The sequence below is a fragment of the Ictalurus furcatus genome, chromosome 13 (assembly GCF_023375685.1).
Source record: "Ictalurus furcatus strain D&B chromosome 13, Billie_1.0, whole genome shotgun sequence".
Classification (NCBI taxonomy): domain Eukaryota; kingdom Metazoa; phylum Chordata; class Actinopteri; order Siluriformes; family Ictaluridae; genus Ictalurus; species Ictalurus furcatus.
This window is the reverse complement of record NC_071267.1, coordinates 21,349,366-21,488,838: the sequence shown is the minus strand read 5'-3', so window position 1 is coordinate 21,488,838 and position 139,473 is coordinate 21,349,366. Positions and strand designations below refer to the sequence as shown.

The window sequence follows — 139,473 nt, the reverse complement described above, 5'->3', positions numbered from 1 at the left end:
GACAGCACTGTCAATTTCAGAAACCTGTCAGCCAGGAGGAAAAAAAAATCTTTTTTAAGTGGGTGGTGTGCACAATGATGCTTCAGAAGATTTTTTTGCAGAGGGGAGAGGAGGGGGCAAAAGAGCGGAAAATGGATGAAAGGCATTATTGTTGATGGACTGGATCATAATCTGTCATGCAGGTGCAAAAGGTTGTGGGTGGTCAGTGCCAGTGATTTTGACACGGAGATAAATGGTTATGCAGAAGCCTGAGAACTTGAACAGTCAGGTTGCTAAATCATTCCATGATTCACTACAGCGGTAGACGTTGACTAGAGATGCAGTGCTCACCCTGAAGCATTGTAGTCTCCTCAAAACCGAACAGAACAGACAATGATATATATTTGAAGATACTGCTGGTGTTTAAGGACCAAAAGAGTCATTCATTTGCACACCCAGGAATCAGAAGCTGCTGACTATTTCTACATGATAATGGGAGTGTGAGCAAGTCGATATTTCCTCATATACATATATTATTATATTATATGAAATGTAGTGATTAAAGTTTGGACACAAGTGTGTAAGCTCAGCGTGTCGCTTACAAGCTTATTATCCTTAACAAAAAAGCTCAGTGAAAAAACATTTTTGTTAACTGAAATAGCAATAAAATTCAAATAAATTAAAACTAAACTGCAACTATAACATCCACCTGCAATACAGACAAAAGCTAAATAGAATTTCAGAGAACAGAACTTATGTTTTCGTATTTTAAATGTTGCGTGGTCTGACTTAAAAACCGAGGTTGAACGGAGTGGATCAATTAATGTTGCTGATTAATAAATGACCAGTAGATTAGCAAGGTAACGTGTATTAGTACTCCTCGGCGCTGCAGTGATTTAGTAGCAGTGTAGCTCCAATTGAGAAATTAATACGTAGGAAAAGACAGAGCCCAATTTGGGATTTTTTTTTTTTTTTTTTTTGAGTATGATCTTACAATGGTACACAATCTTGCAGTTGTTAAATGATTGAACAAACCTCCCTAGTGAACCCAAATGATCTTTACCACCTTCTTAAATTATTTTCAGTGTACCTTCCTGGAAAATCTGATCCAAGTGAATGCACTGTCAACATACACACCCACATTTAAAAAAAAAAAAAAAAAAAAAAACCGAAGCAAAAAAACAACGTGCTTGTTTGATGGCCTGGTTATGAATACTGACTAAGCCTGTGCAAATTTCCAGACGTACTCCTGAGGTGTATATATAATTTCCCTCATTTTGGTAGTGTGTAATGTAAGGGAGACCTTCAGAGGCAGTCTGTTAATGAGACACCATGCAAACAGAGAATTGTAGCTCACTCCTGTAGACAGACAGATCATTATTGCTGGTCAGTCATAAATCACTGAGCTGTATGCCCAAGTGCTAAAGCAAAATCCATTAAAGTCAGAGTGGATGATTTGCTGTTTGTAATACTCATTGTCTGTGGTCTGTTAGTCAGAAAGTCCAGTAGATGGAAGTGTGTAGACCAAGGTTACTGAGACTCAACACTAGTGTATAAGGAATGCTTGTTGTTATTTGAACACCTAGGAGAGAATTTGGAGTGATGTTAGACAGCATTCTCTAAAAGCATGATCAACTGAGTAAACATATTTTAGAAGAATGGTATTTCATCCCTCAGAGATTTTAGAGAATAATCCTTACTACTGAAAGCATGAATTTTTCTAGAACTTTTCCTGTGTGGAAGGAGTTTGCATGTTCTCCTCGTGCTTCAGGGGTTTCTTCCAGGTGCTCTGGTTCCCTCCCCCAGTCCAACAATATGTACTGCAGGCCAAATGGCATTTCCAAATTATCCATGCTGGGTGAGTGTGTGTGTGTGATTGTGCCCTGTAATGGGTTGGCACCCCGTCCAGGGTGGCCCCCGCCTTGTGCCATGAGTTCCCTGGGATAGGCTCCAGACTCCCTGGAACCCTGTGTAAGATAAGCAGTACAGGATATGGATTGATGGATTTTACTATTATTGATATATAACAGTGTTGTTACAGCCAAAAGAAGATAATACATTTTAACAACAACAACAACAAAAAGTAAATAAGTCTAGTCAGGTCTAGTCAGATTTATTATCATATGTAATCAGAATACACAGCACTGAAACTGGATACATATGGTAATGAAAGTTATTGTAATGCAGCTGACTCGACAGGTGGATGCTGATCTAGTGCAGATCCAGAAACCCAAGAATTTCCTGAAAACAGTTGCAGTAACAGAATCCAAAGGCCGTAAACAAGAAACCGGTCCAAATCCACAGTCACTATTCAATACACACAGCATAGAACTGTAGGTAAGTTGTAAATTCCACTAATGCACAAGGCTTGAGTGTGTGGTGTGTATATATAGACTAAGAGTGATGAAACTAATTAGTGACCATGGCAACCAACACTCTTGGAGAAAGGATTCACTGTATAACTACTCCAAGTAGGGTGCTACTTGGAACTCTTGCTGATGGAGAAACACTGATGCAGGGATATACTGTACATAGAACCTTATTAAGGTTCCCAGGAGAGACAAATGAATACCCTTCAAGGATTCTAAATATTCTAAAGGTGCAGTATAACAGGGACATCTCGTTGGTAGGTGTTTAATTTACATTTACATTTACATTTATTCATTTAGCAGATGTTTTTATCCAAAGCAACTTATAAATGAGAAAAATACAAGCAAAGTGATATATCAAGCAGAGAACAATACAAGTAGTGCTACCATACAGGATCAGTTAATTGAGTTCCAGAAGAAGCAAAGTGCACAGAGTAGAGGTGTAAATGGTAAATGGCACACTTATATAGCGCTTTTATCCAAAGCGCTTTACACTGTGTCTCATTCACCCATTCACACACCAGTGGTAGCAGAGCTGCCATGCAAGGCGCTAACTTGCCATCGGGAGCAACTTGGGGTTCAGTGTCTTGCCCAAGGACACTTCGGCATGTGGGGTCATGCGGGCCGGGAATCGAACCGCCAACCCTACGATTAGTGGACAACCCGCTCTACCACCTGATCCACAGCCGCCCATATATATATATATATATATATATGTGTATATATATATATATATATATTTTATTTATATAGTTATTTATATATAGTCCAGTTTTGAGATAACAAGAGCCTGGACTAGTATCTGTGTAGCCTGTTCGGTGAGGTAGGGTCGGATTTTCTTGATGTTGTACAGGATGAACCTACAGGACCGTGCAGTTGTTGAGATGTGGTCTGTAAAGATCAAGCTGTCATCAAGAATCACCCCAAGGTTCCTGGCTGTCCTGGTTGGCTTGAGTGTGGTTGAGCTGAGCTGTACAGTGAGGTTGTGGTTGATTGAGGGACAGGCTGGGATGACGAGAAGCTCAGATTTTGCCAGGTTGAGCTTAAGATGGTGTTCCCTCATCCAGACCGAGATGTCCGACAGGCAAGCAGAGATGTGTGCAGAGACGGATGGATCGTCAGGCTGGACGGACAAATAGAGCTGGGTGTCATCAGCATAGCAATGATATGAGAACCCATGAGACTCAATCACCTGCCCTTGAGATGTAGTGTAGATAGTAAAGAGGAGTGGACCCAGAACTGACCCCTGTGGAACGCCAGTTGTGAGTTGCTGCGTTTCAGAAATACCTCCCCTCCATGATACCTTGAAGGATCTGTCAGAGAGATAGGATTCCACCCAGCGCAGAACGGTTCCAGTGATGCCCAGGCTGGGCATAATTGTAGTGGACTCAAAATTATTTAATAATTTGTGGCTGTTTTTGTAAATTTGGTGTGTGAAACACCACGTGTAAGTGTATATGTTCGAGCTGGCGGACTAGTATGTTTGTTCCATGCTTGTAGGCAGAATTTTAAGTGTTCAAATAACTGTTAAATTGACAAAACTGTGAGCTCTAACTCCTTCTAAGCATTTAGTCACAGCCCTGACTGCTATACATCAGAGACTAAGGACCGAGCATGGAGCTACTGCAGAAGAAATGGCCTGAATAGTGCTAACTATTTATCTCACCTCTGTCCCTTTTGCCCAGACAAACCCCTAGAGCAGAATGACTTATCTAAAGCAACAAAGAGTTATAGATTCCTCAGATTCTGCCTTGGAGATTTCATAATTCTCACTTTTTTTCAGGTTTAATAAACTTTATTTATTTTTTTGCTTGTTTATTTGTTTGGTTATTTCAATGAGTTAGGGCGAATGAAATATTACACTAAACACGGCATGGAGGCCAATTTGAGTTGACATAATGTGTATAGTCAAATGACCTTTTCTCGAGCTCCGTTAACAACCAGGTAAGTTCTCAGATTGAATTTGTTTTTCTTCTCTGCTTGGTCACATTGTGTGTATTTTGAGAAACTGTGAGTAGGTGAGTGTTTGCTGAAAAGACTGTTGGTGTTTCAATATGTTCATATGGTTCAAATCATAAAGGATTTGGTAATGTGTTACTGTTTACCCACACTCATGGGAATGTATCAAATGTGTACCAGATAAAAGAAGTCATATTTGACTGCCTCGCTCTAAACGAAGCTTTAGTGCTCATTGTCTTTATCTAATTAGCATGATGACACAGGGGACATCTGCCTCAATTAATGCAGGTCAGCTAAGTTCAGATTTCGATCTCGAGTGCCACTGTTAAAATATTTAAAGTACCAATGTTGTATTCCACAATAAACTGTTTATCTGTCAGCACCCACGAACAAACACACACACGCACACACACACAGACAGACAAAGTCAGCAAAAGCAAGCCATGCATCATATTATTTCTGCTCTTTTTACCACATAGGTGTCAGTGAAGTACCCAGGGAGATTTCAAATAAGCTGCAAACTGTAAAAGTATGGAAAACATGTCAAAAGATAAACACAACGTGGCATGGTGGTGGAGCCGGTAGCATTGCTGTCGCACAGCCCTAGGGTCCCCGGCTCCATCCTGAACTTGGGTTACTGTCTGTGTGAATGCCCTAGGTGTGAATGAGTGTCTAAAAGTGTGTGTGCATGGTCCCCTGTTATCCAAGGTGTATTCCCACATCACACCCAGTGTTCCCAGCAGGATAGGCTCAGAATAAAACAGTTAGAGAAAGTAAGTGTGTGTGTACGTGAGGATAAGTACGACTGTTCTGTTGTTTTTCATTTCCTTAGTAAAATAATCATAATTACTGAAATTAGACTGAATGATGTTTTATTATCTGTTGCCTTCCTCCCATTAGAGCAATAAGTGAGCTGGTGTCACACTGTTTCTGGCCTGCTTACTCTGCATGTGTAAATAGAGCTGTGATTAATTGGAAAGAGCTGCACGATGCACAGAGAAATGCACCTCCCATCTGCCAAATGACCAATGCACTGTCAGCTAGAATAATACTGCCAGTCAGCCAGATGAAGTGTCTTCATTTTAAGCAACATTAAGTTCAGGGGATTTAATTTATCTCTGTAAGAGGACTTAGCACACACACACACACACACACACACACACACACACACGCACACAGTTGCTTCTCTTCATTGGAACATGAAAATAGGAAACACATCAAGATTAAGGTGGCATGTCCTAAAGTGAGGAGACTGATTCCACCTGGCTATATGTCCTGAAAACTAGACTCAAAAATAGAGAAATAGAGATCTAGAATGGTGAGAAGGTATATGTGAATTAAAAAAATGTATGTGCTTGCTAGTACGATAATGAGACCACACTTCTGCACACAACACTGTTCATTGTATTATCTGAATTTTATCTAAAGACATTACCATAGAAGACCCATACTGTTATCTTATTTCCTTGATTGTTTGTGTTTTGAAGATTGCATTCTGCTCTGTGTGACCGCATCCGAGTAAGCGATGGTAAGCCTGTAAATTGTGCAAAACAATGAGCTGTTCTTGTGCAACATCCGACCCTACAGATAGCAGCATCAGGAGAAGGGTGAATAGGATACAGAATGAGAGTGAGGCAGTGAGAGAAAGGGAGAGCAACATCTCACACAGGTTTTCTTGATAACATACACATTGGGACAGCATCTTTTCGCAAACCATTTGCTGAACTTGACTCAGTGCTGAAGCAACATGCAATTGCACATTGTGCAATTGTGATTTTTTTTCCCCACCTCCCTTGGACAGTGATGTTTTTAGACTTCTGACAGGGAAAGGAATAGTGCTTCAATAAAGTGTTTTGGGGATTTGTATTATCTTTACTTTTTTCTATTTATTTCTCACCTTAACAATTAAAAGCCTACATTGTATATAGTGTAATTGGCTTTTTTGTGATAAATTCACCAGCACTTGTTCTCTCACTGCTTTTAACCCTCTCGCTGAACCTGGTTAGAATTCTAGTGTTAGTTATACAGAGATATTGTATTAATATCACATTACACTAAAGCAACAAAGAACCAAGGAAACATTCTGCTCACAGACATTTCCAGCCATCATACTGTATATTTATTACTTAGTGAATTATATTGCATGTGTTGAGACCAGAGATGCATAAACGCTAAATATATAATTCTGTGCACAGAATTCATTTTAGCAAGATCTTCTTGTTATGATGTGAATATATTTAGAGCTACTCCTGACCATGGGTATGCAGATACTGTTAGTGCTACAACAAGTGTAATTGTGGGTAAACTGATTGAGAAGCTCTCTGCCTACTTATAAAACAGATGAAATGTAAAGTAAAATCACATAGTAGGGCACATCGTAAGACTGATTGGGGTGATGCTTGAAGATTTGACACACTCATCTTTGTGCAAGGAACATATTTTTAATGACTGCAGGATGTTCTTTGCTCATCAGTTGATTTCTTTAGCCCAATGCCATTGTAGTTGATCTCTGTCAGCAACTTGCCCCACTTTTGGAGAGGCTTGCAAATGGCAGTGATAGCATCCCTGGCACACTCAAGTCATTTCTACTCTAGGGGTTTTAGAGAAACTGGATACAGGTTTGGCATTTATCAGCTGAATAATAAGACGTCTGACATGCATTCAGCTGTTTCACACTGCAATACATTACATTTCCAAATATGGAAGCAGAGCAGCCAGCAATAATAAGGGATTTTCACACCACTGCAGGTTTTCCAGATGTAATTAGGTCAATAGATTGCACACACATAGCCATAAAATGGCCCTTTTAATGTTAAGATGTTTACCATATTATGTTGATTTAGCGTTGTTGCTTTATGTAAATTTAAATGCAATTTAAAATGGGAAGGATTTATCCAGATCTATTGTGTACAGCTGTGCATATGAAAAATGCCGTCTCATGTATGAAATTAGAAATTGTTTTATGCAAGCTTTGATAAACAAGACCCCAGGCTTCAAAGTCAATTACCACCACCTCCATAATGCCACCAAACCAGATTCAGCACCCTGGACATCAACAACCACAAAGAATGATGTAAACAGAAACTGATGCTTTAGCATGCAAGACAGAGTTGGTGGGACGTAGGCACTGCTGGAGGGGAATGATTGCAGTAACCATTCCCAGTTGGCGGCATATCTGGGGAGGAAACGCAGCATTGCCAAGACACAGCAAGCAGAGCTGATGACGGATGAGGAGAATTGTTGAGATTGTTGTTGCTGAAACTAACTTGTATTTCTTTTTTCCCTACACAGAGTCCCCTGAGAAAAGCTCACCCTTCAGCATGCTGTGGAGATGTCAGCCTTCTAAACTTCAGAGCCACTACATGTGTGGACATTGAGCCCACCACATTAAAAGTAGTCTTTTACATTGATGCACACACCTACACCACTCATCCCTTCATTCTCCTGCGCAATATACTGTAAACAAATAACCCTCCAGGCTTCAACAGGCTTTTCTTGCTGGTGTGTTTTTATGTTCAGACCCAACACTAGAAAAGTTAGCCTGTAACAAAATATATATTTTGTGGTCAATGTGTTGTGTGTTTAAAGTTGTATGTGGCATCGTGGCAAGCAGATGTTCATAAGGAACCTGTATAAAGTATAAAGGATAAATTGCATGACCATAACTTCTTTCTACCCAGGAGATATATTTCAGATTTTAATAAGATAATAATACAAAAGTCACATACATGGCCTCTTGAATAAAATAGTGGGCACAGGCTCACCAAAACTGGACAGTTAAAGATTGGAAAAGGACCCCGTTTTCCAATCTTCAGCTGTCCAGTTTCTGTGAGTCTGTGCTCACCGTATCCTCAGATTCCTGTTCTTGGCTGAGAGGAGTGGAACATCATGTGGCCTTCTGCTGTTGTAGCCCATTTGCCTTAAGGTTTGATGTGCATTCTGAGATGCTTTTCTGCTCACCAAGATTATATAGAGTGTTTATTCAAGTTACTATAGACTTCCTGTCAGTTTGAACCAGTCTGGCTGTCCTGGTCTGACCTCTCTCATCAACAAGGTGTTTCCACCCATTCACTGGATGTATGTTGTAGAGACTGTTGTGTATGAAAATTCCAAGAGATCAGCAGTAAATACTCAAATCAAATACCATGCTACAGTCAAAGTCACTGACATCACATTTGTTTCCCATTCTGATGTTGGTAACACTGCATTATATTCATGAGGTATAAATATTAGTAACCCATGAAAGTGCTCCGTAATGTAAAGTGGACACCTGTTTATAACTCGTAAAAATTGTTCACAGGTTTCCACCTTACATTAAGTTACACTTTCACAAGGTACTAATGTTTATAAGTCATGAATAAATGTTTCACAGGCATCCATTTTACATTAAGGTACACTTTCACAGGTTACTAATGTTTCTAGCTCATAAATAAATGGTTCTGCAAAATCCTGTATGGACTGCACAATACACTTTTATAATGCAACTGCTAAAAAAACTGCTGACATTTATAATAACAAATTGCACATTCATGAAATAGCCACAAAAAATAAAGAAAAAGAAAGAAAATTCACAGGTAGCAATAGGCTACATAACATTTGTTTGGGCATCATTAAAACAACAGTGCTTAAACTGTAAAATTGTTAAATTGGCCACATAAGTAACCAGCTACAATATAGTTTTGTAATGCAAAAGTTCACAACAAAGTGCTGACATTTAAGGTAACAAATTACAACTTGCATAGTATGAACCTGAACATCAGTGCCTGTAGCAAAATTACAGCATTATTATTATTTTTTTTTTCAGTCATAGAACTTTAGGGAAGAACCTTTCACAATTCATTTGCACAAGGACTTTCTGAGTGAATTCATAGTAGTATTCAAGTTCTTTTGGGTATGCCAGATTAATTACATAGATTGCACCCAGCAGCACTGCAACATATCTGATGTGCTTAAGAATTATGACCTTATTAACAACAATTTCAATGTCCTCAAAGTGTCCTTGATCTCCTCCTTCCTTTCTAATGACACAAATGGCCATGGGGGTGTTTGCCAGGTCTTTCAAGAAGTCATCTCTTTGAATGCCCTATATTCAAATAAAAAGAAACATAATTAAAAGTTATTAGACATTGTTTTTTGATTAGTAACAATATTAAATTGAAAATATACATCCATTATTTTATTGTGGTTCCCATTTTTTTTTTTTTTTTTTGCTTACAAAACCTATTTATTTGTTTTATGTAACGAGGTGTCTCGAACACAGAGATGTCACAAGGGATCTCCACAAGGGATGCAATTCTTCTTACCGACAAGAGAGTCCTCAACAGACTGGGCTGCACTGCTCAAAGAGCACTGAGGGTCAAACAGTATCTATTTTGGAATGTGAGTGTGCCCTGCGATGGACTGGCACCCTGTCCAGGGTGTACCCCACCTTGTGCCTGATGCTCCCTGGGATAGGCTCCAGGTTCCCCCGCGACCCTGAAGAAGGAGTAAGCGGTAGAAGATGGATGGATGGATGGATGGAATCTTGTAAAGTTGTTTGTGTCTTTATTAGGTAAGAGTAATGGGGACCAAAACTGTGACACTTCAAATAAGATATTAAGGCATTGCCAGGGTAATCCAGTTGACTTATGTGGTTTAATCCAAGACTTCTTAGGTGATTCAATTCCATTGTTTATCACACCCAAAGGAATCAAATCATCTAATTAGACTTGTATTAAACCATATGAGTCACATACACTGACAATGCTGTTAAATCTTTTGGAGCAACAAAGTGTTGGTCACCATTCACCTTCAGTGTATGGAAACAAACGGCAGACAACTTTTGGGTGGACTATTGATTTAAGATGCACAGTTCAAACAGACTCACCATGTACTCCTTTACATGGCTCCTTTACATGGCTGTGGCTCAGGTGGTAGAGCGAGTTGTCCACTAATCGTAGGGTTGGTTGTTCGATTCCCGGCCCACATGACTCCACATACCGAAGTGTCCTTGGGCAAGACACTGAGCCCCAGGTTGCTCCTGATGGCAAGTTAGCGCCTTGCATGGCAGCTCTGCTACCAGTGGTGAGTGAGTGTTTGTGTGAATGGGTGAATGAGACACACTGTAGAGCACTTTGGATAAAAGCACTATATAAGTGCACCATTTACCATTTACAAGACATACCTCATCATCATGAAGATAGATGCAAAGAGCTCTGAGGAGAGCTTCTGTCTTTAGTCTGTAAATAATAAAACTTTTAATATTAACTTTTAATAATCTATTGTCTGTAAATAATACAACTTTTAATATTACTTTATATTTAAGCATACAATCCATACACAGTGCCACCATAAGGAAAAATGTAAAAGACTCCCTAAATATCAGCTCAAGTTATCAACATAATGGCAGCCTGGATGAATACATTTGAAGCAATGCCTAAAGTGGGCATGCTTAGGTTTGTAGTGTTTGAGAATTTCAGGTTGCCTCACTTGAATTCCACAATCTTTACATTGATACACTGATATATTGAACTGACAAACACATAAGATGACAACCCAGAACTATTACTTTTTAACATTAGTCAGCATACTTGAAAAGTTTCATACCAAAAGCTTAGGTTCCACCAAAATGTCCCTGAAAGAAAGAACACCTAATGATTATTATTGTTAGTTTAAGTTATACTCACATACCACACCATTAAAGCTAGTGAAAAGAGGAGATGTTTTTATAGTAGATATTTTCATTAAGGCATGGCACGTTAATTACAGAATCCCTATTGTGAGCTTGTTTTGTCTCTGAAAAGATTCATAAATCCCAACACTATATTGTGATCCAGTAGGAATAAAACTGGAAATTTGTCACATAGTAAAAAAATACTACAGTGGACGAACACAGACCCACAATCATTGACTGACAAAGTACAAGGTAGCACAATCTTTCCCACATGCTTCAAATGCATGCATACTCGCAATACAAGTCTTATTATTTTTATTTTTTTTTGGAAACATGCAAAACATTTGTCTAAAATGTGCTAGCATATGAGCAACTTCACATGCAGTGTTGGCCTACACTACAAAACAAAACTCCATAACCTTCAATGTCAATGCTTTAACTTTTAGCATATTATATTATGCGTCAGCACTACTATTTTCTTTAATCAATCAACAGACTGTTTACTGTAACGAATGGTACTGCATAATATGAAATACATCTGACTTACTGTTCAAATCGTCTGAATGATGAAACTCCAGGACTGGAATGAATATGTCTTCAATTTACACTGCACTGTACTGGAAATTCCCTCTGGCTCCAAGGAAACTGAGCATGTGTTATATTCATACACATGAGCAAAGAGGACCTCAAATGAAACCATCCTATTTTTTTCTAACTGACTTTAATTAATTCACATAGCTTGGTTCAAAACACATGTGATATGCATAAAAACCAATTAATATATTTTTTTATTAAAATATTTTTTTTCAGTGTTTTTAAGCAACAGGGTTGGAAAAGTGACATAAGTTGTGAGATATTAGAATAATAAGAGAAAAAAATACAACACGCTTCAGTCTCACTATAACAGTCTATTTTGCAATTAACATCATGATAATCATGATTCTGGTTTTGAGTCAAATAAGTATGAATAAATACATTTATTAAGCATTTATAACATGAGTTAAAAATGGCTCACTATTTGGCAGGCATTTCATTTGAGTCGCCTTTTTCATTCATACAGTTATAACTGCCTATCAATGATTTATAATGCAATCGTAAATGAGTTGCTACTCATTAATGAACACCTTTATAAATGCTTTACAAAAGGAACCTAAATGTAAATTGTTACCCTGAAGTTTGATGTAAATGTATCTGAAGCTCTTGACCTGTATCTACATAATTTTATGGCTTGCTCTGCTGCCACATGATTTGCTGATTGGATAACTACATGAATGAGCAGGGGTACAGGCACTGCTAAGAAAAGGTGTCTAGGGTTTCTTCTGAGCACATTCTTATTTACCATCTCTCATTTTTACCTTTAATATTTTCCATGATCAATAACATGGACGTAAAGCTAATTAAAAATTAGCTTACTGAGCATGCTAAGAAACAATATGAAGGAGGAATATTATAATATTATAATGATTACTACAGAAAAGCTTTCCAACAATCAGTCTGAAATTACAGCTGACATTAAAAAAGCTTCCTTTAGTTATTTTAAAATACCTCAAAGTAAAGCTCTAAATTCTTTCCAAACACAACATGCACTGTACCCACATGTTCAGGATAATAGTGACTTTAAACAGCGAGTGACCAAACAGAAAGTAGTTATCACCATGTTCACCTCTAGCATCACTCCTTCTCATGCTGTGTGCCAATTACTGCTAGCATGGCTGAAAGCTGCATCACAGGCAGAACTAATTTAAATCAAACTCCTTTGGCATTGTGACTCAGACGGCTCAGTCTTTAATGTAATTTTGATCAGTGAGCACATTGTCTAGTAATTAGCACTGCAGCCTGGCTTCTTTCCAGAAACTTCTACTCAAAGTCATGCTTTTGCCAAACATATTTGCAGGAATAGATACAATCCCAGTATGATTAGATCTATTACTGTAATATATGAGCTCATTGATTTTAAGCCCTTAAAAACAACAAGAGGGCTGAAAAGTCCATACTTTCATCCTCACAATTATGAATAATGATTTTCCATTTTTCTATTGAATACAGCATTTGCGGTAGTAAATATGGAAATAATACAGTATGATTCATGTGTATCTAGATAGAGTGGATGGGACTATACAGACTTCCTCTCATAAAGATTTATTAGTGTATGCTTATATGTGTACCCATATTGTAAAGTGTTACAGATATATTACTATATAAAATGATTTCACAAAACTATTTTCTTAACATAACTGTTTCAGTATTCCTGAACAGATCTCACAAGCACATATTTACAGAACTCTATGCAACTTGTATGAGCTTGGCACAGGATAATATATGCGTTTCTAATGCTGCAACCATTACTCTTAAAGTATCTCAGCTCTTCAATGAGAAATTATTCATTGTAATGGTATGAAAGTATTCAATATCAATTTACTTCTATTTTATTCTCTAGTTTCTATTAGTCTTTTAGTTCCTTTAGTTGATCTTTTTCAGAGTAGTTTGGTAACAAAAAAAAAAAGATTTTATGTCACTTTAATTGATGAGGTGTGTGCGTGTGTGTGTGTGTGTGCGTGTGTGTGTGTGTGTGTGTGTTACCATTACCATGATGTCACAAGAAGGAAGTAATTAGTTTATGAATAAAACAAATTAAGCAAATGGAAATATTTGTCTCAGTTTCAAATAATAGATTAATTTATCACTGCAGTTGAATTCTTGAATCAGAAGGTGTGCATTAATTTTCTGTAACAGCAGGTCTGACAGAAGTTCTGGCTGTAATATAAATAATTGGTTTATAGTAAAGTATACTAATTTCATTATATTAAGGTTTGCAGTTTTTGGGTTTCTCAGTCACATGACACGTGCGTTATTTGTCTTGGTAACCTCAAGAGACAGAAAAAAATAAAGAGACTGGTAAGGGAAGGACTGTTTATAACTGCAGGAATGTAAGCAATAACAGGAAATAATTCAGGAATTAAATTCAGGTCTAGAATATAATCATGACCATAGTTACCCAAACAAGATCCATGAAACCACTGACCTTTACTGTACTGTATGTCATAAATGAATACCTGTTTTTCTGATGCAAACTCTAATTTTCTATCTCTATGTCCAAACTTGATGCTGTGTTTTGTTTAGAAGAATAATGTACAGACTTGCTCATTTGGTGTATCAGATCACATCTATGCTATTAATACTAAATCTGCTTTATGCCTGAATATCCAGCAGTTTCTCTTGAGTTGTGGTTTTCTTGCACTCTACACATTATCCCAAGAAAACAACAGTCCTTTATTCTAGATTATGGCTTGAAGGAATACTAAATTGTTTTCAAGGTCATTTTAATCTACCACAATTTTTTGTTGATGTGTGATTATCATGATTAAGAATTTTGACAGAAATGAATGGAAAACCATAAGCCAGGTTTGTACAGAATTGGGTTTAAGGGCATTTGTTGATTTCTGTCAATGAAGGTTTAAAATAATGTACATTAAAAACTCTACCTCTTAGGTCTTGATGTGTGTTTGTAGGAAAATAATCAAAAACAGAATGTTGTGATCTCACGAAATCGATTATTTTCCAATAACAGCATGTCCTGGAGAGGTTTATTCCACTTGATCCATAGCAATTTGCCAATCATTACTGTCTGTATTTATTAAAGAATGACACATTGTACATTTGATTCATTTATAGTTATGTATAATGTTGTGGAATATCCATAATACAGATTAGTTCCTGTTATAACTTGCTATATAGAAGCTACAAATAGAAGGTCCCTCACAACCCTCCATCCTGAAGACTTGCCATGTGCACATGTCAGAACACTTACTGTAGTTATAGCCTTACCTCTGTCTGTTACTGTTACTAAGCAGTGACACTGGAGACCCCTTTCCATAATGTTAATTACATTTACATTACAATTATACATTTATTAATTTTTATAATTAATTGTCTTGTCAAAGAAATCCTCACCATATCAATGATTAAACACTTTTTTGTTTACATCATGCATCCTCATTGCAAGTCCCTGCATCAGATGTTATTATAGAAACAGTAACTTATAAGAGCAACCATTAATTAATCAGCACCTTCTGGCCAATCAGAATTAAGCCTCTAATAGGGTTATGGTATAAAATCTAACAATAAAATATCATAGGATGAGACATATATACATTTATACAGTATACAGTATATATTCAGTTTTTATGTAATTTTATGCGAACACTTTCAAACACTGGAGCAAAACATGAAAAAAAAATATCCAAGTTTTGTGCTATTAATATTCGCTCAGACCCACACAACTATATTGCTATCCATAAACTCACTGCCCTTAGCCTTCTATTATAAGTGGTACATGGTAATCACACATATGCTGCAGTCATGGTAGATAAAGGTTAGGTTGAAATATATTGCAGTATTCCTGTAACAGAAGTTTCATGGGGAAACGAAGTTCAGTGAGAGAACAATTGCATATAAAGTAGTTATGTCAGAGCTCTAGCTTTTGATCAGAACCTGCAGGAGGGGGAAAAAGTTTTTGTTGAGGCTTTGAACATTTATTGTATAAAGTATAAAATGTAACCAGCAGAATTTGATACATTCTGAAAGTTTTGAGCATTAGCAAGCAGTTCTGTCAAGATCTAATCACTGGTGATGGAGCAGCATAGGATAGAGTTCAGGCTATTGTGTGTCTCTGTGTGTGTATGTGTCGCTTTGTCATTTATCACTTGAACTGAGAAAACAGAGCAAAATGTTTTGTACCACTGATAAACTCTGACAGAGCGATGACCTTTTCAGCTCCTTCTGCTCTAAACTCCTGATAAAAGGCAAACCATTAAAAATCCAATAGCAGGAAATGAGCTCCCGATTCACTTGCCAAGAACTGTGAGCCAGCCTGTGTGATGGAGTTTATTTCACCAAGACCACAGTCATTAAATCCAGTGGTGATTAATATCACAGGCAAGTCTGAACTCTTATTTAAAGTGTGCTTGTCATCACAAGCTGTAGAGATGAATGAAATATTTTGCACGCTCAATGAGTCTTTATTCAGATGCTATTCGTATGAATTAATTAGACACTTGCATAAAAGATATATTTTAATAAAAAATCTTTTTTTTTTTAAACTGTTTACATTTATTCAAATAAATTAACGGGGGGGGGGGGGGGTATCTGGGGAGTGTAGATAAGCTCTGTAAATGTCATTGAAGAAAGCTCCTCCAATGATATTTTGTTTGAACACTGCAGTAATGCATGAACATAATCCTCCTGTTGGTTCGGCATGCTTAACCACCCTGCTGTTAAATCTGTAATCCACATTTTATTTGAGCACCAGTTATGCGATAACCTTTCAGAGAATGGCTAGTACTACATGGCAATGTTAGGAACATGGGCTTGAAGAGCTTTCTCTTCAACAACACTACAGAAAGAAGTGCAATACTTAAATGTAAACCATAAGGAAGCAGAGAAGCTGCTGAAATCCAATGCAACGAGAGCTTTATGGTTTATTGAGATCATGCATCAATCATAATGTTGCATTAAGGTTGCTGCATCTTGAATGTATGGCAATTTCATAGTGAATGGATTGCATCTATTTAGTAGCACACACTGTAACACAAAAAATGCAGAATATTGCACCTCATCACATCTCTGATATGATTTGTCTGGCTTTTATTTGTTTTCTTTACTCAGTTCCATTATAAGTCCTATATACTGCAGTCTGTTCCAGTGATATAGTCATAAAGATGTTCCCTCTCAGCATCATTATTAAATGTTCAATACGTATTTAACAAGTTCTGAGAAGGTTAGACTGGAAAATAAAAAGTTCCTGCTCCCAATCTAAAATTTTCTGCTGTAATAACAGTTTGCTGCACATTGCTGTTCATACATTTCCATATATATATGGTAACATTATGAAACCGTTACCTCCTGGTAATACTGGAATAATGCAAGAACAGATGCCACTAATAAAGATGCGTGTGCTGCATGATCTTCTGCATATTTCATGACTGGTGAATATTTAGATTTTACAGCCTCGTGTAATCAGCACTGCAATCTAATATTGTCTCACAAAAGTGAAACCTTTACCTGCCTTCATCAATTCATTAAAAAAAGAAAGAAAACAAATCAAGGATCATTTCATTTAGTGTTTGAAGGCTTGGCCAGTTTTCTGTAGTATGTGCAGAATATATTTTTTTTCCAGAACTTTTGGGATATCTCAATGGATTAAAAAGATTTAATCTGGCTTTATAATGGAAATAATTTTGTTTTGAACTACTTTCATGTTACAATGTGCTTGAAGATAAGTATTAATTAGTGTTTCTGTGATAAAGTATTAATTAGTGTTTGAGTGCTTGCTTTTTATCATATAGTTGTATATCTTTTTCTCCTCACCAGATCTCTAGAAGTTTAATTTCATCCCATGAGTCATCAGCAGGCCTCACTCTTGTAACTACATAACTTTCTTTTTATTTTGTGCTGTATTTACTGTATGTCATATTATATCACAGCACTGTTGAATTCTCAAATGTGATCAGATTGGTGATTGGTTATTCATTTATTTAAAAAAGAAATCAGCAGTTCTGACAGTACTTCTGGCTGCAGATCAAATCAGGTTTATATTAATGTGCTTGTTCTAATGTGTTACATCGACAGGGACTTATATGGGGTGCATCTATCATACATTATATATGGCAAATAATTAACTATTACAAAAGGTGTTTTTATTTCACAAAGAAAACATATGTTCTGAAAAGAGACATTTATTTGCACATTTACGGAAGAAGTCTCCTCTGTCATTGATTGTTACAAAGCAATATGCTTCTGACCATCGGAAAGACTTCAGGACAGAGAACTATGTGATTTCTGGTTTCTTGGTAAAATGAGAGAAACAAGAGAGGATACTGAGGGAATGAAGTGTGTGACAACAGGAACTAACTTGTTTTGTGTAACATATGGTAATATTTGGAAGATAATCTATGGGGTGGTATAACACTGAATAACACCACCGTATTGTGTTTTATTCATTACTTAGTCACTGAATAATATACTGTGAGATGAATTGCTGAATAATAGTCTAAAAGGTAACAGTAACATCACTGTGGAGAAGGAAATATGTTAAACAGCTCATACCTGCCGTTTGCTAGACCTGAACTTTCCTAATGTTTCAGTGTTCCTTTATCCCCCGACTTATGAGATCGAAATGTATTTAGAGAAGTAGGTCAGAAACCTCTCGCCTTTCCCAAATCAGATAAAGGTGAAGGCAGAGAAAGCCCTGAGACTGAGGAAACATCAGCACTGCTCTTTCATGCATAACTCCAGTTGATGTATGACAGCTTACAATTATTACTGTAAATTCCAGTATGGAATAAGTCCATGAGGTATTAACAGAGCTGGTGCTTGTGGTAGTGTATCTCTCAATTTCGTTTGTTTTGTTTTTAAAACCTTTTCCAAGTTTTCTCATTTACCATTCACACTGTGGCACTTTACTATACTGTTCAATAACTCATTGGTAACTATGCAGGGACTAAGAAGTAAGAAATTAATAGTACAATGTGAACACTTTTGTCACTACAATTAACTACTAACGAATGCTGGGTAATTATTTAGTAAGTAATTGCACATGTGGAAGAGTCCTTAAGACACTAACAGTTTACAGGCAGTAGGCAATTAAGGTCACAGTTACAATAACTTAGGACACTAAAGGCCTGCTGCAGGGAGGCATGAGGACTGCAGATGTGGCCAGAGCAATAAACTGCAATGTCTGTAATGTAAGACACCTAAGACAGTGCTACAGGGAGACAGGAAGGACAGCTGCTCGTTCTTGCAATGGAAAATTACATGTAACCGTGTGTCCCCCCCAAACGTGATCGAAACCTTGCAAATGCCTTGTTGGAAGAGTGGAGTAACATCTCACAACAAGAACTGACAAATCTGGTGCAGTCAATGAGGATGAGATGTACTGCAGCTGGAGATCACCAGATACTGACTGTTACTTTTAATATTGGACTCATTATTCCATTTCTGTTCGTCAAATGTCTGTGAAACTTGTTCGGTTTATGTCTCAGCTGTTAAATCTTGTTAAGTTAATACAAATATTTACAGATGTTAATAAATTTGCTGGAAATAAAAGCAGTTGAATGTTGAAGCAGTTGAATGTGAGAGGACATTTCATTTTTTGCTGAGTGTAATAATGGGCTTAGTGGTTAGCATGTTCGCCTCACACTTCCAGGGTCTGGGGTTCGAGTCCCGCCAGGGTCATGTGGGCCATGTTTCCTCCCCCAGTCCAAAGACATGCATAGGCTGATTGGCATGTCTAAAAGTGACCGTATATGTGAGTGTGTATGTGATTGTGTGATGGACTGGCACCCTGTCCAGGGTGTACCCCGACTTGTGCCTGATGCTCCCTGGGATAGGCTCCAAGTTCCCCGTGACCCTGAAAAGGAGTAAGTGGTATTATTTACACCTTCTTCTTAATATTGATTCTGCATTAATAAACATTAATGTACTATACTTAATGTCCTAATGTTGTCTGCTTCCTTTCCCTCCCTCTATCTATGTCTTTTTGTCTCTAGACTTCCCTGAGATTCCTACAACCCGAAATGTATGTGAATTTCATTCATCAAGGGGGAAAACACCTTTGAGCTACTCTTTCAGATGAAATCTCATTTAATTTCCCCTGTGACTCCTTTCCCTTGATACAGTACTAGCTGACGTTGTGATTCATCCCCTACCTTAGAAACACTGTTTGTCTGCTAGCTGATTTCCACCTCTTCAGCATGCACATGCTGCACGACACCATAGTGTTTTCAGTCATTAAGGATGTTTGAATGTCGGTGATAATGTCTATGAGGAAAGGTATGTGTAATTTATACACAGACAGATGCTCTGTATACCCAGATGACTGCTTACATGCTTTTGAGGTGTTTCGTTCTGTGCCGAAGCACTCCACTTAAATGGCACACATGTCAGTAAGGTGACATGATTTGCTGATGTTATATCCCACAGGAATGCCTTTTTCTCTGTTGTCCACATTTGCATATGCTTTCTCAAACCAGGGCATTGCGAGGACACAAGGATGCGAGGATCTTTGTTCAGCACAAGCTATTTCCCACTGCTTCTCCAGTATATATTATGGCTTGAATCACTTGCAATTTCAATAATGGATCAGTGTAGATGGATGCATGAAATGAAACCACAGGGTCTGGGTTCCTGCTGAGGAGCCAAAATGGACTTCTAGCACACACTGCCTGAAGCTTCTGCATTTACTTATAGCTGTGTTGTTCAGAGGTGGCAATGATAGAGAAGACCTGTTGACTCTTCCATGTCTGCAAATAGGTTCAATCAATCTGAGTTGACTGCTTTATCTTGCTTCATGATATATGCATTGTTTTAAAAGCATTTTAAAAACATATTTTCTGTATAACACCATGCATCATCTATAGGGAGCATCTTCAAACATGAAACAAATTCATGTCATATTGTGAACATCTCCCTGAAATGCCAAGACTGATGATCTGATGGCTCACAGTTGTACTATGCTAATGTTAATCTGAACCTCTGTCTTTCAGATAGTATATAACAGTGGTTCTCAAACTTTTAAGACAGCGACGCCTAAAGTAACATTGATGAGAACTCGTGACCCCATTAACACAGCGTATACAAACAATAAACAAAACAAGTTGTTTTAAGTCCTTCACAACATTTTACCTGTTGTATCCACTTTACTATATATCAAATTAATTTGGGTTTACCTTTCAATGGGATGGGTGCACTTGTTTTTAGGAGCACAAAAGTTTTGTCTGTTGCTTTATGGTGGTTACGGCTACAGTTACTCGCAGATCATCTTCAACATCAGGAAGTGATCTGTATTTATTTTTCATAAATGTAACAGTGGAAAAAGTCTGTTTGCACAGATATGTAGATCAAAATGGAAGCAGTACATCCATTGCCACATTGGATAACGTCTGCTACTACAGTCCAAAATTCAGGCAGACTGTCCACAATTTCCTCAACATTTTCTAGACTTGTAAATTACATATTTATCTGCACTATGTATGTGATAACTAGCAGGCCAGTCGCCGCAGTGATGTCATATCTTAGAGTTGTGAAATATTATTTACAATTTTTTTTTAGAACAGTCTAATCAGTTCTGTCTTTAAAAATAAGAACATATTTACTGTAATGAATATTGAAAAATATCTCTTGTAATCAGAAAATATTGAAAGATTATTTTTCAGTTGTCTCGCAACCCCCTGAAATCATTTTGTGACCACCGGAAAGGGTTGCAACCCCCATTTTGAGAGCCACTTCTATATAACATAAAATAGAGGTATGCTTTTACATAAGCCATACTTTAGCTGAGGTAAATGTCATCTGCACTGCATAATGTACATGTATGCTAATTATTTAGCCATTTGAAATAGACTTAATGACATTTTTATATGGTCTTCTATTATGATAAGCCTGTCTCTGTACTCAGGAAAAATATTAAATCAGGCTTTTAAATAAGATAATTTCAGTTCTCAAGAGATTTTTGTCTACCAAATAATGTGTTTTCATCAATTTGCATTTTAAACCTCTAACACACCTAAAAATGTCTTTGCTCTTTTTTTTTTGTGCTCATTCTGAAACTCACAGTTGCCAGGAGGTAATTGGCTGGATAATTGGAAAATTATCTTTTGACTGTCTGGTTGTCATGCTGACATGCATATTAAGGTGTTTAAATATAAGAGAAAACTTTTCAACAAAAGTCAACATATTTTTATTTTTTTTGCTCAGTTTCCATAGCTTCCAAGCTCGAATCACTACTCTGTCCCACTTGTGAGTTTTGTCTATAACACATTGGGAAGTCAACCTAGAACATGGATATGTGATATCTAACTTTAGTAGGTAAATCTTTGCAGTGGATATTGTATATGGATGTGGACGTGTTTAAAAAAAAAAATTCACTTAGCTGGAAACAAAATGCAGCGAGAATGAAAAAGAAAACAGTCTTCTTTCTCAAAAGTGTGCATGTGAAAACTAGTGAAGCTGTGAATGAAGTTTTATTACAATTTTGCACTTACACCTCTACTCTGTGCACTTTGCTTCTTCTGGAACTCAATTAACAGATCCTGTATGGTAGCACTACTTGTATTGTTCTCTGCTTGATATATCGCTTTGCTTGTACTTTTCTCATTTGTAAGTCGGTTTGTATAAAAGGGTCTGCTAAATGAATAAATGTAAATGTAAATGTATTATGAAGGCAAGTGGAAACCTGTGAGTCTCATTAGACTTTGGCTCCAATTAGCATCATGCTGAGTGTAACTTTTCACAGTTAAATGTAAAAATTAGTGATTTTCCAATTAGCTAACAGTTTTATTAATTATTCTGTCAAGGTAATGTCAACATTAATACACAACACTACAATATAAGGTTACACAGTAATAATATGGCATTAAGTATGGTGAATTATAGAGTAAGAAATAAGCAACTACAAATAAAGTATATTCCAATAAATTAAATATAAACAGTGTTTCTATTTATACCCATATGGGAATAGCATTGGCCACATAGTATAGATCCTTCAACACTTACAAAAATCAGTGTAACAAACAGTCCTGATTTAGCAACATTAGACAAACTTGAATGCAGCACCTCAGCAGTGTTAGTAAAGTAATTATCTTAGAGGTAATGTCAATCACCAGCGGTATTTAATTATTGAAGCTAGCTGTTTGTAATTAAAACTAACAGCTTGCAGGCTAACATTAGGCAAATTAAAAGGCAGGAACTGACAACGTTTAAAAAATAGGTGTGTCAAGCTTGTAGCATCATACTCAAAAAGACTTGAGGCTGTAATTGGTGCCAAAGGTGCTTCAACAAAGTATTGAACAAAGGCTGTGAATACTTATGTAAATGTGCTTTTTTTTTTTTTTTTTTTTTTAATAAATTTGCAAAGATTTCAAACAAACGTCTTTCAAGTGGTCATTATGGGGTATTGTTTGTAGAATTTTGAGGAAAATAATGAATTTAATCCATTTTGGAATAAGGCTGTAACATAACAAAATGTGGAAAATGTGAAGCGCTGTGAATACTTTCCGGATGCACTGTAAAATGTCTGTGCTTGCTGTACAACAAAATTATAACACTACATAGTTCCAGTTTGTGGATTAGGAAGCAAGGTTGTTGCACAGGTTTTATGCCAGATGCCCTTCCTGATGCAACCCTCCGGGTTCTGGGCTTAGGACAGGCACTGAGTGCAACCCAATGGCTGGGTTGGTTCCCTGCCCAGGAATCGAACCCCGGAGAGCCTAAGGATCCTTAGCTGCTGGACCACAAGCTACTGTACTGTATGTGTTCGAACAGAAGTAGAAAAATTCTGTGTGTGTGTGTGTGTCTTTATCAATAAAACACTGCTGCAAGGTCAAAAAATCGTTCAAATTCCACAATTTTATTACATTAGGCTTACATACAGCCTAATATTTATTTTGTTCTAACCGGTTTAGGAACATTGCGTTGGTGTTGGAATTCAAAACCAGAAACATTAAAATCTTGGTTCTGCTGAGAAAACAAATAGCCTCTGTGATAAATAAATGATGTTGTTTACTATTACATTTTATGTAGTGTATTGTATTTATTGGCAAGAATTCTGATTTCAGAACAAATTCAAGAACAGGTGATAGATTTAATCAGATTTAAGATTTCAATCTTCCAACAGCAAGCACAATTTTAATCACAATGAACACTTTAGACAACGTGAAAAAATCCACCAAAACATGACAACTTGGCAACTCTCACAGATGCTGTGGAGAATCAGACGTTCTGCTGTGACATTCCACATACTTCACATTACACTTCCACAAAACTTCATTACAGCGCGCACTTATCAACATGTATTTACAGTCCTTAAAAAATCACTTAATATCTGTATGATCAGATAAATGGCTTCCAACAGTACAGTTTGCCTTTTTATTGAAATACACTTTTTAATTATTTTTTTCTTTTTTATTATGACATCTTGCAACATTAAGTTTTAACATGAGTTTTAAGAGCTTCAATATGAAACAGATCACTCTCAGAGTTGAACTACCTCTAAAGTCGAACTCGTCTGACTCTGGTGCTTTGCTGTTTGTGCGCTTGTTGTTCTGACAATCCAGAGTTCAAATAAAAACTGCAGACGCTGTAATGGGTTTCATTTACTTAGTCAGATGCAGTGGCATATTGTGTCATTGTGCAGTTTGACTTGATTCCTGTCAAGAAGGCATTCTGTAAAAACTAAATAGTTTCTTTCACAGCTTGTTGAGGCTTCATCTCATCTTTCTCAGTCTCATCCGGTTTTCCTTATCACGCTTCTTGAGCCCGCTGACAAACTGGGAGAAAAGCAGCTCCTGGTCCTTCTGCTTGGGAACCCGTTTGAAGCGCGGGTCTCGGCTGTACTTCTCTGAGAACTCTTTGAAAGTTGACCTACATGGAAAAAGAAGGAATAAATCAGCCAGGCTGTCACAGGCTGCTGGAGCCATCCAATTTTCCATTTCACTGCAGTGATGATATACTCTTGCTCATTGGCACATGTGCTTCTCATCTCCCTGTGCTGCCTTTGTGATTTAATACAGGTATGGTTATTGTTGATTTGGTGGCTGGATATGAACTTGAGTTGAGTTCTGATCTATTTTCATACCTGGGACTAAAAGAAACGGATACAAGGGAATCATCAACATCCAGACATATAGCGATTCTTTCACACACTAGCTTTCTGTGCCAAACTTCAGCTTTGAGTTCAGTGCTGACACTAAACCTAAAGTTCATAATGGTGTGGCTAAGAACTTACAATGCTCAGTGCCTTAGGAGAAACGTATGATCATTTGTCTCTTGTTATCTCTGCACTGGCACATTTTAAATGTCACATTTCCTCTCATGTAAGAAATCAGTTAATATTAATACTCTTACTTCTCAATTGTCTAAAAGGTAAATATGTCAAAGGTATAAATGAATCACCAGAAAGCATATTGTGAAAGAAGGAGCAGAACTTTGTTCAATGTGTAAAAAATAGACCTTCAAATAGACTTGAATTTGAATTCACTCCTTCCAGGAACTAGCTAAGGACCCAAGATCAAACATCCCATGTCAAAGAGGCTTAGACCTGTGCCACAGATCACATTCATTATTAACACAATAGCTGAATATATGAATTTCAAGGCAAGATTGTGGGGCAATATGTTTCCTCTCTAGTACACATTGAGCTAATATAACAATTCAGGCAAAAAGAAGATAGCACAGGAACATACTTGGATGTAATTTTGGACTCTTCAAGTAATTTCCTGAACTGCTCTTTTGCCTGTTGGAGTTTGTTCTTTCTCTCTTTATGTTCTTCTTTTATCCTGGCTTTGGCGAACTGATCAAAAATCTGCAAAGGAATAGAGGGACAGGATTTGGATCCATAAATGGGAATTAAAATGACATATGGGTTAGTAATGCCAAGTATCAAGTGAAGATCTTTAACCCAGTCTTACTTGCTTCCTCTCCTCTGGCCCCAGGAGAAGGTAACGTGGGTCAAACACAATTTTGTGTAATTCTTTCTCCCATGTTGAGAATGCAGACACCTGATATTGAGATGGAAATACAAATAAGTGCAAGCAATAATAAAGGTAATAATATTGCATGCCCAAGCGTCAGCTAAGATCTGTTTACTGTGATTCAAATGAAATAAATTACATAGTGAGGAGAATTGAAATACAGTACCTTGAAAATATTACTTGATCTAGAAGGTTAAGGCAGAGCCAGTGATCTTCATTTTAACTCAAAAATTAACACTGAAAACTCCCTATGAATTTTAATATTGCCCTGGAGCCATATTGAATAAAATGCACCTCTGTTGGAGTTCATATAACTTCATAATGTTGCTCAATAAAGGGTTTTTTAAAGAGCTTTTAGTGCGCTCACCCCTCTCTCTAAGAGCATATCTCTGAAGTGCGTGATCCGCAGTTCGAGTGGTAGGACCATCTGATTGGACGCTGTGCAGCTCTCTGTATTCTGCTCCTCACTGGCAGACACAGAATTACTAGATGGCTCTTCCAACCTTAATTGAAAGACACAATGAAAAAGACATCTGTTCAACCTGTAGAATATATCATGGGTGTTTTCCTCTATCTGTTCCCATCAGTCATCTGTGCTCAGCCTGCTATTCAAATTCAGATTAATTATAATTTCATCAATGTCAATCACACTCTTTGTGGAAATTACATAAATATCCAGTCTCACATATTCCCACACAAGACAAATATGCCAATTCAGGGTCAAACCACTTTCTCACTGCTGTAGAATTGTATTAGAGTTCGCTTGGAAGTGGATCAGGACCACCTCACTCAGGCAGTCTTGGACCGGTTGAGTCAGTTTGCACCCAAGAAGGTGATAAACTGCCATGAGGATGTAAACACACTGTGTTCCATTCAAACAGACAAAATTCTGCATACATGTGGCAGTCTGGGAAATCGCTTCCACAGTATATACTTACAGGCTTTCCTGAACTTTCTTTTTTCAAAAGGGAAAAAGTGAAAAGGGAGAACATTTTATTTCAAGATTCTGTCACACAATGGACATTATGACAGCCAGTATCTGATTACAAACTGAATTCATTATGCTTATGTCCATTTCACTATGGCATGTAACTATTCAACAACTTGATCAAAGTGTGAATTTACTGTGTGAGGAAATCACACTTAACTTGTGAAGCTTGACCACTGTGCTTGTTAAACTGACTCTTTATACAATATGGCCTTTACCGGAAGAAAGATTAGGCAAGGTTATAAAGTAAATCAAACATTTTCTGTTAATCCTTTGGAAATTTCTTTCTTTCTTTTTTCTGTCTGTCTGCCTGTCTTTTCTGTTATTTTTGTCTATGTCTATCAAGATTTCTGTCCCAACATCCAGTGGGTTTTACCCACGGTGAAGCACTCTATAGTCACATACAGTATCAAATGTTTTTTTTGTTTTGCCAATGTGAGACATACTTGTTGCGTTTGGATTTTGAAATATGGTCTCCTTCATCATCGTCTTCATCCTCATCATCAGCAAAGGGGGAATTTGAGCCATCCTCTGCAGATAAAAAAATAAATAAATAAAATAATAATGAAACTAATAAAAATGCAATATATATATATATATATATATATATATATATATATATATATATATATATATATAACATTTAAACTGGGATACATCATCTCAAAGCTTTATGAATGTGCTGTTAGTAAAATATGGGGCAATATATTCTATAATACGTATGCAATAGTTAAGAATGTGCTATAAAGGCCCAGTAAATGTGCCATTCAAACAGTCTCATGCATCCTGAACAAATTGTTCTCAAGGTATGTAATTTTTTAAAAACTTTTTCTCAATGCTGAAACTATCTAAGCAACTAAGAACTGACAAAAAGCAACGTGTTTCCCCACTCATTTATTTTGTATTATCACAGACACACACATATTCATTCTAATGCAATAATCTTAATTAATGTCTGACTATCTATGGTGAGCTCGTCAGCAGGCTAAATTAAAATTATGCAAAAAACATTTTTTTCATAATATTAATCAATATAATAAACTCTAATAAGTATAATACCATCTATCTGTTTTGTCTGAATTAAGAAGTAGAAACATCAATAACTAATCAGCCAGCGACTGCAATAAGACTAAATCAATAAAAGCATACAAGCACTACAGGGAAATGTAGTCACCCATATAATAACTTCCAGACAAGATCTGAACTAATTCAATATGTGCAGAGGCAGAAACATCAGATTAGCTCTTATTAGCTAATCCATGTGAAGAGCAATCAATAGTTTTTTGGGCATTATTCTTCTCGGCAAACAACATTATGATTATGGAGGGATTACGAGTGAAATGAGTTTGTCAAATTGATACCTGAAATGGAAGGTTTGGGGTTTCAAATTGACACCCACTAATCAAGTCCCTGAATAGACACTTGTTTACCAACCTAATCTATTGTTTATCTGTCCTTCAATTAAATAATAGGTTTGGGCAAACTGTCCTGGTAACAAGTGATAAAACTCAAAAACACAGTAATGCTGTATGCTAATAGCACCATGCCAAGAACACAAGCTTACCTGACAAGTCCTTCTTGCGTTTATGTGGAGGATCTTCAATGATTTTGTTGAGGTCCCCCCGGTCTTTAAGATCCACTGGTTTATCCCATACAGACAGCTGCATGGTGGGGTTGAAGAAGAAAACTCTATCATCTCCTGTCCAAACCACACACCTGCAAACACAAAGAGAGCTGAGGAGACTCACAATTACACACACACACACACACACACACACACACACACAGTAAAGAATTTACTGAGATTGAGTGAGACTACTCAACAATGTACTGTGCATTTTAAACCTATATGTATTTATATGTATATATCTATATCTTGTGTTTCACCCTTTTTGGATTGCCTCTAATTTGCATATAAGCAGAAGAGAGGTACAGAGGATACAGTGGCTTGTCTCTTGCACTGTCTACTTCAACACCTGGATATTCCTGGAAATTATGCCAGACTTGTTTTCACTGACTTTAGCTCTGCCTTTAAGTCAATTCAGCGTCATCAGCTATCAAGAAACTACAGTGTCTGCAAGTTCCATTACCACTAATACACTTGATTTATAATTTCCTTTCTAATAGACCACAAGTGGTAAAGGTGGACAATGCATTATTGACCATTATTGTTTTCAACACTGGCGCCCCTCAGGGGTGTGTACTTAGTCCACTTCTTTATATTCTCTATACAAATGACTCTCAGAGTCCAGTCACCACCACTCATTACTTTAAATATGCAGTTGATACTGCCATTCTTGCATTCCTTAATAAGGACAATGATTCTTTTTTGGACTATCAATGCTCCATAGCACATTTAGTACATGGTGTGATAATAACTTTCTCCACCTTAATATCGCAAAGACTAAGGAACTGGTTTTTAGCTCTTCCAAACCACTGCCCCATCCTTCCAGTATTATCATTAACGGAGAGATGGTTGAAAGGGTGGAGCATTTCAGATATCTGGGCATTACATTCGATAAACATCTCAACTTCAATCAGCACACTCGTTTTTATGAGTGCTGTCAACAGAGACTCACAGTTATTTGTAAACTTAAATATCTGTCTGTTCAGCCTAGTCTTCTTCTTCTTCTGTATCAAAGTATTATTGAGCCGGTTCTTATGTATGGTGCCATTTGTTTCTTCCATATGCTAACAGTTACCAATAAGAACAAACTCTTAAAGATAACTAATTTAGTGAGAAAAATTATTGGTATTCCCACCCCTAATTTATCAAACTGTGTTATTTCATATACGCTCTGGAAGACATATAAAATTTTAAATGATCCAGACCACCCACTTTATCAATATTTCAACCCCCTTCCTTCTGGCCGCAGGTATAGACTACCCATGTGCAGAAAGGCCAGCTATGGTAGGAGCTTTGTTCCTATGGCTAAACGAGTGTTAAACACAGGTAATCAGCCATTATGATGTCATCTTATGCTCTGGCATTTGTTGTATGATCCTGATGTTTTACTTTTGTCCCCTTCTCTCCTCTATGTCTGTGATTATTTTTGATGGTTAATATGTATGGTGTTGCTGTGTTTATGTTTGTTTTTTCTCTATGCACCCAGATTTAATGCCCCTTGTGCTGTTATAATAACCTCCTGTGGGAAGGTTGGGGGAAGAACCACATATGGGTGTCATTGTCAGGTGTCCACAGACTTTTGGCCATATAATAAGTTTAATAACTATATACAGTATGTATACCATGTATACAAAGTTTGCTTTAACATGTATGTCTGACCTTGTCTTCCTTTACTCAGTTTGTTTATTGTCGGCAGTAACCATTTTCATAAAAGCCTTGGTCCATTTCCATGGAGTGTTGTCTGTGCAGTGTTCACCTGCCGGTATGATCGGAAACTCGTAATTGAAACTTGTTTCCATTCACAGCGCTAATTTTATAGCACTGTTATGATATTACTGTACAGTTTTAGACAATGTAAGGGTCTTTGGTTAGCTCTCTGGAGGACTCCTTAAAGGTTGTATGTAAAACCCTACAACAAAGTGTTTCCCTAGCAGACAATGTTGGAAGTAGAATCTTTTATCTATCTATCTATCTATCTATCTATCTATCTATCTATCTATCTCTCTATCTATCTATCTATCTATCTATCTATCTCTCTCTCTATCTATCTATCTATCTATCTATCTATCTATCTATCTATCTATCCAAAGAACCCTTGAAGAAGTCTAGTCTCGTCTCAACAGCATACTAGAGACAATATAAAATCAATATTCAGTTTAAAAATGTAGGTCCTTTCTTTGAAAAGTTCCTTTCATCTCTTACCTATATGACTTTCAAACAAAATGATTTAGATGCTTCCTGCCATGGATGCATGATGCAGTGCTCAGGAGTGCTGAAAGTAATTTGATGTGACTTCCAGCTAAGCATGACAAACACATTCTGACATTTTATTTTGACTCACATCACCAGATATACGGTAAGCAGCTTGCTGAACATAGTCATTCCAGCTTTTAGTTAATATTGCAAGTCCCACCTTTCAATAAAGCTAGCATAATCAATTTGTGGCACAGTTTATATCACATACAGATGGCAGATGTCTTGATACTTTGTCATTACTATATTAATAAGATCACCAAAACATATATATAAAACTCCTCCAATCATACTGCAATCTAATCAGGGCAAATCAGGAGCTGAATCAGGACACAAAACAACTGCATGCCCTAAATCACCTTAAGGCTTTGTGCTATATGAGCATTGCAGGAAGTAGATAAACACAGTGCAGCTTCAGCAAGAGTCTTTCTGAACTGCGGTCTTATACAGTATGTATGAATTAAAGCCTGTCAATTGAATTCTGCCCCACAAGTCAACAAAAATTGACACAAACCATTATGCCTGCTGTAAACTGAATTTGTGTTGAGGGGACAAGGGGCTTGGACTAGGGGCTGTTGAACCAGAGGGAAATAATGGGCTTTCACTACAACAGTATTGCTCTGATTCAGATCTGAGATGGGGAGACATTAAATGAGCTAAAATTTGCTACTTAGTTATGTGCAATGTGGCACTTTAGATGCCACAAGTGCAGCAGAGATGTGGAGGATATTAGCTTGTGCATTTATTACTGGAGCACATAACAGAGATCAATGCTGCAGAAATGGTGTGAATTCTCTGAATTGTGAAAATGTAGGTGCTGATTTAAGGTTTGCACTGAAAAACTTGGTAACTGCAAAAAAAAAAAAATTAGAAAAATAGAAAGGATTGTCTCTTTTGGTTGTGTCTAAATGGGTGAAATAGCATGCCTTACCTGTTTTGCATGACTGCCTTAATGAATATGCAATTTAGATTATTTCTACTTAAAAGTGCAAAAAAACAGTGTCAAGGCAAAGAGAAAAAATATCACTTAAAGTGGAGCTTGTTAAGCATGAAAGAACAGAGATGTGTGGAAGAACAGCAGGTATAAAATGTGACAATTTCTGACATTTGAAGGCATAATTAAACCATTTACTAAAGGTTCATCAAATAATTAAAAAATAATATCACCCCAGTACATTTGCTAATTTGCTAATTTGCTAGATTACAGACTCGTGTTTGTTGTATTTCATGTTCCTATCATATTTTAAACATTTTTCATTATGTCTCTCAGCCATTCGTTACCATTATACTTAACACACTATTACTTATAGGTGACGTAAAGATCCAAGCTCACATTCAGCACATGCACAAACCTCAACTTAATATTGTTATGTAATACACAACATGCCCACTAACTGCACATGCAATTTATCACACTACACACACACACACACACACACACACACACACACACACATTAGGGTACTTTAAGTGGGATGTTAGTGAATTGGGGCCCTAATATCAATAACATGAAAAACTTTCTAAAAAATTTAATTACAAATGAAGTGATCACTTACCATGGTGATCCCGGCACTGGAGTGGATGCAACTGGCCGTTTGTCTTTAGGAGAGCTGTCAATATCCATGCTAATCTTAAACTGCTCATCCTACACATACATTTTTTTTCAAAACACACACACACACACATGTTCTGCATTACTATTCTAGAGATGTACACATTTATTTCTGAGGTATAAATAATCACAGCACTCTATTCAAAGTTCTATTCACCCTATTTTGTTTTAAATTGTTTTAAAATTCATTTTGTGATTAAAAAAAAAAAAACATGGTGACAGTCAAACCACTCTTCAAATCCACTTTAACCACAATAAACCTTTAGTTTAGCACAAGAAGCCCGCAAGCCAACTTTAAGTGCTCCAACATTCACCTCAACATCTTGAAAAGGTCTTATTCCCAATTAATGTTTATTCGCTGTGCACTTGTACTCCACTGATTATACAGACGTGAAGTTCAATTAACTTGCCTAGTGCAAGGGTTAGGAGGCTAATCCCAAAATGTGTAGAATATATTACTGTGTGATAAATGATTTAGACATGTTCAGCTCTCGACAATGGACAGACAGCAGTCAATTACTAAAACCCTGCCTGACCAAATGACACAGATTACTGATTCTCCACACTGGGGGCTGCTGAACGACAATGCGGCTGGCCAAATGAATTGGTGCTGTGAGAAAATTTTACTAATTACAATCTCTGGAAAGGCTAATAAGGGGTATTGTGTACAATGTTGAAAGGACCAAGCCTTTCTTAAAGACTGGCACTAGCTATTTGACTGAACAACCATACACTGTAAAAATACTGTTAAATTGAAAGAAACATAATGACAGTAAAATATATTTACAGTATTGTTCTTCACTGTATGTTCCAGTCATATGTATATTGTAAATGAAAAATAAAATATAATTGACTACATTTCCTTTTGCCCATTTGGCTGACACTCCTATCCACCACCACTTATAATTGAGAGAGAAAACAACTTAGTAGATTTGAAGATTATGGATCTTGTCAAAGGAATCAAACATGGCAGCTTGGCAGTGCTGGGATTTGAACTCATGACCTTCTGAACTGTAGTGTGCCACCTTAACCACTGAGCCTCCTCTTCCCTCAACTAGCATATACTGATTATACCACCTCTACTGAATTAACTCGCACAAAAAGACAAATTTCAGTGTTTTAGTAAACCAAAAATTGGAATAGCATATAAACTTACATCCAAGAGGGGATGTGTTTTCCTAAAATAGTCATCAAAAGGCACTAAAATGCTTGATTAGTTATGTCAACATAAAGGGAACCTTTACCATTATCAAATGTGTCTACAATGTTGATACCCACTATGCATTGCATTTCCTAGTATTGTATTGTAAGCTAAAGCACTGCTATAATTGCCCAATCATTTACAGTACAATTATGTTAAATAATAAAACATTATTTTGGTAGTTGAAGTCCAAAGATATTAGAAGGTACCACCAGTGCAAGGCTCAAAAGTAAGAACCAAAGCATAAGAACGCTCCAAGGACAAAAGAACTTCCTTGCCACACCAAGCAGTAGTGTGGTTCATTGAGAACTATAGGAGACAAGATTATATTGTAAACTTGCTGACAACACCTGACACCTGTTATATACACTCACCAATTCGTATTAGAGTTGGGGTACTCGATCATAGACCTGGTCTTGAGCCCAATTATGAACAAACTGGGACTTGTCACACACTTGGGTAAATTTGTACTTGAACTTGACATGGACTCGGACATTTTGGACTCTGAAATTTTTCTGTGTGCGTGTGTCAAGTGTGTGCGCACAGAAAGACCCTGGTCAGGCAGGGAGACATCGTGCGAGTATCGAGTTGAGTTCTCTTTAGCGGCTTATTACACTTGGGTGGTCAAATAAATACGTACAAATCATGTCAAAATGCAGGTCTGGCTGAGTATTCAGGCAAACACAGTCAGTTATGTCTTAAGTGAATGTAAACAGTTGGGAAAAAAATCGGAGGTGTGTCAATACAGTATATTAGATTTGTGCATAGTGACAGCAGTCTAATAAACCTGCTGCTGTCTGTGTCATTAATGTTAATCAAACAACAAAAGACAAAGAGAAAATCACTCCCTCACTCATTTGACTGAATAAGATTTTAATAAGAATATTTTAATGAGAATCACTGTATATGTCATACAGTGAAGTTTAATTTATTTGACATTTAATTGCTTTATTCAATTTCAGTATCGCTGATAGACCTACCTGAGAAAACATATCGTTATTGTGAAATAAGATTGTAGTCATATCACCCACCCCTAAACATTAGTATTTGGTGATTCCAGTCTTGAATTTCAAATAAAATGTGAAACGTACTTCTTACTGTAGTAAATATTATATCATAAACCCTGCTGATAGGGATTTTTTTTTTTTTTCCATTTTAGGAATTAAAATAAAATAAACAGTTACAAGAACAGAGCTGTGTTCAGAAATGAGTTTGTTGTGATTCATAGACAGATTAAATGCAGTAATAAAACATGAAGCTTGTTGTTAAGACATGCTGCTAAATGTAACTCCACTCTCTCTCTCTCTCTCTCTCTCTCTCTCTCAGACTATACAACTGTGCAGTAGAGGCATCAAATAATTGAAATGTCACCTCAAACTGGAGGACACAATACACTGTGATACAATAACAAAACAGGCTAATTTGTATTTTCATGCACTTGTAATATAATAAAGGTTCTACATATACCTCTATATCCCTTTTATTCTTTGAAAACATTTTTTTGTATAGGAAACCAGTTGAGGTGCTGATGACATTAAATAAAAATATTAAATGGCAATGGCAAGATTTAGTAGTGGTCTTTTTTGTTACATTTATGTTGCCATTGGTTTGTGAAGGTTACATTATTAATTAAACAGTTCAGTGTTGAGTTACAATTGCAAGTTCAAATCTTTTTTCAACTTTATTAATTTCTGGACTCGGCCATTAAGGACTCGATTGGTTAAGGACTTAGTCTCGACTCGAACACGACACAGGTGGACTCGGATCCAACAGTACCAATTAGTGCCTAACATTGAATCTGTGAATACAGTAGTCCATTGTATAAAACACTGACTACATTTACTAAGTATGTGCAAGGCACCTGAGAGGAGATGTTACTATTCTCACTTTCCTGTTATATATTTCACAAAAGACTTTTGCCTGGATACTTGTATACACTGATCAGCCATAACATTAAAACACTGACAGGTGAAGTGAATAACATTTTATTATCTTGTTACAATGGCACCTGTCAAGGGCATCAAGATTAGGCATCAAGTGAACAGTCAGTTCTCAAAGTTGGTATGTTGAAAGCAGGAAAAATGGGCAAGCGTAAGGATCTCAGTGACTTTGACAAGGACTAAATTGTGATGGCTAGACGGTCAGAGCATCTCCAAAACAGCAGGTCTTGTGGGGTGTTCCTGGAATGCAGTGGTTAGTACCTACCAAAAGTGGTGCAAGGAAGGACAACTGGTGAACCAGCATCATGATCATGGGCACCCAAGGCTCATAGATGCGCATGGGGCATGAAGGCTAGTCCAGTCCAGTCCCACAGAAGAGCTACTGTAGTACACATTGCTGAAAATCTTAATGCTGGCTATGAGAGAGAGAATGCACAGTGAAACGCAGGTTGCTGTGTATGGGGCTGCGTAGCCTCAGACCAGTCAGAGTGCCCATGCTGACTTATGTCTACCTCCTAAAGTGGGCATGTGAGCATCCAAACTGGAACATGGCGCAATGAAAGAAGGTGGCCTGGTTTGATGAATAATGTGTATATCATCTGCACAGCCAGATGTGATTGTGTGTGTCACTTACCTGGGGAAAATGGCATCAGAATGCACTATGTGTAGAAGGAAAGCCAGTGGAGGCAGTGTGATACTATGGGCAATGCTGGGAAACTTTGGGTCCTGGCATTCATGTGTTTGTTACTTTGACACATATCACCCACCTAAACATTGTTGCAGACCAAGTGCACCCCTTCATGCCGGCAGTATTCCCTAATGCCAATGGCCTTTTATAGCAGGATAATGCACCCTGCCACACTGCAAACATTGTTCAGCACAAGACAGACCTACACAATAAAAGGCAGGTAGTTTTAATGTTATGACTGATGGCTAGAATGACACTACTCAAGCATGGACTAAAGAATCTAGCAACATGATGCTCTTGTAGTCTATGGCCGACTTTTTAGATGGTAGTCACCCAATGTAAGATCACTGTATTTTTTAGATTCAGTCACAAGACATCTGAAAGAGAGGAGTACAGTATCTCCCTCCAGTCTATTTAAAATGGTACATTTACCACAAAAACTTTGCAATAAACTTGCCCAACATACAAGGAGAGTCTCTTGTTCTTTCAGCACATACATGTGATAATGAAGCCATCTTAACTGGACACTAAATTTGAGCTTATCTAATATTTCAGTTTGACTTTCTTTTATGAGCAGTTAGATTCAATTTATGCCAAACCCCAGTTATGGAAATAAAATGAACTGCACAGTTGTGCCAATTTAGAGGCTGTTAATGGTTACACTGAAATAATGATCAGAAAAAGCTAATGAGGGAGAAAGTGAATGATGATCACAAACCTCGACTTTGTCCCCTGGTGTTGAATTGGAGTGCAGCACCAATGCTCCTGTGCAGGATGGCTTCCTCAATTCCAGTTTCTTTTCTAAGAGGAAGCAAGCAGATGTTAAGTCTTCAATTCTTCTTGTTTTTTTGTTTTTTTTTTCCAGTTTAAATTCTCATCAGTCCTAGACGTTCAGTGTGCAATCAGCAGAGAGCTTGCATGTTAAACCACACTTCAGTCCACAAGAATGACAATGTAATTTAAAGTGGTGTTAAGCAGGCTTATTAAAGTACTTTAAGCATGCAGTTGGTCCACCAATTAAATCTTCATTTATAAGTAATCTAGACAAGGCGAGTACAGAATGAAAATGGTGCAAAAAATCTTTGGACATGAAAGATATAATCATATATTCATTTATAAGCACATCTAGATGGAGCAAACTAAATGATCTCTAAACTCTTCTGTGTAACACAATGTTTTTTTGTTGTTGTTGTTTTCTTTTCTTTTCCTGAAGAACATTTGCAAAACTTAACCGGTAGAGCCATAGCCTAGTTTTTAGGTTTTTAAATAATTTAAAATAATAATTAATTTCTAGGTTTTCCTACTCTTTAACTCCAAAAGGAATATATATTGTATGATACTATTTTTTCATCTTAAGCTACTCAGAAATGATATGATTAAATAGATTATTAGCATATTTATAGTCAAATCTCATGAGTAAAATGCAATTTGTGCATGTCTATCTTTTTTTTCACTAAACAGAGTCTGGAACATGCTACATTTTGATGTTGGGACATGCTATGCCTTATTAATGAGAAACTATTGAAATTTAGTGCAGCACACAAATATTTTTTTCAGTAATGTTTTGTGCCATGTTGCCCTTGCTCTTTATGCTTTAACAATGATCTGATGCTTGACAAAATAATTGAGGAAATCATTTTGATTTTGAAAAACTGTAAATAAATAAAAAATGACTACTATTTCAAAATAGGCTCCATGTTAAAGCGTTAATGAATGTCCTGGTTACACAATTGCACTTTTTGACTATATAGCCCACAGTTATAGAAGGGAATTATTATAATGGTACTATTTGTTGTCACCCAGATGAGGATGGGTTCCCTTTTGAGTCTGGTTCCTCTCAATTTTTCTTCCTCATATCTTCTCAGGGAATTTCCCCTTGCCACCATCACCTCTGGCTGGCTCATTAGGGATACATTTAAAATTAATATACTGAATTTATATATTTCTGTAAAGCTGCTTTGTGACAATACACATTGTTGAAATCACTATACAAATAAAACTGATTTCAATTGAATTGAAGTACTATAATCAGAGATGGCTCTGACATGAAATGAGAAGTGCTGCTAGATCTAAGATCCATCCATCCTTCCTCTATACCGCTTATCCTTCCTTTAGGGTCACAGGGAAACCTGGAGCCTATCCCAGGGAGCATTGGGCACAAGGCGGGGTACACCCTGGACAGGGTGCCAATCCATTGCAGGGCACAATCACATACACACGCTACGGACACTTTGGAAATGCCAATCAGCCTACCATGCATGTCTTTGGACTGGGAGAGGAAGCCGGAGTACCTGGAGGAAACCCCCGCAGCACGGGGAGAACATACAAACTCCACACACACTGGGCCACAGTGGGAATCAAACCCCTGACCCTGGAGGTGTGAGGCGAACGTGCTGACCACTAAGCCACAGTGCGCCCTTAGATCTAAGATAACTTTCAAAAATATGTTACCTGAATCATGTGTCACCTGAAAATGTAACTTCCAGTACCAGTGATCTCGAATCATTTATTCCTGAGGGTAACAGGTAAAGCCACTGTTGTACTTGTTCTTATTTTATTTATCAAAGAATTGTCCAAAAGAATACTTCTATCCAAGTCTAAAATGTGGGGATTTTTCATTACAACTCGGGGAAACTTTTTAAATTCATGGACACATGAGAAAGTACAGATGTCTCTGGCATTTAATCTTACTCTTTGGGGTGTGAAGACATTTGAACCTTTATAACCTCTGATTATTGATGTGAAGCAATTCAGCACAGTGCCACTGCTGGAGCTCATTCCACAGCTTCTGGGGTTTATTATTGTTCTGTTTTCATTGACATTTGGTCATTGTTCTGTCTGCAAAGCACACAGAGGTTCACTCAGGAGGCAATGTGTTTTCCATGTTTAAATCATTGCATTCAGAAGCTCCTGACTCCACTAAGACCTCTTAAGAAACCCCTTTGTTAAGTGTGCTGTGTGAACACTTAATAAATGCCAATCCGTTTGGCTCAGGAATTGAGGCTATGGTACGGCTTTACATTATATTGTACTAGAGTTAAGGAATTAAAGTGAAACAGGTCTTGGTGTACAATAAAACTCTGAGCACTGCAAATAAAATACTATTTGTTTCTGCTCCAGCATGATAAAATTCTACCAGAAATTCAATAAGACTACAAAAATTCATGGAGACCAGCAACATTCCACCACAATGATGTGTACATATTGTTTCAAGTACTCTCTATTTGACAATGACAATACAATGACAGCGCCATTTGAATTCTACTGATGTCTGATTCTATCCTATACAGTACAGACATTCACTATTATTTCACACTGAAATAGCTGGACATTTGTTTTACATTGCTTCATAACTGTTCACCGGTTTATTATTATTATTATTATTATTATTATTATTTGTATTCCCATAAGGGTCTAGCTGCCATTCAGTTTTAACCTAGATAGAACTTTAATAATAGTTAGGTCACAATTTGCATGACTCAGTACTTATAAGAGGTAACATAGTTAAAGTTATGGATAGAGGAGAGATAATTTTAATAGATTTTAATAGTTTTAACACTGTTTTAATGTTAAATATTTCAACAAGTCAGCTTAACTTTCTGTTTAGGCTAGGCTCCAAAATTGATATTTTTGATTTGTATTTTGTTTACCCATGCATCCATCCAAAATAAATAACACTCACTCATCTTCCAGTATTTTTTCTTCTTTTAATTAAAACCTAACCCTATCAAACTACATTTTTCCCCAAACTCTCCTATTTTCAGAACTTTCTTTTAAGAATTTCTACCATTTATCATTCACCAAATCACTCACATTGCAAGGTCTGTCTAACACAGCATGTGATCATCTGCTCAGCTCTAATGAAAGGAATCCTCGATCTGACAGACAACAAATGAGGCCCAACTCTGGAATCCAACGGGAACATGATTTTGTCTGATGATGTAACTCTGAGCTAAATCTGGTAGCAAGAGCAAATCATAGCAAAATATTTTGTAATTTATTAAATAAAAAACCTATTTTTCTTCACCTTGACAGATGTGTTTTGAACCATCGTTTTGGGATAAAATGTCCCTTCATATTCTCTCTTCATAATTCAAATGATTTGCTAAAAGCCTCTAAAATTTCCAACTTACACACTCCCTGACTTAATCTAAATATGGATGTTGTGCAAATGAAAGCTTAGTGCAGTGTGCTTCATTGGATCACCCCACATTAGCAGAATGGATAAGATGCAGAAGGTAGTAATATGAATCATTTGAACAGCCATCCAAAGTCTAGATATAACATACTTGTAGGTGTATTGAGAGAAACAGAATTACACCTAATGATTTCTATAACTCCAGTTGCAATATCTGCTACCAGAAATAAATGATGATTTAAAAAAAAATAGATATTTTTGGTGAAGTTGGTTGCTCTGCATAATCTGGCAGCAGTTCAGACAATTCGATCGTTGAGGACATGCTCACCTGGAGCCTTTTTATCTTTCCAGTCACCAGCCAGAAGGGTCAAAGCAGGGGCAGAGAGGGACCTCACAGCAGTGAGCTGTGTGGGCAGAACAGGAGTCAGCAGACCTTCCCATGAGCCTCGAGGTCCTATGAGTAAAACAGAGAAAACAATCAGATTTTGCCAGAAAAATTCAGTAGAATCTTGCCATTATATCTCTCTCTCTCTCTCTCACTCTCACTCTCTATGCTGTTGAGGCATTTTACTGACATAGTTCCAGTCACCTTAGAGGGAGAGATGATGAAACCTTAATCCTATAATGCAATATTTCTAATTTCTATCCTGATAGGTGTGGTCTCTTCCAGGATGACTCCGCCCCCACCCACAGGGCACAAGGTCTCAATACATGGTTTGATAAGAATGAAAATTATATAAATCATATGCTATGGCCTTCTTGAAATCTCAACCAAACAGAACACCTATGTGCCTATGTTGAGTTAACATAGTCTTCCTGTCAGCTCAAATCAGTTTGGCCATTCTTTATTCAGTCTTTAATGTTTAACCTTTTGTTACAAAAAAAAAAATCACAAATATACTCTGCTCTCATGGATATCAAATAATTGCAAAAACACGGGTTTATCAAAAAAAAAAATCTTTGTTAAATATAGGTGTGCAACAATTATTGGCACCCTTTTAGTCAATATTTTGTGCTACCTCCCTTTGCCAAGATAACAGCTCTGAGTCTTCTATAATGCCTGAGGAATTTGGAGAATACATGGTAAGGGATCTGAGACCATTCCTCCGTACAGAATCTCTCCAGATCCTTCACATTTCAAGGTCCACACTGGTGGAATCTCCGCTTCAGTTCACCCCACAGGTTTTCTATGGGTTTCAAGTCAAGGGATAGGGATGGCCATGGAAAGACCTTGAGTGGTCAGTAAACCATTTTTATGTTGATTTTGATGTATGCTTTAGATCACTGTCCTACTGGAAGATCCAACCACGGCCCATTTTAAGCTTTCTGGCAGAGGCAGAGTCCATGATGCCATGTATCTCAACAAAATGTCCAGGTCCTTTGGCAGAAATATAGCCCCAAAACATTAAAGATCCACCACCATATTTAACCATGGGCATGAGGTACTTTTCCATATTGCACCTCTGGTGTTTATTTCCAAAAAGCTCGCTTTTGGTTACATCTGACAATAGAACCCGATCCCACTTGAAGTTCCATTAGTGTCTGGCAAACTGAAGAGTCTTGAGTTTGTTTTTTGATGAGAGTAGAGGCTTTTTTTCTTGAAAGATTCTTCAAATATATTTTTCATATATGAATTCATAGGGGTGCCAATAATTGTGGCACACATATATTGAACAAACATGTCTGTTTGTTTTTTTTTTTTTTTTGATAAACCTGTGTTGTTTGCAATTGTTTGATATCCATGAGAGCAGAGTATTTCTGTGAATTTATTTTTAGCAAAATATAAAAATGTTAAACAATAAAGACAATTTTTTCACAGCCTTCATATTTACCAAGGGTGCCAATATTAGTGGAGGGCACTGTATATGCAGTACTGTGCAAAAGTCTTAGGCACATGCAACAAAATGCTGTATATAATAATAATGAAATTAAGTGTTTCTCCATTTACAAAATACTATAAAGAGCAGTAGGAATAAGTGAAACAAGTCAATATTTTGTGTGACAACCCTTTGCTTTTTTTTTTCTTTCTTTTTTTAAGTAGTTTCAGGTAAAATTAGTGCAGTTTTATCCCTTAGGGTGCATTAAACTTTCCTGCTTATGTTGTGCTTATGTGTAGACTAAATATTAATGATCCTTGCAATGTCCTTCATTACCATTAACACCCATGGGTCAGCCAGACATTATGTTTCAGTCAGATTTTCCATACATACTGTACAGTAGCTCATGCATTCTTTGCATGAACGTACTAGTGATGGTTATCTGTGTTATCTGTTATCTGTTTTTCATTGGCTTCAACATTTGTACAGTATGTTGTGTGGGCTTGTTGGAGTTTTTAATGGCTTATTGATTACTATTTTTGGATAGACAATGTGTCAATAACAGTAACCACAGCAACACAGCTATAGCTTAAAACTGTATGTCAGGGGTTACATTTTACCTTTATTTTCTTCCCCATTTTGTGTATGTTTACATTGCTTAAGCAATGAAGAGTGCAGTTAAAGAAATAGAGTTGTTGGAAATCAGGGCAAACTTACTTAAAAATAAAACAAATGGTTTGAAAAAACCAAACTGAAGCTTGTTCCCTCAGCTTGTTAAAATGTTAAATTCATGTTCAGTCTGAAACGCTTACAGCTAATGTCAAACATAATTAGCCTTTCCAAATATGACTTGATTATGGCCCTGAATTCAGACAGAACAAGAGAAAATATAAAAGCCTGAATTTTGTATTTTAAATAGAATAAATTGTGAGCAGCATCCATCCAATTTAAATGTCCAATAAATACAATGTCCAAAGATCATCATTTGGGATTAGCCTGTGGAGGGTACAAAAGTAAATTTTATGATGAGGGACTAAAAAATTCCCGGAATTGTTAAAAATATAGTTGCAATACATTTGTCACAACATTTCTACCATTCCTGGAAACATTTCCTGTAGTCATCTTTTGTCATCATATCTAGAGCCTCCTGTGTTTTTTTCTGGATTTCTTCAACAGTGACAAATCTTTCCCCTTCAATCTCATTTTTAATTTCAGGAACAAAAAGAAATCGCAGGAAGTGAGATCTGGTGAATATGGTGGATAGCAAGCAATAACCACATTGTATCTGGTTAAAAACTCCTTGGTTTACAATGCAGTGTGTGCAGGTGCAATGTTGTGGTGCAAGATCCAGTTCTGGGTGAACCACTTCTCCAGACATTTTTTCCTGATGCTTTCCCATAAACACTTTAGCACTTCAATGTAAAATTGCTTACAGTTGCAATCAAAATTACTCAATCCCCATTGGGAATCAGGTTCATTGTCAAAATTTACAGACTTTCAGCTGGTTGCAATTAACAAATCAAAGAAAATCATTGAAATAGTTCAACATAATGAATGCTTCAAGTGGTTTCCCCAAATTCAACTGAAAATGCAACTTATAATGACATCTCCAGTCTCAAAATCATTCAACCCCTTCATGGCAAGCATCCTTTATACTTATTAGAGCACCCTTTTGCTGTTATGACCTGCTGCAAACGAGATGCATAGAGAGACAGCCGCTTCTGGCAGCGTTCCTGAGGAATCTTAGCCCATTCCTCATGAGCAATGGCCTCCAGTTCAGGAATATTCTTAGGTTTGCGTGCTGCAACCGTCTTCTTCAAATCCCACCAGAGATGTTCTATGGGGTCAAGTGACTGTGATGGTCCTGTAGAATCTTCTAGGACTTCTTCTGAAACCAAGCCTTGGTGGAATTTGAGGCATGCTTGGGAGCATTGTCCTGTTGGAAGGTCCAATGATGTCCAAGCTTCAGCTTCCTCCCAGATGGCATGACGTTTTCTCCTAGGATTTCCTGATACTTCAATGAATCCATCTTGCCTTCCACACACTGCAGGTTTCCAGTGCCAGAGGATACAAAGCAGCCCCAGAGCATCACCGAGCCACCACCATGCTTGACTGTGGACAAAGTTTTCTCTCTTCATTCTTCTTCCTCCAGACATACTGCTGATCCATCGTGCTGAAAAGTTCCAGTTTTGTTTCATCGCTCCACAGAACAGAATCCCAAAACTTCTGTGGCTTATTTATATGATTTTGAGGTGACTTTTCTTGTGCTTTTGGGTCAGTAGTGGTGTACGTCTTGGAGTTCTGGCATGGAAACCTTCTGTGTTTAGTATGCACCTTACTGTGCTCACTGAAACCTCAGTGCCTGTTGCCACCAAGTCTTGCTGCTGGTCTTTTGCAGTCACTCGAGGGTTTTTCACAACCTGCCTTCTCCAAAATCTGGTTGCAGCTGTTGATAGCTTCCTTTTTCTTCCCCGTCCAGGTATTTCATGTATTTTCTGCCCATAAAGTTATGAAATGTACTGACACATTACAGTTTCACTGAACCATTAACATATAGTTGTTTGATCAACTGGTCCTTAGCACGATCAGCTCAGGCTAAGAACCACCTCCACACACACACACAGTTTTTGACATTGTCATTAGAATAAGAGAATCACAGCTAGATTTAAAACCAAACTCAAGATAAACTTATTCATATAGGAATACTGAACTGTTAAATATATGCTGACTTGCTTTTCACTATGATCTAGCTACAAATACACAGTAAAATGTAGCAAGATATTTGTCTTATGAAGGTGAACAGCTTCAGTTTAACACAAATATCTTCACTAGGAGAGGAGTGTGACAATTATGGACTAAGCTCCATCCTGCACAGGGTAACAGACGGGAAGATTATATATGAGTGGGTGAATGGATTTGGGGAGAATAAAGGACGTCAGTTCTGAACACGGTCAAACACGCGTATGCAGTTCCTCAAAGCATCTGATATTTTCCCCCAGCTCTGGCATATTTAGAGGACAAAAATGGCAGAATTGCTATCAAAAGCTCTCCATAAAAAGCTTTATGTCAGAGAAAAAAAAAAAAACAAGGTCATTTGAGAGACTGAATAAAAACAGATGAAAATTTTCAGTAAAATCTGCAATTAAATATTTTTCTGTCTTCAAACTCCTATGTGCACTGTTAAATATATGCTCATATATGTACACACAACAATCATATCATTAAAACCACCTGCCTAATACTATGTAGGTTTGACCTGTCAAGGCATGTCATGGCATGGACTTCCCAAGACCTTTGAAGGTACGCTGTGGTATCTAGCACCAAGATATTAACAGCAGATCCTTTATGTCAAGTACGTTGAGAGGTGGAGCCTCCAAAGATCGGACTTGTTTGTCCACCATATCTCAAAGATGCTTGTTTGGATTGAGATCTAGGGAATTTGGAAGTCAAGTCAACACTGTAAACACTTTTTCCTGTTCCTCAAAAAAATTCTGAACAATTTTTGCAGTGTGTCAGGGTGTATTATCCTGCTGAAAGAGGCCACTGCCATTGGGGAAGACCATTGCCATAAATGGGTGTACTTGGTCTGCAACAATGTTTAAGTAGGTGACAGCCATCCACATGATGTTAAAATAAACATGAGTCATCAGACCAGGCCACCTTCTTTCGTTGCTCCATGGTCCAGTTTGGATGCTTACATGCCCATTGTAAGGCACTTTCAGCACAGGGGTCAGCATGGGCACTCTGATCAGTCTGCAGCTACACAGGAAGTTGTGATGCACTGTGTGTTTTTTCTATCATACCCAATATTAACTTTTCAGCATTGTGCTACAGTAGCTCTTTTGTAGATTGGACCAGATTGGCTAGCCTTTGCTCCCCATGTGCATCAGTGAGCCTTGGACACCCATGACCAAATCACATAGACCTTGTGCTCCTCCACCTTCCGTTCGAGGATGCCCCACAGATGCTCAATAGGGTTTAGGTCTGGAGGCATGCTTGACCAGTCCATCACCTTCACCCTTAGCTTCTTTAGCAAGGCAGTGGTCGTCTTGGAGGTGTGTTTGGGATCGTTATCATGCTGGAATACTGCCCTGCGGCCCAGTCTCCGACGGGAGGGGATCATGCTTTGCTTCAGTATGTCACAGTACATGTTGGCATTCATGGTTCCCTCAATGAACTGCAGCTCCCCAGTGCCGGCAGCACTCAACTTCTTTGGTCGACCATGGTGAGGACTGTTCTGAGTGGAACCTGTCCTGTTAAACCGCTGTATGGTCTTGGCCACCGTGCTGCAGCTCAGTGTCAGGGTCTTGGTGATGTTCTTATAACCTAGGCCATCTTTATGTAGAGCAACAATTCTTTTTTTCAGATCCTCAGAGAGTTCTTTGCCATGAGGTGCCATATTGAACTTCCAGTGACCAGTATGAGGGAATGTGAGAGCGATGACACCAAATTTAACATGCCTGCTCCCCAGCGGTTTAGACATTAATGGCTGTGTGTTGAGTTATTTTGAGGGGACAGCAAATTTACACTGTTACACAAGCTGTACACTCACTACTTTACATTAGTAAACCACCTGTCAGTGGTTTTAATGTTGCCTGATCGATGTGTGTGTGTGTGTGTGTGTATATATATATATATATATATATATATATATATATATATATATATATATATATATATATATACACACACACACACACACACACACACACACATACATATATATATATATATATATATATATATATATATATATATATATATATATATATATATATATATATATACACATTCATGTGAAAAAATAAGTACACCCCATGGACATTGTTGTTTTTTTTTTGTTGTCTTTTTTTTTTTTTTTTTTTTTTTACATATTTGGGCAAGCAAACATTTGATCCTCTTTGAAACAGAGCCTATTAATAAAGTTGATACACTCTATCAAATGACACATCAAACTGACATTTTGTAGTAATTTACACAATTTAAATGAACACAAACCAGATCAGTCACATGGAAAAAGCAAGTACACCCATATATTTATCACACCTTCAAATCCATAAAATTAGAATCAGGTATTCAAGATTGGGTGCCAGTGATTAGAAGCTGCTTAGAGAGTGCAGGTGAAACCTGTCTTTAATCGCCTCTCATAGCTAGTGTCTGGTGTTCCCTTTGTTATTGAGGTGTGTGGTGTCATCATGCCAAGATCTAAAGAGTTCTGTAAGGCCAAGGGATTTGAAAAGATCTCCCAATTATTTTAAATAAATCATTCCACTGTAAGGAAAATCATCTACAAATGGCACAGATTTCAAATACCTGCCAATTTGTCCAGGACTGACCGTCCCCGCAAATTCAGCCCAAAAGCAGATCGTCTGATGCAAAAAGAAGTCTCCAAGAACCCCAACATTGAATCTCAGGATCTGCTAGTAAGTCTCACAACTGTTGGTGTCAAGGTGCACGTTTCTACAATCAGAAAGAGTTTGCACAAATTTGACCTGCATGGAAGTCGTGCCGGGGAAAAGCCTTTGCAAGACTACAGTTTACCATGCAGCGTATAGGCAAAGACCAGGCCTTTTGGAATAATGTGCTCTGGACAGACGAATCAAAGATAGAGTTATTTGGCCATAGTAACAGCAGACATGTTTGGTGCAGACCAAAAACAGTTTTTCAGGAGAAGTACCTCATACCAACTGTGAAGCACATTGGTGGAAATGTTATAGTTTGGGGCTGCTTCGCTGTCTCAGGGACTAGACAGCTAGCATTCATTAATTCAACTATGAATTCTGCATCCTATCAAAGAGTGCTTGAAGAAAATGTGAGGCCATCTGTCTGAACGTTGAAGTTCAACCGAAAGTGGACCTTTCAACAGGATAATGATCCTAAACACACTAGGAAATCCAACAAGAAATGGCTCAAGAAGAAGAAATAGATGGTTATGGAATGGCCAAGTCAACGCCTGTATTTGAATTCCACAGTACCTCTTTTTTCATGTAGTATGCTTCATATACTGAGCCTTATAGATTCACTTTCATATTCGTGAAATATGAATATCTTTTAAGTAATCATTTCAATAAACAAAGTCTATGAAATGCTTCTATATTCTGCACCAGACTAGATTTTATTAAGATTAGATATGAATATTTGACCAAGTATCAGTATTTTAAGTTATTATTTCTTTTTGTTTTTTAAGTCACAGCTGAGTACATGTCCAGCAGATAGGATATGTTTTCTCCTAGGCCTTTCCAGCATGGCAAAACTGCTGACCTTTTAGCTTAAAGCCCTTTTACTGATAATAATCTTTAAAGATAACAAAAAAAATTCATAATGGTGCTAAATGGAAAATTGGGAAAAACATTTAGGAAAAAAATATGAACATTGTTGTTGTTGTTTATGTTTGGGTTTGACCCTTTTGTGAAGGGAAATATTAATGCTACATCCTATACAATTGTGTGTTTTCAAGTTTGTGGCAACAGTTTGGGGAAGAAACACATGTGTGTGATGGTCAGGTGTCCACAAATATAGCATACATACATAGATACATACATACATACATACATACATACAGTATGTAGTGTCTAGGATGGTCTTGGTATGGATTTATTATTTTTCTGTGTTTCCCACACACTTCAGTTCCACTGAAAAATCCATTATAAAATGATCATTTCTTTCTTTTTTTTGCCAGGAAGGAGCAGAAGAACAAGAAACAGAGAGTGATAAAGGAACAGCCTGTGGCAAAGTTCAGTATTAAAAGGCAATCCATTAAGAGATGTGTTCTCTGGTGAGAATTCAATCTAAATCAATTAAGCCTCAGTGGGACAAGCTGTCCTCTCTCTCATCCTCTCTCTCATTATCTACCACCAAGCTCAATTTACCATAAGCAGGTGCTGTTTAGCCGCATTACATAACCAGGCTTATTTCCTTGCTGTTTAACACTATGAGCAGATGCAGACTTACAATTATCTAAATTATAAACACTAGAGAAAGAACATGAACTGGTCGCTGTAGAAATTATTAATGCAGTGTTGTTGTTTTTTTGGATAAAGTCAACGGTAACCTCTGGTTGGTGATTTCTTCATTATACCTTTATGAATAGATCAACATATTAATTTTTGCATTCAGTAGCTACTTTATCCTGATCAGGATCGAGGTGGATTCAGAGACTATACCAGGAATACAGAGTGTGAGGTGGAAGTAAAACCTACAGTCATGTGAAACAATAAGTACACCCCATGTAAATTGTTGGCTTTTTTGACATATTTGGACAACTAAAGATTTGATCATCTTTGAAACAGTGCATATTAATAAAGTTGATATGCTTGAACAAAACCACAAAGAAAATAATTTCTTCGACAGAAATATCAATAGATGTGATACTCTTCTGTGGAAAAAAGCAAGTACACCCTTAGCCTCAGAAGCTAGTATTGCCCCCTTTAGCAGAAATAATTTCTTGTAGGCATTTTGCATAATTGTCCACCAGGCTTGCTAGAATTTTCAACCACTCTTCCTTGCAATAATCTTTCAGTTATAAAATGTTTGAGGGTTTTCTTGCATTTCTTGCATCTCGTTTCAAATCCCCCCACAGCATTTCAATGGGATTTAAATTCAGGCTTTGACTAGGCCATTCCATAACCCCCCATTTCATCTTTCCTTGGTGGATTTGCTAGTGTGTTTAGGATCATTATCCTGTTGAAAGGTACACTTTCAGTTCAACTTCAACGTTCGGACAGATCGCCTCACATTATCTTCATGCACTCTTTGATATGATGCAGAATTCATAGTTGAATCGATGAATGCAAGCTGTCCTGTCCCTGAGGCAGTGAAACAACCACAAACCGTAACATTTCCACCACTATGCTTCACAGTTGGTATGAGGTGCTTCTCCTGAAAAGCTGTCTTTGGTCATCACCAAACATGTCTGCTGTTACCGTGGCCAAACAACTCTATCTTTGATTCATCTCTCCAGAGCACATTATTCCAAAAGGCCTGGTCTTTACCTATATGTTCATAGGCAAACTGTAATCTTGCAAAGGATTTTATTGTGGCATGCCTCCCATGCAGGTCAAATTTGTGCAATCTCTTTCTGATTGTAGAAGCATGCACGTTGATACCAACAGTTGCAAGAGTAGCAGATCCTGAGATTCAATTTTGGGGTTCTTGGGATTCTTCTTTTTACATCAAATGGTCTGCTCTTGGGATGGATTTGCTGGGACGGTCAGTCCTGAACAAATTGGCAGTCATTTGAAATCTGAGCCATTTGTAGATGATTTTCCTTACAATGTAATGATGTATTTCAAATAATTTGGAGATCTTTTTGAATCTCTTGCCAGACTCATAGGCATCCACAACCTTGTTTTCTGAAGGCCTTACAGAACTCTTTAGATCTTGGAAAAGGAAAAGTTCAGTTTGGTAACTTTATTTCTGAAAGCATACTCACTGCACCACCATGCTATACAGGACAACATATGCAAAATATGTAAATTAGTATTTACATTGTACATATTACTATGTACACTGAATTATGTGTGTTATCAGTGAAAAAAAAAATACCACTGACAGTGTCCTCTTCTAATTATGATTTAATAAGAAGTCATGTTTGTTCCAAATATCCTAGAGCTTCAAAATGATGATGCAAGGTCTCTGTGAGGGTCCCCTGCTTTCCATTTTAGATGCTTTAAAAAATTTGGGAACCAAAAAACATAAAAAAGTGACCCAGCTGAGTCCCAAGACACATCAAACAAAAAAGCTGCACATGAAAATAAATGAAAGACGATGTGCTGTGCATCTGTGCTGATCTGCCAGCAGTAATAAAAACTTCTATCACTATGGGAGAAAAGTTGCTTCCTTTGAGAAAGTGTCCTAACCTTCTCTGTGAACGGTGAGATTCAGTTCAGAAGAAAAGAAGAGACACACTTAAAATTTTAATATACTTAATTCCAGGTAAATCAAAGAAAACATATTTTGTGAGATGTTGCTTGAAAGTTTGCACTGTCTGGATCTACAAATTTAGTTAAAAAGCAGCATACACATTCAAAGTCAATTAATATGATCTTCTGAATGGTATAAAATGAGACATATGAAGGAGGAATTGGGCTTTCAGATATGCATTATGAATCAAATCCTGGTGTGATTTGTTTAAGCAGACACATTCAACACAACCATCAGACCATCTGATAGAGATGAATATGCCAATGTTTTATGAGTATGTTCTTAGTCACCCCTAGCTTTGGCTTGTCTTTCCTTCTGTTTTTAGTCTTAGCAAACTGACTAATAGGTGAATAATGCCCTAAATCACTAAAGGTCTAATGTACTATATGTATGTTCATCTATGTTGCTCATAAGTGAGGCTGGGGCTGATTTCTTTCTAATCCAGACTATGCAGTGCTGTGAAAAAGTATTTACCCCATCCTGATTTCTTCATTTGTGTACATTTCATAATAAATAGTTTTAGTTCTTCAATGAAATACAACATAAAACAAAGGCAACCTGACACACAATGCAATTTTTTTTTTATTTTTTTTTTTTTATTTGTTTTTAGTGAAGCAAAAAAGTTATAGAACACCTATCACCCATGTGAAAAACTAATTGCCCCCTAAAACTTAAAATCTGGTTATGCTGCCTTAGTAGCAGTAACTGCAACCAAAAGTTTCCCATAACTGGAGATCAGTCTTTCACTTACTTCTAGGACTAGGGTTTACTCCTATGTTTTGGATCATTGTCTTGCTGCATAAGACAATGATCAGACTGAAGACCAGACATTCTCCTTTAGGATTTTTTGGCAGAGAGCAGAATTCATGTTTCCTTCAATTATTGCAAGTTGCCCAGGCCCTGAAGCAGCAGTCTTTTGTGACTTCCTGGTTAGTTGCTGTGCTCTTGGAGGAATTTTGGAAAATCGGCCCCTTTTGGGAAGATTCACTACTGTGTCAAGTTTTTCCATTTGGAGATAACATCTCTGACTATGGTTCTTTGGAGTCCCAGAGCCATTGAAAGAGCTTTGTAACCTTTCCCAGACTGATGTATTTCAATCACCTTCTTCCTCATCATTTCTTGAAATTTCTTTCAATTTTAGCATAGTGTTTTGCTGGGTAAGACCTTTTAACCAACTTCATGCTGTTGATTTGACTGAACAGGGTAACTGAACTGGACTGGCAGTAATCAGGCCTGGTTGTGTCTAGTCCAGCTGAACACCTTTATGAATGCAGTTTCATAGATTTGGGGAATTAGTACTGTAACTACGGGGGCAACTACATTACCACACAGGCCCAGATGGTATTGGATAATTTTTTTTGCTTAAATAAATAACATTATCATTTAAAAAATCTATTTTGTGTTCACTCAGTTTGCCTTTGTTGTATCTTAGATTTTGCTTTAATTTCTGTAACAATTTACTACGAGATATAGACAAAAACAGAAGAAATCATAATGGGGAAAATACTTTTCCAAAGCACTGTAGATTCATGCACCCTATCCATGAAATACATGTCAAGTAGTTACACAGTGTGAAATGCCCCCTAGATTTCATGGGTAGGTAAGGGCTGATATTTTGCATCCTTTGTTGCTGATGCTTCTGTAACATTTCATCAACAGTGAGTGTGAATGCGTGGATTGTTTATGCCTTCATTCATTTTGCCCCAAAATGGAGGACTCTAGAGTAGAAACTAAAAATACATAGACTATGCACATATTGTCCAAACAAAGTACAAATTACCTAAAAGGAAAGATGACAGAGTCTTAAGTTTAGAGGGTTTTTTTTACTGATAGGACTGTATCTTTTCTGTTTACCATGTTTTGTATTCTGAGGAAACACAACATTAAACCAATAAAGCATTATAGACATTTGTGTATGTAATACTTTGCCCCAGTATTCAGTATTCATCTTTGAGACCTCATGACATAATACATTGTTCAACCCTAATGCTTTAGTTGTCAAGCTATGATAGATAGTAGATTTTATCCTCACAATCAAAAACATCACTGACTGTTGTTTATGGTAAACTATGTCAAATGAAACTGTATGACACAAGGGGTTATCAGTGCAATTGTTTTCTAAAAAAAAAAAACAACATGGCTGTGACACATCAAAAAAGCTTCTTTAGGCTGTCAGATGATTGTCCTCTCAAAACTTCCAATGATAAATTATTGCTGCAAATGTTGACGTCTTATGGAGACAATTTCTTTTGTGCTCTTCAGAAACACCATGGCTGCACATAACCTTCAATATGTCACAAGACAAGATTTGCTGTCTTCCTTTTGACCTCTCACATTTTATTCCTTTAGTCTGAACACAATTTTATAAATCTTTCATATTTCATTTGTATTACCTGCTAAATCAGCAGCATGCCTACCAGGTTTATATGCAAACACTATCTCAAATAATACTGTGCCTCTTCTACATGACCCAACTAGTTAAACCACCAGTAGTCAAGTTTTACTTGTTTGATTTGAGCCTTGTGTTTAAGGTATGCTAAAGAGCACAGATTGAGGGTAAAAAATGCCTATATTTTGCTTTATTGAAGTTCTAGTTGCAGAATTCCTGGAAAAAAAATGCCATTTTCATGTAGTTTCCAATGTTTCTAACAGTCTTTCCAGTTGAGTGACCAATTCAGTATACTGTTGAATATGCAGTGCTAGTTTTAGCTGACAGTGCGATTTAGACCTCTTCCTCAGATCTATCTCACCTCTACCTCTCAAAGCAGAAAAAGAGGGAACAAAGAGGGGTGGCAGGACATGTGGGTCTTCAGTGAGATGAATAGATAAATAAATCAAATTTGATGGGACACTTTCATGATGCAACACTCTGCAAGTTTTATAAATGAAGAGCATCCTCAGCATGTCTCATAGCAAATAAGACAAGTCAATGTCACATACATTTTTAATCACCCAGACCAGCCATTGTTTTCTTTAACTGTTGTTAAAACAATAATATGGACTGTTCAGGAGTTTCTATTCTCATCCCATGCACATTGAACCATGGGTAAACCCAGTAGAGCTATCTGCATTACAGCTTGTGACTACAAATTAGTCTCATATCTTCTCTTCTGTCAAGGTGAGTGCATTTTCACTTACATTCTAGTCACCTTTCTGCAAAAACTAAGGAGGAACTATGGTGCCTGCTACCACTGAGTTGGTTTCTCTTGTTAACATTATGAGCCTTGTTAGAGTCATTCACTGCACTCCTCTGTGTTGTTGCTCAGTGATCACACTCACTTCTCATTCTTCTTCTGGGGTCAGTTTTCCTCAGAGCTATCTCCTCAGGTAATTTATGCCCTCTCCCATTTAGCCTACACTAACGAGCATGGTTGAGTGGGAATCGCTTGCCATACTGCACATTCTCACTGAACCTGCCAACTAACACACATATTGGGACTGGAGTTTGGTAGCCTCCATTCTCTCTTCATCTCTGTTGGGTCAAATTCTCCCTCATCTTGGCTATGTGCTACCAATGTGGTTGAGTGGGTTTCCCTTGCTGTACTGAGCCCTATTCAGTGCTGGGCCTACTACATTAGCTGGATCCACTAAAAACACCACTGGGACTAAAATCCGGTTTCTGTCCATTCTCCCCTCATTCTCCCTGCCAGCTCATACCTGTATTATTAGTATTCTTAGACCCTGACCTATTTGTACTAGCAGGATGATGTGTTTTTGATAGAGATTACAAGCACTTTTGTAAGTCACTCTGGATAAAGGCATCTGGGTAATGTTTTTTTATGAAAATGAAAGATGGAAAAACATCATATGTTGTTTAGTATCAGTTGTTGGGCTGATTCATGATGGCATAAAGATGGTTTGTAAAGAATCTACATCATACTTTCAAAATAAAATGCTACCAAAAGTATTACTGATTGCTTAAAATGTCTTGTGTATTATTATCTTGAATACACTCTGACACCCACTTTATAACTTCAGGCTATAGTTATTTCTCATAGTAAAAAGCATTTCCATGCATGTAAACAGAGAATTCATTTATTTATTTGTATAGTTACTTATTTATGTAGGTAACTTTATGTTTACATAAATTATGTAACCCAAGGTGCCTAGTACATAATTTCATATGCATGTAACGTTGCAAAATTATGAATTTTATGTTGAATTATATTGTCTAATCTGTCATTTTAGACCATGCCTATGCAATGCATTGTATATTAAAATGTCTCTCTCTCTCTCTCTCTGTCTCCAGATCTGGGCATGCAATACCTAAAGGAAATAAAAAAAAGGCATGTATAAAGCTTTGTCTCTTTGTTTTATTGAGTGGAATTGAGCACACATTTCATGAGAGACATATGCAGCATTAAAGTGGTTAACATTCCTACTGGGAACCCTGAGAAGAAAAGAGTGGCATGTACAAAAGGATGGTGAAGAGAACAAAGGGTCAGACAGAAGAAATAGAGAAGGGAAATTAACAAGGTGTTTAAAGAGTCACCTGAAACATATACTATAGTTTTTCAACTACTGACCTTCGTGTACCAGTCAGTCAGATGAATCACACTGGTGAACCCATTCTCATACATTCTCTTGCTCTGTTAGTCTGCATATTTCACCATCCATGCTTTAGCCAGAGCACATCATTGCCCTTTGTATAGATTCCCATTCCATTTCCCCAAACCTTAATGTCATAGTGCTTGCTGAAAGGATGAGTATAATCTGTCAAATATTAGCTTTAGACCTGCTGTTTCGGAAAGTCAGATAAATGCTGTGCTGTTTACACAGCCATACATAATTTTCTACTCTAGCTTGTCTTTGGAGGAAACATGTTAAAGGCCTCACACCTCTGCCTTCAGTTGAGGCATTTAGCTTTAAGAATTCTAATTAACATTCAAAGAGAGTAGGCATTTCTACTAATTACGCTGCAAGTGTGGCCTCCAGAGACAAACAAACAATGAATCAATGGAAGCCTAACACTGATATAACAGGGAAATATAAACTACTAACACTTAGAACCTCAGCTCATGTTTGTGAGTAAATACAAATTCATGCATAAATGACAAAAGTGTTTTTAAGAATCTGTAATGAATTGCTTTTTTAATATTAATGCTAATTAATATTTTAAAAATATATAGTGAGTGCATTTTTGCATACAATGATAGCAAGAGTGTATGTGTATTATTATTATTATTATTTTATTTTACAATGTAGCTACTAGCCAATATGATTTTTCAGAATGATGAGGAGTTAATTGTGCATTTCCTCATATTGCCTTTTACATCAAAAGAGTTGGATTACATTTCTTGTGACTAAATGATCAAATATTGTTAATAAGGGTAGTAAAATGTGAAATGTATTCTGAATAAATGAATGCACATTTTTTCAGTATTTTATGAATAATCTGAGACACTGATGATACAAAATACTCCAGGAAGTAAGAAGAGTTTGCAGTACTTTAAGGTTCGTCATGGGGTAGCATTTATACCTTTTCTCTCAGCTTCATTTGTATGAAATCAAGCCCTTACTCTCATGTGCTTGTGAACACCAAACTAGACTTTTCAAGCAACTTCAGTTTTTAGTAATTGACATATGATGTCATGTACTGTACCTTGTAAAAACAGGATGTTATTTATTTATTTATTTGGCTTTAACCTGTGTTCCATTGGGCAATAACCTCCGCAAATCATTATTACTGCTATTTCGCCATTGAAAATGTTTTTTGTATACCTAGCATCTCTCATTATGTTTGCACAACTTGAACTTTCTCTTTATACAATGTGCTCATCAAAAGCTTTTGTGTGATAGAGGACACATGACCTCCTGAAGGAAAAAAAGAAAGAGTTGCAATTTACTGTCTTTTTCAGACATATTATAAAACATTTTAAAGTGTTTCCACTGTTGGACAGATCAAAGCTCACTCAAAACTTGCACTGGAACCTCTGTAATTATGTGGCTAATTACTTTCAATGTGAATGCATTTTGATGACATGGGCATTCATGAACAAGAAAAGTATAAGGAACAAGTAGGGAAATTTTGTATATGCTTTAAAAGCATGAAGGGACACTTAGCACCAAGGTTGACAGCAACACTTTTATCCAAAGCGACTTACAATTGAGGAATATACTGTGTAGGGAAAATTATATTTTGGGGATAAGCTGTTGCATTTTCCACCATTATATGTAACGAATATTAGCTGTTAAGATTGAGCTAGCTATTCTCCACCAAATATGTAGGAGAGACTAGCAGATCAGCTCAAAAGGGGAAATTTGGCTAATTTAGTACTTCTGATCAACTACTCGTCCAGCGATAAGTTGAACTTAGAGTAGTCATTAATTATGCATTAGATATTACCTCTGTGGCCACTGACAATATTATCCTAGATATAGTGAATCATTATTTTAAGAGCATGTAGCAAGATCGACAATTCAAGGCAACAGACATCGTAAACAATAAGACACATATGTTTGAAAACAGACAAGACTTTATTAAACTATTCTGCAACACAAAAACTAACCGAACACAAACACACACATGTACACACACACATACACATGTAAACAGAGGTGAAAATGGTTTAACAGAGCGAGTGTAGTTCGAATTTATATTTATATATGTTATTAAACAGACCATGACAAACCATCAACTTATTAAATTTTCCTTCACTTCTTTAGAAGGGCTTTAAACTTAATATTATATGCAGCAGTTTAGAGTCTGGAGGTATTGAGCTTGCCTGTGGATGATTGTGTTGAAGGGATTTCCTCGTTACGTCGTGGTCTGGTCGGCGTTGAGTGGAAAACCAACCGGAATGATGAACAAAACAGCATCTAATATGAAGGTTGTTTGGAGAGCTGGCAGTGGGAGGTTTGAAAGCTGGTCTGCTCTAGGCTGGGTCTCCAGATGTTGATTGGATACTTCCCACCACCTCCGATGAGATGAGTTCTGAGTTGAGTTGAGCGAGCCAAGAGCGGAAGAGAGAGAGAGGGAGAAGAGAGAGATTTTAACTCTCTCTGGCTAGTCCCGCCCTCTACATTTGCATCTCAAAAAATTTTAATATTGAAATTTTTTATGCAATTTAATTCAAAAAGTGGAACTATCATATATTCAAGATTCATTACACATAAAGTGAAATATTTCAAGCCTTTTTTTTTGTTTTAATCTTGATGATTACGGCTTACAGCACATGGAAATCAAAAATATTAGAATAAAGAATTAATACAGAAATTTCGACCTTCTGAAAAGTATGTTAATTTATGCACTCAATACTTGGTCGGGGCTTCTTTTGCACAAATTACTGCATCAATCCGGCGTGGCATGGAGGCAATCAGTCTGTGGCGGTCATGTCATGGCAAACTAGTGACTCCATTTCCCAGAATGCACTGCAAACTACAAACATGGCTGACGATGACTAAAAATCCTAAAGTAACACACAGACATGTCACCTTCTCCTGAGAAATAAAGCAGACACAGCTTTTCCCAATCACACTCACAATCAAACTACACTATATAAGAGACAGTTCAGTCACTATGTCTTTGCGAAGTAATATGCTCAGCTGCTATTGTCTCACCAAGTCCTGCTATAATGTTGCTATTCTGGTTATGATTCTGATTTACCCTTGACCTTGATTTTTGCCTTACCTGCTCTAACCTGTTTACCTGAATACCTGACCTCTGCCTGTCTTTGTTGTTGTTTCTGTCTTACCCTCTGGATTATATGCTCTTCAGTAAAGCTCTTAACTGCAATTGTATCCATCCAAACCCTCTTTACATGGCAGATTACTTCGCCTAACCATGGATGCAGCAGCAGAGCAAGGAGAGAGTCACGCTGGGATCTTCACACCAGCGTTTGATTCCGTGTGTTTTCCCCAGTGTTACCACCTGGATGTTCCGGCTTCCTTCGATGGATTTCAGGTATTTCCAGAATGTTATCTCCCTGCAATGCCAATTTTATTTTGCAAGCCTGGAGGACTCCAACCCACAGGAGAGCGGTGGCTGGGATTCATGCTGTCCCAGCTCACTGGCCCAGCCCCAACTGAGCAGACTTCCTGATTACTAAGAGGTCTGGCAAGCTTAGCAGCATAACCTAGTTGGTAAAACTTTTAGTTCAGGTGTTTGGAGGTCCCGTGTTTAAACCCGATCTGGAAAATATGTTAGGAAGGCCCAACCTGACAGACGAACCCACTCAGACGTTCATCACGTATTACGAGAGGGAACTGGCTAACAGGACAACCTTCACAGCTTAGCCCCAGCCCCAGATCGACAGGGCGGCGATGAAGGTAAGACAGGCATGCAAGACTGAGGGCTGCAGTAAAGAAGCCAACCTACAGTGTCCAATGTGCAGTAAACTTGGGATACACTGATATAATTTCTGCTCCCAGGAATGTTTCAAGACCAGCTGGTGTACCCACAAATGGCTCCACAAGAGAGCAAGAGCAGCACTCCAGTCGGAGGTCAAAGTGGTGAACTCTTCCCTAGAGCTCCAGCATGAGACCAATGAGGAGGTCTCACCTGCAGAGCTCCTGCCAGAGGGCAACGTGGTGACCTCAGCGACCTCAGCTCCAGAGCTCCAGCCTGAGACCCATGAGGCGATCTCACCTGCAGAGCTCCTGCTAGAGATCGATGAGATAACCCCCCAAGACATGATTCTGTCTGAGGCCAACAAGAAGGCTTCCCAAGACATGTGTAAGATCTTTCCTAACCCTCCCTCCCCTACTGTGGCTCTCGTTCAGCCTGCAGAGTCAATGGAGAACGTCACTCAGCTCCTCTGCTTGAATGAGGATGCTGCTCAGCATCCCTGTTCAGCTGAGTTTCTGCAATGCTCCATTGCAGCCAAGAGCTCAGCTTTGTTTCCCTAATCAGCCTTGGATGTCAGTACACCAAGCTTCTCTACAGACGTCACTCCACTGAGGAGGTCGCTCCACCTTCCTGCTCAGCATAGGACCTCGCTCGCCATCCTGCTCCGTTGAGGAAGTCGTTTCCCCTCCATGCTCCACTGAAGACATCGATCCTTTTCTCTGCTTCGTGCCGTATGTCGTCCCCTCCTCCCCGCTTTGTGGAGAGCATCGTTCCCCCCTCTGGCCTCACAGAAAACTTTGCTCCCCCCTCTGGCCTCGGGGAGCACATCACATCCCCCTCTAGAGGCAAGGTGAACATCGTTCCCCCCTCGGGATCCGCTTTGAGCTTTGTTCCCCCTGTTGGCGATGCGGTAGCCATCTCTCCACACTCCTGAATGGCTGACAAGATGGCCCACCAAGTCAAGCCCTTGTCTGAAGGTGACTACACAGCTTCACAAGCCTGGGTCTTGCCTAATGACCCCGGTGGACCTGCCCCAGCCTCATGTCTGTGCCTCGGCCTACGTGTTGCACAATGCTTGCCTCAGGACCTGAGGGGCTGTGTGTACATTTTGCCCAGAGTGCCAGGACCAGCAAACTAGCGACTCCATTTCCCAGAATGCACCACAAACTACAAACATGGCCGACGATGTCTACAAATCCCAAAGTAACACACCGACACGTCACCTTCTCCTGAGGACTAAGCAGACAAAGCTTTTCCAAATCACACTCACAATCATACCACATTAAATAAGAGATTGTTCAGTCACTATGTCTTTGTGAAGTAATATGCTCGGTTGCTATTGTCTCTGTCATTTACCAAGCCTTGCTATCGTGTTGTTATTCTGATTATGGTTCTGCTTTACCCTTAAACTTGATTTTTGCCTTACCTGCTCTAGCCTGTTTACCTGATCGCCTGACCTCTGCCTGTCTTTGAAGTTGTTTTTGGCTTGCCCTCTGGATTATATGCTCTTCAATAAAGCTTTTAACTGTGATTGCACCTGTATAAACCCTCATTACATGACAGTGGCACTGCTGAGGTATTCTGGAAGTCCAGGTTGCTTTGATAGTGGCCTATAGCTCATCTGTGTTGTTGGGTCTGGTATCTCTCATTTACCTCTTGACAATACCCCATAGATTCTTGATGGGGTTCAGGTCAGGTGAGTTGGCTGGCCAATCAAGCACAGTAATACTATGGTCAACAAACCAGTTACTAGTAGTTTTGGCACTATGGGCAGGTGCCAAGTCCTCAGCATCTCCATAAAGCTTGTCAGCGGATGGAAGCATGAAGTGCTCTAAAATCTCCTGGTAGACAGCTGCATTGACTCTCGACTTGAGAAAACACAGTGGGCCAACACCAGCAGATGACAGGGCACCCCAAATCATCAATGACTATGAAAACTTCACACTGGACTTCAAGAAACTTGGATTCTGTGTCTCTCCTCTCTTCTTCCAGACTCTGGGACCTTGATTACCAAATGAAATGCAAAATATACTTTCATCTTCCCCATGATTGTGGTTATGTGTACTGAACTTGAAATATTTTACTTTATGTGTAATGATTCTAGAATATATTACAGTTCCACTTTTTGAATTAAAGTACGGGGGAAAAAAAAACTTTTCCACAATATTCAAATTTTTTTTAGATGCACCTGTAAAGGTTCCAACCGCTGAGAGATAGTCTTAGGGTGGGGTGTAAGCCATATGCTCTGCCCATAATGTTAATCAGGCCACTGTCTCTGTAGATGGGTGGTTCCACACTTTTTCACAATGTATGGATTAAACTTTGTCCAAAATATTAACATATACATGTACTAACATGAATTTCCTTACTCTTATCCTTCAGGATAAGCGTATAGAAATTTCTTACTCTTATCCTTTTCTCGTATCCTTCCTTACTCTTATGATTTCCTCAACAAACACATACATACCACACAAGACATATCTTGGCTATAATGGCTTAACTTGCCAGATATGTTGGCCTCAATACAAGATACTAAAAGCATAATAGCTACATTTAGGTTATATACAGGGGTAATATGGTTCACAAAGCTCAACGGTTAGCTCGCTAGGGACACTAGTGAATATATACAATAATAAAACATACAGATTGCAGTTTTGGATTATGGACTTGGGTACTTCAGTGTACAGGTAATGATAATAATCAATTTGCGAGATAGGTGGCGAGAATACAAATACCCAATGGCATGATGATTGCAAATTTTGTTTTATAAACCTTGTATGAAAGCATGATACATTAAAGTAGACTCCATGAAGGAAGTGAACTGTCTCTGTCCTTTGTTCTATGGTTTGGTATGGAGAGCTCTAATTGTGGAATGTGAAGAGCTGATTCAACAAAGGAAGGGCCTTGTATTTTATCTGGTGAGTCAGTGTTGAGTGTTCTGAGTTGATAGCCACCCCAAAATTTATTATGACACAGCTATGTGTCATTTACACTTATTTCTGGGTTGTTCAATGTATTTATTATTATTTATGAGCCAGATAGGGGATTTTAACTACTTTTAACCTTTCTGGAAAATATTGAGATGTTTACTGTTAATTACTTTGCCAGAATTCTCATGTTTAATAATCTAGTTAATTTTATACACCAAAACCAATTGTAATAACCATCTATCCATTTTCTAGAGAACATGCCAACTCCACGCACACAGGGCAGGGGCATTAATCGAACGCCCAACCCTGGAAGTGTGAGTCACCGTGCATCCCACTTGCAATATATCTTTCTTTTATTTAAAATGTATTTAATTCAAAATGTAATTGTAATAACCTCATTAAAACAAATGCATTAGAAATAGCTCATATTTTAAACCAATAAAAGCTCCTTTCTCCTTCTTGGTTATTGAGAGCTTTTGAGAACATTGAGAACTATTCTCTAATTATGTATCAGAGACAGGTTCAGTTTATTCACCTCACAACCACTTTATTGAAGTTCCCCAGGAATCAATGCTTGGTCTACTCTTGTTCTTGTCCTTATATGTTAAACAACTGGTCTTGGTGACCAGATCACATGGATTCTCTCACCACTACCATGCTGTTCAGACACAACTTTACTTCTCTTTCCCACTACACATCTCTTTGGTCTCACAGTAGGTATCAGACATCACCTCCTGGACAGAGATCCATCATCTGAAACTCTTGAAACAGAACTCACCTACCTACTGATTAAAACTCACCTAAGTTGGACCTCTCAATCTTATTGACACCCTCACAGAAACCTGGTGTAATTTTAGATGGCTCAATTTCTCTACAACCAGATCCATTAGAGCTCTTCTTCACAACATCAGAAGAATACAGCCTTTCCTGATAACAAAAACTGCTTAAATTCTCATACTTGACTGTTCAATATTCTTCTATCTTATGGGATAAATCTTCTACAGAGCTGAAGCTTGCCTGATTCTAATGTTATCTTATATGACTCTCCTTTTGAGATCACTCCACTTGTTTCCTCTTGTCTTTCCATTACAAGCTTTAAACGGTTCCACACCACATGTTCTATATATCATGGTTCAGGACTACACGCTATACATTGGTACATGGGTTTTCAACTCCTACTAGATCTACACATGCTTTTGAAAAGAGATCTCACTGCTTCAGCTTCTCCTTCCAGTACAATATCACCATTTCATCCACTAAGCCCTAACTATATACCTTTTCAAATATTATCTACCTTGGGATAACAAATTAGTTGTTTTCATCTGAACTTACTTTTGCTGTTCTTGCACTTTGTAGTATTTTTTCTTTCTAATTAAACCACTATAGCTCAAACCATCATTAATCTCTTGTTGCCCAGGATATAAATGCTTACAGATTCAAGTTCTTTTAAATAATCGCACTTTCAGCTGCACACTTTGCAAGCCACTCTAGAAAAGGTTTCTGTTTTAAGCTCTAGAAAACTAATTTCTCTGTGTTTTACTGTTTCTTAAAACATGGAGAAATTAGGTCTCTAGATCGCCACAGATATGTTGTAGGTGTTGGGGGTTGATTTTGAGTTTGTAATTTTATAAGTTGTTTTCTTGTATGTAGATGTTAAGAAAATCTCTCTGATGGAAATGTTTATACAATTATTGAGGTCTGTCGATATTTTCAGTAAGAAGCAACATTTTCATTAGGAGTTCAACCAAGGTTATTTATTGGTACAATGTGTTTACTGTGAATAAAAGTATATAGAAAAACTAGCTGTGTGCATGCTGTAACGGCTCATCATGCATAGAACAGGGGCTTTAAATGTCAGACCAAAAAACAAGAATAGCAAATTGTTTTTCTTCTGAGGTTCTTTCAGGGAAGAAATGTTGCTTTTTTTATCTTTGTGTTCAAATGAGTATAAGTTCTACATCATGTCATTCCTTCCACTCCAAGGAGAAGGGAGGCACTTAGGTCAGAATGACCCAAAATGGATGGGGGAGGTTGGTTCATGGGATGGAAGATAAAAGAAGAAGAAAAGTGTGGAAGTACTAAAATGGGGCTCTGTAAAGAAGGAGTGAGAGCAGGGTAATGACGTCTCACTATGAGCAGTGGAAAATACAGAGAAATGAAGTTGAAAGATGCACAGCAGAGACAGAGAGTCTCCAGAATGTGTAAGCACAAACAAGCCAGCAATTTCCCAGGTCAAAGCATAATAAGATTTCTGGAAGCCTTCTGGTGGGATGTGCATGTGAAGTATATACCTAGAAAACCCAGTAAGTTTGTGGTGTATGTGAGATATACAGGTATGTAGGCTAGTTTGAGGTTAGAGAGAGAGAGAGAGAGAGAGAGAGAGATGGGCTTTGTTTACTGTGGAGGCATGAGCACTGAAGCAGTCAGCATAGTGCAAGTTTACTAGAGAGGTCGGACTCATTAAAAATGAAGACTGTGGCATGCTGGGCTGCCTTAGGATGCTAGTGAGTGTGGCTCTCGTGGATAGATAATCAAGGCACATGGTTTAAGAAACCAGTAAACAGTGAATGTCCTGTGCAGTGTTATGACAATCCACACGACTTTTAGCATGTCAATGATATGATCTATTACTTATATTACCTTTAAAGACAGATCTGCATAAGCAGAATAAAAAAGGTTTCTCACAAATAGGTAAGTTTTTCACCTATTTGACTGTTTGTCGAGTCCAAATCAGAGTAAAAGTGGTATTTTCAACTGATTTTGATTTGGTTTCACACTGCAATAATTGCTGTTCAGTCATTCGGTGACTGCTTGCATAGTGGGAATGGTTCAGCAACCCAATTTTCTCAGTCATGCATCGCCAAGCATGTTCGATTTTCTTGTTTCCAAACAAAATAGTGACAAAGTCACATAACAGACAGAGCTCGTGTTTATTTTCATGACCTGGGGATCCGGCGAACTTATCTATGATCAAAGACTGTGTAGTCTGTGAGTGCTCGTGTGTAATATGCACATCCCTATGTCTGTCAAAGAACAGATGTGAAGCTGTGTAGTATGAGCATGAACCGATTTCAAAAGTTCTGAAAGTCGTGTAGCGTGCAGTCAGCATAAGAGTCAGGTGGGAAGGGATGGGGCTGAATAATACTCTTTTATTCATTGGTCAGAAAGATGACAGTGGAAAACATAGATGATTTGCTATGCAAGGGTGTCTGGCTATGCCAAATTAACTATGCTATAAATCGCACATAGGTGTGAATGCATGTGTGAACATGTGTGTGCATGATGGACAGTGATGGACTGGTATCCCATTCAAGGTGTATTCCAGTCTTACATTGAGTGTCTCCAGAGTAGGTTCCTTGATAAATTGCTGGCTGAAGATGAATGAATGAATGATCTATCTACTTTAGAACATGCAAACTGTATCCAGCATTTATTTTTCTTTCTTCCGTTCACAGCATGTTTGGTTAACTTCCTGCAGTTGGGTCGGTTCTATGCTAATTCATGTGCTCCCTGAAATAAAACCATGGGAGAGGTTTTTTGGATGCAGACCAAACTATTAGAGACCGGTTGTTTTAGTCTGTACTCAAGTGTGATTACTGTGTTCTCACCTGCTTACTCAACCTGCACCAGACTAAACACTGCATATGTAAAAGTGCCCTAAAGTTGACATTTATGACCATCATATTGAATGCACAATACTACACTGTTTAGAATAGTTCGAAATGCAGAGACTTATTTCTTTACTGCCACTTTTGTTACTTCTTAGTACATGCTATTGTTGGGAGGGATTGAGAGGTGGAAAAGCTGGTCAGGGTTTATTTCCATTTCAATAGCGCCTTAAAGAGGAGCTTAATGAAAGTAGCAGAATGTAAAATAGCTGCATCTCTGAAGCGGTATTGTGCTGCCACAACAGTGAAAACTGTTCTAATATTTCTGGAGGAAAAACAGTTTTATGCTTTATCATCGTTTAAATTCAGTTGCTTTATTATCTCTACTGAGTAATGTGCAATCCGTTAAAAATGCTTTGCAGTTCGCTCATGACATAACAAGCTACAGACACTTATAATTCAATGTCATTACGTCTTCGCTCAAGTGTAAAGTAGAGATCTGTTCCCATTATTCATACCTGTCTCGTCATAGACACTTCCTCCCTCCATTCCTCTGCATTGTTTTTTTTTGTGTTCTTTTGCCACCATCCCAAGTAATTTAAAGCAATTGCTAAGAATTGTGAACCCTCAGTTACAGATGCCTTATCAATATCAAAGATGCTTTATCTGAAATTAGTTTGCGGTAGTGTGTCATCAAACATGATCAGTTCCGAGTCAACACACTGGCACTAAGCCAAATGCATCCAGATAGAGATATTTGGTTCCCCCGCATCTAATTGCCTGTCAGAAAGGATGGGACGTGACAGGTGAACACGTGTTTCCCACACTGCTTCAAGGTGAAGAAGTGCTTTTTTAGCAGCAACTACACACCAAAGAGTGAAACAGTTGCCCACTATTGATGAAGAGAGTAAGATAAGGAACAAGAGAGACAAGAAAAGTGAGGGTGAGAGTCAGAGGGTGTGTAAGTGTAAAAATGTATATTGATAAACTGAGATGCAGTGAAGGAGTGATGGCTAATCACTAATTCATAAATTAAAATAAATAAATAAATAAATAAATGTATGAAATTCTCTCTCAACTGTTGTTCCTCTGATTCATTATTTCATTCTAAATACAATAACCATTGCAATAATCATGGAAGGTGGGTGGACCTTCCAGCAGGACAACAATCCAAAGCATACAGCAAAGGAAACTCTCAATTGGTTTCAGATTAAAAAATCAAGGCGTTAGATTGGCCCAGTCAATCACGTGACTTGAATCCAATCGAACAAGATTTAAAGACAATATGTTTAGAAGAACGGGCCAAAATCACACCTGAATACTGCGGCCCATTAATTTCTTCATACAGGAAGCGTCTTGAAGCTGTCATTACAAACAAAAGCTTCTCCACTAAGTATTAAATAAATTTCAGTTAGCGTGTTCAATACTTTTTTCCTGTGTGATTCTGCTTTATTACACATAACTTTATTTATGTACTTTAATGTTTGGATTCCTTTATATGTCCGGATTTCTTGAGTTAATACCAAAGTCTGGTGAAAATTTCATGGGAATAGCCTCATTGGAAATATATTTACTGAAAAAAATGTTCAATACTAATTTCCCCCACTGTATGACCAGAATAAAGTGGTAACTCAAGTTGCTAGTTGCACTAGTTAGTGAATCTTGATGAATTTGGGAAGGTGGCACACTTCCTGGTGTCTTCAAGTTGTTTCTGCTGGATCATAGAACCTTAATTTTCAGTTTTTAAAAACTTTCTCATTTTTTACTTTTCTATTCTGGTAACTATTGAATAAGGGTGTTTCATGATTTTTTAATCTTTAGCAGCTATAAATTAGCTAGCTTTTATACTGATGTATGAGGTGGTGAGGCGTCATCCATGAATTGAGCCTTCTCCAGGTAGGTTTCTTTCATGGGCATTTCCTTGCACTCATTGCATTTGGAAGACATCAGTCCAAGGCTTCTAAAAAAATTTTGGTTTTCTTGGAGGAGAGAAAGATAGCAAGAGTAATAGTGTGTGTGTGAAATAAGATGAAAAATAAGATGCATGAATGCAAGAAGTACAGCACTATGTATAAGTCAGAAAGAAAGAATGAATGAATAAAAAAAGAAAGTGGGTGAAAGAGATTGGGAGAAAGCATTAATGCTTTATCAGCTGGAGAGATCATAGATACAACATAGATAAAGTAAAAGAGATGACAGAGGGATTGGTAGAGGATTAGTTGTTATGCTCTTGACCTCATTCTGGCCCCTAAGACATTCTGCTCTCCTCTCCGAACACAAATATTTATTACAATGTAAATACAGCTATTTTAATCTAATCTCAAAATCATCTATATTCTCGTATGCTATTTACATGTCACTCTGAGGCTGAGCCAAAAGTCATGACATACCCATCTATTCTTTATTCAGTGACACTCAGTAATAGAAGCCCTGTATGTAAGCACACACGTAAGCACCCTAGTGGTCAACCAATGCTACTGAGACAGCAGACAGCATGAGAGACGACTGCTCGCAACAACCTCCTGTAGGTTGCTTTTTCTTTTGTGTTTCTCCAACACCTAGATCTTATGGAGAGATTTGTTTACTAAGTCAAATAACACCACAGTGTGAGGCATCATAGTTACAAATAGTTTTATTCCTACATCCGGCAATGCATTTGACATTAAAGCCTGACATAACTGTTGACTGTGTTGAAAAATTTCATTTTACATTATGTTCAATAATTTAGATGCCTCTGTGAGGGGAGGGGGAACGTTTGAGGAATGATTCCTTTTGAGGTTCATACAAGAGAAATGCAACACTGGTAGGAAAAGTGTGTGTGTGTGTGTGTGTGTGTGTGTGTGTTTTGCGTGCATGCATATACACTCATCAGCCACTTTATTAGGAACATCTGTACACCTGCAATTATCCAATCAATCAATGATGTGCAGAATGCATACAGTGATGCAGCTCAAGAGTTCAATTAATGGTCTCATCAAACATCAGAAAGGGGGAAAACGCGATCTCAGTGACTGCTGGTGCCAGATGAGCTGAATTAACTCAAATAACCAATAAACAAATAACTTTTTACAACTGTGGTGAGCAGAAAAGCATTTCAGATCCTTGAAGAAATTGTTTTTTGTTGTTGTTTGTTTGTTTTTTTGTTATGACCATGGCACAGTTAATGTCACTACGGTCACATTTATCCCCCATTCTGATGTTTGATGTGAACATTGACTGCTTGATTGCATGAATGAGCAAGTGTACAGGTGTTCCTATTTAAGTGGCAGTTGAGTGTACTCTTCTACTCGTTCTCTTTCACATCCCCATCTGCAACCGTGATCTCAAGACATACTTGAAATTTAGTCTTTTTTTAGGACTTTCTATTACAATATTAATCAAGTCAATCATCACCTTTTGAATTTTTGCCAACATGAAAAAGTAAAGATCTCTCAGCAGACTGTTATCTATACTAAAAAAATCCCTTCAAAATGTGGCAGACAGACAGAGTTAAAAGGCTAAAGCAATTTGCTAGGCTAAAACGTGAAATATCTCCAGAATGTTCATGTTCCCTAAAGAGAATAAAACACATTGAATGTGTCTGATGCTTAGCCAAAAAGCTTCTGATCTTGAAACTGATCTTTATTGCCCAATATCTCTCTCAGATCCCATAGCTATTCTACCTCTGAATTTTTATTAACCTGTCAAAGGTAAACACAATCTATTTTGTTCACCGATGTGCTTTCACTAAGCAATGTTCTACTAATACTATCAATACTGCTAAACTACAGTTCTGGAACAATACTATCAGCTATGAATGAGATCAATGAATGAAGCTTGCTAATAATTCAAGAAACTGCTAGAAATGAAAGAGCATTCATACTAGAGAGAAATATATATTTTACAATCAACTATGTACGAGTGATTAAAGTTAAAAAAAAACAACCTACATACTTAGAAAACAAATTAGAAGACATACAAATTAATTGTTAATAATAATCTACTTAAATATTTGTTTAATAAAAAAAAAAAAAATCACAGTATAAATTCATGAGGAGATAATTACATTTAGCCAAACTGCACTCAATTATATTTAATTTAGGTGGAACAATGGCCTAAGGTACATCTAACTACATGTGTTAGAAAAGTAAACTTAGCTGCACCCCATAATGAGTGTTTGATTAATTAGACAGTCCATTCTGTGCACAAGATCTAAGCTGCTGGAATGTGTCAGTGGAAAACTGTTTTAGAGAATCTAAAGCTCTCTATTTCGGACAGATGCAAGTGCAGATAAGAGCTTTATTAAAGAGACGCAGGCAGACAAATCCCAATTGTGAAACACTAGCGTGGTCAAAACAGGCAAAGAGTCAGTCGATCGGCAAACGGGCATGAAACAGCCAAGGTAAAGCACGAAACGAGAAACGAGAAACAAGAAACAAGATCAAAAACCATGAACTGAAACACAGGGAACATAATACAAAGGTTTGGCATGGTGGTAACATTCAATACTTCGCGTTAAACAATGAGACACGAGGGGTTTAAATGACAAACGTAATTAAGGGTGAGCACAAAACAGCTGAGACTAATGATGACACATAAGGGAAACAACCAATAACAATACAGGGCCAGAGACAGGACATAAACCACAACAAAACACACATGTCAAAAGTAAACAATGTCAATGTCACTAAAAAAATCTGAAGCACATGCTCGTGCTCCTGCGCTAGCGCGAGGGATTATCGTGACAACTAGCTTATGTAATGTCAGCTACTTTCATCAACACCGCCAGACTGTCCAATGAAATATTGTTTAATAAAAATTGACTGCTGCTCATTAGGTGAGCATCATTATGCTAAAATCTGGGTCCACTCCATAGAACTCTCATTAATTCTCCCTTGTCCTCATGCAGAAATGCTGATGATAACTAATATTAAGTGCTCATGCAACACATAGATCCCAGTATAGAAATCCCAGTATAGATAACTGAAAACTGTGCTGCGTTTTGCTTCCTGAACTCAACCACAGTATAAAAACTCCAAATTTTGAGAATGATTTGAGGGTGCGATAAGCTGCAGGGACATTTCATATTTGGTTTAATGTTGTGTAATATAAAGGCCGTCATCCTACTAACAGTAATTTTGCGTAAAATTCAATACAAGTAGTCAGTCGATGTAAACATTTCATTGACAGTCCCTACTTAAACTTTCACTGAGATAGATGAAAAGATATAGAAGAAAATACAACTTTAATATCAAGAGGAGCTGGAAATAACATAAAGTAGACTATGTGCTGTTCAAAACAAAGATTCCCTGAAGCTTTTCACATGTTTGTAACAAGTATACGTTAGGTAACCTTTTAAGATGACATTATTTGTACTGACCTGAACATTATTGACAGTAATACTTAGAAGGCAAGCTACACACATACATATGTGGGTATGGGTATGATAGATATGGGTGTAATGCACTGTCACTAATTGTATCTGTATCTGTTTAATGCTCCAGAGTTACCCATGAAGTAGGCATGGCCTAAACCAGAAGCTGCTTTGTCTTCTTTTTATTTATTTATTTATTTATAATGAACACTAGACTACACTCCAGAAACTCTTGGGGGGGGGGGGGGGAGTCAGATGTAAAATTCCGTTGAGTTCATATTTCATCTTATCTAGAGACTTGAGATTAAGATATGCTTCTAACAAGCTTTCTAAAAAATGAAAAAGTGTACCTTTATTTGTATCTGTATTTGTGTCCAATTATAGCATTATCTGTTCATTCAAAATAAAGTATTAGTACTCGGTTACATCCCTAATCAGTTATATACATATAGAGATTAAGTCGATTCTCAGTATGGATCCTTAAAAGAAGATTAGAGTGAAGCATGGACCTGTTTCAGTCACCTTTCAAAGAAAAATAAAAACAGACACATATCAGGACCCAACTAGGGTCAGGGTGGATTCAGGTATATAAATGTTTTGTAAAGTTTGTGACTGATTACTAGACCAGCTCAATCTCCCCCTGACAGCCCACTTCAGAGGATCTCAATTTCTCTTCACTGCTGCCAAATGAAGACCATGCCGCTTATCATGAAGAGTAAATTGAATAAATAACCCACACAGAAAAGTTCCAGCTCTGCCTCTACAAATAGCAGCGAATTTCCATTTATTGGGTCTGGAAGGCTTCTGATATGTCTGAAAGTCACAATAGTCTTGGCAGAAATATGAGGCTTTGCAAAGTACACTAGAAAAGTGCTCGGTTTGGTGAGTAGGCACATGCTTTATATGTGTCTACACCTTGAATTATCATCAAGGATTTAAGTAAATTGCTCTTAAATGAACTAAGTGTATGTTCAAGTGGGCTGACATTCAAACTACATGTGAAAAATGTCAAATGATCTCAGGGAATAACCATGGCAGAAGGACAAGTGCTTCTGTTCAGAATAACAACCCCTGAAGGAAAAGGGAAGAAGGTATATCAGAGCAATATGTTTTGTTAAAGAGACACAGAAAAGTTTATACATATTAAAGTGTAATGTATGTTAAGGGAACCTTAATATAGTCTTACCAAATAATCTACCCAATTAGGCAATAATCCATGAGATTGATTCAGGTGTTATGTCAGCTTGACATAAATCTGTATAGCAACTGACACCTGTTGTAATAACTCTGGTTATATAGTTTGTATCAGCTGTCATAAATAACTTATGTAGGTGCCATGTAAAGTGTTATCTAAATAATATTAACCAAAGTATTAATTGATAGTGCAATACTACTACAATACTGTCCATGATAATACTACATAACTCATAAGTCACAACAGATCATGAATAATGACTAATATGATACCACATTTAATCAGAAATATCATCTGTATTAGGCCAGTCCACAGCGCACATCATTTACAGCATGTCCTTCTACATAGTAGTTTCCATCCATCAAAGTCTGTGGTATTTGGTATACATCTAAATAAAAATAGGCAGTGTTCCATGTGAGAAGGTCATGACACATTTTGTATAGTGAAGTCTGCCCTTATGCATTATGACAGTAATAACTCTCACACCTCCACATCACTCTGTCACATCACTGTTTTTGGAATGAATATTGGCAGGGAATGCACTTGTACATCTTGCTGCATCAAAACACACAAGAAGGCATTTTCCTGAAGGCTAATTTGCATATATACAGGTGCATCTCAAGAAATTAGAATTTCATGGAAAAGTTTATATTTTCTGTAATTTAATTCAAAAAGTTGAACTTTCATATATTCTACATTCATTATACATAAAGTGAAATATGTCAAGCCCTTTCTGTATTAATCTTGATGATTACATGGAAATAAAAAATCCAGCATCTCAAAATATTAGAATAGAGAATTTATAATACAGAAATGTCACCCATATGAAAAGTATGTTAATTTATGCACTCAATACTTGGTTGGGGTTTCTTTTGCATGAATTACTGCATCAATGCGGCATGGCATGGAGGCAACCAGCCTGTGGCACTGCTGAGGTGTTCTGGAAGTCCAGGTTGCTTTGATAGCGGCCTTCAGCTCATCTGTATTGTAAGGTCTGGTGGCTCTCATTTTCCTCTTGATAATACTGTGTTAGGCAAGTTGGTTGGCCAATCAAGCACAGTAATACCATGGTCATCAAACCAGTTACTAGTAGTTTTGGCACTGTGGGCAGGTGCCAAGTCCTGCTGGAAAAGGAAATCAGCATCTCCATGCAGCTTGTCAGCAGATGGAAGCATGAAGTGCTCCAAAATCACCTGGTAGATGTTGCATTGACTCTCGACTTGTGAAAACACAGTGGACCGACACCAGCAGATGACATGGCACCTCAAATCATCATCGACTGTGGAAATTTCACACTGGACTTCAAGCAACTTGGATTCTGTGCCTCTCCACTCTTCCTCAAGACTCTGGGACCTTGATTTCCGAGGTGGTTATGTGTACTGAACCAGACAGAGATTAAAGGCTCAGGAAACCTTTGCAGGTGTTTTGAGTAAATTAGCTGATTAGAGCTCTTTTCAGGTCGACATTTCTGTATTATAAATTCTTTATTCTAATATTCTGACATACTGGATTTTTTTTATTTCCATGAGCTGTAAGCCATAATCATCAAGATTAAAACAAAAACAAAAAAAAAAGGTTTGAAATATTTCACTTTTTGTGTAATGAATCTAGAAAATATTAAAGTTCCACTTTTTGAAATAAATTATGGGGAAAAAAAAAAACTTTTCCATGATTTTACATTTTTTTGTGATGTACCTATGTAAAGTAAGAAGCAGCAAGAGCTTTGGACAATCACAAACTTTGCTGAAAAGTATCAGAGGGTGAAGCTTATGCAGAGGAAAGATCAGCACATTACGGCAAAAGATTAGAGCTTCATCAATTGTGACAACAAATCACAAGCATGGCTTGAAGATGGGAGCATTTTTTCTCAATTTTAATTGAAAATTTTAAAGGAATATTAATTCAGGGTGCTACAAAGCAAGTGGGTGAGAGAAAAAGGGGGGAGTTAACATGGAAAGGAATGTCATCGAACATGTGTCAAGGAACATCGAGCTCAGAAAGCGAAAATGGAAAGGGAAATATTAATAGCTACAGACCCTGAAATTGAAGCAGAGAGACATTTTTTTCTTGGATCAAACCAAGTCAACAAAGCAGTCACTTTTTTGTAATTATGCAATAAAGAATTGACAAAAAGCAGTTATGTGTTTCAATATATGATGCCAGTACAATATTAATTCCTTCATATTCAGTATCAGCTTAATCTTGGTCAGAGTTTCATTGCATATGGAAGCTATTATGGGAACAATAAGCATGCAGCTATTGTTGCCTTTGTTGCCTCTGTCCCAACTTTTTTGAGAACTGTTGTGGCCATCAAATTCAAAATTACCTTATTTTTTCATAAAATGGTACATTTACTCAGTTTAAACATTTGATATGTTTTCTATAGTCTATTGTGATTAACATATGGGTTTATGAGATTTGCAAATCATGCATTCTGTTTTTATTTACATTTGTTTACATTTTACACAGCATCCCAACTTTTTTGGAATAGGGTTTGTATCTTATCTTATTTTAATGAGATATTATATCACCTGAGTCAAAATATGTGGGAAGTGCATGCAGAGTGCAAACATTTTCCCATTTTCTAGAGACATATTGTATACCATGCAACAGGCTGCATATTAATAATAATAGCTGATTCATGAATTTAATTTAGATAAGTTATGGAGAAGAAGCCCAGCAAGAGCAATGCACCGTTTCAAAGCTGAAGTCTTTTTTTTCCTTTTCAGTCTTTTATACAAACCCTCTTTTAAAGTATTTTATACAATACTTCTCTGCATAAGATATCTAATGGAAATATAATGATGCTTTTTAAAGATATCAAAGGCTCAGTGGTATAATTCAGACATACTTCTGAAAATTCCATCACATCAATCGCCTTCTTTCAATAAAACACGCAGGACAACAAAGCACAACTCTCTCTCAATTGCATATTGAACTCTTGTCTGTTATTGTAGCCAGTCCATTTTCCCAATTGCACATCTCTCTCTACATGAGGTCCACTTTAGATAAATATAAACTATTACTTCATGAATTATATATCAGATGCTGCTGAAACCAAAAAAAATATGACTGTGGTTATAAATGAATGAAAATGTTTCATGCAGAGAGCATGCTCATGAAATATTTATGACCGACTGTGTATTAAAGGTGTACATGTGTGTATATCTGTTCATTTCCTGCCCACATAAAATTTGACATCATGCTTCACCTAATTTAATTCTTTTTTTTTTGATAAAGGCACCAAGTGCTGTCAGAAAACACATTTCAGTAAACAAAAACATAAAATTTCACAAGTAGATATCACAAATATGACAAATACCTATTTTATCTGAAGCATATCACATTGTAAAAATAATGGAAAATTATTGGTAAAGTACTTACAGCTTGATTATCTGCATTCTCATCAGGGCCCTGTGTATAAACACTGGGTAGGCATAAAATGGGGGTCAAAAAGTGCATACATTATTTCCTACATACACATCACGATTTATGAAAGTAAAGTGCCATACGTGCCATCATGCTTACTCTTGACCATGAATACAGATGCTTGTATTAGTGTTGAAAAGTAATAAACTGACCAGAATGCTATAGTCAACTCCAGAATTATTGGCACGGTTTAAGTAAGTGTCAGAAATTGGACTGCACTGACTCCAGATGTACATCCAAATCAACACATAAATGGTTAGAAGACAAAAATTCACTTTTTGCCAAAAACCATCAAGTCTTTGGATTTGGACCTTGCTGAAAACATGTGGCCTGAAAGGAAGATGACAGTCCACATGCACAAGTCCAACAATACAGTATAAAGAAAAAATCTAGATGGAGGATTGGTCCAAGATAATCTACAAGTATTTTCTGCTATGTTAGACCCTACAGATTCAAGAATGTATTTTCAAATGCACAGTAAAACAAGCAGTTACACTGTACAATGGCATTCCTACTCTGTATTCCTTCCAGTTGCCAGCAAATACAATAACGATATTATAAACCAAAAACAAACAAAAAAACAAATGAGACTGTAATATAAAAAAATATGATATACTGTATAATACAGGTAGAAATTTGAGGTTGTAGTGCAGTAGATCAATTGTAGTAAACATGTGCAGCTTTTGATCTTATATCTTAATTTTCTTGAAAGTTGCCTAAAATAACTTTGACCATATGCCTTTCAATGAATTCACCACTGTCATGATTAAATTACAATGTTTCTGAATAGAGTTAAGTATTCTAATCAGTGTTAATTGATACCCAGGCATAATTATTTGTCATTAATTAAATGTGAAGCACTTCAAGGACCACAGCATTTTTCCCTCATGATTAAGAATGGATTAAGAGCCATTTTTCAATTCCTGAGAGCTGTCCTCTAAATTAGTGCCAGAATTAAACAGGCCATCCTAAGAGATCTAGCGAGCAACATCACCCTACTTATACACAGATGAGGTCTCAAATAAATAAAATAAGATCAATGATGGCTGCTTCGTATATTGTTAAGAGATCAGGACTAAGGCTTCTGGACATGTACATGCTCATATTATTCTCAACTGTGTGAGTATGAAGATAAATATGTTTGTGTGTACATAAAGTTTTAGGATAGAATCAGGGATTTGGTACCTATCCACCAAAGACAGGTAAAATTCAACATTAATTTACCAGCTACTTTGGTAGACAATCTTAAGGTGTACATAAGAGAACATAGAGAACATCTGAATTTCTTCACTCAGCTTGACCAGTGTCCTACCTAGAAGATTATGATTTATATATGGTCTATCCATTCTAATATCTAATAAGTTTAGCTAAGTCCTGTGTGGTTCTATATAGGTCAAATAGTGCCATATATTCATATATAAACACCCTGTAATAATTTATAGTAGGTTTGTTCCAACTTCAATTGTTTCCTTCAATATTCTATAAATTATAGATATAGGTATGCAGTTACATTTTTGGTAGAGTTGATTTGCCTAGTGAAAACGCATACTGGCGATTAAACGTGAAAAATACACTATATAGCCAAATGTTTGTGGACACCTGGCCATCACAGTCATATGTGGTTCCCCCAAAACTACCACAAAGTTGGAAGCACACAATTGTATAGGATGTCTTTATATGCTGTAGCATTATACTTTGCTTTCACTGGAACTAAGAGGCCCAGACCTGTTCCAGTATGACAAGGCTCCTGTGCACAAAGCAAGCTCTATGAAGACATGGTTTGCCAAGGTTGGAGTGGAAGAGCTTCAGTGACCTAAACCCAAAGCCCTGAACTCAGCCCCACTGAACACACTTGGGATGAACTAGAATGCCGACTGCACCTCAGAACTCCTCACCTGACATCAATAATGCTCTTGTTGCTGAATGGACACAAATTCCCAAAGCCATGCTCCAAAATCTAGTGGAAATCCCTCCCTGAAGAGTGACAGTTACAAAAGTTACAAAATAGTAACTAATAGGTCCAGAGATTTAATTACTCTGTTAGTTCCACTTTTATGTTCCACTCATATGTGTACCAAAATTATAGGACTAGTAATATTTTACTAGTTAGTTAAATGTACTAAACATAAAAGAAACATCATTATGGTGGTTCACAAATAAGTGTAAGTTACTGTTTGTCTTAAGGTTAAAACACAACCCATCTTTCATCAAAGATAAGAGCTGACACTAGCACTGAATCACCATGTCCTGATTATAGTGCTAGTTTTTATGTACTGTCAAATTACGCTCCCAGCAATTATCGAATCAGCCTCTTTTCATGGAAGGATCACTCGCAGATCAGTAATTGCTTTTAATACCTTTCCGAGATGTCACACAGCTTTGATATCCTAATGCAGGCTTGTTTTTCATATGTCTGCTAATGTATCTGTGATGTAAAGGAACAGCAGCAGTCTCAATAAACTGTCAAAAACCTACTTCAGCCAGAGGGAGTTGCACCTTTATGAACAGTAATAAAATGCTGCCTTTGATAGCTCTCTTAATTATAGCTGGCTAATCCAATGCAAAATGTGGGAATCGGGGCTGAGCATCTTCCTAAAAGGTATGGAGACATAGATAGTACAGTAAAAAAAAATGTAAATACATAAAAATAAATAAATAAATACATATTTTAAAATAACGACATTTTTACACACGCTTATACACTATAGATCCTCTGAGATTTAGTGTTACAACTCTTGAGGCTATATCAGAAATGAAGCCATTTGCACATTTTTGACAGCAGCTGGATCACTGAAGGCTTCAAACTCATTAGAAGGCTTTCGTATTCTCTGCCAGACTAAGATTAATGATATGAACAGCAGGGTTTGTGAATCTCTGCGAGTCTCTCTCTCTCTCACACACACACACACATACAAACACACAAACACACACACACACACACACACATTCTCTCTCTCTGACCCGAACACAGACAGAAATCCTCTGACCTTTCCAAGCAGCAGTATGCTTATCTTAAGGACTGGCCCCAGGTCAGTGCTGGCTCTACTAAATGGCACTGAATCTTCAGCTGACTCTCAACAAGCGCTCTTCATTCCCCCATGACCAAATGAAGAGCATGACTGCAGGATTAATGCCCAAACACGATCAAAATGAGGAACATTCACCTTGCTCTCACTTTGATTGAGTGTATTAAGAGACCTGAGCTCATCCGGACAGGTTGATTTACACAGGAGAAATCCTGACATTTCCTACTGCACGCTATCTCATACAGCAGCCAGGACTTACCCTCTAGTCATTTTATTGGTGCCACTACCTTTTTTTTTAACAACAAATAAGTATCAGCTCATCAGCATGAACATTCAATATGAGAACTTTTATGTAACTGATGACATGTCAAAACTGCTGTTATGTAACAGGATATTTTGTCCTAATTTCGACTAAATAGTTCATTTCAATCTTGGCCTTTGCCTTTTGGTGAGTCAGATGTTGTTTATACATTATTAATGTAGTTGCTACACAGAGTCCAAATGAAATCTAGATTTCCCAATTAGTTTGAAAGACAGTAGGCTGCATTGAGAGTGAATATAAAATAGACTGAATATCTTCAGAAATGTATTAACTAACTTAAAGTCAGCTCATCCTTCAGTAAAGTTTCTTTACAGAAGAGCACATCAAATTAACAAAATAATATTACAGTATTATTTAATTAATTTTACACATCAAAATAGCAAATTAAAAGTGTGATTAAAAGAGCTTAAGTCTACAAATCTGAATTCAGCCCACTGTAGAGATTTAACTGATAGGCTTGTTATAGACAGTCAACTAAAAACATATAGATGTTTCATAGTGTGTAGATAGTGAACCGTAAATTATTAGCATTTTGACTTTGGCTTTGTCATTTTGACTTTATCGAGAATATTAAGATGTAAGTACAGACACCAAAGTACCACCATTACTTTCTGGCTAATGGCAGCTGTGTAGGGGTTGTATACTGTAACTATATTATTATTATTATTAGTAGTAGTAGTAGTAGTAGTAGTAGTAGTAGTGGTCATCATGGCTGAACCCGCTGACACATCCTTGATGATTCATATCCAAGATATGTATGTGTGTGTATATACATATATATATATACACATACATACTCAGAAACATCTTCTCACATTCAACTGCTTTTATTTCCAGCACATTTCTTAACATGTGTAAATATTTGTATTAATATTCAACAACTGAGACATAAACTGGACAAGTTTCACAGACATTTGATGAACAGGAATGGAATAATGAGTCCCTGAACAAAGGGGGGGGGGGGGGGGGGAATATTAAAAGTAACAGTCAGAATCTGGTGGCCACCAGCTGCTTTAAGTTCTACAGTGCATCTCATCCTCATTGACTGCACCAGATTTGTCAGTTCTTGCTGTGAGATGTTACCCCACTCTTCCACCAAGGCATTTGCAAGTTCTCAATCACATCAGGGTGGACACATAGTTACATGTAATTTTCCACTGCAAGGACGATCAGCTGTCCTTCCTGTCTCCATGTAGCACTGTCTTAGGCGTCTTACATTACAGACATTGCAGTTTATTGCTCTTGCCACATCTGCAGTCCTCATGCCTCCCTGCAGCAGGTCTATGGCATGTTCACGCAGGTGAGCAGGAAACCTAGGCATCTTTCTTCTGGTGTTTTTCAGAGTCAGTAGAAAGGTCTCTTTAGTGTCCTAACTTACTGTAACTGTGACCTTAATTGCCTACCTCCTGTAAACTGTTCGTGTCTTAAGGACTGTTCCACAGGTGCATGTGCAATATTTGTTTATGACTCATTGAACAAGCATGAAAAACATTGTTTAAACCCTTTCCAATAAAGATCTGTAAAGCTTATTTGGATTTTGCAAAATTATCTTTTAAATACAGTCTCCTGAAAAAGGGACATTATATATAATGTATTTGTATAAAGTAGTAGCATTTATGGATTTATGCAGTAGTACTAGTCGTATGTATGTAGTTTTACATTTAAACTTTAAAGTTTATGTAAACACAACACTTAACAGATATTTATATCTCTGCATGTGTTATGTCATCTATGGCATTAATAATCACTTCAGTAGTCACCCAGAATATCAGTGGAGTTTAGATTAAAATCCTCACTCTCTACATACTACATAATTTCTTTGTCAGTTACACTGTAGTTGCTAAATTGCTAGTAGTTCTAGTATTCTAAATTGCTGAATAGTGCACCGTAAAGGAATAAATGAATAATAATCTGAGAGTTCAGGGTTAATACTGAATCAATCTCAGGGAAGGTCTAGATCAAATCAATGATGCAAGAGTGAATGGGGTAGGTGTTTAATTTGCAAGAAGGATGAATGCAGACCTGGAGTAAATTCAGATTATGAGCCTGACATCAGTGCCAAGTATTCAAAAACTTGTGGACGTTCAGCTACATAAAATTCTGTGCTTAAGTACCTAACATGACTAAATGAAGACAACATGTGCTTGTTCCTTTGACAGTAATGATTTATAGCTCTAAATATGATAGTTTGAAGTAGTTAAACTCTTTGCTACATGTTACCACAGAATTGAACTTGAAGTGGAGAATAGCATATACTTATGTCCTTTAAACATCATGGTATATTTTTATTTAGTTATATATAGTCTGTGAAAACTCTCCCTTTTCTGAGCCATGGTCTTTACCTCTATATTCTTTTGTCCAATGAGCTGTCACATGATTGCATAAACCACAACCACAACAGAGGATCTCCTGCAGTAGCTGCAATGACTTTGTTTAGAAAACTGGAGTCACTGAACTACAGTTTTTTTTTGTTTTGTTTTGTTTTTTTGCTTTTTTCATATGTCTATATAATCTGCTACAGTATTTATGTACGCCTCCACCACTTGGTGGGTCAGGTTGTACGTATCAGTGTGTGAGGGTTTATCATGAGATTTCTCAAGTATGAGCAATTGAATATTTGTAAGATTTATATGTGATTATCATTGTAATCAGCAGATGAACTGACTAGACTTTGGAATTAATCTAAACAGGATCAAAGCCACAGCTAGAGCCACATCTTTTTTGAAAAGGTTTTGAAATATTCATTCTTCGGAAGCTCCAATCCTGTCCGAAGTAAATTTAAGGGTATTTCAGGCATACAAAATAGTAACATGAAGGACTCAACTTGGTGTTGGTGGCGGCATTCCAATCAGTGCTGTTGGCATGGTTGGTGTGGACTACTTGTTTTTTCAAGTACTCTACTTAGTTCAGTCCACTGAAATACTTTGCTGGGTCTGCAGCCAGGCCACGGTCCACCCCTGGATACATGTACTTGTACATACTCACAATGTAAGTGACTTTTCTCTGCAATGAAAAAGCTCCATTCATTCTCAACAAGAGTTATGAAAACTGCTAGTGATAACATTTTATTCAGTCAACAGCTTGCCAAGTGACTCTCATCAACCATCACAAACTGACCATAATTACTCTTACAGTTATTCATTTTTATTAGATAATCTATAAACTGTTTATAGGACTGTTGACTGTGTGTAGAGGGTCTAAAGTGGCTATCCTGATGTCAGAACTACAGAATGAGTACACCAACATGATCACAATAGGCGCAGATATAGTATTTTTTTAAATAGATCACCCATGACAAACTGAACTGCTTCGTTTGGCTGCTTTAGCTGTGTTTTAATTAATAGGGAAAGCGCTCCCTGATGCACTTTTTGTGCTCATATCAAAAAGGCATCTCAGGTGATATGCACTATAACCATAATATTTTTCTCACATTCATACCACTTCCACAGAATTACATGTACAGTATGGGCTGGCTATCAATGGTGGGGGATGGAGGAGGCTAGTGCAAAGACTATTTTATTTTTCATTTTTTCGCCTACAACTTTACATTGAGTATTTATACCTTCTGATGTTTGTACAGTTTCAGGTTTAAAACAAGTACACAGTAAAAGCACATTTGCAAATTTAAAGCATATTTTACAATATAAAAATAATACATACAAAATTAATCCGGAGGAGTTGAGCTATGAGCAGGGCATGAAAGCTGACTAAATGCTTTGATGAGGATGAAAATGATGTAAATCATATTTTATGGCAGTGCTCAACCCAACCGAACACCTATGGAAGATTTTTGACAGAAGTGTTAAATTATTAAAACACAGACTGAGACTATTTTTTGGAAGAATGTATGTTCTCCAGTACAGTTTCAGAGATGTGTAGATCAATGACAGAGGAGGACTAAAGCTGTTCTGATGACTCATTGTAGCTCAAAACCTACTTTATGTTGGCATTTACTTTAATTAGCCATTACTAAGTTTATTTTAGAAAGCCTCAGATAAAAGGTTTAGACCTGCAACTACGCAAAAAAGTAAAAAATAAAATAAAATAAAATAAAATACACATCTTTCTGTATCTGCAAACCTCCCAAACCTCCAACTAGTTTTAATCCAATCTAATCAATACACTGGCCTTTGATGTAAACCAGTCTGAATCAGGAAAGTAAGATCTCGGATATATCATTCAAACTGTGAGAAAGCTATCACTTAATCAGTTAAACAAACTCAGCATGTGACAGGACATCTAACCAGCAATATTTTATTGCTACAGGAACATTTAATTTCCTCAGGAACATGTAATTGCCGAAGGAAACATTTAATAACTGATGTGTAATATTTCATTCACAAGTGTTAATGCTGATAAATATTCTACTTATATGCACCTCAAAAGTGAGGCAGTACAGTTTGTCTACATTGTGTGTGTGTGTGGGGTGTGTGTGTGTGTGTCTGTGTGTGTGTGTGTGTGCGTGTGTGTTGTGTGGCTTGAAGGCCTAGTTTTCTCAATCTGTGCATAAAATATTAGCAAATTTGTATTCAGACCACTCTCAAGGACACTTCTCAGAATGGGTCAGAAATATACCACAGTGCAGCTTTAAGACATTGGCCTTTACATATACACAGAGGAATTATGGGTAAGAACTCAGAGAGTTGAGAACAAGAGACTTTCTTTTAAGACCCAGGCTACATGATAGACAAACTAGAAGGTTCTTTATATATATATATATATATATATATATATATATATATATATATATATATATATATATATATATATATATATATATATTCACTCTATGTACTAAAGGAATAAATTATGACAGGTACAGTATTATAGAAATATAATCAACCCCTTATGTGGTGCAAAGTAGAGTTAATGAAAAAAACACAAAATGCATTCTTTTCCAATAAACACATAACAGCGCATCATGAATTGTTTTATTTTTCTCATGCTACAGCAATTTCACAAACATTACAATGCTTTATAATTTATTAATGAACAACATGGCATACTTTTAACCATTTATCGTTACATTTAATGTCATGAAATGTCCATGAGACAAGTTAGTTCCTGTTATCAATTAAATTATAACAGCTATAAACTCTCATTTCCTCACCAACCTCTGTTGTTCTCTCTGTTAATAAGACATCGAAAGGCAGCCTGTCATGTTACAGAAAACCAGAAGACACAGTCCTATGTCCTGAAGGCTTTGCCAAGTCAGAATATTTTTTTTTACTGGTAATTGCAAAGCCCCGAAAAGAGAGATTCCTTCCATAAATGTTAAATAAACATTCTCCTTACAGAAAGCTTCACTATATCAATGGTTATATGTTTTCTATTGATTACATAACATGTCTTTTTTATTTATTATTATTAGTCTTAGATTATGTGGCTTGTCTGCCATAAACATCCCTGTAAGTTGTTACTATAAAAGGATAACATATTAGAAGAAGTGCATTAATACAAACCTGTGATTTGAATTACAGCCAGAACTACAATCAGAGATTTTTATAGAAAATGAATCAATACCTTCTGACCAATCAGATTCAAAAAATCCACAGCACTGTGGTATAACCAGTCTGTACAGGATTTTGCTTTCGTGATTGTTACGGCCAAAAATGCCTGATTTTGCTGCGGCTTTTTTACTTGAATTGCCGAAATGGCAATTCCATGGAACGGTTTTGCACAGTGTTTTGCAGTGGTGTTTGTTGGTAAATTAAACCTTTTAGCTGTACTCATGTTCGATGCACGTGAATCAAAGAGGGCTTTGACTGAACGCATGTTGTGATGACATCACATGATGCGTAAAAAAAAATTCTGCTGAAAATCTGCAGTAATTTAGAAAAATTGCAAGCTCCTCCGAATATTATGGAGTTTGCTTGAGTTTGTGTTCATTCATCACAAAATCGTGAAATCCTGGAGTGACTATATATCCAAGTACAGTGGTGCTTTAAAGTTTTGAACCCTTTAGAATTTTCTATATTTCTGCATAAATGACATAAAACATTATCAGATATTCACACAAGTCTAAAAGTAGATAAAGAGAAGCCAATTAAACAAATGAGACAAAAATATTATAGTTGATCATTTATTTATTGAGGAAAGTTATCCAATATTACATATATGTGAGTGGCAAGAGTATGTGAACCTTTTCTTTCAGTGTCTGGTGTGACCCCCTTGTTTAGTTGCAGTTATTGCTGCACGTTTCTGGTAACTGTTGATTAGTCCTGCACATCAGCTTGGAGGAAATTTAGCCCATTCTGGAGTACAGAACAGCTTTAACTCTGGGATGATGTGGGTTTCCTCAATCAACTGCTTGTTCCAGGTTCTACCACAACATTTTTATTGGTTTAAGGTCAGGACTTTGACTTGGCCATTCCAAAACATTAACTTTATTCTTCTTTAACCATTCTTTGGTAGAATGACTTAGGGCTTAGGGTCATTGACCTGCCTCTTTCTCTTCAGATTCAGTTCCTGGACAGATGCCCTGACATTTTCCTCTAGAATTCATTTATATAATTCAGAATTCATTGTTCCATCAATGATGGCCCAGATGTGGCAAAACAGGCCCAAACCATGATACTACCACCAGCATGTTTCACGGATGGTATAAGGGTCTTATGCTGGAATGCAGTGTTTTCCTTTCTCCAAACATAACGCTTCTCATTTAAACTAAAAATTCTATTTTGGTCTCATCTCTCCACAAAACATTTTTTAATAGCCTTCTGGCTTGTCCACGTGATCTTTAGCAAACTGAAGGGCAGCAGTGTTCTTTTGGGAGGGCAGTGGTTTTCTCCTTGTAACCCTGCCATGCACACCATTGTTGTTCAGTGTTCTCCTGATGAGAGAGGCCTTTAGTTGCTTAGAAGATGCCCTGGCTCCTTTGTGACCTCGCAGACTATTACATGTCTTGCTCTTAGAATGATCTTTATTGGTCAACCACTCCTGGGGCGGGTAACAATGGTCTTGAATTTCCTCCTTGTGTATACAGTCTGTCTGACTGTGGATTGGTAGAGTCCAAACTCTAGAGATGGTTTTGTAGCCTTTTCCAGCCTGATGAGCATCAACAACTCTTTTTCTGAAATCTTCAGAAATCCCCTTTGTTCATGTCATGATACACTTCCACAAACATGTGTTGTGAAGATCAGACTCTGATAGATCCCTGTTCTTTAAATAAAACAGAACGCTCACTCATGCCTGATTGTCATCCCATTGATTGAAAACATCTGACTCTAATTTCACCTTCAAATTAAACTCCTAGAGGTTCACAAACCGTTGCCACTCAGAGATATGTAATATTGGATTATTTTCCTCAATAAATAAATGATCAAGTTGAATATTTTTGTCTCATTTGTTTAATTGGGTTCTCTCTACTTTTAGGATTTGTGTGAAAATCTGATTATGTTTTAGGTCATATTTATGCAGATATATAGAAAATGCTAAAGAGTTCACAAACTTTCAAGCACCACTGTATCTAAAGAAAATAATATTATATATACACAAAGTATTGTATGAAGCCTACTAAATCTTTCTCAAACATAACCATTTCCTATTAAGCTGCTGAACTTTCAAATGCATTAACATTATTTTTAAGAATCTGTCACTCAGTCTGTAACACTTTCATAGCCCAATGCATTTGCTATTACAATTCACCACTTACAACATTACAGGCTTTGTGCAAAAGCCGTTCATAATTGTCAAGCCAAAAATAGGTCAGGAGAGGTAATAAAGAATGAGCGGGTTTGATCCTGGGCGAGAAAATGGGGACAGGTTCAGAATGATAGAGAAAGGGACAAAGTTTGGTCTGGAGGGGGTAAATTTAACTGATGATTGATTGTATTCTTAATAGACTGAGACAAATTTGATAATATTTTGGTTTAGGTTAGAGCTCTGTTCACTTGCCACTAGAGAAAAAAAGGTTTAGCTGTGGATTGAGAAATAAAAAATGAAAAAGCCTTATAAAATATGCCAGCTTTCCCAGCTTTCAGCAAAAGCTGGCATTTTTACAGGGTCCTAGTTATTTGCTAATGATAAAACTCCAGACCTTTTCAACACTTTTTCAGATCGCTTTTTAACCTTTCTAGATCAAAGCTTATCATCATGAAAACTGAAAATATGAAATGTAAATAACTGCAAATATTTATAATGATCTATATTACTTTCACAACAATGTTTGTTTCTGGATTACTTTTCCAGGTCTGGAATTGAGTACCTGTAAATTCCATGCTTTACTAGCCTTTACAGACATGTATAAAAACTTGCCTGTGTAAGATGAATTTGGTATAATTACATTAGAGAGTAAAGAATCCATGTTCCAAGAGCATTTTAGTTTAAGGTGAGTACAAGAAAAGGTTACATTAAGTTGAGAGCGTAATGACAAAGTGGGATTAGTTTGTGGAAATGAGCAATGAGTTTTTTAAACATACATTGAATCTAGCTTTTGAATTGCCAGGCAATATACAGTATCTGACAGGCAAGAAACTATGTCTCCTTATCCTGAGTGTTTGGATGGTAGTAGTCCACATTATTTGTTCTCATTTTTTTCTACTTACAGATCCTCGGACACCACAATGATCAGAGTTTCAGAGTTTGACCTTTAAGCATATATTTTACTGACAGCTGCCATAATGTGAAGAGAACTTAAAAATCACTGACTCTACCTGTACCTGAGATGAAGGGTCAGTGAGAACTCCTTATATGTGAATAAAGACCATTTTATATGGCATAAGTGAACAGAGACAGTCTGTCTCATATAAATAAAGATGGCTTTTTAACCTGGTTCAGAAGAATAAAGCAGGCTGTTCTTACCGGGGTTAGGTGAAGTCAGAAGTGGGATCTTAATAGGCGACAGTGAGAGAAAGTGCAGAGGGTGAGCTGAGGAGGCTGATGGCCTCTGGGCCATGTCTGATTCCATAGCCACCAGTGCCGCTGTTGCAAGAGCCATCTGTTTGTTGCTCCGCACTCGTTTTAAGGCTACTGGACAACCTAAATAGAGAGGATGACAGAATTAGGAAAGAACAGCAAAAAACCCCACTGTTCTTCATTTTTAGGTGTGTTGAACATGAAGAGCTAGCAGGGGTTGAAAATACTAAAGTAATTGCACTTTGTTACTATAGTGTACTATATTATAATGTACCTACATAATTACATTTCCTAGGGAAAAAAAATACTTTTCACTCCTTGCATTTTTATTTAGGCCTTCAAAATACTTTTATATTTGTCTTCTCTAGCCAGTGACAGGACACTATACATCAAACAAATGGGCTCATGCATTTTATTTACATTTCAGTTTAAAACATCCAGTCAAGTGCATCAATGTACAAACAAAAAAAAACTATTAATAATCATGCCATCTGCTGTGACCAACTTAATTAAAAACATTTAATTAAGACATTTCATTTGTATAACTTTTTACAAAAGTAGCAACTTTCTGACATTCATTTGAGTAGATTTTTAGCTATACTGCCACGTTTAATTAAAACTTTGACACGTTGTCTATATTTTGACTTTATAGTATAATATCTCAGTACTTTTTCCACCCATGAGGGTTAGATTGCTCTGGTTTCCTTTGACTACAATCACTTTTACAGATTATAATCAGTATGGGTCAGAAAGCTCAAGAGCTCCCATGGCCCTACAACCCTGCTCAGACTCTCAGATCCACCAATACTGGTCAACTGGTAGTTCCTAAGATCAGACCAACATCAATGGGGTAAAACCACTAGTTCCATTGCTCCCAAACATAACAATGCCATCTGCCAGGACATTCTGATTACATGTCCATCTCCCATTTTCAGAGTCAACTTAGAATGTATCTTTTCTCCCAGAACTTTTCCCTTTCTTATTCCTACTAGACTTTATAATACATCATAAATAATGACCCTACATTTCTTAGGGCAAATAGTTTCATGTCTTTGTGAGTGTTTTTACAAGTATTAAAACATGTCAGATAATATTTAAACAATTTCCAAACTGTCCATCATTTATTTTTATTCATTTTTGCATGTAGATGATGCATGTAGGTTTGTCTTTGTTCTCTACTCTACCTAGTTGTCAAGCCTGCTTTTTATCAGGTTTCACAGTTGCTTTCATCTGTAGATCCAGTGATGGAATGGCACCATGATAGCCTAGTCAATCTGGAGCCAGTACAGAACCAGCAGCCTGAGGGAGGCTTAATCAGAACTAAACACACATGCGCGCACACACACACAGAGACTGATGTTTGAGCTTGTGAAGAGCTAACACATGCAGCGACCCACATACTTACACACACAGTGAGTTGGGAGAGATCCAATACCAAGGAGATCTTATTCTATCTCTCTGAAACACACAGCACTTTATCTAATGGCAGTGAGTGGGAGGATCAGAGACAGAATGCTTAACATGAACACCACTCTGAAAATCAGGTCACTTGGGATACATCATATGGAATCAGTCCAGAACAGAGCTCTGACTGGAAAGGGGGAAAAGATTTAACAGTGGGAAGGAAAGTGACAAGAACATGAATGGGCTTCAACTTAGCTGATATTAAGGAAATTAAGAAATTATAGTCTAACAACTTCATTTAAACATTTAGCCAGAGAACATGGAGAGTCAGACACATGCATCACCTAAACAGCGTGGAACTGTGTTTATTGAGCAAGCTCTCCAAAGACATGACTTGAAAACAAGACCATGAATTATAGATTCTACGGGGTCTCACCTGAAAGAAAGTGTGATATTTTAAGGACTTCTTGTGGATGTAAATCTTTAAACATTGTTAAGGCAAAAAATGCCTCTCTTTGTTAATTTTTCATTTTAATCTATATTAGAGCATTTAAAAAATCATGATAAATTAATTAAATACCACACTGTAAAATAAGAAACGTTGACTTAACTTAAAATTTCAAGGCAACTTGCTGTACAGCTTTTTTGAGTTTACTCACTTCACTTAACTCAATTTTTAACCTTGAGTTGAGTAAATGCAAAAAAAGCTGTGCAGCAAGTTGTCTCGAAGTTTTAAGTTAAGTCAACTTTTCTTTTTTACAGTACAGAGCTATTGTCTTTTTGTGAGTTAAGGAGCTTCTTTTCTATTTCTCTAGGGTTGCAATTATTGGTCAGCATATTATTAATAAACCCCCAAACCTGTCTGAAAGCTGATACAGGAGTATGTGTCTTCATTTAAGAACATTTGAACTAGAATCAATATTGGTTCCTTTGCTCCTTTGTTCCTTTAATAGTGCTGTACATAGAGAGCTGGTTGCAGTGTTTGTATGATGTTTGTGTCATGCTGACTCTCAGAGGGCTCCTGTTTCAAATAAATTGAACCAAAAGGCTGACAGTGAGTGGAAGTGCAAAAAGAGCTGTGAAATGCTTTCAGGACTTTGAAATCTTCCATCGTGCTGTGGTGCTAAGACAGCAGACAACCGCATGCATTAAATATTTGCCCAGTCAAAAATATTTACGTTGCTCTACATTACAGATTCACTTCAGCAAGCTTTACTAAAGAGGGAATATTCTCCTCATGTTCTTTCTCTATTGCTCTCAGTTTCCTGCTAGCTTGTACTTGGGAGAGGACATTTTATGATTAATTGTCACATTTCTTTCTTTGACTCCATTTAACTTTAGACGTTTTTTGTTTTTGTTATTGTTGTTGTTGTTGTTGTTTTTGCTGGGATTATAACCATGGTAGGTATTGTTTGCTCTATGGATCTGCAGAAGCTACTGACATTGAGCTTAATAACCACAACAACCTATTAAATAACAAAAGCTCATTCTATAGGGAATGCATTCCCAGGCAACATAGGAGAACACTAAATTCGGTGTATAATCAGAAACAATTAAAAAAAGGTCTTACACAAAGGGTTCTCCAAGAGTTCGTTAAATGGACAGCTTCCTACAAGGGCTCAACTTTTAAACGTCTCTGATAAGGAAGATGTTTCACCGGAAGCATAAACTAAAGAAGACTTTCAGGATTTTACGTATAAACTATTTAAGTGTAGACAGAATACACCACATACACACCCAGAATCTTTTGGTCAGATTCAATCCCAAATGAACTGGAAACATTACTTTGAGAAGTTGAATTGGGTGAGGAGATTCCAGAAGGACTTTGGGAATGTGCACTGGAGAGAGTTCATGAATCTTGTGAGTAAATGTGCAAAGCACTGTATGATGCAATGTAAAATAGTGCATCATCTCACTTCACTCAAGTCAGACTCTCTAATACTGCACCTGTACGAATGTAGACCTTACGTGTGACAGGTGTCATCAAGCTCCAGTGAATCACGTGCACACTTTTTGGTCCCTCATCAATGCCTCTTTCATCTTTGGAAGCTGATGTTGTCGCTTTGTTACCCTGCTTGCTAGGAGATAATTTTAATGAAATGGAAATCTCCTTTACCCCCTTGTCATATATAATGTGTTAGGGAAGTCCTGAATGTTATGAAACTTGAAAATATTAGATGCCTAATGAGTGGTTCAGTTTGGAGCGTTCACAAAATCTGGGACGACTTTACATAGTATAAAAAACAGTTTATACATAATTGATTATTGTATGTCTAAATTGTATGTACCATACAAATTAGGTTTCTCTGTGGGAAACTGTAAAGGATTTTTTTTTGTAGAATCCTATAACCCTACAAATGTTTACATACACTAAGAAAGGTTACCAACTACAACACTTTGAGGAAACTAAGGGTTCCTAGCTTCCTAAAACTGTTCTAGTTGACAGAAAAAGTTAAAATGAAAGGCTACTGAGCTAGCATTCATAATGTTCACTGAAACACTACTCCACAGTTTATGAGTGAATGAAGAAAACATCTTCCTCCAGCTGAGCTGAAGCTAATCCTCAGGACTAAGCCTGACTCAGGTGAGCTAAGTGCTTGGGATGGGCTATACTGTTTCAGGAGATCAGCAAGATACAACAGAGTTAAGCCATTTGGAGAAAAGTTCTTTTTTCTAAGAGTCTATGGTGTGACATATTGTTCTCATCCAGCTTACAATATGTGGCACACTCTAATTTATAAGAAATGTAATGAAAAAACAACTTCTTGTGGTTTTGTTGTACTTTAACATCATATGCTTTTGTTCTAGTTGCCTGTAAGTATATATGTGCATATAATGTATATATGTGCATGTTCTCCTTTGAGTGTATTTGAGAACATTTTCTTTTGAACACATAAATATCTTTAGGGAAAACACAGCAGTTGTTCTTTCACATCGGTTAATATGAAAAGAAATATTTATGAACTTTTGAGGATGACAAACACTGTGCTGCATGTAACACTGCAAAAACACTCCATGTTTGATAGTGATACTGTTTAATGTGCCAGAGAGAACCCTCTCTCTCTCTCTCTCTCTCTCTCTCTCTCTCTCTCTCTCTCGCTCTCAAGGTCTCATTTAGGATCCCTGGAGCAGGCGATATGACTGATCTGCAATCACCAGCCCACGTTCCCACCCTGCGCTTCATTGCACTTTTCTAAACTCCATTTTCCAGGAGCTGAAATTTCTTGCCACACCTGACATTTCACATTTCATTAGGTCCTGTCAATAAGACGTGGCACAAATTCACGACGATAAAAAAATGAGGGTTTTGTGACTAGGTCTATAAAGCTGTAGAATTGTACAGTTAAAGTAAATTCTCCTTCATTGCGTTAAATTGGCCGAAAGCCACAAAAAAACCTATGCTGAAACCTGAATACACACGAGGTACAGGGAATGATTGCCATACAGACCCTCTGGAAGCAGCTAAATCACTGCTTTCACAAGTAATATATGTCAGATTCTAGCACAAACTAAAGCAAATACTACACTAATTTGATACTGTCTTTTAAGCCAGGACTCAAGAGATCCCAACTTGAACCTGTTTTGCACATATTTTATTTGGCAGAATTGATTTTCCTTAGTCCATGGTGATATTCATGGTGTGTTGTATAACCCTTGGAGCAGGTAGTAGTATAAACTTTGGAGCATGTTGTAGTTGTAGGAATGCAATGAGAAAACATCAAACTGAAGGAAAAACTTGGTAATAATATTGCATCTTTAAATATTGAAATAATTAGGATTTCATTTCTTTTGATTGGTTGTTTCACTATAGACACTGATTTATGTGTATTACATCTTATACAAATACACACAATGTGTATATTACTGTCGATGGTGACTGTACATCTAACACTAGCCCTAACCTCCAAATTTTAAAGCAGCATTAAAAATTATTTGTCCTCAAATAACTACAGTGGCAATTTGTGATGTATTCCTAACACCATGGGGACAATTGGCCCTCACAATGATCTAAATACACATCCACACACACAGAAATCCATTTAAGGCCACTTTATTATCTACACATCTGATCATTTACTTGGAGACTTCAATATGCTAATGCATGAACTGAGAGTCGAAACACATGCACGCACTTGCTTTGAGCACTGATTGGTGACAGATGGCTACATTTACATGCATTTAAGATCACTTTTGCCTGATTTTCACAATCAGTCATGCTGGTCATGCTGTTCTTTTGACATTTCACAGAAGAATAATGTGAACAAACTGTTCCACCCAACCGCATATAGCTGTTTAACAGTCATAAAGCATTCTAAATATTAGTTACACAGCAATGAATTAATGAAACGCACGGGACTTGCAAAATTAGACATCTTTACACCTGACTAGAATAGTTCACCCATAAAACAACATAGTAGAACTCTGAGAAGTGCTTGTGTTATCAGCAGGTGATGACTCAGTGCCTTGAGAAAGAGAAGTTCCTGCGTTGGCTCTTGCTGTTGCCCTTTGTGGATTGTGATTTTTAAGGGCAGAGGATGAAGCCCTGCAGCAAGCAGAGAAACTGAACTTTATAAACCTACCTTTACCCATGTTTATTACATTTCTTCTGGGATCAGTCTAATGTTTACTAGGGGTGAGTAATACAGCCAATTTTATATGACAATATTTTCAAAATGTATATGACTATATAGATGACAGTATGCATGTGTGCATTAATGACTGTTATACCACAGAAGGTGTGCATTATTTTCATATGACAGCACAGGTAGTTCCATCTAAAACATGAATGATAGCTTACTATTAATGAGCTCATTCTGATACATTATTGTTTCTATAGTAACAGCTCATACACAGGGTATTGTATAGCAGATGCTCCAAATAATCTAAGACTAACAATAAACAGATTTAAAAATGGGTTGTAGTTTAACAAATTAATTCTTATATTCGTTGATGTGGTGAAGTTTTTTGATTGGAGAAGTTTATTGAACATTTATGGAAGGAGTTTCGGTTGTAAGCACTCTCTGTCTTGGTTACGCTTTCCATTTCCTCCTTTTTCCTGGTAAAATGACAGGCTGATCTTTGTGTGTGTGTGTGTGTGTGTGTGTGTGAGTGAGAGAGAGTGAGAGAAAGAGATGGAGAGAAGCTGGTGAAGAATAACTGTTTATTGCTGCTCTTATGTAGGTGAAAACAGGAACTAACTTGTCTGTCATATGTACCACAATATTACACCTATCTATAAACCGTGAAAATGTCTGATGTGTTGTCAATTAATGAATGAAACATTGCAATCTTTAGCAAATCGTTGTGGTATAAGTGGAATAACAGACCACACTGTTATGTTGGCTTGTACCTCACATTGCCTCATACCCCCCGGCGTGCATTATTTTCGTATAACAGCATGGTCTGTCATGTGTCATTCCTTACTTATACCACGGCACTGTTAAATTCTCAATTCTGATTAGTCTGAAAGTGTTAGCTAATTTTCTATAAATAAATTTTCTATAAATTATGGTAATTTATTCTGTAATTCCAATCAAAAGTATGCTATGTTTATGTTATGGCATTAAAATTAAGGTTTAGTCTAATAATATTCCAACAATAAAAGTTCCCTTTCAAAGGGAACTTCGACGTTGCGTTTAGCATAACACTATGGGAGCGCCTCTCTGGCGTGACCGGCATCTGAAGCTTGTGTAAAATCATGCCTATTTAAAGGCCTGCCATGATCAGGTGACATGGCAATTAAGTGCGTCAGCCTTTATTATCCACACCATCAGCCTTTATTATCTACAGCGAAAGACATGCATGTCAGTTGTTTGTGTAAAGAAACAAAAAGGCTTCATTTCCTCGCTATCTTTTCTCAAAATCTCAGAACTTTTCTATCCCTTTAAAAAAAAAGAAGAAAAAAAAAGGAATGAGCGAGAGAGAAAAATATGATTGAGAGAATTCAGGAAGTGTGTTATGGCTTGCTCTCGTTTCATCACGGGCAATAGTGCACACTTTCTGGGTGAAGTGTCTAGGGTTTTAGCATGCGCATGGTAATGCCTACATTAAGCAGCACGGCTCACAACTCTTCTCGGACACCGAAGTGAGTTGGGTTTCAGAGCCTCGCGGATCTGGGCCGGCCGCTGCCGAGGCAGCTAGCCATCTCAGGTTCGGGGGATCTCTTATGGATCCGGAAGAGGAGCCAGAGACGATCTATCTCTATCTCTTGCTCTGTCTTCCAGGTTCGGCTCTCCGCTGGATTTTGGAGCTCGCATCGCAGCGACTCCTTCCGCTATGGAAAGCCAAAAGGGGAAAAAAAACACACACACACACACACACACACAAAAATAATAGTAATAATTCCTCTCTGACTCCGAGGAGCCGGAAGGATGTGCTAAAAACTGAAAGCAGCATATAAAGAGCTGCTTGAAGTGATTACTAAGGCTGGATGAGCCTTTTTCTCCCCAGTGAAAGTAAATCCCTCACACTGCAGAAACTCCCCTGTCTTCCAGAAGTGCATGACAAAATATCAGGCTTCTGGGGGAAAACCATGCATAAGCCGTATTTATAACCCCACGATGTTGGATTATTCGGCCATTGTGGGGAATGAACGGCATGGCTATTTAGCTATGCTGAAGGTGGAGGAGGCGCTTGCGAGGTACCGCTCTCCATCGACGACAGGTAATTAGGGGGGCTGGCTTTGCCATCCAAGCCACCGTGTAAGGCCAACGTGACATTGGTGGGCAAAGCCCATGCGGTAGTAGTCTTGCTTGTGGGTCACTGTTGTCTTGAGTTCACAAGGCTGAAGTGGAGGGGAGTGGAGCCTGGGCCAGCACTAGTGCGAGGGAGACCTAGAAGGCGAGTATGGCAGCCCACCAACCCCCGCAGACAGCCAGGGGAACTGGGCAGCCACAGTCGCGGCCTGCTAATAGGCCTGATCTGAGAATGGTCATAAAGGCCAAGCAGGCAAAGAAGAGTGGTCCTGAGGGGCCATGGAGGGACGTGTCAGGGGACATGAGGTTGTTAGGGCAGTTATCCCCCAGTGCTACTGTAGTGCCTCCCCTAGCCAATTCGGTTCCAAGTTTTCAGTGTTCTCTGGTCAGCGAGCTGTCACAGGGCACTGAAAACCTGATGCTGCCTGGAGTTCTTACAAGAACGTTTCTCAGCGGGGTGGGCTCCTTTTACAATCAGAGTTTACGTGGCTGCCATTTCGGCCAGCCATGCCCCTGTTGATGGAGCCACTATGGGGCAACATCCTCTAACTTCGAGGTTCATGCGTGGTGTCAGGCGGCTGAGGCCCATCTGCAGGCTGCACATACCTTCCTGGGACCTTTCTGTGCTCCTGGAAGGTCTGTCAGGGACCCCATTTGAGCCCTTAGAGTCAGCCTCTGAGAAGCTTCTGACTCTGAAGGTAGTTCTTCTGCTGCCCCTGACATCTCTCAAGCGAGTAGGAGATCTACAAACTCCCTCTGTTGCCCCTTCCTGCCTTGACTTTGCCACAGGATTAGCCAAGGCCTTCCTGTATCCTATGCCAGATTATATTCCTAAAGTGCCTACATCGGCTGCCCACCCTGTGGTGTTGCAGGCTTTCTGCCCTCCTCCATTCCCCACACCGGAACAAGAGAGAATGCACCTGCTGTGTCCAGTAAGGGCTCTCTGTACAAACGTCCACCGCTCCGGCCAGTGGCGTAAGTTGGAGCAGCTGCTGGTCTGCTTTGGCGGCAACAGTAGAGGTGATGCTGTGTCAAAGCAGCGCATCTCTAATTGAATAGTGGAAGCAATCTCTATTGTTTATGAGGTGCGTGGTCTCGCTACGCCTCTGGGCATAAGGGCTCATTCCACTAGGTAGGTTGCCTCTGTGAAGGCTTTGTCCAAAGGGGTATCCTTACAGGATGTGTGTGCTGCTGCAGGGTGGTCTACACCACACACATTCATTCGTTATTACATCCTGGATATTCATTCCACCCCGGGCTCGAGTGTCTTGCAGTGACCCTCGGGCTTGGGTCTTTTTGAACATGCCATACCCTCAGCATGACGGAGTGGGTATTGTCGTACCCATAGTGTTATGCTAAACGCAACAATGAAGTTCCCTTTGAAAGGGAACGTCTGGGTTACACATGTAACCCTGTTCCCTGAGAAGGGAACGAGACGTTGCGTAGCTTTGTCATACCAGGGTAGGCCTGTGAATTGCTTCTTCACTTCAGATAATAGAGGCTGATGGCGCGGTTCACAGCTGACATATTTATATCATGCGACACACTTAATTGCCATGTCACCTGATCATGGCAGGCCTATAGGCATGATTTTACACAAGCTTCAGATGCTGGTCACGGCATCCCATAGTGTTATGCTAAACGCAATGTCTCGTTCCCTTCTCAGGGAACAGGGTTACATGGGTAACCCAGACGTTTATTCATATGGAGAAACTTTTTTTCTGAGGAGATTTAGCACTTTTGTAGTCTCCAGTAAAGTAAAGCTGTTCCTTTTCCTCCGCAGGAAAATCTTTAGGACAGTGAACTTTGCACTTTGCTGGGTTTTTTTTTTTTTTGTTTGTTTGTTTGATTTTTTTTTAAATAATTTTTATTAACTTAAAGAGAAAGTGAGATGACTGTTTATACCTGCTATAATGCAAGTAATAACAGGAACTCCTACAACATTAAAAGTAACCTTAAACTTTTAAAAAGTACTCCTCGTTCTTTAAGAAATAAAAAATGTAACCGTTGCCAAATTGCTTTGGTATATGAGGAATAAAACACTTCAAGGTAAATAATCCATCATGGACTGGTAACCACCCCACTGTGGAGTATTTTTCTATTTTGCCTTATTTTCCATTTTAACATTCAAAAAATGTTGGGTTAGAGTTAGGTTGGGTTATGAATAATATAAATAATTCATCTGTAACAGTCGTGTATAAACATGAAAGAACATATTTACTGTACTACTAATAAAAAATTATTTCTACTGAACTATCGAGAGGCAGTGTGTGAGCTGCATTGCAATGACATTTAATTTAAATAAACTATTGAAAGATTGTCTATTCTACTGTTGTCTTCATCTCATTTTGTCTGTTGTGTGGATTTGAGAGCACCATAGCCTCTTTGTTTATGGGGAAGTGGCTGAATGTGATGCTTAATGTATGTTTAATAAAGCCACACTGGCATATGGGGCTGAGAAATTAGAATGGCATAATCTTTTTGTAATCTCTTTAAATTTTGTGTGTGTGTGTGTGTGTGTGTGTGTGGCAGTGCTTTGTTTCCACGTGACAGTCATTGTGTCTTACACATGAAAATTTTTGTATTTTTCTTTTATAACAGGGACCATGCACTCTTCTGGAAAATTCATATCACAGTCAATGATAAAAGCATAAACCAGACATAAGGCAGGCTTTATCTTTGCAACCTAACAGCTGTTTGCACCACAGTTTTGCAACAAAATATTAACACCACATCAACTATAATCAGACACTGAATAGTAGACTTTTTATTTTTACTTCTGTGTGGGCCCTCACCACAGCAATGTTCTTAAGCTTGATATCCTCTAATTTACGTATGCTTTCTGGTTTATCAACCTAATATGTCTAATCTAAAATACCAATACTAAATTGTATTGTAAATTGTATTTCTGTACATGGAACCTTTGGAACTTTAAAGTCTGCATTGTTGCAATTGCTGGTTATTTTTCTATTCTGATTTGTAGAGGAAAAAGTATATAATTACACCATGGGTGTACTGGAAAATTTCCCTTCTATCAAACATTAATAACTCTACTGTCCAATGCTCAGTGGCCCTTATTCATCAAAGTTACATATGGTAAATCTGTTATTAAAATTAGCGTGTAGAAATTCCACCTACAGTTTCTTCATTCATTGGTTTCCAAAGGAAAGGAATGCCCAGTATGTTTATCTTTGACAAAGATATGGATATATCAAAGATATGGATTGTCAAAGATAAACATACTGGGCATTCCTTTCCTTTGTTCAAACTGTGTTGACAATTGATTTTATTTGATTTCAAGGGCTTTTTTTGTTTGTTTTTAACTTCTTTCCTCAGACCTTGGATAACTGTAGTCTGATTAATTGTTAGTTCACTGTCACAACATTTGCATACATTTGTAAATTTACATTTCATTTAAATAGCATATATGTGGATATATATTAGGGTGTGTCTTATGCATGACGTTAACAAGGGACTATAGGATTGGGAGTTTATTTATCAGTTGCACTCAAATCACCGCTTGTTTTGATTGATCCGCTGTTGTTCATTGATCCACTGTATGACGTTACTTGTCACATACGCACATATTAAGATACTGTGTGTGATGTTATCAAGATGTCATTAATGTTTTGCAGGATGAATTCATTTTCTACCATTATAGTTTATGAGGATTAATATTTGTGAAGGGTCTCAGAGCAATCACTGGTCAAAAATCAACTTCTTGCATTCATATGAACACAGTCTTAAAGAAGATCTCATACAGCTTTAATTGTACACTGTCCGTAGTTATTTCAGATCATACTACAGTTAGTTCTGGTCCACTAATTTTAGTGGTCAAACAGTGTTTCAAGTGTGCCTATATGCACTATAATCACTCTGGGACATTTCACCTCAAAATTTGAAGGATCTGAAGAGATTCTATATGGAGAAATGGTCTCAACCTCATCGGGCATTATAGGAGAAGACTTAGAGCTGCTATCGTGGCAAAGGGAGGCAGCACAAAGGGTGCCAATAATTGTTGCACACCTATATTTAACAAAGATATTTTTTTTTTATAAACCTGTCTTTTGTTTGCAATTTCTAGTTTGATATCCATGAGAGCAGAGTATTTCACAGCCTTCTCTGTTCATGGTTACCATGGGTGCCAATATTAGTGCATATATAGTCTATAGTTTATTATTCACGGAACTTATATGAACTAATAACCTTCTATTAACTTGAATCACAAAAGCTGAACACTGAAAATCCAATGTAGATATATGCACTCAATTTGGACACAAAAGAACCATTCTTCTTATTATTATTAAAGGTCTCATATTTTCTAATTCCTTACTCTCTCACTCAACCAATCACTGTCAATAACTGCTTTATCCTGTTCAGGGTTGTGAAGTATCTAAGCCTATCCCGGGGAACACTGGGCATGAGGCGGGAATATACCTTGAATGGGACACCAGTTCATCACAGGGCACCCACTCTTTCATACACCTAGGGACAGTTTATCTTCGCCCATCCACCTACTGGCATGTTTTGCAAGGTGAGAGTAAATCAGAGATCCCTTAGGAAATGCACACAGACACGGGGACAATATGCACAGAAACTCCACACAGAAAGTCACCCAAGCTCAGGATCGAACCTGGGAACCTCTAACTGTGAAGTGGAAATGCTTAATTTATTACTGTGGTGTGATTTTCTTGAAACAGCTTGTATATAATTTTACATTTATAAACTGTTTTCAGATTTTGGCAGCTGGTAGCTGTATCTGTATTTAGATTTAAACCCAAAGTGGGTGGGGCCTAAACTGGAAGTTTTAAAAAAACAAAACAAAAAAAACTAAATATAAACCATACCAACTGTCCCTGGAAAAACTGGAGAAACCTTGAAAACAACCCAGAGGTAGAAACATCAGCACTGTCACCATGGTGTGTGAATTCTGGCTCTGACAGTTCTTCAACTTCAGCTGCATCACTCAAGTTCATAATTGTAGTCTCAACCATAGATGTGTGTGGGACTATTTTTTCCCCCTAATGATTTGTTATTTTCTAACAAATTTAGTTGGTTCTATTTCCCATAATTTAAATGAATTAGTAGCTTATTTTAAAGGCAATTATTATGCACCAAGCATTTACTAAGGATGAACGAATTAACCTTGTAAATGCATTGTGCAGTGCTACACGTTCATGTTAATAAACACTGACTGTCCTATGAGCTTTATATGTGACTGCTTGTGTCGTCAAACTTCATATCTGACCTCTCGCACACCACAAGGTAAAAACCTCCTGCTCATGAACAATTTTTGTTGTTTACCACAGAATCGTAGTGACAATGTACACATCTAGTCTCAAACAGAATTGGGTTTTTTTCTGGGGGGAAAAAGACAAATACTGTGCCTATATATGTATCTGTTTAGAACACATTATCTGCTCATTCAGAACAATGCACTCAAATTCAGTTACATCCCTGCTAGGGTTAGGTATTTTAGTTCTAAAATGTAGTTCTGGGCTAACAAAGACATGTAACACCACACCAGGTGAGCCATCAATTGTGTAATTAACATTATCTTATCAGTTGATTTCACCATATTAAAAAAAAAAAAAAAAACAGAAATCAAGCAAGTGACAAAAAAATAGCACAATAGCACAAGTGCTTTTTTCGTGTGGAAAAAAATGCATGCTTAAGTTTTAAGACCAACCTCTTGGATGCAGTCATTAAATCCAAAACATCATGCTCAGCCTCCTGACAGGTAGAGGCACCCACAGTGATCTACTGTATTAGCATTCATACTTACTAATTCAAGCCAAACCTCTGAAGAACAGGTCAGTTAACTCACTCGCTCACACAGCAACAGTGATTTAATAAAGGTGACAGTGTTCTAGTACAAGACACACGTGGTCATTAAACTAGCGGCTTCTACCAAATTCCACTGAAAAGCACGTCTCTGACAGCTATTCAATCACACCTGACAGTTAAAGTAGACACAGTAAATTAAGCTTTTTCGCCACTCTACAAATTTGTTACTTGTCGTATACACGTCAAAGAAATAAGCACATGCCTCTCCAAACCGGAACAAACACTTACACTGGCACAGGCCTCATATTGTTAATGTTTCAACTGTGATTTCACCGAGCCAAGCATGTGTTATAGGTATTCTCGCTGCATTTTATACTCCATGCTTAACTTTCCCCAAAACAATGACTTAGAGTTTCCAGTATTGTCTTACAGTCATAGTATCAGTTCAGGAGCACTGGGACCTGTGCTACATTGTAGAAAAAATAAGTAGTCAAATGTGTCCCGACATCCCAATTCGCATACTATACTGTACTAAATTGTATCCGAGATGAGAATATAGTGCGTCCCAAATTGCAGTATGTTGAATTGAGTATCCCAAAGGTAACCGGATGGTCTACTATTTCCAGTAGATTTCCGAAGTGTGGCTCCATGGACCCTTTTTCAGCAAATATTGCCCACAAATCCTTGTGCAAGGGAGGAGGAGTTTTGTGACCGTTTACTTCGTCAAATTCAAGCATGCATTTTAGAGAGGTGTAAATGAAATGAGGAAAAATAAATCAAGGCAATGATAAATTAAATTAATATAAATTATAATGAATGAAGAAAAACTGAAATGCGACAAGGACTAAAGTATGTCATTTTTGTTTGCAAAAAGTGTACATAATTAAAGTACATAGTATAAGTAGGTGAATTGGGATGCAAGTTGTCTCTTTTGATTAGAGAGAAGGCAATCAGGGGCCAACACTTCAGCAAGAGAGAGAGAGAGAGAGAGAGAGAGAGAGAGCATTTTGATGGAAAAAATCTCTTCCCTTAAAATCTTATTCCCAATTGGTCGACCTCTAGTGAGCATTGAAGATGTTTCTGTCCACTCGCCCTAAATCCCCTGATCTCAATTTTTCTCACTATGCCTTCCTTGTTCTTTTCACTATGGTAAGGTTCATCTTCATCTCATCTGTCAATAAGCTCAAGAACCTAACCGGCATTTTATATACACTTAGTACACTGCAATATGATATTTGTGCTATTGGGGCTTAACAGTGGTTTGCATCTTCTGGTAAATCTTCAGCTGGTGTATTTATCTCTTTATTGTAGTCTCTGACACACCTATATATTGGATTATGTTCCTGATGGGTTCAGCAGTTCTTTTATGATGATCTGTGACCATGAATGATAAATGGTCTTTGATCAGGTATTGTGGTGGTCCTCCATTCTGTGTCTAGTTGTTTATTAAGAGGCTCAACAGTGTGTTTTTGCTGCATTTGTTGCAGCACACCACAACAATTATTACCACTGTGACTGCATTCTAATCAATGTACTATTGTCATGATGGCTCTCTTTATTAGTATGTAGCTGGCCAGGTAATAGCCAAGCATCCATTTATCCAAGAACTTTTGATACTAAACTCAACAAAAAAAGAAACATCCTTTCACATTCAACTGTTTTTATTTCTAGCACATTTCTCAACATGTGTAAATATTTGTATTAACATAAAAAGGTTCAAGAACTGAACATGTTTCACAGGCATTAGACGAACAGAAATGGAATAATGAGTCCCTCAACAAAGGGGGCGGTCAATATCAAAAGTAACAGTCAGTATCTGGTGTGGCCTATAGTGCATATCATCCATGGACGGCACCAGATTTGTCAGTTCTTGCTGTGAGATGTTACACCACTCTTCCACCAAGGCATTTGCATGTTCTTGATCACGTCTAGGGGGACCAATGGTTGTGGTTCGCCACAGCAAGGACAATCAGCTGTCATTCCTGTCTCCCTGTAGCACTGTCTTAGGCGTCTTACATTACAGACATTGCAGTTTATTGCTCTGGCCACATCTGCAGTCCTCATGCCTCCCTGCAGCAGGCCTAATGGCATGTTCACCCAGCTGAGCCAGTAGAAAGTCAGTAGAAAGGTCTCTTTAGTGTCCTAAGTTATTGTAATTGTAACCTTAAATACTACCACCTGTAAACTGTTAGTGTCTTAAGGACAGGCGTATGTTCAATAATTGTTTATGGTTCATTGAACAAGCATGAAAACATTGTTTAAACCCTTTCCAATAAAGATTTATAAAGCTTATTTGGATTTTACAAAATTATCTTTAGAATACAGTCTCCTGGAAAAGGGATGTTTCTTTTTTTTGCTGTAATGGAGAGACCTATATACAATAAAAACAATATGTTATTTTTTGTATTGTTTTATTTTTACTGGTTCATCCTTGACCTAAAGCTTATATTGTGCATTTTATTTCAAATTTACTGCGTAGGAGTAAAGATAATAATTATGGACTGCACAGCACATGGAAATTGCAACAGTTTAAAACCTTTCGACTATTTGCCTTGACCCAGTTAAAGCAGAGATTCATGGGAATGTACGGCCGTAGCTGGCGGGATTTGGAAATATTTTATGACCGTACTATGTGGTTAATCGTGGGTGGCTAACATAACATGCATACAGTGCAGATAAGTATATATGTATCAAATAATATTGTTTTGCTCAGTAATTGTGCTCTAATGATGTTTATAAAAGGCCACTGAAGCCAATCGTTATGATTCTGCCACAGGCATCAAATGGCAACATCTCTTAGTTTGTTTAATCACATTTTATAGGCTACTGGTTTCTATGGTGAGAAACAGAATTAACTAATCGGGAGAATGCATTTTTCCCATTTTCTGTCTGAAAGCCATTAGCCAGCTAGCCACACTTTGAGTGTAGAGAAATCAAAGTGAAAGCCAATGTATTTCTTCTGCAGGAAGGCAAAGATATCTAACACCCCCCCCCCCCCCAGTAATGTTACTAATACGACAGGATTGGCTGACAGTAGGTCATGCATTAAGTAAGTAAATGACAAACACTGCATACCACAACCACTTCTACTGTCTGGCATCTACTCAAAATACATAGGCGTGTCACACTTATCAGTTTAATTATATAGCTCATGCAATAATTTTATTTACCATATTTCCTTATTTCCATTGAAATCAATTTCTGGCTATGTCACTGTGTGGCTACAAAAGGCACAACTTGTTTCAAATCTTCCAATTTTCAAAGTCCTTGCAATAATATAAAATCCTCCAGAATCCTCCAGGAAGGTGACTTTTTTTTTAATCTTTCAAAGACTAATCCTTCAGCATCAGTCTATTAGACCTGCAATGGAATCCATCTCTGTTCAGCTACAATGGGACAGAGAGGAGTGCACCCAGGTTACTGCTGCAGAGGAATGGACTATTATACACATCTAAGCCATGCAGGTGTGCACCTATAATTCACATCTATTTTCATCCCATATTGTGAGACCTTCATTTGACCTCTGTACAAGTTTACTGCTTTTACTTCACTGCTATAATGCCTTCAAAGCAATGGCTGAAAACAGCGGTTGTAGACACACAAAGCCTTTCCTCATACTAATGTTTTTCCTTTTTTTTAGAGCATCATAAATGAAAGCTGACAGACTTATAGCTTTGCTTGCAGTAAAATAGAATAATTCAAATCCAAGAGAATGGGAAAAAAGGGAGCCTAAAATATGAGTGGAGTGCGATAAAACCTGTGGATTAAGGCAAGCCTGACAGTGGGCCAGCAGGCCAAAAGAATACAGGATTAGAAAATTCTTCCTCCTACCTGAAATGCGCCTGGGTGTCAGAAGCAGAGTGTGGAAATTCCTGGAGGCAGCTGCTGGCCTTGATATGCTCATCGCCACTTGGTTTGTCATTAGCACTGGCTTTTCCTGATGCTGAAAAATTCTCACTTCCTCTGGCCTAATCCAGGACTCCAAAGCATTGTCTAGATAAACCTATGAGTGAGAGAGTAAAGTAAAATGCTGAACAAATTTAAAACGCTATGTTCTACAAATAGTGCGTGTAATTGTATGTGCCACAAATAGAATTTCATTCTCACCAGAGATGTTCAACATAGAAAAATGCTTGCTGTTTTGATACTGTTTTAATTAACCTTTATGACAAGAAAACAGCTCATTACATAAAAGTTATATTACAAATTAAGATTAAAGCACTTATAACACACTTCAGTGTTTCACCTTGTAGTCAGGCGTGCGTTTTTCCAGCCAGGACTTGCCGTAGTGTGGGTGAAGTACAGTGCGATACACAACAGGGAACACAGGGACCAGGTCAACACTCGCAGAAGGCTGAAAACCCAGCATGGGAGGCCTAGATGTAAGCTCCCACTGAAAGACACACAGACGTGGAATTAAAGGACACATTTGCTCATTTGACATTCATTTGAAGTGTGTTAATAAGCAAAATAACCTAGTGTGAGCACAACGATTATCTGTTTGTCACAGTTATACAATAGCTCCAGAATAATTGGCACACTCCATATAATTAGGACACAAATGACTGGCACACATGTAACAAAAAATATTTTATTAAAATATATTATTATAATATATTATATTTTATTATTATAAAATATGTCGCATTTTGGCCACAAATTGCTGCCTCAATTTATTTGAGTAAATTCTATATGCGATTTTTTTTTTCACTGTACATGACTAAGTCACCATATATCACCAAAAACCTGACCCCTTACACTTTTTCTCTCTATACCTTCCTTTTTCTTTTTACGCTGGTAAGGTTCATCTTCATCTCATTTATCAGTCAGCTAGCTTAATTAGTGGTGGTTTCCTCCGGCTACTCCGGTTTACTCCCCCAGTTAAAAGACATGCATTGTACGCTGACTGGCATTTCCAAATTGTCCAGAATGTGTGAATGAGTGTGTGTGTGTGTGTGTGTGCAGTTGTGCCCTGCGATGGGATGGCACCCTGCCTTGTGCCCTGAGTTCTCTGGGGTAGGCTCCAGGCTCCCTGCAACCCCCTGTAGGATAAGTGGTACAGAAAATGGATGGATTGTTGTTTAAACTGAATTTGCAAGGCAGAAGTGTGAGGTATATTTATGCAAAGAACATTCTCAGTCAGGTGACAGTATTATAATGTTTGCTGTTCTAAAACAGAAAGAGATTGAAAAATTATATAAATATAATTGTCAATATCAAGGGCAAAGTCATAAATATGAGTTGCGTAATGTACTGCAGGGTAACTGTAATGAATTTCAATTGTTGTAGCACAGCCTACAGATAATGATTAGGAGTGTGTACATTCGTACTGTGAAATCAGTAGATATACTGTGTATCAGAAAACAACTTAAATAGGACAATCTTTCCTACTTCCAAAAGAAAGTTCAATTTAGTTAGTTACTTACACTTTTCAATTTTGAATTTTTAAATGTTTACATTACATATTTCTCACTCTTTCTGACCACTCCTCTTCCTTTATTACAATTTGTAGGAACAACTCTTGTATGAATAACTGTGGATTTTGTACAATTATCATCTTCATGGTTAAAGCCCAATCAATAACAGGGCTTCACCTGCAGGGTGAAGGTATCAGATTTCCTCACAATATTTTACCTCAGATTTCCGTACAACAGAAAATCTGATCAATAATAAACTGATGAAACTGCTGAAATTAAATCACGTGTTCAAAAATGTGCATGCAATAAGCTCAGGATCGGTTTGGGAGTTAGTTACAGTCTCAGGGAGGTTTTCCTTGCCACCGTCACCTCTAGCTTGCTCATTAGGGATAAATTCATACATTTTAAATTTATATCCTAAATTTATGTATGGTATTTCTGTAAAGCTGATTTGGAACAATGTCCATTAAAAAAAACTATACAAATATAACTGAATTGAATTGAGTTAGTGTTAGGGTATTTTCTTATGACTAAATGAAATCCAGCAAAATTCAATCCAAGACTCACAATTTCATTGCTTGCTAAAAAAAATGCTGTTCCATATCTAAGTAAATGTTTCAATTAAGGAGTAGAAGATGACACGTTCTGCTGTTTGGGGACAATTTAGGGGTTAGTTAAATGTGTACAGAAGAGGTGGGTGTCATGAATCAGGCCTCCGTAGTCGTCCCGCTCACCACCAGAGGGCACCATCACCTGGGTACTGAGTCCTTCCCTATACTCCCTGGACACCCGGAACTGATTACACACACCAGTTTCCCATCTCTATATACTATTTAATATGTTCCCACACGCTCCATCCTTGTGAAGTCATGTTTTTCCTTGTGGACATTACTGAACGGTTCTTTTGTTATTTATTTTGTCTGTGTTTGAATTTTTATGTATTTTTGAACCTTCACTGCCTTCCCTAGCCATGTGCTTGTTTACTGACTACGTCTCTGCTCTGCCTATGACTGATCTGTGCCTGCCTTTACATCTGTTTATACTGTTTCATTTAATAAAGCTGCAAATGAATCCTCACTCAAATGACCCTTCACTGACTCGATCCAGCAGCTATAGACCAAGGTTTCAGCTCAAGCCAAGGTGCTAGTGGTACACCAACAACAACTGGAGCAGCTAACATCATTATCAGATGAACTGGTAAAGGCTATGCAGTGCATTCACCTACCCAAGCCTAGCCGTGCCTGCAGCTCCGCCATCTTCTCCAGTGGACCGCTCCACCTCGACTCACACCGTAACCGCTAATCCATGCCTCGATTTTCCAGATAAGTTCAATGGATCATCAGCCAAATGTAAGGGTTTTTTTTCTACAATGCTCATTGTTTGTGAACCAGCAACCCGCCTTATATCCCACCGACATAAGCCGTAACTCCTTTGTCTGCTCATTACACACCAGAAGTACACAACGTACCTGTAAATCCCTGTAACTTTCTTTTGGCAGTGGCAGCACTAGATGGACGCCCCCTAGGGGTCAGCCACATTCATCATACCACCCAAGATATCCAGCTGTAAGTCGGAACACTACACACTGAGATCACTAGCCTACATGTTATCCAGTCACCTCACCATTCACTCATCCTGGGCTTACCCCAACTGCAAAGACACAGCCTGGTTTCATAGAAGCAGGGATAACTGGAGAAGCCTGGAATTCCCAACCTGGCTCCAGAGTACTCAGACGTAAGTGAAGCCTTCAGTAAATCGAAGCCTCATCGCTCCGGTGATTGCAACATAAAGCTTCTCCCAGGTACTCCTCAGGGTAGAATATTTCCCCTATCTTAACCAGAGTGCAAAGCCATGAAGTCTTACATCGAGGAGGAACTTTCCAAGTGTTTTATCAGACCCTCCACCTCACCAGCATCAGCTGGGTTCTTCTTCATGGACAAGAAACATGGAGGTCTCCGCCCATGTACTGATTATCATGGACTAAATGAGGTCATGTTCAAGTATTGGTACCCCCTTCCTCTGGTGCCATCTGCCTGAACAACTGCAGAGAGCCAGGTTCTACACAAAGCTCAACCTACACAATGCCTACAACCTTATTCGGATTTGTGAAGGAGATGAGTGGAAAACAGCATTCTCCACCACCACTGGGCACTATGAATGGGCACATCATGCTGTTTGGACTGGCAAATAGTCCCTCAGTATTCCAGGCCTTCATTAATGATACCTTCCGTGATATGCTAAATCAGTTTGTGATTGTATACATCAACAACATACTCATCTACTCCAGCACACTTGAAGATCATGTCCATCACATGCCAGCCATCCTGAAATTACTCATATCTCACCAACTCTACGCCAAGGCTGAGAAATGTGAGTTTCATCAAACAGTAATATTATTTTTAGGCTATGTGATCAGCTCAGAACGCATAACAATGGAGGACAGTAAAGTAAGGGCAGTACTACAGTGGCCACAACTCATTAGAGGAGTTGCAACGTTTCTTAGGATTTGCCAACTTCTACAGATGTTTTATCAGAGGTTTCAGTACCGTCGCAACACCACTGACATCCACGCTGAAGAAAGGGGGCTTTTGGCTTGTCTGGTCCCTGACAGCCATCCAAGCCTCCAAAGACCTCAAAGCTCACTTTACCAATGCACCCTTCCTCCACCATCCTGACCCAGACAAGACATTCATTGTCGAAGTGGACGCTTCCAATACGGCCATCAGAGATGTACTCTCCCAAGATCATGGCATTCCTCCCAAGCTCTTCCCCTGCACCTACTTCTCCCACATGCTCTGCACCACGAACAGAAGCATGACATCGGGAATCAAGAATTATTAGCCACAAAAGCTGCTAGAGTGGGAGTGGTGCCACTGGCTGGAGAGAGCTAAACACCCATTCTTAGTGCTCATGGATCACCGAAACCTAGAGTATCTACGCACCGCAAAAAGACTCAACCTCAGACAGGCTAGGTGGGCTCTGTTCTTCACTTCACTGTCACCTACCGCCCCGGTTCAAAGAACACCAAGGCCGATGCATTTCCCCACCAGCACAAACAGTCGCAACAAGCTCAGACCAAGGAACCCATCATATCTCCCACAATAATCATTGCTCCTGTACAATGAGACAACATGACAAACATAACCTCTTCTCAAACTCATGACCCACCATGCCTCAAATGCCCTCCTAACAGCACGCACGCACTTCCCACTCACGCTCAGCAAGAAGGTCACCCAATAGGTCCACTACTCCCTCAGCTCTGGCCACCCCTGAATTGGTTTTGGTGCCCCACCGTGCAGGCAGACACCATCACATATGTTCAGAACTGTTCCACCTGTAACATCAATAAATCATCTAAACAACTCCTGACCAGGTTACTACACCCACTACCTATACCTCAGCAACCTTGGTCCCACATAGCCATAGACTTTATCACAGACCTTCCCAGTTCCCAGGGTCACACCACCATACGTACCATCATAGACCGCTTTTCCAAGGTCTGCCGTCTCATCCCATTACCCAAACTGCCCACCGCCTTTGAAACATCAGAGCACCTATGTAACTGTGTATTCCGATTCTGTGGCCTATTAGAAGTCATGATCTCTGACCAAGGACCGCAGTTTACCTCTAGTCTATGGGCAGCATTCAACATAAATGTCAGCCTAGCCTCCAGATACCACCAACAATCTGATGGTCAGACCAAACACATGAACCAAGAACTCACCCACTTCCTCAGATCCTATTGCAATCAGAATCAGGCAGACTGGAGCCGCTATCTACTCTGGCCGTATATGCCCAGAACTCCCTCCATAAGCCCTCTACAGGCATAACCAGGTTCCAGTATGTGCTCGGTTTCCAGCCTCCCCTATTCCCCTGGTCAGGAGAATCCACAATGCTACCAGTGGAACGAGGCTCATGTTCATCTCCAACAAGCGCTCAGAAAACAGAAGGAACAGGCTGACCACCATCGTTGGGATAACCCAGAATACAACCCTGGCCAATGGGTCTGGCTCTCCAACCGTGACCTCAGACTCTGGCTGCCATGTAAAAAAACTCAGTCGGCGGTATGTGGGTCTGTTCAATATAGACAAATCACATCTGTATCATTCAGTCTTGCCCTATCACCCACTTATCACATCTCTCCCACTTTTCACGTGTCTCTGCTCAAGCCCACTGGTGGTCCGAGAGGGGAGGCAGAGGTGGCCAGCAACCAGGGTCCCTCACCCATCATCGTGGACAGTGAGGAGGCCTATCAGGTATGGGATCTCTTGGACTACAGATGTCGAGGTAGGACAATACATCACCTCATGGATTGGGACAGGTATGGCCCGGAGGAACGATCTTGGGACAATTCAGACTATATCCTCGACCCCACAATCACTGCTGATTTTCAAAGAACCAATCTGCAAAGACCCACCCCTCGAGCTTGAGGGAAGCCCCCGCATTGGGGACCATCTTGCGTCAAAAGACCTTGGGGGGGGGCTCTGTCATGAATCAGTCCTCTCCATAACCACCAGAGGGCACTGTCACCAGAGTACTGACTCCTTCCCTGGACTCCATTTCCCATAACCCCACAACAGGAACTGATTACACAAACCTGTTTCCCATCTCTATGGACTATTTAAGATGCCCCCGCACTCTCCATCCTTGCAAAGTCTTCTTTTGCCTTGTGGACATTACTGAGCTTTCTTTTACTGTTTATCTTTCCTGTGTTTGACTTTGAACTGTTTGTGTTTTTGAACCTTTGCTGCCTGCCCTGACTGTGTGCTTGTTTATCGACTATGCCTCTGCTCTGTCTATGACTCTGAGTTTGCCTATAATTGATCTGTGCCTGCCTTTACGTCTTTTTATAACGTTTAATTTAATAAAGCTGCAAATAGATCCACACTTCGCTGACCCTTCATTACAGTGGGTCTTTAGTCATTTTTTGAAGATAGTGATAGTTTCGAAGTTAGAAGCTTAGACAGGTTAGAAGTTCCTTCCACCACTGAGGGACAGTCAGTTTGAAGGTTTCGAAATGGGACCTCATGCCTCGCCGAGTAGGTGCTCACAGCAAAAATTATAAACATCTCCTCACAGAAAACATACCACCATATCGATGATTACACACTTTTTTAAAAAAACAAATCCGTTTACAGTGCCCTCATCTAATATTGGCACCCTTGGTAAATATATAATATAGTAATTCTGTGGAAAATTGTCTTTATTGTTTAACCTTTTGTTATTTTCTTAAAAAAAAAAAAAATCACAAAAATACTCTGCTCTCATTGATATCAAACAATTGTGAACACAACACAGGTTTATCAAAAACATTTTTTGTTAAACATACAGTAGGTGTGCAATTATTGGCACCCCTGTGACTTCATGAGAAAAATGTATTTGGTGTGTGTGTATGTATGTGTGTGTGTGTGTGTACATATATATATATATAGAGAGAGAGAGAGAGAGTTGTTTTTTTTTTACTACACCTAGGTGACTATGAACCGGAAATTGTTTAACCATGACTTCCTGTTTGTAACACATAGGCAAAATTCCCTTAGTCATAAATAACAATAGTAAGATTGTTGAGCTTCACAAAATGGAAATTGGCTATAAGAAAATAGCAAAAGCATTGGAAATGCCCATTTCCACCATCGGGGCAATAATTAAGAACTTCTAGTCAACTGAAAATGTTATGAATCAACTTGGACTTGTGTCTATATTGTCTCAACACACTGTGAAGAGGATGGTTTGAGTGGCCAAAAAAATCTGTAAGGATCAGAGCTGGTGAATTGCAGAAGTTAGTTGTGTTTTGGGGTCAGAAAGTCTCCAGAACTACAATCCATCACCAGAAGTTGTTTGGAAGGGTTTCAAGAAAAAAGCCTCTACTCTCATCCAAAAACAAACTCAAGTGTCTTCAGTTTGCCAGACACTACTGGAACTTCAAATGGGATCGGGTTCTATGGTCAGATGAAACCAAAATCGAGCTTTTTGGCAATAAACACTAGAGGTGGTTTTGGCGCACATAGAGAGGTAGCAACATGGCAAAGTACCTTACTCCCATGGTTAAATATGGTGGTGACATTTTGTTAGGATACATGGTATCATGGACTCAAATATCAAAAGATATTAAATGAAAACCTGACTGAATCTGCCAGAAAGCTTAAAATATGCCGTGGTCAGATTTTCCAGCAGGACAGTGATCCAAAACATACATTAAAAGCAACACAAAAATGGTTTACTGACCACAAAATCTAGGTCCTGCCATGGCCATACCAGTCCCCTGACTTGAAACCCACAGAAAACCTGTGGGGTGAACTAAAGAGGAGTCCAGCGTGGACCTCGAAATTTGAAGGATCTGGAGAGATTCTGTATGGAGGAATAGTCTCGGACCCCTTGCCATGTATTCTCCAACCTCATCAGGCATTATAGAAGACTCAGAGCTGTTATCCTGGCAAAGGGAGGTAGCACAAAGTATTGACTAAAAGGGTGCCAATAATTATTGCACACCTATATTTAATAAAGATATTTTTCATAAACGTGTTTCGTTTATATTAGTGCCAATATTAGTGGAGGGCACTGTAAATGGGGCATTAACCAAACATGTCCAGGTAAATTACCTGCACCTTACAGCTGGAACTATTGTCAGATTTGCTGTTATAGAAAGTTAATCAATACTATCTGATCAATCAGCTGCATTATAATGCATTTAATATCATCTAAAATTGATTACAAACTTTAAGACCCTTTTCCCATTCAAAAACGAGGTTTCAAGACAAAGGTTCTGGGTCATAGTGACACAAAATAATGAAGCAGGTCACATGTTCCCAATGTATGACTTGACTAACTGTGGGAGGCTCCTTTCTATTCACTGATTTAACAAAAGCACAAATAAGCTGGCTAAAAGCTAAAGTTTGACATTCAGGTTATGGTGAATATTCTGTAAAGAGCAGGAACTATAGGTTCAAAAAGGGTTTGATCAATTTCGCATGAAGTAAAAGTCAATGGCACAGGAATGTCAAAGCCCATTTATTTATATAAAAAAAGACCCTTTCGCAAACCTTTATGTGCACATAAAAATGTTCCAGTCTCTGTGTTTGAACTTCCCAGCTCACACTTAGGAAATATAAAGCTTTTGGATGAAACTGGTAGCTTCATACTGTATGAATGTGAGTTATCTACAGAATGTCAATTATATTCCAGTAATGTGCCTGGAGTGTGGTACAGGCTTAAAAGAGAATCCTTAATGCTCAAGAATGGAGTCACTTCTCTGCATTATCACCAATCTATTTCCACAGCGCTCATTATTAACCACACTCAGCTGTGGGAAGTACCACTGTGTGAAGTACTACACACTCTCCCAGGCTGAGTCATTTCCTCACTATGGTACAAGTCGATCAGAAGCCCAGTGCTCTTTGTAACCCAGTGGAATGTCGGTGATCAAATTTACTGTACTGTACACCTCTCCTATCTGTCACCGAATATAATAGTTGATTACTTTAAAGCTTGTTTGCTAGACTTAGAAGTTTAAAACTCTTTGCACAGACCTCTCAATGATTTAATGTTATGCTGTCTTCATGAGTGGGAGGTGGTATACATTAAGTAATCATAAAGAAGCACCTCTAGAGGTTACAAGCAAGAGTTTCATAGAGAATAACAGCTTTATTCTTTTTACAGTCATTGTCCTATAGACCTAGCTAACCTCATTTATAATCCTCAACATAATGACCCGTATGCTAATACTGGCCTGAAGGTCAGCCCATTATCCAAAGTGGCACTGGACCCACTCGCAAAGAGTTGGCAAGACTATGAAACATGACAGGCAAAATGTGAGCTGTAATGAGGTTTAATGTGGAGTTTAACAAAGGCCCCTCTTGATCAATGAGCCTTGAATAGTAAAAATCAGAAGAAATACTACCCACCAAGCAATCATGACAACTGTGATTTTCTTGGCTTTCACTTTGTTTTCACCGTGTCAGGATGGGTTTCTTCCTCCTACCTACCAAAATGATAAATGTAGGATGATTATCTGTGCTAAATTGTCCCTAGGTGTGAATGTATTGGAGATGAATGAATAAATATGAAGTAAGTGGTCATTCTGTATGAACCTATTCAACACAAATTTATACTCTATACATTATGTGTTCAATACACTACATGTTACTACTTAGTCACAAGTGTCTAGTCACATCTCTGTTTTATTTTATTTTTATTGAAATGTATTTTATGTATTTAATAAAATTGTGCAAATTGTTATTATTTTTAGGAGCTACATGTATGTGTGAGAAAACATACTGTGTACTGTATACAATTTTATGCATATTGAAGCATAATCCATTCTTTTAAGGTATACAGTGTTTCTCCACACATATATTATACCAAGTAAATCCCCCCCCCTTTTTTTTTTTTGCCTGAAACTCTACAAACTCTAGGGCATCAGTGCCTGTGGCAGGGTGAGGAGGGCACACAGAGAGTAAGGGTGTAACCCAATGTCATTATCTGTATTTATCATCATGCCTCAGCTACATCACTTGAGTTACATAATTGTTCTCAACTTTTCTTTACTACTTTTCTGTCACAATTATTATTATTTTTGTACCTGCCCATGATATTTTCTAACAAACTTAGTTGGTACTATTTCCCAAAATATAAACAAACTAGTAGCCAAATTTAAAACACTATGAACTTTACCAGACAGTTATTAAGGATGTATGAATGAACACTGTATGTTTGTGTTCATTAACATGGTGTTTGTTTGTCACTAGTGTTTTATACACAGTGCCCATTCTCTCAAAACAAAGTGACAGTAGAAAAACTCAAATTTGCATGACTTTTTTTTGTTTCCCATGGGATTTCTTCATGCACACCTAAAGTCTGAACCAGATGTCCTAAAACCCTTTTTGGCAAGCTTTCTACAAAGAAAAAGAAAAGAAAAAAAGAACAATAAACAGTGCGCTTCCTATTCTTTATATTCTGTATATGTATCGGATAAGAACACATCTGTTCATGCCAATAGAACAAAGTATTTGTATTTGCTTACATTCCTAACCGAGTGATTTCATGACAAAATAAAGCCATAAGAGAAGGTACCAAACATTAACCCCTTCCCTGATCCTAACCTATCCTCCATAACTTCTCTTATTGATTCATTTGAGTGAATTGTTGCATTTATTTTTTTTTAAACTTGATAGTAAATAGCTTTTTCCCCAGGATGAATTAGTAGCAATTAGTAATCGGTTACCAGTAATTAATTAATTACTATTAATAAGTATTTAGTAACAATGCAGTGATACTAACTTCTGGAACGTACACATAAATAACATTAAAAAAAATACTGTATGTTGTGTAAACACTTTGGCATTAGTCATTCGTTACCAGTGTTGGGTGAATTCCTCAAAAAAAGTACTCCACTACAGATGACTAGTTACTACTTTAAATTTGTAATCTGATTACATTACTGATTACTGCATGTAAAAAGTAATCAGATTACTAATTACTTTCACTTTACTTTCAAAACCTATTAAACCTACAAAAATACACTACAAAGTAAAACTCATAGTTCTTTCAGTAATTTTAGTGTGCGTCAATGTATGACATTATCAGAAAAGGTTGGATTTATCATAAAACTTGCCTCAGGTGTTGTCATTGTTTGTAGGATTACCAGACCAATAAAATATAAAACATTTTAACTAGGCTAGTTTGGTATCACTAGCCAAGGGGAGGCAAAGCTAAGCTATCATTGTATGGGTTTATCTGCTACAGTCCCATGCAAAGTATATTATCTTTCCTTATGCTCTGCTCATATCATGTTCATGTAAACTGAAACTCATATAGACATTTATACACCTTGTTTTCCTGCTCATCAGAGGACATTACTGTTTCAGTTTCTCCTTTACTGGTTTAAAAAAAAAAATCCTCACACTGACTGTGGGCTAGCATTTGGCAGAATTGAGAGACTGTCGGCCAATAAGACACAAGTGTTTCCATGTATTTTCCTGTAAACCCTGTCTGATTGGTCTCGCCTCTGTTCACTGGAGATATAAAATTTCAGGCGGTCTTCTTTTACTGACATTCAGTTATGTAGTGACAAACCGCTCAGAGTAGAGAATCATTCAGGGCTAAAGAAAACATCTTCATGGCAAAATGAGATTTCTTTTTTTTTTTTTAATTTATTTTAAAAATCAATCTTAATATTGTTTTCTTAACAATAAATTTGCAACACAAGTAACAGATTTTTATTGACATCAGTAACTGTAATCAAATTAAATAAATTTAAAATGTAATGCGTTACATGACTGTGTTATCAGAAAAAGTAATTCGATTACAATAATGCCTTACTTTGTAACGCATTACACCCAACCCTGTTCGTTACATATATTTAAAACAAAAGTTTAATAACGCATAAACATTTCTAACTTGGGATAAAAACTATACATTTAAAATTAACTTTAACTTCAAATAATCTCTAATCTGTGTCCTCAGCCTAATCCTTAGCTCTGCATATAAGATCCAAAAGTGTGGTAAAGCTGCATATCAAACGTTGTACGTATTTCTATTTAGTACATATATGTAAATATGCAGTACCTGATTTTAGAGGGTTGTAATATGTCAAATTGATCACAAAACATTTTGTGATCTATTTTGCACTAAACATAAATTACCTCACATCATCAAGCTTCACTAAAACGGCCTCCACAGAAACTACTGACAATTTTGAAACCCAAAATGTCTGGTCTAAGTTTTTACTCCTAAGTAGTAGCAGTATTCTTACTTGGTATGTCAGCCATTTAGCAAAATTTTAAACAGAGTACCCCCTTTGGCTGTGTCCCTTCTGCAGGGGCACAGCAGACTGTATCCGGCTATTAATAATACACATTTCATTGAGTTTCCCATTGCGAACACTCTACTCACACTAAAACATATTAAGTATATTGAGTCATAACTACTAACTTTTATTAGTACTGCAATGTTAATGTGGTGCCATTGTGGATATAAATGACCAGTCCCTGACATACCCAACATTAGTAGCTGCCTAAGGCACCATTTGGAGGCAGGTGTCATTTTGCCAATTTGGAGAGCCTATAGAGCTACATGCAACCAGTGCCAATTATACCACTGCTGCCGTCTTTCACAGATCCCACAAAGCATATTACTGATACACTACGAGTTGTTACAGACAAGATAGGTGAGTGGAACCAATGCACAAATATTACTCAGAGACACACCTGAGGTGGCGGTGTGTAAACAGGACAAAATTTGGTGTCCATCAGTGTATCCAGTACAAAGCTATTTAGCTGCAAACAGAAGAAGAATGCAGATGTGGCTTCATGAGTCATTTGTCATGAGTTTCATAGTCCCTGAAATTTTTTTACAACGCTAAATGTGAAAGAGTGAAGCTTGCCTAAGACACCAAATGTACTAGGAATGGCAGTGATCATATTCTTTTTTTTTTCTGGCTAGAAACAGAAAATCTTTTTTTATGTTCATGAATATTTCAATTTGAATAGTCTTTGTTTTGAGGTGGAATGGAAGGTTGTCACCTGAAATGAGGTGTGACTTGCTGATATGCCAGTGGCTCAGACCTCATACACATTCAGTAAAGGTTGACAATTAACCTTCCCTTTGCTTCTATGTTGAAAAGAAGTAAGTTTTATATGTATTTTTAAATAACATTCATTAGGGATGCTAAACATTTGGTAATTTGGATAATCCATTTTAAACCCTCAACAAACAGTCAACTAACCAGCTGAAGACTGTCAAAAACCTGTTAAGTAACTGACATGAACAAACCTATGAACAAAATCTTAATATATCAATGGTTTATTGTTGTTGATGCTTAGTAGATCATCTAAGAACACTACAGGTTAAGTGGAGTTAGAGTTAGTGTTAGGATTAGGGTTAGACAGTACATAGTTTAGATACTGTAATTTAGTTACAGCTGTGGAAATCACAACCCATCATTTTCTCAAATCTCAATAACCAAAAAACAAATGATGCTAACTTGGACCAAATGTGTTCTTTTGTGGAAAGTTCAGAAATAAAAAGCTATATATCTCTAATAAATAGACAAAATACACTAATGGTTTTTGCACACCTGACCATCACATCCATATGTGGGCCTTCCCCAAACTGTTGCCACAAAGCTGGAAGCACTCAACTGTCTAGAATGCCTTTGCATGCTGTAGCATTAAGATTTACCCAAAACTGTTCCAGCATGACAATGCTCCTGTGCACAAAGCAAGGTCCATAAAGACAACCTCTCGAGTGACCTGCACAGAGCCCTCACCTCGACACCCACTGAACATCTTTGGGATGATATGGAAAACCAACTGCATGCCAGGCCTCCTCACCCAACATCAGTGATCACCCAACCTCACTAATGTTCTTGTGGTTGAATGGGCACAAATCCCCAGAGCCATGTGCTAAAAACCAACAGGCACATATGCATGTAATGGTAAGGTGTCCATATACTGCACATTTGGACATAGAGTGTTCCTGTATAGAGGGGGCGCATGGAATTTATTTATTTTACAGTTAAAGAATTCTCTAGCTACAAAAAGTAGTCAGAATCTCTGTTTTAGCTAGTCCGTGTTATATGTCAACAGATTGAGGAACAAAATTTGTTGAGAATCACTTGATAGGCTCATTCATGATAGTCTATAAAAGGTTAGTAGAATATCTAACGTGGACTATTCAAATAAAATGTTATCAAAAATTTTTACATATTTATATAACCCAAAAACTTGATTAATGAATTTTAATTAGAAAAAGAATCCACCCAATTGGATAACATGAATCCCTGCACATTCAAATGCACTCTTTGTGACTCGTATGTTTTCTAGAAAATTACAACAAGACCAACTTACTGCTTCCAAGTGAGTCCTGAAAACAATCATAGCGTGATAAAATGTCATAAATCTACACAATGGCACAATCAAAAAAAAATCTTCAGTGTACTCCTCAGACAAAGGAGAGTTCATCCCTATACTGTAAGAGTTAACTTAATATTTCACTGGGGATGTTGCTGTGTATGTCTTTGTAAATCAGTCACGCAGCTGGTGTCGAACACAGGCTGAACATGTGTAAACGCTGTTTTACAAGCAGCAGTGGGAAGGAAATAGCTTGCTACCTGAACGTTTGGCACTGGAAGTGGGCTGATGAGTGGCTGTAAGAACGGATCACAGGAGAGCTGCCAGCTCGTGACAGTGCGCAGAGGAGGAAGAAGTCGGGCAGAGTTAAGGAGGGTCGCATGAGGAGTGGAGCTCAGAGCACACAGCCCTGCAGCACTCGGCATCGTCCATACCCAGGGAGGAGGCTCTGTGCTCAGTGGCCACACACGTGGCTGAGCCTTCACACGCCGTACGGGCATCATCCCTGCATCCTACAGCAGAGCTTTATGTGCTGGCACATAAGCAAGAAGGGAGGAAAAGTGACTAAGCAATGATGGCAATACATATCATGCATTTTTTGTGCATTATTGTGAGAATGTTGTAATTCCAGGGGGTACTGCAATGTGTATTAGTGCAAGAGGTCACATCATCCAAACAGCACTGCATTATTTCAATATAATTTAGCAGATTTCTTACTGTAGCATATTATTTACACTCTAACAATATGCCCTTCAGGGAGTACCCTCTTTGCAGTAAATGACTGCAGAAATATTTCTAGATATAATGCTTTTAGAACTTGACTAAAACCCAATTTAGCTAAACTTAAGTTTGGCTATTATAATCTAAAAAAAAAAAAAAAGACAAAAGAGAAAGGATCCATAGAACAATGACATAATACAACTTAATTTTCATTTCCTAAGGCATTTAGTGACCTATTAAACACCTTTTACCTGTTTGTTGAGCCTGATTCAGAGATACTTTGGGTTTGTTTGTTACAGACAATTAAATGAACAACAAAAATGTTTTTTTAAGGCTGAAATGTATGTACAGTACAGTACATGGGGATGGTGCTCAAAACTTTGTCATTAAACTCTCATTCATTGGTCAGAAATATGACAAGAGAAAAGGTAAACAAATCTTTGTCAAGTGCACAGAAATCGAGCATGAATGAGTGATTAAACAATTAAATAAACAATAAGTTTAGGCCATTTTTTATACTGTATCCATCACATATTTCTTTCTCTTCTTTTGCTCTTCTGCACTTTCAATTGCCTTAGCTGAGTTTAGTAGTTCCCATCTAAAAGAAATACACTGCATATTTGATTTACTTCCTGCAGCTGAGTGGATTCAGGGTGAAATTGCTTTTTTACTGTAATCAAGCTGCCCTGGGGTCCACTTAGGAGCATCTAGACTCAGATGGGTGTTTTAGTCCCCAATGTGTGTGATTACTGTATTCACACCCACCCAAACAACCTGCACTGAGAACATAAATACACCAAGGGTTGATTTAAATGAACTAAATGCTGTGTATGTGAAAGCAGGCTAAAATAACTTTTTTGACAGATGAATAATTAAGTTTGTTGGAACTGTGAAACCATAATGTTAATGTTCTTCGGTTTGTCCCTCTGGATGAATCATAAAAGGCTCTATGTGGGACATTATAACACAAGATTTGCTTATCAAAGAGGGTTTCAAATAAAGACTGTTTGAGAAGCAAAGAATCCTTTAGGGAACTCGTTTCTAAGAGTGAAATTATTATTTGGTTACATCATGCACTAAAAGCATTGTCAGGAAATAAAAAAAGATTGGATTCACCACTCTTAAGTACGTTTTCGTTTTATTTTTTAAATGTGTGTCAAATTCGAGAGCTGAGTGGAGTCTAGACTTGCTCCCTTTGTGTTCTTAGATAAACCTCAGATCTTTAAGAATGCAAATCTTCACTGGCATATGAGACATCAGAGCACTGAAGAGCTCTGGATTTTGTAGTCACTATATCTTCGGACCATTTTTTTTTTTTTTTTTTGTATTCTGAACAGCAGAGGTTTCAGTCAGTGTGAGATCTCACCCAGTTACTCACTATCAAGTAAAAGATTTATCCACAATGTAACGTCAGCTGATTTCCTCGTTATGGATGGTATCACTTTTCCATTTGTGTTACTACAAAGGTTATATCAATTCAGATGCAAACCTAATCAGATTCATGCAGGCGTCCAAATACAAAAATCAACCTTTAACATGGTATGCATGTGCTTACTTAAAATGGATAATATATATTTTGGCAGATATAAATATAAGCACACTTTTGCAGCACGCGCACACTATGAAAACTAGGGCTAGTTTGACCAAACAACGTTCTGATGAATGCAAGTTTATTGGTTCATTTCATGGGTGCAGATTATTTCATTATTAATGTACTGCGCATCCTTATTGCGTTCCACAAGTTGTGCGTGCATATGACTGCTATCCAGTGGTCTAAAATGGTCAGGATTTCCAAACTCACCTATGAGGAGATGTGTAAATTCCGTTATAGAGAGGAACACTTAGTTACACCCTCATTCCATCACTCACTGGTCACGCTCATGCTGGAAAAACAAACACACTCAGTCCCCAAAAACCGGCTTAATATCCAGTGCCAGATGTTCAAAAGTGGCCGGAATGAGAAGTAACGCGCAGCATCCACGCACGAACGCATAGAACGCACAGAGCAGACCCGCAGCTCCGATATCAGTCCGCCCAAAAAGAGGAGCTCGGTGGGACTGTGGAGGAAAAGATGCTCCCTGTCACTCTGCCTCTCACTCAAGAAAATTCATCCGCTGCTATAAACGACCACGGCTCATATGAGACATAGGCTACTAAATCTCGCTCAGAATATAATCCGGTTTGTGGGAACTTTGCGCGTGACGTCCTGCGAGTGTGCACGGATTCCGTATGACGCGAATCAAAGTCAGTCTCTCTCTCTCTCTCTCTCTCTCACTCTCTCTCTCTCTCACACACACACAGAGAGAGAGAGAGAGAGAGAGAGAGAGAGAGACTGTATGATACCGCGTGCCAGCGCACAGCGTATCCAAAAAACACATGGATAATTCAAAACCTAGGGAGTTTTACGTGCTCACTGTGCATCATCTGTTTAGGCAATTAACACAACTGCAATTCGTGTGCATGCTTTCTGGAAATGTATAGTTGTTTTTCCTTACATTTTTTCTCCCCGTTACAATTTTCATTAACTCAGAATGCACGGGCACATTTCTATTCCGTTATTTATTTATTTTTTAACCTGTTATTTTGACATACTGCCCATCAGCTAGTCTATATTTATATACATACCTTGCATACCACCAGGGGGCACACCATGTTTGGTCAGTTTTATCAGTTCACCTTATCCAAAGGTGGGAAAAACTTGGAACCGAAGAAATAAATTGAATTTTAAGGTGGTTAAGGTTCTTTCGAGTCAGTTGAGAAATCCTCAAGCTTTTCTCCTGCTTAACCATTCAAAGAATACTGCAAGGAAGTTCAGTCTGGCTTAAGAGTGTAATACAATGCAATTATTTCTATATGTTTCATGCTTTACATATCTCTATCTTTATTCTGTATTCTGATTTAAACCCAAATTATTCATGGTCTAAACCTGTAGTTTTTTTTGTTTGTTTGTTTGTTTGTTTTTTAGATGATTCGGTTTCTATACTAATTAAATATGCCCTCAATAACACTGGAAAACAGTGGAAAAACCCCAGAGGCAGAAATGCTAGCACCGTCAGCATGGTGATTGAATTCTGTCTCTGACCATTCCTCAGCCTCAGCTCGCTCTTGTTCATAATTGGCCATCACTACATGTGCACATAACTCCTGCTCACATAGTTAATAGTTTTGTTTGTACTTGTCCATAGTATTTTGTACCAAATTCTGTTGGTTCTACTTCCTAAGACTTAGGCCTAAATAATCAAGTAGCCTAATTTCAAAAGAGGTGGGTAGTAATGCACTACATTTACTTAGATACGTTTAAGAGTAGGTTTAACTGGCCATACTTATGCTCTTACTCAAGTTCATTTTTAATCACAGAAATGTACTTTTACTTTGCTACATTCTGTGGCATTCCTTCGTTACTGTTAAATATTAATAAATGTATGTGGTTTTAAAAATCAATTTATATGCATATAATGAGGTCACGAGTCTCGCGATATGCTGCAGTGGTTTGAATGCGGATGCCACAACTGCTCACTTTTTTAGCAGCTCAGTCCTGGAAGATGATGGCCGAAGAGGGGGAAGAAGCAAGAGTGTCAACAGAGGCAGGACTCTCTCTCTCTCTCTCTCCACACACTTTCTCTTCTGTTCTGTTCCATAGTATGTTCATTTGTTCTCTGTTGCCTTGTATAAATGCAGATACTGACTGAAGTTTGTGTTGTTAAAATGGTGTGAAAATAAATACTGTTGGGAATTTTTTTATTTTATTTATTTATTTATTTTTTGCTGTGTGTGTCTGTATGTGAGCTTTTGTGTTGAAAATGGCAGGTTCTCTGTTATTATGGCCATCACAGGACTGGGATATGCTGCTTCTTCTTGAACCCAGGTTTTATATTGCAGAAACCGAACAGACAGACTTTCAACGAGAGGTGTTACTTACATGACTTTCCATGTAGTCTGATATTCAGGATTTTCCCTTCATTTTTATCAGCAGCTAGTAACATGCTACTTAAGTAGTCTTCTCGTTGGATAATTTATTACTCTTACTCAAGTTATCTAGTAGTAGTCTAAGTAGTTTTACTTGTACTTGAGTAAAAGTTTTGGCTACTCTACCCACCTCTGAATTTCAACCATAGTGACCCTGACCAGTCAGTTACTAATGATCAGTGAATGAAAAATGTAAATGCATTGTCCAGCAACTCACATTAAGGTTAATGGATTTGCTCTTTCTGTCTTGTGAGCTACATATCTAGCCACTCAGTTGCACCCATGAGCATGCAGCTCCCTATCTCACTAGACTGAAGCTCTTATGCAACTGCCTATAGACTGCTCATCTTACATATAGCATCTTCTTTACACTGCATTAAAATCACCTGCTTAATATTGTGCATGTCTCCCTTGTGCTGTCAAAACAGCTCTGACCCATCAAAGCAGGGACTCCACAAGACCTCTGAAGGTGTGCTGTGCTATCTGGCACCAAGACGTTAGCAGCAAATTCTTTAAGTCCTGTAAGTTGCGAGGTGGAGCCTCCATGGATCAGACTTGTTTGTCCAGAACCTCCCACAGACGCTTGATTGGATTGACAACTGGGGAATTTGGAGGCCAAGTCAACACTTTGAACTCTTTGTCATGTTCCTCAAGCCATTCATGAACAATTTTTGCAGTGCCGCAGGGTGCATTATTCTGCTGAAAGTAGGTCTACAACAATGTTTAGGTAGGTGGTACGTGTCAAAGTAACATCCACAACATGAAAGGACCCAAGGTTTCCCAGCAGAACATTGCCCAGAGTATCACACTGCCTCCGCTGGCTTGTCATTTTTCCATAGTGCATCCTGGTGTCATCTCTTCCCTAGGCCGGGATCTCAGACCAGGTACCCCTCTTGTGTCAACCAGATTTCTGGTAAGAAGTGTAAAAACAGAGTCCCTATCTGTGTAGAAAACATTCTGTGTTGAACCAAATAATGTATTAATTTTCAGAACATCCACTGTCTGCTTAATGAATTCTTTGCTCAATATGAGCTCAATCAGAGGACAATCTGGGGAACACTTATACCTTTACCTTTAAACTTGCACAAATAACAACCTTAGACTGTCTGATAATATCACCTCATGTATTTCATCTCATTCATTGCATGACATGTATCAATTACTGCCTTCAAGGAGGCATTTTAGCATATTATTTTATCACAGTTGTACTCTAAAATGGGAATTGAAAGAACTCACAGTAATCCTGAGACTTAGTGACACATCTGGACAGAATAATATCTAACTATCTACCTAACTATCTAATAGTAAAATTATAACAGAAACTCACAGACTTGTCAGCTGAGCTACCTAACTCAGGTAAACATTGTCACTGTCAATGATTTAAAATGTACTTCTTATGTAAAAACACACAATAAAATGTCTACATCTTAGTTGTATCTATCTAATTAGAATCTTCAGAATTCAGAATTTTCAATCTTTGCAGCTAGGTGCATGGTAACTTAGTGGTTAGCATGGTCGCCTCACACCGCCAGGGTTGAGGGTTCAATTCCCGCCGCTGCATGTTCTTCCTGTTTCCTCCAGCTACTCTGGTTTCCTCCCCGAGTCCAGAGACATGCATGGTAGGCTGACTGGCATGTCCAATTGTTCCCTGCGATGGATTGGCACCCTGGGATAGGCTCTGGGTTCCCTGTGACCCTGATATAGAAGATGGATAGATGGATCTTTGCAGTTAATCATCCCGTGATTGAATAATCACATTGCTGTAATTATTCAATCAAGGGATGTGAATCATTACACCAGTGTGATTGCATCATTTCCAGTGTGTGTATAATTTTTACATTGCAATATGCTAGACTGAAAGCAAGACTGCAGGGTCTTACACCAAGCCTGGAGCAGTTGAGCATTGCAGTGCAGGGCCTTAACTACTGATCCACCACTGTCCTGACTCTGTACATTTGGTGAGATTTACTGCACCTTCCGGCAACCATTAATTCCAACCCTAGTCAAACATATGTTTCAGATAATCGGATAGATTGATTATTTTGATCAGATGTCTGAAACTGGAGAGACCAACGTCTTGGCGTATGGAGATCTCCAGGAACAGGTTTTGTGACCACCACTTTAAGAGAGTCATTGAGATGTTTACAACAGACTTTACAACACTGGAGAAGTGTTGGGAAACCATTATAACCCCAATTAAGTGGAAGCCAGGTTACACGAAGAGGACCTCCACTATGGAATATAGAAAAAGCACTTCTTCTGTAAGGGTTGGAAGCCAAATAGGTCCAACCATCAACCACATCTACCATTCACATTTTTACACATTGCTACAGAACATGCGGGTTACACACTGCCATCTGCGTCTGCAAGGGGCAGTTATACTTAGTTTGAGTGACAACTGTGACCCCAGTGACAGCAAGTTGTGAGACTATAAATGGGTAGAGCCTTCTTAAGGCATTTTCAGTCTGCTCAATTCCACACTTAAGCTGCTTCTGAATCACTTTGTTGAACTCCAGATGGCTGGAATGTCTTGGAGTGTGTGTGTGTGTGTGTGTGTGTGTGTGTGTGTGTTAATTCAGTAGTGCCTGATGGGGCTAGGATTTGTAGCTGCCAAAGATAACCAAGGTTAGGTAAAATTTTTAAGTGTGACTAAAAAGTGCAATCCTTCTTATGCCTAATGAGTCAGAAATAGTGTGAATACCTTAATATAATAATGGACCTCTTCTCCTACTTCTACATGCCTCACTAACATGGCATTATTTTGTAAAAGGCAACACATTAAAAAAATTATATAAAAAGGCTTTCAAACATGATCATTAAAAGGCACACATACAGTATACATATGTACACTACATCATGTACACACTGGGGCAATGCATAGATGATTTGACTAATGTATATTTACTAGTATTCATTGTAGGGAGCTGTTGACTAGTCAGGTTGGTTAAAGAAAAACAGTGACGCAGACTTTAAACAAAGTCAAATGTACGTTTTTTAGTCTGAAAATATTTCAACATGACTATATGTAGCAAATTTATATATATTATATATATATTATTTATATAATTATATATATATAATTATATAATTTCTTGTTCCCCTCCCACTGCTGAAGAATTCCTCCTGCAGTTCTTTTTAAATAATAGAAAATAAATAAAATTTTAATAAAACCTTTCCACTGTGGCAGGGTGAAATTGGTCATGACCAGTGCCGTGCAAAAGATCAAATTTAGTGTCGGATTGCACGTCACTATCCATTCTTATTCAACTAGTTTAGAGTCCCACATGCCAGCTCACAACCGATCCAGATTCATTTTCAGACACTATTGAGGTCGGACTTGAACAGGGTGGTTCAACCTAGGTTATTATCAGCCTGGAAAAACCTATTAGCTGCTGCTATAGACATAGCACCCTCTATCTAAGGAAAGACGACCATTAAGCTATCAGGTGGGCTCTGCTGATGAGCTTCGCTGCTCGCTTTCAGTTCCAGAATCAACTATTTTAGATGACCTACATGATTATTCACATAAGTATGGATTAAACATTTGTGCATCCTTACATAGTGCAATACCATGCACATTTTAATGACACTAAAAAATCTTAAAAAAAAAAAAAAAGGTGTTCTGAATCATTTTTGCATTAATGATGGCTATGTAACTGTAACCAAAGATGGATAGTCTACAGTGGTGCTTGAAAATTTGTGAAACCTTTAGAATTTTCTACTTTTCTGTAAAGCATAACAAGTAAAGTCATCAGATTTTGAACATCAAGTCCTAAAAGTAGATAAAGAGAACCCAATTAAACAAATTAGACTAAAATATTATACTTGGTCATTTATTTACTGAGGAAAATGATCCAATATTACATATCTGTGAGTGGCAAAAGTATATGCTTTCGTATCTGGTGTGATCACCTAAACGTTTTAGGTAGCTGTTGATCTGTGAAAATCTGATGGTGTTTTAGGTCATATTTATAGAAAATGTAGAAAATTCACAAACTTTCGATCATGACTGTAATACTTTTTTATTATTATTATTTCTGGTCAACAAACAATTTATGCTTATATACATGCATACTGATGTCCCCAACCCTGATCTAAACTGTCCATAATTAGTCTATCTGGCTATATAATCTGTCAGATATTGCTGCTGTTTCTTCTCTGACTGACAGGGTGAGTAGTTTCTACAAGCGCATAATAGAGCAATTAGAAGGAGTTTTCTATAGGCATCTCATCTCATTGTGACCACTGCTGACTCAACTTGTCTTCATTTCCAATTAGCACAAAGTAAAATGCCTAGTGTATAGCCTACACAATACACAGGCTTTATGTACTGCAATGAGCTGACCCTGTAAATCTGGTATATTGTTATACATGAACTCAATTTCCCATCCTGCACTGCAAGCTACAAACATGGAAACCACAGACTGCAATTCCCAGAACACTCACACATTGACAAGTTCACTCTCACCTTCATTCTAATCATGCACACCTGTATCCAGTTCACAGCATGTTCACAGCCACAGTTTTAAAGGACTTTCAATTGACTGACACATTGCAATGTATAGTGTTTGTGACTATACCATGCCTGTTTATCTCTCTCCTCATGTTTATGTTATTGACCTCCTTTTTCACAGCATTGTTTGAGATTGTCTTGCCTTTGATACCCTGTTTGCTGGTCGTGCGACCTTTTGCCTGTTTCTTGATTCTGATTTTTGCACAAGTTTTGGATTTGTCTGCCTGGATCTTAATAAACATCTTTACTTGCATTTGCATCTGTCTGCCTGTTCCATCTCATGACATATATAAATATTGGTTTTTGAAAATAAATTTTTATCTATTTTTCTATTTTTTTCTATTGTTTGTTTACCTCTGTGAATATCCTCAACAAATATGCTGGTCATGTTCACATTACATCACAGTGGACCACTCCTGCAACATTAATTGTTTTAGCCTTTATATGAACCCAGTGCTCACCATGCAGAGAATCACTGGGGTGAACACTCAAATTATTCCACATAACTTTCTGTTGCTATTGCTTTTTATTGTATCTATATTCTCTGAGTATTTGTTTCCATTAAAAGTTGCATCAAACATATATATATATATATATTTTTTTCATCATGGTTCTCCTCAAATTCTGGCAGCTGTTGAGAAAATATCTTTTTAGAGGAAAAATCTAGTCTCAATAATGCTCCATGCTCACTAAAATGGCAGAATAAACAAATGATACAAACCTTTCTTAAAGTAAAAATTGCATTCAATTTTGCTGTAGTAAATGTAATTAGTAACAATAACTTGCAAAATTGTTTGGATTGATTCACCATGAGCTACTACACAAAACTCTAAAGACCTTAAATTGAAAGCCAACAATAATTGCCAGTGCTGCTGTAGCCATGGAAACAGTAATCTCAACACATATTGTCTCTAGCTCTCTCTCTTTCTCAGATACGATGCCCTTGTTAGGGATAAAGAAAAGAGTGTACGCAGCAGGATATCTGCCACGTAGTAAACTGTAGTATATCTGAGGGACAGATTATTGGTTTTGCATTAGTTGTGGGTTGTGTGGAGTTTTTGCTGACAAGATAATGGCTAGCAAATTAATTAATGTTAGTTAATGTGAACTTATATTAGGTATAATACCTAACTTGCACTCTGATAGGTTACATAGTTACACTAGACAGTGAAATATTTTTTTAAGGGACTGCACTGCATTAGTGTTATCCCAGTCCAAGAATCAGTGTTCACGTTCTACATATAACATAAATAAAATAACTTTGGTTATGTTTTCCTTTTAAATCATGCATGACCTGGCCTGCTAGGCTGCTATACTAAATTAGTCAGGCCAAAACAACTGAAAGTGAAAAACAGCTAAACTAGAATAATATAAAAGATTTTGTTGTGTGTACACAAAACTACAATATGGTATACTGTAATTACAAACCAGTAAAATAAATGCAAATATACTAACTTCAGAGTTTTATGGAATCAGTAGTTCATTCTTTTTCATTAAAGATAAGTACACAGTCTTATACATTCAACATTTTTTCAAAATTTTCAATAAGTACTTTGCTTCAAATAATTTGTTATAAGGCCATGATTACGACTGTAGCTGATTGGTTTTTGTTGTTGTTTTTGTTGTTGTTGTTGTTGTTGTTGTTGTTGTTGTTGTTTTCCAGTGGATCAAACTCTTTATTCAAGAATGTTCTCAAAAGTCAATGTATTTTATGGGTGTGGCTATAGATGGAACATTTGGAAACTGACTGTCGTCTCCATGAATTATGATATTAGGAGGCATCTAAAATCTTTCCTGTCCTACTAAATGTACAGATATGTAATTTGATCAAAATTGTGAGAGTGACTTAAAATAAATTGAGCATGCCTTCAAGTCATGTCCAATATCTCTGTCATTTCTTCTGTGAAAATAAAAGCAAATTGCATGTGGTACGATAGATGTTCTCGTTCACTTCCTTCTAATATGGGTATGCAGTTGTAATGAGGAAGCAAAGTGCTACTCAATCAAGCTCCTGGATGGTGTGGCGAGAGCCTGTGATAATTGGGAGTGTTAAATCAGAATCAGATTCAACATGGGCGTTTTTGGAACAAACTCCTGCTGCGTGTCCTAAACAGCAACCCAGAAAATAAAAGTTATTTCTTACAATTTCGCAATTTAACAGCATCTGCAACTCTGAGCCACATACTTACTTGGTCTGTCTTAAATGATGGCCGTTCAGCAATTGTCTGCAGTTTTGGATGAGCAACACTCAGTGGCTAGGCCACTTATATGGAACGTTTTAGCCAAAAATAGCACCAGGCGGCAATAAAAAGTGTTTCAATCCAGAAATTAATAGCTGACCGTCAGTTTGGCACATGATAATTAATCACGGGATTTAATTACCTGCTTAAAATAAAATAAAATAAAAATAAAAGAGAAATTCAACTAGAAAACACAATCTTGCTTTCATGGAAAGAAATTCCATGCACAGTGGCTTAGTGGTTAGCACGTTCGCCTCACAATGCCAGGGACGGGGTTCGATTCCCGTGGCTCTGTGGGTGCGGAGTTTGCATGTTCTGCGTGTTTTGTGGGTCTTTGGACTGGGGGTTTCCCCAAAGACCCCCAGTCTTTGGACTGGGGGTTTCCTCCCCCAGTCCAAAGACATGCATGGTAGGCTGACTGGCGTGTGTGAATGTGTGTGTGATTGTGTGCCCTGCGATGGACTGGCACCCTGTCCAGGGTGTACCCCGCCTTGTGCCCGATGCTCCCTGGGATAGGCTCCAGGTTCCCCGTGACCCTGAAAAGGAGAAAGCGGTTGAAGATGGATGGATGGAAAGAAATTCCCACAAAAACACAACCCACAGTGAGTCTACAGTGGTGAAAGACTTAACATCGTACACTCATGGCCATCAAGACATAAACAATCAGCAGGTTTTATCCACTCTTCCTGGAGATATTTATTGAAAAAAAAAAAGAGAAACATTTTATGGAAAGTAAATTTAAAAAATGTAACAGGAATAATTTTTCTAATATAATTTTTTCCTTAAATGCTCAAAATCTGTACTCTGTGAAGTTTTATACACCTAGTTCTACACTAACCATGAACACAGTTTTTAGACTTCATTCATGCTGCTTATGTGACCTAATTATACAGTATCTTGCTTCGGAGGTCCTTTAGGCTGTTAAGAGCAGCAAAAGCTTGCAATTCATTTAGAGCTCATAAAGACATTGTGCTTTTTTTCATAGAATTATAGTTAAACTATAGTTAAACTAAACCATATACCATACCATAACAATCATGGTTAATATGATATAACAAAAAATGAAATAAAAAAGTGAAAACAAAAGAAAAAAGGAAAATGCTTTTACGTGATCTACATCATTAATCAATTATAATACTCCTTTAATTGCCTGATTGTTTTGGACATCCTTCTCCAAATGTATATAATGAATATCTAATGATCTTTTGTAATTAGTTAATACTGTATTGTCCAAGCTACCCTCAACATTATATTGCATAGCATTCATTTTAACTGATGTACATGTAGGGTCACAGGGGTTTTTTATGTTATGTTTTTATGTCATGTTTTTAGTTGTGCTGCTTTGTTGGTCGAGTTTTATTCCAGTTACTAAATAATTCATAGTAGTTATTAAATATGCTTTAATGAATAGCTGATCAATATGCTTCTGTTAACAAGGTCACATAAACCTGTTGCTTGTGATCATCGAACCTGATCTTAGTAAGTTTTCATACAAATTCAAGGAATTCTAAACTATATTTCAAACCTTGTTTTTCCAGTTTCTCTTCCCTGATGCAATTTAAATAAGCTTGTATATCAGATAATTTATTTACACCCTAGGATATTACTTATTCATTGCAAGGCTGGTGTTCCTACCTAGATGTTTCCATTATCACCTAGAAGTCAGACTTGGCTGTCTAATTTGTGTGACTTGCCTCACTCAGAAGCTATAAAGGTAGCCGAGAAATATTTGAAACAGTTTTTTTCTTCTTTCTTTTTTTGAGCAAAGTGCAGGTGGTAAAACAGCAGTTTAGCATGCCATGCAGACGAGAATAATGCCATGCTGTCTGCTCCTGACAACTTGTCTAATGCCTAAGGGGCAAAAACATACCTAAATACGTGACTGCTATTAAAGAAGCAATGAATTTTTTTTACTTTTTTTTTTTTTTGTCATATATTTCCAATTTCTGTCCTGTCTTTATTATAGGGCCGTTTGCTCATTTTGTTGTCACAATTTTGAGCCTGGCAAATGTCTTGTATTAAATTGCCTTCTCTGTGTATCTTTTGCAATAAATACTCAATTACATAGAAATGGAGCATAGTTCTCTGGGAAGGTGAGTTTGTGGCAGATTAATGCTTCAGCACATCCTCATACCCCCTAGCATCTTGAGCAAAACTGCAGTACAATTTTATTTGGGGAGCACAGAGGTAGGCCACCTCTGCCTGTGTCCTGTTCCAAAGCTGAATCATCCACTTTTTAGTTATACAACCACTTCAAATTGGTCCTTGACTTTACAGAGACCCTTACCACTCAGGAAACCTGGTTTGCTAAATGCAGCCATTAAGGCTGTAATATCCAAGCATCAGCTGCTGCTGGGATAATCCAGAGGTTGGACGAGGGCAATAAATATGATTGGGTGTGTTTGTGCAAGCCGGGGGGTAAGAGAGGATGTTCAGAAGACACATGCTGGTGTGTGTGTCTGGACGTGTGCGCTTCTAAGCGACTGACAGCTATGAAAGTGTGCAGGTACAGAACATCGCCTGCTGTCGATATAGTCATGGCACAAATGCTGCAGCATATGTTGTTGCATTCCAGTCTTGTGTATTTTAGCAAGCAAGTTCATGTTCTAGTTCATAGTGAATGTCCCAGTTGACAGCAGGGTGCTCAGTACAGCAGTTTTTAGGATTAAATGGGTTACTTAGTAGAGCTCCAGCTTTGCTTTCTGGTGACAATGCTGTGCTTTTATTTAAAGTAATGTGGAAATCTTGGTGCTCTTTAATTAGATTGTGAACAAGCAGTTAACCCCAGGGCAGTGAAACAACTAAAAATTAAATAGTGTATTAAACACTCTCAGAAAATAGGAGTAGTAAACCATACCTTTCATTGTCACTAGGGCAGTATCCACATGGTACCTTCTGTGGGGGTATGTATTAAATGGTAATTTGAATTACATAGTTGGACCTTAAGGACCACTATTGTACTTTTTAAATACCTTAAAGTAAACCTTTAAGTTACAATACATGGACCTTTCCAGGTAAAAGATTCACAAGGTTACTCCAGTGACAAGGAAAGGTTCAGTTTAGTACCATGTTTTCTGAGCGTGAATGATGCCCAGGTTGAGTTGTAGAGTTAGTAAAGCTAGTTTATTTGTCATTAATTTGCACTTCAAGTAATACATAATGAAAATGCATTTTCTTTAGACAGTTTGTCAAATAATTTCATAAATGCATTAAAAAATAATAAAACATTGAACCCATAATTGAATATGTCCATAAATAAGACCATATCAAATTAAAGCGAAATGGGCAAATTATTTTATTATATATGAATCATCGCCTCGTGATACATTTATTAACTTTGTGACGGCACATCTAATGTTACAAGAATGACCCTACAACTGTATTAAGTGGAAGAAAGTTCACAGTTCATGTAAATTTCAACATCTTCATCTACCTGCATGAAATAAGTAACCTTTCGAATACCCTCAACATTCTCTGTACACCCTTAAAACTAGGCTATCGCTATGAGCGCTCTTGCATGGTCCATCTCACCTCTGATTACCCACACTGCCCTGTGGGCCCTGTCACATTAGAGACGGTGATCATGAAAGTGCTCTTATTACATTGACAGAGAGGGTTCACCTCACCTGTATGTCACAAAGCCTCAGATTTAATCAGTCTTTATCTACTGCTCTGGCTCCTTCGCTCTCAATCTTACAGAGTAGCCATCCACTGATGGCATGGTGAGTAGCTATCTAAAAGTAGACAAGAGTTTTTAAGAGTGTGGAAAGCGTTCATAATTTCACAGGGCTTTATTTTTAGCCTAGTCTCTTAAGACAAACATAACCATGTCATAAACACTGCAGGTGTCATATGCTGTCATACGACCAGTGATATGTGTCATGGTACCAGAGACATTCAATTTCACTAAAGCAGCCTTAATGTCATCACAGCTACTGCATGCTAATTGTTTTTGACATGTTCCTTAGTTAATATATGATTTGCAGTACGTTTCATGTTGGCCGCTATGACATCATGTATGTCAGCTGTAATAGTGCTTGATGAAATAGGTGTTGCGTCGGCCCTGACCTTAAGAAATTAAGAAATGTCTCTTGACATGTAAAATTTCTTATTAAAGGTGCTTATTATTAATCCTACATGTTTACATTAGGGGTGTAGCACAATGCCGGGCAATCCAAATCTGTATCTGCATCTGTATAGTGCTCCAAATATGCATATCTATATTCAGACTTTAAATCTGAAGTGGATGTGTCCTAAACTGGAAACTTTTTTTTTTTTTTTTTTTTTTTTAAATATGAGCCTTCCAACCCTACCACTATTCCTCTGGAAATACTGAAAAAAAGGTAGAAATGGTAAAACTGTCAGCATGATCTGTGAATTCTTCTCACTCACCTCACGCTATCATTCAAGTGGTGTCAACTAGAGGTGTGTGTAGGACTGTTTTTAAATCCCACTCACACGATTTTCTTTTAATTATTTTTGTGCATACCTCATTCTACTCGGTTATATTTCCAAAAATATAAACAAACAAGTAACCAAAGTGAACCCTGACCAGGCAGTTACTAAGGCTCAAAAGCAGTCTTTGTCTGAGTTTTATGTCAGACTTGCTCATGCCCACATAAAAGTAAAAACCTCTTTCTGTGCACAGCTTCTTTGTTTTTTGTTATCTGCAAGATAACAATTGTCTCTTAGAATGTGCTGTGAAAGTTTACAATAACAACTTTACAATAACAGTACATGAATAATCATGCACTAATAACTGAATTAATACTTACTTAAATATGAACTAATGATGAGTTAAGGCATGTACTAATCACTAAAACTAATGAAAAGCTAACCCTAACTACTGTTACGAAACGGGACTGGAGGCGGATGCAAGTGCAGGTCAAAGTCTTTATTATTTAGCAGACAAACAAAACACAGGGAGCGCGGTCTCTTCTGACTATACAAACTCTGGACATCTAGCTACGACCGCTAGCATGCTACACGTTAGCACATACCGTCATACTTCCTCAACATGACAAATGTAAACCAAATAATACTGCGCGAAGTGTGCAGTCACAGAGGAGTTTAAATAGTCAACATAATCAAACCAAAACATGGACACCTGGGGCAAATCAGAGACGTGATCAGACTTAAATCAATGTCCAAGCAGGAAGCAAACGAAAACAAAACAGTCACGTGACCAGTCAGAAGCCGTGCCGCAGTGCCATCTGCTGGCCGTGGCGTAACAGAACCCCCCTCCAAAGGGTGCTCCTCCCGGAGCACCAAGAACCCCCCTCCAACGGGGGTCCCGGGCCCCTGTGCGAGCTGTCTCTCGCTGCCACGGAAAGCGAGGCAGCCTCCGTCGGGCAGCAGAGGGGCGGAGCTGGAAGTGGAACGCAGAGCGCCACCCCCGGCAGCTCTGGAACGCAGGGCGGTGCCCCTGGAGCGCAGGGCACCGCCCCCGATGGCACTGGAACACTGGGCGCCGCCCCCGGTGGCAGTGGAACGCTGGGCGCCGGCTCTGGAATGCAGGGCGCCGCCCCCGGCGGCACTGGAACGCTGGGCGCCGCCCCTGGAACGCTGGGCACCACCCCCGGCAGCACTGGAAAGCTGGGGGCCGCCCCCGGCGGCACTGGAACACTGGGCACCAGCACTGGAACGCTGGGTGCCACCCCCGGCGGCACTGGAAAGCTGGGTGCCACCCCCGGCAGCACTGGAAAGCTGGGCGCCGCCCCTGGCGGCACTGGAACGCTGGGCGCCAGCTCTGGAACGCAGGGCGCCACCCTCGGCGGCACTGGAATGCTGGGCGCCGGCTCTGGAACGCAAGGTGCCGCCCCCGGCGGCACTGGAGGGCTGGGCGGCGTCCCCAGTGGGACTGGAGGGCTGGGCGGCCTCCTCGGCCGGGCAGGGCAGCAGGACAGCTTCCTCGGCCGTGCAGGGCAGCGGGATGGCCTCCTCTGCTGGGCTGGACAGCAGGACAGCTTCCTCGGCCGGGCAGGGCAGCGGGACGGCCTCCTCAGCCGCCTCAAGCTGTCCCTCTGAGGTCGCCATGTTGACCTCAGGTGGGAGCTCCACAGCTGAGACCTCCCTGTAGGCCTCAGGCTGGAGCTCTGCTGTCTTCATTGCCCCCCCCCCAAAAAAAATTCTGGGCCAGCCTTCACCTCTGGACTGCGCAGCAGGGTGCAATTCCCCTGCAGTGGGAAGCCCCAGATGCTCAGGTCACTTTGCTGGCTGTGTTGCACGGCGTCACTCTTCGCCCTGCGGGGACGGGGTAAATGACGCGAGGGATGACGCGGCGCGCAGCTCGGCTTTGCACTGAGCAATTTCCTCTTCGAGCTGTTTGCTCATTTCCAGGGACGAACGGTAAAGCGCCCAAATCCTGGCCTCTTCGGCGGCGCTCATGGATACCTGCTGCTTCCGCATTTTTGGCGCAGTATTCTGTTACGAAACGGGACTGGAGGCGGGTGCAGGTCAAAGTCTTTATTAATTAGCAGACAAACAAAACACAGGGAGCACGGTCTCTACTGACTATACAAACTCTGGACATCTAGCTACGACCGCTAGCATGCTACACGTTAGGACATACCGCCACACTTCCTCAACATGACAAATGTAAACCAAATAATACTGCGCAAAGTGCGCAGTCACGGAGGGGTTTAAATAGTCAACATAATCAAACCAAAACATGGACACCTGGGGCAAATCAGAGACATGATCAGACTTAAATCAATGTCCAAGCAGGAAGCAAACGAAAACAAAATAGTCACGTGACCAATCAGAAGCCGTGCCGCAGTGCCATCTGCTGGCCGTGGCGTAACAACTACGATCTAAGTTCTATGAGTTCATGCACTAATAACAATCACCTTAAGCACCTTGCTAGTTAATGTATTAATTAATATGTAAGGATAAACTAAATCAAACCTACTCTATAAGAAAGAATATGAATTAAACATGCATAATTTCAAATTGTTTATATAATTCAACATATGAATCTGTGTGCAAAAACATCACTGATTGGCACTGGGTTACTTTCATTACATCTCTTAACGAACAAATGTTCTAATATACTTAAGGTGGTCATAACTCAAGCATGAATTCATAAGGCTCACGTTGGCGTTACTTTATTAGTTTGTGATTAGTACATTCCTTAACTCATCATAAGTTCATATTTAAGTAAGTATTAAATCAGGTATTAGTGCATGATGTGCATACTGTTCCTATATTTATTTGTATTGTGTTAATGCTCAATCTGATAATGTATTTACATTATGTTACATCCCTAGTTTACATAGTTAACTTGATGAGAAAAATTGTGATTAAATGTTTGACGGGATCTAAACTAGAGGTGTACAAGGGAATAGTAAACACCTACCAGCCAATCAGAAACAAGTATTATAGCAAGACATATCAAAACATGCAAATATTAATTTCATAAAACATACACTAAATTGTTACACTTACCAAATTAATTAGGCATAGAACATTACAATTATTGTCAATAGTTAAATAACCCTAATTATACATTGCTTTGGTCTGTTTATAGTGTTTTGAGAACCACTGAACTATTTTCTTTCAGTCAGTCAGTCAGTCAGTCAGAGAATCAACTGTCTACAAGTAATTGTATTGAGTGGATCTATGGAATACAAGGTTAACTACTGTAAGTGCTTGTGTAAGTGCAGATGTGTATGTGTGCATGTGTACACAGTGCATGTGTGCTTGAGTGTGGTGAGGTCAGTGTTACACAGCTCCAAGATACCCCACAAAAGAACTAGCACATATAACCTCCAGTATGTATCTGGAATAACCAATAAACTAGTTAAAACTAAAAGTGTAGCATGTTGAGATGAGCGAATATGTGTGCTTTATCTCCTGTGCTTCACCAAGGCTAGAGCGTGTTTTTTTTTTTTCCATTACACCCCCAGTTACAGTGACAATATATGATATACTTCCTGTGTTTTGTGTCTCCTGTAAACCACAGAAAGGAAAATTCCATTTCTCTGTCTCATAAAAGCTACTACAATAATCCAATTCAATGTAATCTGTTTTAGAAAATCATAGAAGCTGAAGGTACAGTACACAGTAGGAAATTTTTCCCCTTAAAGTGTCCAGATTCAGGGTGCCTGCAAACCCAGTTACCATTTACCCAAAGTGATGTCTATCAGCTGAACAGAGGCTGCAAGAGAAACAATAGTGATCAATTAGACTAATTCTCAGCGCTGGGA

At 38.0% G+C, this 139,473-nt stretch overlaps 1 protein-coding gene across 1 annotated transcript; it reads right to left on the bottom strand.

The window, feature by feature from the left end:
* Positions 1–24,218: 24,218 nt before the first annotated feature.
* tcerg1l (transcription elongation regulator 1 like) lies at positions 24,219–122,902 on the bottom strand. Its single transcript, XM_053639634.1, has 14 exons — positions 122,349–122,902; positions 120,088–120,359; positions 105,809–105,955; positions 105,394–105,565; positions 87,623–87,799; positions 40,260–40,385; positions 36,512–36,594; positions 31,909–31,997; positions 28,037–28,188; positions 26,919–27,003; positions 25,852–25,987; positions 25,422–25,511; positions 25,197–25,315; positions 24,219–24,375 (listed from the first exon to the last, which is right to left on the bottom strand). Exons 2-14 carry the CDS (start codon positions 120,328–120,330, stop codon positions 24,219–24,221), a joined length of 1,776 nt encoding a protein of 591 aa, XP_053495609.1. The 5' UTR covers positions 120,331–120,359; positions 122,349–122,902.
* Between the last annotated feature and the right edge of the window lie 16,571 nt (positions 122,903–139,473).

Bases quoted from the DNA above. Each gene is read 5' to 3' on its own strand.
- tcerg1l (XM_053639634.1), bottom strand. From the start codon at position 120,330: ATGATGCCCGTACGGCGTGTGAAGGCTCAGCCACGTGTGTGGCCACTG. The intron at 28,189-31,908 runs GTAAGTGATCAC...TTGTGTTTGCAG, and splicing joins CCAGTGCCGGGATCACCATG to GTGTGTGGTTTGGACAGGAG. The intron at 24,376-25,196 runs GTATGTTCCTGT...TTTTCCATGTAG, and splicing joins GAGTCCAAAATTACATCCAA to GTCAACTTTCAAAGAGTTCT.